This window comes from Elephas maximus, chromosome 17, assembly GCF_024166365.1.
Source record: "Elephas maximus indicus isolate mEleMax1 chromosome 17, mEleMax1 primary haplotype, whole genome shotgun sequence".
Taxonomy (NCBI): domain Eukaryota; kingdom Metazoa; phylum Chordata; class Mammalia; order Proboscidea; family Elephantidae; genus Elephas; species Elephas maximus.
In genome coordinates this window covers 66,413,084-66,557,262 of record NC_064835.1, presented here as the reverse complement: position 1 = coordinate 66,557,262, position 144,179 = coordinate 66,413,084, and the positions used below count along the sequence as shown (strand labels likewise).

The 144,179-nt window shown below is 42.0% G+C and overlaps 1 protein-coding gene across 2 annotated transcripts; it reads left to right on the top strand.

Annotated features, from left to right (window-relative positions):
* Positions 1-61,535: 61,535 nt before the first annotated feature.
* ANXA4 (annexin A4) lies at positions 61,536-140,578 on the top strand. Of its 2 annotated transcripts, none has more exons than XM_049856709.1 (13): positions 61,536-61,934; positions 101,859-101,913; positions 107,888-107,975; positions 110,085-110,179; positions 114,546-114,659; positions 115,690-115,780; positions 117,424-117,503; positions 120,074-120,130; positions 124,075-124,168; positions 132,236-132,331; positions 132,912-132,970; positions 134,326-134,448; positions 139,364-140,578. In XM_049856709.1, the coding sequence occupies exons 2-13, from the start codon at positions 101,905-101,907 to the stop codon at positions 139,421-139,423; spliced, it is 966 nt and encodes a 321-aa protein (XP_049712666.1). In that variant the 5' UTR covers positions 61,536-61,934; positions 101,859-101,904; the 3' UTR covers positions 139,424-140,578. The 2 variants fall into 2 exon arrangements, with proteins under 2 accessions (XP_049712666.1, XP_049712665.1); XM_049856708.1 differs by lacking the exon at positions 61,536-61,934 and adding an exon at positions 61,967-62,117.
* The last annotated feature ends 3,601 nt before the right edge of the window (positions 140,579-144,179 follow it).

Genomic DNA, 144,179 nt, shown 5'->3' with positions numbered 1-144,179 from the left:
TACCAGCCTGTTAGAGCCCATTACAGTGTAATGAATTACTTAATATGGTCCTTCTAGCCATGGACTTTGTTACTCACACACAAAGATAAATGGAACTATCAAATAAGGTATATGGGACCTGTAATAGTTGGGGTTATGTGTCAACTTGGCTAGGCCATGATTCCAAATGTTGTATGGTTGTCCTCCATTTTATGTGTTGCGGATTCTGTCCTCTACATGTTGATGAAGCAGGATTGGTGTAGGGTGTGTCTTGAGCCACAGCCTCACAGGAGGGTATTACTCAAATCAAACCTTTACTCAATTTACACCCTTCCCTGGGGTATGGCCTGCTTCTAAGATATATGCGTGCTTCCTGGCAGGGCTTCTGGTTTGTGATCAATTAAACTCTGGTGCTTGCAACTTGAGCCAGAAGCCTGCTGTCTGACCTTCCAACTCTGGGATTCATCAGCCTCCACAGCCCTGTGGGCCAGGGGGTTATCATGTGACCTTATTCGCCAGTTTCTGCGACCTTGTGAACCAGCAGCTTTTGGTCTGAACCGCCGGTTTGGGCTCGTTGGCCCCTGAAGCCACGTGGGTGGGGAGAAGCCTACTCCTGACTCACAGATTTGGGACTTCCAGCCGCCACAACCGTGTGAGCCACTTCCTTCATATAGTTTATGAATTCTATGGGACATTGCAATGAATTAGGGAACTCAAAGATGGGAGGAAGAGTGCCGAGGGGAGAGGGAGTAATTGATGACACAGTGGTATGGCAGATTGGAAAAATTGGGCATTTAGGACGTCTTTAATCTCCATCTCATAGGAACCAGCTTTATGCTGATCATTATAAAAGAAATCATTCATTTACCCATACATATAGAGTATGGTGTCATTGATTAGACATCAAACAAGATTTCTCATGATATTCTTTTGGACAAGATGGAGAAACTGGATTCTGGCACAGAATGAATTAGTAACCAGTTGATTATACCCACTAAAAAAAAAAAAAAACCCACTAGGTGCTGACTAACAAATTGATACCAAACTGCAAGGAAGTACAAAGTGTTGAGTCCCAGAGCTGTGTCCTTCACCTGTCCCTTGTAAATACTTTTAGAATATATATATACAGAAGGCCTGCTCATCAATTTTGTAGGTAATGTTATGATGGAAGTAGTGAGATAGGGAAGAAAAGGGAACTAAGCCCCTAGGCAAGGAACCCTGCAACACCTGCAGGCTTGGCTACTGACATAAAACCCCCATCCTGGAATGTACTATAAGGAAAGAACAAACAATGTACTTCCTTGTAAGATGTTTTTCAGAAGGACCAGCCCGATCTGGTCCCTGCAGCATGTGCAGACATCCTCAAGGTGACTGATGGATGACCTCCACCTAATGCAAGTACCTGCGATAGGAATCAAACCAGCACTGCAGGGGGACTGTGCAAGTGCAACACCCAATAATACATCCTGCCACCCAGTCCCAAGAGCCCCTGCTACTGGTTCCATCTTGGATTCCAGATGTGTGCGCAGCCTAATTTAGTATGCACCACCATTCTGAGAAGTACCTGCCCCTTGAAAGAAACCTACTAAATATTTATTACTCTATCATCCTCACCAAACCCATAAAAGCCCCAGAAAAACATTTTTTCAGCAGAGCAGAGGCTAGCGTTGCTTGGTCCCTCTCTGTTCCCTGCTCACAAGCCTTTATTCTCTCTCTCTGTCGCTAACAAACCTTTGTTTGTGTGGAACCTCTGAGCCTCTTCTGGTCATTCTTGGTCAATAGAAAGCGAAAACCTAGGCAAGGCTTAGTCCCAAGCTGGGAAGCCTTGGCATGTAACAGTAGGATGAATACTTGGATGACAAGTATAAGTACCTGAAAAGGTCATATCAGCCTGGATCAGTGGGTCGAATTTAAAAATATGAAATTTAAAAGTGATTAATATAAGGTCAAAGGAACTAATTATGTAAGTAAAAATGGGTTAGGCTTGTTTTAGCAAAAGCTAAAAGCCTTAGCCCAATTTGAGAAGCATAATGTGATTGCCAAAATAACTAATAAGATTCTAGGGTACGTCCAGTAGTTTACTTGTAAATGTTTAACAACTGGCTCTCTGGCGGGGGAGGTTAGGGAGTGCGGGGGGGAAGCCTTGATCAACGGCATTTGCCAATTTCTGTAGTATAAATAATTCCATCATGGCGAAGTTCAAGCTACCAAAATGATGTCGCTGAATTTGGAGCTTGGAAGACCTGTGCAGTAACATAGCATTTTATAGTATTTCTACCATACAGGTACAATAGATGTAAATAGCCCCAAGAGAAGAGATAATAGTAAAATAATCAGGAAGTCATGTGTTTTAACTATTTAGTACATTTGTTTTTCACATAACATACATAATTGTAAGTTGACATAATTTAACTCTTCAAAATGGCTATGTTTAACAACTGGCTTGCAAGGTTCCCAAAAATTTAACTTTTCTAAATTTAAATTTGCTCTTTCAAATTTATACACACGGGTCCTGCCCGTATTAACGAGAAATGTGGTAACTGGAACAAGGGAGGGTATAGCCTTAGGGCTCTCTGCAATCAGCAGCCACACTCAGGATATCACTTCATTCCAGAGCACATAATTTACAAATAAAACTGTCCTAAATTCAGAGCGGAGCAAACAGCATAGCAGGAAACCAACACCATGAGTGTGCGGAACTGTGGACAGAACCAAGGCTGTTTAGGATGGAGCTGAAAACGCATGCGGGGTAAGGACGGCAGGTGCAGGTGAACGCTTATCTTCTGTTGCATGAAGAAGGGCTAGAGGTCTAATGTATGGGTAGAAGGAAGATACAAGGAGACAGATTTCAGCCCAATATAAGTAAAAAATTTCTTACAGTTAAAGCCATCTCAGTAAAATGGGCTGAAGGTAATTCTATAGAATCTGGGGGTCAAGGATTGAATTGTGCCCCCCCCCCCCGCAAATATGTGTCAACTTTGTTAGGCCATGATTCCCTCCATTTTGTGATTGGAATTTTATGTTAAAGAGTATTAGGGTGGGATTGTAACACCCTTACTAAGGTCACATCCCTGATCCAATGTAAAGGGAGTTTCCCTGGGGTGAGGCCTGCACCACATTTTATCCTACAAGAGATAAAAGGAAAGGGACGCGAGCAGAGAGGGGGAACCTCATATGACCAAGAAAGCAGCACCGGGAGCAGAGCCAGGGACCCAGGATTCCTGCACGGAGAAGCTCCTAGTTCAGGGAAAGATTGATGACAAGGACCTTCCTCCAGAGCCAACAAAGAGAGATACCCTTTCTCTGGAGCTGAATTTGGACTTCTAGCCTACTAAAAAAAAAAAGAGAGAGAGAGAAAATAAATTTCTGTTTGTTAAAGCCATGCACTTGTGATATTCCTGTTATAGCAGCACTAGAAGACTAAGACACTGGGCAACAACCTTTAGGGATAGTATAGAGGTAGTTCAAGCATCAGAGGAAGAAATGGGGTGGGATGGTCTCTAACATCATCTCTTCCAATTCTGTCATTTCCTGATTTTTGATCTACTTCTCTTTTTAGGCCATGTCAAGAGAGAGTCCTAATTTCAGCTTTTCTTAGCTCATCTCAGAAGGGTGGTATTATGGATTGAACTGTGTTCCCTCAAAATGTGTATCAACTTGGCTAGCCATGATTCCCAGTATTGTGTATTTGTCCACCATTTTGTGATCTGATGTGATTATCCTACATATTGTAAATTCTAACCTCTATGATGTTAATGAGGCAGGACTCAAGCTACAGGGTTATTTATTTAAAAATACCAGGGGACTACCAAACTTTTTATTTTTTTAAATCCATGACTTCTTGGCCATGGTTTATACCTTTATTATAAAATTATGATCGAAAGTAACATTTTTGGACTATTTTTATACACATAAGCAGGAGACTAAAGAAAATGAACAGAATGATAAGATTTACCTGTAATATGGGAGGATGTGGTGAATGAGGCTGAAATTCACTTCTGGAAATGTCATGAGACATGTGCGATACATCCTTGGGTACGCTGTGCCAGGACCATTCGTTTTACTTAATTTCATCATTTCTGCTCATTGTATGTATGGGTGAATTATTTATGGGGACATGTTATTTGTGAAAAAATATGGTATATCGTGAGTTCACATGAAACTTCCAAACATGACTATAAGATTTTTCTAAACTTCTTTAACCTCACATTTATATTTTCTTTCTTTCTTATCAAGAATCTCAATTTTCAAAGACATCAACACATTTACTTATTTACTTTACTCACAATAAACATGCAACTGTTTTAGAATTACTATTTCAATATTACCACCAATAATATGATTACTGAAATTTGTCTAAGATTGTTATGTAGTTCTTTTTGTTTTTAAGGAACATTATAATAATGAAGGAGCCCTGGAGGCACAGTGGCTAAGAGCTTGGCTACTAATCAAAAGGTCAGCAGTTTGAATCCACCAGCTGCTCTTTGGAAACTGTATGGGGGCGGTTCTATTTGTCCTGTAGGGTCTCTATGAGTTGGAGTCGACTCAGTGGCAATGGGTTTGATTTTTTGGATTTTATAATGATGAAAATCAAATTAAAGTCACTTGAAGAAGCTCCTTTCTATGTGGTTATCCTACCAAATCAGTACACATTTCAGTTCATTTGTTTCATTTTGATTTTTAGAGATTGCTTTTTGATTTTTTAGAATTTTGTTTTATAATTATGCAAAATATCTACAAGGTTCTAGGGTCAAATCTACAATACAAGGTACATTCAGAGGAGTGTGAGTTCTATCCCAGTCTTCACGCTGTTTCTCCCCTATATAGGTAATTTTTTTAAAATAATTCTTTTATGGTTTATTCTTCCGCCTTAAAAAAAAAAAAAAAAGCAAATGTATTCAGGTATTTGAATCCTCTTTTATTAGATAAAACAGTAGTATACTATTGTGAGATAGGCATAAAGTAACTTGGCCTTTGTCTTTAGTTCCTGAGAGGCAATCTTGGAATTTAAGTGTTTTGGATAAGAACTCCAGAGCACACCTAACCAACCATTAGGTGAGGTGATAAGGTGGGGTCTGGCCAAGCCAGAAAGACCCACCTCATAATACCTAATGATCACTTCATGATATCAACTGACCTCAGGGAAGCGGAGCCAGTCAGGCCAGAAAGACTACCTTGTGATATCAGCCAGCCTCAAGGGAGAGGGGCTGGAATTTGCACTATGAAATGAGACACCAAAAAAGCTCTGGACACTGAAGCTCCATGGGCTTCCTAGTTGGTGAAAGACCGAGATGCACAGGGGAGAGTAGCACATCCTTTTCTGGAACATGGAAGCTTCACGTTGGGAACTTCTTCACTCTACATGTCTCTTTGTTTATATCCTTTATTTCTACAATAAAGCTATAATCATAACGTTTTCTGTGAGCTCTATAAGTTGTTCCAGTGAATTATCAAACCCAAAGGAATTGTGGGAGCCAGCAGGTCAGAAGTTAGGGACCCTGGGGGGACTCCCATACTTGCAGCAGGCATCTGCCTACTTGACAGTCTGTAGAATTGTGTCCTTTTAACGTGTGAGATCTGACCTAGCTCCAGGTGGCTAGAGTCAGAGAGAAAGTGCTGCATGTTGAAGCTGTTGTCAGACAAGTGAAGAAGTGGGGACTTGAATTTCACGCTGATTATTATCCTTAAAGTTGGCATCAGAGGTGAAATTTGCTAGGATGTTGTAACTATAGACACTTTCCTCTACTTGCATTTTTGACTACATATTCTGAATATTGCTCCTATATTCTTTTGTTCAGTTCTGTAGTACTCCATTGTGTGAGTTTGTTACCAATTGCCAATCTGATACAAAGGGTCCTTGTCTTTTCCTGAGGAAGAATACACACGAAAGACAAACTTTATCTTCAGCAAGCTTTATTTTGCTTGATTCAAGCAAAAGGAGCCAGCAGGGGACTAAGCCTCTCCAAAAGACTGACTCAAAAAAGGAAGCAAGGCTAGGGCTTATATGGGTTCAGTGGATACAATAATGAATATTTAGTGGGCTTCTTTCAAGGGGCAGGTACTTCTCAGAATGGTGGTGCATGCTAAGTAGATTGCACGTGCATCTGGAATCCAAGATGGAACCCGCTGATACTCAAGATGGAGTCCTCACAGCAGCCCTTGGCATCACTTATTATGGGATATAGCTCAAGCGCACTGATCTTTGCACTACATCACCATCTTCGGAGGGCTAAAGAAGGTTAAACAGCGGTCACACTTTGTTCTTCTGCACATGCAGAGCCTGTAAACGGGGAAGGGACTAGAAAAACACTAAGGAGATAGTAACTCAAGGGGCTGTTTCAACCTTATCTCATGTTGACAGGGTGTGGTTCCTGTTTACCCAATTTACAGATGGTGATCTTTTAACAGCTCTTTTGTTCCACCAGCACAGTTAACCCTATCTGTCTCAAACTGAAATCTTCTTGGCTGTTAGACCCATGTAATCAAAATGCAAATTTAAAGTATTATAACTTCTAGCATGGTCAGCTGAGGTAAATTTAGATACCTCACAAATTTGTCCTTGGTTCCCCTTTCCCACCTGTTTAATGGCCCTACACTGGGTGTCTAGTCCTTACATCCTGACCCCTGGGACATGTTCTCTGCCCCTGAGCACATGACCTATGTTTTTCAAACAACTTTTCCAGGCATCTAACATTAGCCCTTTGTCTGTCCCCTTAGAACCCTGTTCTCTTTTAGGTGACAATGCATGCTGAAGAGTTTATTTAAAAACAATTCCTGCAAAAGTATTATCCACCGGTTGAGTCCCCTCTCCTGGGTAACAGGATGCCTCAGGCTTAAATGGAAACACTAGTGGTATTGTGGTTAAGAGCTATGGCCTCTAACCAAAAGATTGGCAGTTCCAATCCACCAGGTGCTCCTTGGAAACCATACGGGGCAGTTCTACTCTGTCCTATAGGGTTGCTATGAGTCAGAATCGACTCGACGGCAACAGGTTTGGTTTTGTTTTTTGGCCTTAAATGCACATACATCAGGGCATCACTGGTTGCTTTATTAAGCACTTGATAGTACTTTAGTGTGGTTCATAAAGCACAAACACAACAACTAAGAATCAAAATGTATTCTGGACCTAGCTGAGAACAAACATTCTGAAATAATAGATGAATGATGATAAGGATAAATCATATGTTCCTGTGAATATTGGGGATGGGGGTTGTGACAACAGATTTTCTTTCCTCCTAATGTGGTTCTTATGTGGGTAACAGAAACACAAGTTTGATGAACATTCTGCCCAGAAGAACCACCACTTGGGGCTTCATCTTCCTGGCACAGTCTTTGCACTGAAAGACCCATGCACGACCACAGGATAAGGATGGGAGTTTACTCTGGAGACAGAAGAGAGAAAGGAACTGGACTCAAAATTATAGATTCAAAGTTAAAATAGGAGAAACCTCAGTCATTTCACACACACACACACACACACATGCACACACGTGCACACACAAACATAAGTTTATAGGCTATTTTCGTAGAGCTGGCCACAGGACCCTAAGAAACTGCCACTGAATCTAGAAAGCATGGATTACCATATGAAAATGCCTGGGCACTGAGAGTCTGTTGTCACCCTCCTGAGCTGTCCAGGCCTCACACTGACTACTAGGACAGGCATTAGCAGAACAGGAGCAGCTGGCAGGACCAATCTGCCTGGCCACTGTGGCTGGGCTTCCTGGCAACTTTAAGGGAAGTGAGATTAGTTACTATCTGGTAACTCTAATTTTTCTTAAGGAAAGCCCAGAATATTATCTCAGATGGACGTACTGTCAGGAGATCGAATATACAGAACTCTGAACTATAAAATATAAATTTCGGCATGATTATTTGCATTAGGTAATTTATCACGACATTTATAAAGCTAAGGAATTTAGACCTACAAGGGTCTCTGAAAAAAAAATTGGTGCTTTAGGCCTCTATATGTTTGTACATGCTGAGCACTTAACTTGGAATTCCTTTTCCTCGTCTCTTTCTCATCTTAACAAACTCATCCTCATCCTTTGGGAGCCTGGTTGCGCTGTGGTTAAGAGCTTAGGCTGCTAGCCAAAAGGTCAGCAGTTCAAATCCACCAGCTGCTCCTTGGAAACCCAATGAGCCAGTTCTACTCTGCTTATAGGGTCACTATGAGTCAGAACTGACTCAATGGCAATAGGTACTCATCCTTTAGAGCCAGCCTGGTGGCACAAACAGGTAAGGACTCAACTACTAACTGAAAGGTTGGAGATTTGAACCTACCTAGCAGCTTCATAGAAGAAAGACCTGGTGATCTGCTTCTGTAAAGATCACAGCCAAGAAAATCCTATGGGACAGTTCTACTCTGTTACATGGGGTCGCTATGAGTCAGGATCAACACGGTGGCATCTAACAACAATAATTCATCCTTTAAGATTCAGCTCTGTCATTCCCTCCTCTATGTTCCCATAACACTTAGTATATATCTCTTATAACAATATTATATTGTATTATCATATGTTTATTGCCTGTTTTCTCCTAGACTGTGAGTACTTTTAAGGGAGGAACCATCCGTCTTCATGCCCCAGAGCCTGGCACATTATCTAGCATAAATGAAACTCCATATTTATTAAGTGACCTCAGAGACCAATTAATCTAGCCTCTACAAGCATAAGAGAAATACCAGGACTTTATGAAACCTCAAAGAAAAATTAAATTATGTTCAGAGTTGGGTTACATCAATTTATATTATATTCTAAGTGAGCATCCTCCAACATGATGGTCTTAGAATATCATCTGCAGAATACTGACTTAATTGTGTGTGTGTCGGAGTGGGGTGGAGGGGAGTTTTTAATGCCCAATCTAATTTGGGAAATACCAGGTTAAATTAAGTAGATTTCTTCCCTGAACTTTCAATATACTTAATAGTGATTAGCTAAGTCTCCAAGAAGAGAATCTAATATGCAGTCTTTTCCAAACTCATTTGACTAGGGGAAATTCCCTTTTTGCACCCATGTTAATAGGTGGTGGCGCAGTGGTCAAGAGCTCAGCTGCTACCGAAAAGGTTAGACTCCACTAGCTGCTCCTCAGAAACCCTATGGGGCGTTCTACTCTGTCCTATAGGGTCCCTGTGAGTCAAAATCGACTCGACAGCAATGGGTTTGGTTTTGGGTTAATAGTTCGGTCTAACTCTACTGCAGCTAACACTAACATTAATATACTCCAGGACTGGTATTCTGAAATCACAAACAAAGCTTGATGAATGCAGTTCTTTGAAAAGTGCTCATCTGTGTTTAGTGGTGGCTTCAAAGAGAAACAGGAGCCTTGTGTCAAAGGAGAGACGATGAAGCTCTGGGAGAGGAAGGGGGCTAGAAGGTGAGAAGGCAAGGTTCAGAGATGAAGCAGGGGCTGCAAGGGTGGAGAGAGACTGGGGAGGTAGCAGTTTGCTGTCTAGGGTCTGAGCCTCAGCTATCACTGACCAAGGAGAGGCTGCAAGCAGATATTTTTGATGTTAGCCTCTGTCAAGTCCGCCCCTGACTCACGGAGACCCCATGCACAATGGGACAAAACACTTCCCGGTTCTTTGCCAACCCCATAGTTGGTTCCAGATCAGACCATTGTGAGCCATAGGATTTTCAATGGCTGATTTTCAAAAGTCGACCTCCACGTCTTTCTTCGTAGTCTGTCTTAGTCTGGAGGCTCCAGCGAAACCTGTTCAGTATCATAGCAACACATAAGCTTTCACAGACAGGTGGGTGGTGGCTTCACACAAGGTGCATTAGCTAGAAATCGAACCCCAGTCTCCTGCATGAAAGACAAAAATCCTACCACTGCCTCGGAAGCAGACATTTAAGGAGCGGTGTTGTAGGCTGGTTTCTCTAGAGGAGCAAAACCAGTGGAACGTATACATCTATAAATATTTAATTCAAGGAAATTGCTTACGCAGCTGTGGAGGCTGGCAAGTCCCAAAATCCATGGGTCAGACATCAGGCTGGAGGTTTCTCCTGACTCACGTGGATGCAGGGGCTAGTGAATCCAAAATTGGTGAGTCAGATGGCAGATTGCTGGCTTACAGCGCTGCGAGAGCTGGCAAATCCCAATGCGCAGGTCAGGTGGCAGGCTGCTGGCTCAGTTCCGAGAACCAGAGGTCAGATGATGATGAATGGGATGCAGGATCTAGAGTGAGAATGAACCTTGCTGGAACATCCATTTATATACTGGAGGAAGCCATACCCCCAAGGAAACTCCCTTTTCAACATATTGGCTGCTCATAGGAGATCGCATCATGGGGGTGGTTACATTATATCAGATCTCATCATGGAGGTAATTACTTATGTTACATTATGGAGGAGCAATCCATCCAATGTCTGTCAAACCACTGAGAATCATAGCCTGGTCAAGTTGACACATAACATTAGCCATCACAAGAGGTTTTCATGCTAAGCTCTGTGAGGTGTTTAGACACAAGTAGAGGTGCTTTGGGGCAGGGGATAAAATGTAACATGAGGAGAGGGAAGAGGCCTCCATCCTATTTCCGTTGGAATATACAGCACTGCTTCAACCCCCTGGGGTCTCCAGAGGACATGCGCCCCTCCTGTAGTTCCCCAAGGGCTGCAGTATATCCTAGCCACGGTGTCTGTGGGGGCAGGAGAGGAAGGAAACGAGGCAAGAACAAAGTCAGTGACTGGGTGGCTTCATAAACATTTGCCAAACCCACTCCCAGGGCTCCTGGACATAACTGGGGTTGGATTTAACAAGGAGCTGTAGCAGTTGGGGAATAAAAGCAAGGGAACAAGAGCCAAGATGCAGGCCTAGCTACAAAATTTTGGGGGCCTAGAGCAAAATGAAAATGCAGAGCCCCTTGTTTAAAAATTGTTAAGAATTTCAAGATGGTGATAGCAGAGCATTAAAGGAAAGCACAGACCCTGCTAAGTGTCACATGTTCTTGAAGCTGGCCCTGCTGCCAGGGAGTTATTGCTAATCATGTAACCCCATTTGAATCTCTGGCTAAGATGGCAGTGGAGAAACCTAGTTACATACGTGTTATATAAATGGTTTTGTTATTTTTGGTTTTCAGTCCATTCAGTCGATTCCAACCCCATGTGTGTCAGAGTAGAACTGTGTTCCATAGGGTTTTCAGTAGCTGATTTTTCAGAAGCAGACATTTTTCCCATGTACCTCTGGGTAGACTCGAACCTCCAACATTTCAGTTCGTAGCTGTGCACATTACCTGTTTGCACCACTCAGGGACTATGTAGAAGGTAGATCTCCTTTTGCCAAGATACTCAGTTATTATGGAAACCCTGTTAACTAGTCATTCTGGACAAGTTTGACTTTGCTGTAAGATAAATCTAGATACACATAAGATTTCAGGAACATATTTACTGGAAAAAAAAAAAAAAACACAGGGACATCCAAGCTATTCCCTTATAACATCCAAGCTATTCCCTTATATAGTTCTCCCACCACAACATCCATTCTTCTCACGCCAAGAGTAAAGGCAAATCTGCAGCTGCAGAGCAGAGATGTGTAACCTTCAGCTTTGCCCTAGGTTTAAACACCAGCATTTATTTAGTGCTGAGGCAGCACTCAGCACCCGTGCTGAGTTCTTTCAAAATGAAAAACAAACTCAGGTGGAAATCTGGGCAAGCAATGTCATTTGCTATTTTTAGAGATGGGGGAGAAAAAGAAAGTTGTGGAAAGTGTTGTGATAAACAACACAGAACAGCACACCAAGAGTGTAAAATAAAACACCTGCACGCTCTTCTCAATAGTGATCTGATGCAAGTGACTAAGTGAAGGGGAAAGCAACCCGGAGACAGCTGGTATCCTCATGCAAGAGGCCGTGGGCCTCCCAAAAGATGGAATTAGAGCATGAGCTACCTCACCCTATAGGATTAATCTCCAACTAAGCAGCAATACCACCTCTGAGATAGTTCTAAGTGTTCATGTGGGGAAATGGTGAATGGATGGGGAGATCAGGACAAGTCCCCAGGAACCTTCTTCATATAGAAAGTATTTCTTGTCCTCTTCTACCCACCTCCACCTCATTGTTTCTCCACAGAGATCTCTGGTTTGCTGAGGAGGACAGACCTGAGTGGGATAGAGCCTTGATGTGCTGATGATGGGTGGTTACGGCACCAGAGAGGGATTCCGGGAGGGCCTGGGTACCTGGGATATCATCTATGGAGAAGATGGTTCCTGGAGACAAGCTGAGTTGTAGGCTTTCATAAGGTGGGTAAGGGTGAGACTGGGAGGTGGGCCAGAATGAAATATTGTCTCCACAGTACAAAGAAAGAGAGGCTCAAGAAGATTAAGATTATGAGTAGTAGTGCCAGGGCCCGGATTCTATTTCATTTTCAAGTTATTCTAAGACTCGTGTTCTTTCCGTCATAAGTGCTATCCTTGCTCCTCCTCAAGGCTGAGATATAACTACTAACGCAGAGTTCTCTGTAAGGAAGTGTTTTTGAGTTGTCATTTCAGTTAAGAGGAGGAAGAAGAGGTAGAAAGAAACCAGAACCAAAGACTCAAGAGGGCGATTAGTCCAAAGGACTAATGGACCACATGAACCACAGCCTATGTGACTGCGAGACCAGAAGAACTAGATGGTGCCCGGCTACCACTACCAGTCTTTCTGACTGGGATCACAACAGAGGTCCTGGACAGAGCAGTAGAAAAATTGCGGAACAAAAAATCAAATTAAAAAAAAAAAAAAGACTAGACTTACTGGTCTGATAGAGACTGGAGGAACCTCTGAGACTATGGCCCTAAGACAGTCTTCTGAACTAGAACTGAAGCCGTTCCCAGATACCACCTTTTGGCCAAACTATAAATACGAAAAAACCAAAGCCCATTGCCATCGAGTAGATTCTGACTAACAGCGACCCTATAGGACAGAGTAGAATTGCCACATAAGGTTTCTAATGAGTGGCTGCTGGATTAGAACTGCCGACCTTTTGGTTAGCAGTCATAGCTCTTAACCACTGTGCCACCAGGACTCCGAAACCATAGACAGGCCCATAAAATACATGATAACACCCGAAAGGAATGTGTTCCTTAGAGCAATAAACCATACATCAAAAGTCCAACATTTCCTCAAAAGCAAAGATGAGAAGGCAGGAAGGGGTAGAAAATCAGGTCAAAAAGAAACAGAAAACCTAGGGCAATGAAATGTCACAGAACATTTTATGTACAAACTATCAAATGGGAAATTAATTTGCTCTATAAACTTTTACCTAATGCACAATAAAAATTAAAAAAAAGAAAGAAAGAAACTAGTTAATGATTTAGAATACTGATTAAGGGGTCAGCATCCTTCAAAAGGAAACCCTTGTAGCGTAGTGGTTAAGTGCTATGGCTGCTAACCAAGAGGTTGGCAGTTCAAATCCGCCAGGCGCTCCTTGGAAACTCTATCAGGCAGTTCTACTCTGTCCTATAGGGTCACTATGAGTCGGAATCGACCCGACGGCAGTGGGTTTGGTTTTTGGTTTTTTATCCTTCTAAAGGAAATAAGAGGATAAGGGGAGAAAAGGGAGGGAGCTAAACAGCAAAGCCTGGAAGAGCTACTATCCTAATATTTTAAAGTGCTAATGAATTGAAGGAGAAATTCTAGAGGGAAAAAGAAAAACAACTAAGAACATAAATTGTGAGCAGAGAACAGGGTGTGATGTTCTTTGCTGAACACCAGTGCCGGGGATGAGAACTGTCCTCATCTTTTCATAGATGAGGACACTGGGGCTAGAATCACACAGTAGTAAGTTGGTGGCAGAGCTAGGGCTAAGCTTCAGTCCCCTGCTTTGGAGTCCAGGGTACTTTTCTTTATAATGCCATCTCTGAGAATGAAACATTGCATAGTCCTGGACCATCCTCACAATCATCGCTTGTTTGAGCCCATTGCTGCAGCTACGGTGCCAATCCATCTCCTGTAGGGTCTCTTCTTTTTTGCCAATCCTTAACTTTGCCAAGCCTGATGGATTTCTCCAGCAATTGGGCCCACCTGATGATGTGTCCAAAGCAATCGAGAGGAAGTCTTCTTATGCTCGCTTCTAAGGAGCATTCTGGCTGTACTTCTTCCAAGAAGGATCTGTTCATTCTTCTAGTAGTCCGTGGCATATTCAATATTCTTCCCCAACACCACAATTCAAATGCCTCAATTTTTCTTCGCATTCCTTTTCCATTGTCCAGCTTTTGCATGCAAATTAGGCAATTGAAAAGACCATGGCTTGAGTCAAGTGCACCTTAGCCATCAAAGTGACATCTTTGCTTTTTAACACTTCAAAGAAGTCTCTTGGAGCAAAATTGCCCAATGCAATACATCCTTTGATTTCTTTTTTTCTTTCTTGTGCTTTAGATGAAGGCTTACAGAGCAAATTAGTTTCTCATTAAACAGTATAAGTATTGTTTTGTGCCATTGGTTGCCAACCCCACGATGTGTCAACGCTCTCCCCTTCTCAACCTTGGATTTCCCCTTACCAGCTTTCCTGTCCCTTCCTGCATTCTCGTCATTGCCCCAGGGCTGGTGTGCCCATTTAGTCTCGTTTCGTTTTATGGCCCAATCTTTGGCTTAAGGGTGAAACTCAGGAGTGACTTCAGTATTGAGTTAAAAGTGTGTCTGGGGGCCATAGTCTCAGGGTTTCTTGAGTCTCTGTCAGACCACTAAGTCTGGCCTTTTTCTGTGATTTAGAATTTTGTTCTACATTTATCTCCAGCTCTGTTCGGGACCTTCTATCGTGATTCCTGTCAGAGCAGTTGGTGGTGGTAGCAGGTAACCTGCCCTTTGATTTCTTGACTACTGCTTCCATGGGTGTTGACTGTTGATCCAAGAAGAATGAAATCCTTGATAACTTCAATTTCTTTGCTATTTAGAATGATGTTCTTTATAGGTCTAGATATACACACACACACACAAAATGAAAAGATAAGTGACAAACTGGGAACAAATATTTGCAAAAGGCTAATTCCTTAATTTATAAAGAGTTCATACAAATACATAAGAAAAAAACCCAAAAGAAAAAATGGACAAATACCAACAGGTAGAAGAAGCTTAGATTTAACACCTTTGTGAACATGACACTCCTAAACCTGAGTGGCCCTGAGTGACAGGAGGTGCAGGTCTGAGATGCTCGGAACGAAGGAGCCAGGGTTGCAGCCTTGGTGCTTTCAAAGCAAGAGCATCAGGCATGACCAAGAAAATTGCATTTTTCAAATATACTTTGAACTTTCGGTCCATGCTGTGTAGGTATCAAGTGCAAGGAGAGATGCAAAAAGCTTGAGGATGGGGCCTTCAGCAAGTGTAATAGCCCAGGCGGGAAGGCAACAGCTCCAACGAGGTTCCAATGCAGTGTGTAACAGCCACACAAGTCGGGATGGTCAAGTTTAGGAAGGGAAGTGAGGGGGAGTGGAAGGAAAGAAGGAAAAACCTGAAGATGTAGAAAGGTAACATAAGGTTTAACATTAAGATTTTGAAATATGACCATTAACAAGGATAGTTAGATAATCCATCCAAATGGAACTGTCTTAGAAGCCATATGCGAAGGCTCACGGCCTCTGAGTACACTTAGAGCTCAATCCACCTGTTTTGTCAAATCTCTGCCGAGTAGTATGTTTATGGTTTTACTATAATTCATTTAACCCATCCGCTACTGTTGGACATCTGAAGTTTTTGCTATTACAGGCAATGGGAACAAACATAAAAAAAAAAAAAAACCGAACCCAGGGCCGTCGAGTTAATTCGGACTCATAGGAACCCTGTAGGACAGAGTAGAACTGCCCCATAGAGTTTCCAAGGAGTGCCTGGTGGATTCGAACTGCCGACCCTTTGATTAGCAGCTGCAGCACTTAACCACCATGCCACCAGTGTTTCCGGAACAAACATAGTTGGCTTTAAGTTGGCATATTTTTGCTTGTCTAAACTAAGGTAGAGGGGCCCTGGTGACACAGTGGTTAAGTGCTCGACTGCTACCCGAAAGGTCTTCCGTGTGAACTCACCAGCTGTCCCCTGGGAGAAAGACGTGACAATCTGCTTCCATAAAGATTTACAGACTTGAAGACCCTTGGAGCAGTTGTACCCCGTCCTATAGGATGACTCTGAGTCAGAATCAACTCAAGGGCAGCGGGTATGGTTTTGGTTTTAAGCTAAGGTAAATGTCGCGGTGGAATTGCTGGGTTAAGGGGGTATGTACGTTTTACAAGCTGAGGAAAATCTGAAATTGTCCTTTTAAAAGGTGGTACCAACCTACGCTCCAGCCACAATGTGCAGGTATGAATGTTTCCCCCATAATCACAATACCACTTATTATCAAAACTCTTCATATTTGGTGGTCTGCTAGGGAAGAAACGGTATCTCATTATTGTTTTCTTTTGCATTTTCCTAAGTATGACGAGGCTGATTATCTTTTCAGATGTATTGTTTCTTTTTTCATTGTTCTACCTCTTGGTATCTTTGTCCATTTTTTCTTCTGGGTCACTTTTTTCTTATTTATTTCTATAAGCTCTTTATAAATGGAGGACTTAGCCCTTTAATACCTTATGTTTTTTCCAATATTAATTCCCAGTTTGTCATTTATGTCTCACTTTGTACATAGGTTTTTTTTTTTTTTTGCTATCTATTTAGTTTTATTATGGAAAAAAAATCAAACATATAAAAAAGTAGAGAGAACAGTGACTAGCACCTCACATACCCATTACTAAGTCTCACCAACGATCAGCTTCTGTTTCATTTGTACTTCCACACCGCCCAAGATTAGTTTCGAACAGATCCCAGACACCGTATCGTTTTATTCACAATATGTGTCTCTAAAGACAAAGACGTCTTAAAAACATAATTATAATATTGTTATTACATGTACATGATATTTTATTACAAAAACTACTAATTTCTATGCAAGCCTTGGTGGCACAGTGGTTAAGAGCTCAGCTGCTAACCAAAAGGTCTGCAGTTGGAATCCACCAGCGGCTCCTTGGAAACCCTAAGGGGCAGTTCCACTCTGCCCTATAGGGTCGCTATGGAATGGACTTGATAGCAACAGGTCATTTCTATGCAGATTTATTGATTATTTTCTAAATGGCTTCTGAGTTTTGTGTCATGCTTAGAAAGGCCTTCTTTATTTCAAGATTATAAATTAATTCATCCATATTTTCTTCTGGTACTTTTTTTTTTTACTTAAAAAGTATTTATTAAGTTTAAAATTATCGTCCAGGGTACGTAGAGTCCTTAGGTCCTGTGGAGAAGCAGAGTAATAGAGCCGTCAGAGCAGCTCCAGGGTTCTCTCTCAGGGCTCCTTCCCTGATCTCCCCACTCAGTTCAGAGTCTGGGCTTCCTTTTCTTTTTTAAATACCAGTTTTATTGAGATATAATTCACACAGCATAAAGTGCACAATCCAGAGGTCTTTATTATATTTACCATGTTGTAGAACCATAACTACTATCTAATTTTAGAACTCTTTCATTACCCCAAAAATAAACCCTGTATCCATTCATTCCATTCTCTCTTCCCTCTTGCCCAGCCCTTGCCAACCACTAATCTACTTTCTTTCGTCTCTATGAATTTGCCTATTTTGGACATTTAATATAAATGGAATCATGTCATAAGTGGCCTTTTGTGTCTGGCTTCTTTGGGTAGTTTTATAGTTTTATTTTTATATTTCACATTACATTCCTTCTGGAATTTATTCTGGATGAAAAAAGTGGGGTGCTGCGGCTTGGTTTTTTTCTCTCAGTCTGGCATTATCCCAACACTGTTTTTTGAATAATTCATCTTTCCTGTCATGGATTAGAAATGTCATCATTACCATCTTCTAAATTCCCTTGTATATTTGGGTCTATCTGAATTTTACTTTATCCCATTGAGCTATCTAAATATTTTCTAGAAAAAAAACTGATTTTAATTCTTATAAACTTCAAAATGCATTTAAATATCTAATTCTACTCCCCTCCCCACTCCTCTGTTCAGGCTTTTCCTGTCTATCCTTTTTTGCTTATTTTTATAGATGAACCCAATATCATTCTGGAAAATGTTTATTTTCATTTTTTATTGGGATCACATTGAGTTTACAGATTAATTTAGCAAGAACTAATACTCCTTAATAAAGATTTTATTTCTTTACCTAGGTCCTGCCAGATTCTGATTAAGTTTATTTTCAGGCAAATTTGGTTTTTGTTTGTAATTTTTTTTTTTTTTTATTGTACTTTAAATGAAGGTTTACAGAACAAACTACTCTTTAAACAATTAGTGCATATATTGTTTGTGACATTGGTTGCCAGCCTTACAACATATAAACACTCTCCCCTTTTCAACTTTGGGTTCCCTATTACCAGCTTTTCTGTCCCCTCCTGCCTTCTAGTCCTTGCCCCTGGGCTCGTGTGACCATTTAGTCTTGTTTTGTTTTATGGGCCTGTCAGGGACTGAATTATGTCCCCCACAAAATGTGTGTATCAATTTGGTTGGACCATGATTACCAGCATTGTGTGATTTTCCTATATGTTGTAAAACCTGCCTCTGTGATGTTAATGAGGGAGGATGGGCAGCAGTTCTGTTAGTGAGGCAGGACTTATCTACAAGATTGCGTTGTGTCTGGAGGCAATCTCTTCAGATATAAAAGAGAGAAGCAAGAAGAGAGACAGGGGGACCTCACTCATATCAGCAACAAAGCAGTTTTGGGAGCAGAGCACGTCCTTTGGACCTGGGGTCCCTGTGCAGAGAATCTGGGAGGGAACATTGATGAGAAGGCCGACAGAGAGAGAAAGCCTTCCCTGGAGCTGACGCCCTCCCTTTGGACTTTTGGCCTACTTAACTGTGAGGAAATAAATTTCTCTTTGTTAAAGCCATCCACTTGTGATATTTCTGTTATAGCAGCACTGGATAACTAAGACAGGGCCTATCTAATCCTTGGTTGAAGGGTGAACATCAGGAGTGACTTCTTTACTGACCTGTGACTTCAGTACTGACCCAAAAATGTGCCCAGGGGCCATACTCTGTCAGGCCGGCCAGTAACTCTGATCTTTTTTCATGAGTTAGAACTTTGTCCAACATTTTTTCTCCAGCTCTGTGCTGGACCTTCTATTGTGATCGGTGTCAGAGCAGTCAGCAGTGGTAGCGAGGCTCCATCTAGTTGTGCTGGACTCAGTCTGGTGGAGGCTGTGGTACTTGTCCTTTGGACTAATCTTTCCCTTGTGTCTTTGGTTTTCTTCATTCTTCCTTGGTCCCAACAGGGTGAGACCAGTGGATTATCTTAGACACTGCTCACCAAAGTAGAATGTAGAACATTTTCTTTATAGACTATGTCATGCAAACTGAGCCAGAAGTTCCCCAGGACCGTTGTCCCCACAGCCCTCAGCCCAGTAATTCCGTCCCTCAGGGAGTTTGGATGTGTCTATGGAGTGTTTGTGACCTTGCCTTGAACAAGTTGTGCTGGCTTCCCCAGTATTGTATACTGTTTTTTACCCTTCACCAAAGCTACCACTTACCTATTGTCTATCTAGTGTTCTTCCATTCCCACTCCCCCATAACCATCAAAGATTGTTTCTTTTTGTATGTAGACCTTTTCATGCGTTTTTACAGTAGCAGTCTCATACAGTATTTATCCTTTTGTGACATTCATCCTTGTTCTTTATTGTTGCATAGTGCTCCATTGTGTGTGTGTACCATAGCTTGTTTATCCATTCATCTGTTTATGGGCATCTAGGTTGTTTCCATCTTTTTGCTATTGTGAACGATGCTGCAGTAAACATGGCTGTGCATGTATCTATCGTATGACGGCTTTTATTTCTCTAGGATATATTCCTAGGAGTGGGATATATCCCCAGGAGTGTATGGTGTTTCTATTTCTAGCTTTTTAAGGAGGCACCATATAGTTTTGCATAGTGGTTGTACCATTTTACACTCCCACCAGCAGTGCATAAGAGTTCCAATCTCCCTACAGCCTCTCCCACATTTGTTATTTTCTTTTTTTTTTTTTATTAGTGCCAGTAATGTTGGGGTGACACGGTATCTCATGGTAGTTTTCATTTGCATTTCTTTAATGGGTAATGATCAGGAGCATTTCCCCATATGTTTGTTAGCCTCCTGAAGGTCTTCTTTGGTGAAGTGTCTATTCATGTCCTTTGCTCATTTGTTAATTGGATTATTTGTCTTTTTGTTGTTGAGGTGTTGAAGTATTCTATAGATTTTAGAGATTAGGCTCTTGTCAGATATGTTATAACCAAACATTTTTCCCCAGTCTGTAGGTTCTCTTTTTATTCTTTTGATGAAGTCTTTTGATGACCATAAGTATTTAAGTTTTAGAAGACCCCCCCCCCCCCCCGTTATCTAGCTATCTTCTGGAATGTGTATGTTGTTAGTTATGATTTGTACCTCTTACTGCTGTGTGTTAGGGTCTCTAGCATTGATCTTATTTTTTCTTCTGTGATCTTCTTCTTCTAGTTTTTGGTTTTGTATTCAGGTCTTAGGTATGGATCCTGTTTCATTTCTTTGCAGGTGAGCATCCAGTTTTGCCAGCACCATTTGTTAAAAAGACCGTCTTTTCCCCATTTGATGAGCTTTGGGCCCTTGTCGAAGATCAGTTGACTGTAGGTGGATGGAGTTACATCTGGGTTCTCAATTCTGTTCCTTTGATCAATCAGGCAAAGTTGTGACAGCACTGATATCGTAAACGGAATCTTTTCTTTCATTTTATTTTCTAACTATTAATTTTATAACCAACCACTTTACTAAAACCTCTCATAATTTTTGAATCAGTTAGTTTTGTTGCATAACCAACCACCCCAAAACTTAATGGCTTAAAACAACAAACATGTATTCTTTCTCATGAGTCTGTGGGTCAACTGGCAGTTCTAGTCCAGGCCAGCCCAGCCAATCTCTGCAGTCAACTGGCACTTCACCTGGAGCTAGATGGCCTCACTCCTATGTCTGGCAGTTGGTTGCGTGTTAGATGGGGCCATGGGGGTGCCATGACCACATGTCTCACATCATCTAGCAGGTTAATCCAAGCTCATCACAGGATGAGTGTGCATAGGAGAAGTGATCTCAGGATTCCCCAAAAGGCAAAAGAGGGCAAATCATAATGCACAAGCACGAATCATGCATCTGCTTGCATTGTGTTTGCTAATGACACATTGGCTAAAGAAAGTCGCATGACCTAACTGAGCGTCAAAATGGAAAAAGTATATTCTACCTCTGAGAGGAACTGCAATACGCTGTGGCCATTTTGGGGGGGTGGCAATTTCCCACAGCTTCTAACATTTTTTCTTAGTCACTCCCCTTCAGATTTCTGGTTATTCTTTCACATCATTTACAAATAATTCTGTCTGTTTCCTAATACTTTTACCTCTTGAATGATTGTCTTATGTAATTGTATTGTTTAGGGTTTCCAGAACATTACTAAAGTATAATATCTTTGTCCTTACTTTCATGAGAATTAAAGTCTGAAGCTGGGTTTTTTAATGGCAAAATAATGTCTAGACAATCCTAAGGCACTAAGATTTTTTGTTTGTTCCGATTTTGGTTTGTTTGTTTAATCAGAAACAGAAGTCCAATTTTGTCAAAGGGTGTTTCAGCACCTGTTAAGAGGACTGTACTGGTTCCCTCTTTTGATCTGTGAATGTCATGGCATATTGACAGAAGCCCTAATAGTGAAGCATTCTCACATTCCTTGAATGAGCCTCACTTGGCTGAGATGTGATTTTTTTTTTATTGCTGGCATATAGAAAAATTGATTTTGCATACACTGATCAGGTATCCAGGCACTTTATTAAATTCTCCTCTTAATTTTAATAGTTTGTCTTTCTAAAAAAATCAAAGCATCAACTAATAATCATATTAGCTAGAAAAAATCAACAATTTTTTCCTTCTTTTCGAATTTCTTTTTTTTTAACATTTTAAAAATTGAGATATGCTTCATATTTCATAAAATTTATCATTTTAAAGTGTAGAATTCAGTGGGATTTAGTATATTCACAATATTGTGCGACTGTCACCACTATCTAATTCCTGAATATTTTCATTACCCCCAAAAGAAACCAAGTAGCAGTCACTACCCATTTCCTATTTCCTCCCAATAGCCTCCCCTAGCCCTGTTGTTGTGTTGTTGACTCCTATTGACCCTATAGGACAGAATAGAACTGCTCCATAGGGTTCCCTAAGCTGTAATCTTTGCAGGAGCAGATCACCAGGTCTTTTCTCCTGAGGAGCTACTGGTGGGTTCAAATCCCCAACCTTTCAGTTAGCCGCCGTGTTTAACAATTGTGCCACCAGGGCTCCTTATCCCAGGCTTAGATAACTACTCATCAACTTCCTGTCCCTATGGATTTTCCTATTCTGAACATTTCATGTAAATGGGCTGGTTTCTTTTACTTCGCATAATGTTTTCAAGCTTCATCCATGTTGCAGTATGTATCGGTACTTCATCCCCTTTATGACTGGATAATATTCCATTGTATGAAGATACCACATTGTGTTTATTCATCCATTGGTGGACATTTGGGTTATTCATCCATTTGGTAGACATTTGTCTGTTAGGAATAATGCTGCTTTGAACATTGGTGTACAAGTTTTCGTGTGAACATATTTTTTTCTCTTTAATACATACCAAGGGGTGGAATTGCTGGATCATACGGTAACTATGTTTAACCTTTTGAGAAACTCCCAAACTGTTTTTCACAGTGGCTATGCCATTTTACATTCCCACCAGCAATTTTTCACCAATTTCTCCACATTCCCACCAACATTTGCTATTATCTATCTTTTTTACTATAGCCATCCTAGTAGATGTGAAGTGGTATCTTGTGGTTTTGATTTGCATTTCTCTAATGACTGATGATTTTGACCATCTTTTCATGTGTTCATTGATCATTTGCGTATCTTCTTTGGAGAAATATCTATTCAAATCCTTTACTCATTCTTAATCGGGCTGTTTGTATTGTTGAATTGTAAGCATTTTTTATATGTTCTGGATACAAGTCCCTTATCAGATATATGCTTTGCAAATATTTTCTCTCATTTTGTGGGTTTTCTTTTTCACTTTCTTAATGGTGTCCTCTGAAGCACAAAGGTTTTTAATTTTTGGGAAGTCCAATTTATTTATTTTTTCTTTTATTGTTTGTGCTTTTGATGTCATAGTCAAGAAACTATTGCCTAATCCAAAGCATATTTACATCAATATTTCCTTCTAAGAATTGTATACTTCCACTCTTTCCTTACCTCGTGTCATGGATTGAATTACGTCTCCCCAAAAATGTGTGTATCAATTTGCTTAGGCCATGATTCCCAGTATTCTGTGGTAGTCCTCCATTTTGTGGCTGTAATTTTATGTCAAGAGGATTAGGGTGGGACTGTAACACTCTTATCAGGTCACATCCCTGATCCAAAGAGAGTTTCCCTGCACCACCTTTTATCTCTCAGGAGATAAAAGGAAAGGGAAGCAAGCAGAGAGTTGGAGACCTCATATCACAAGTAAGCAGTGCCAGGAGCAGAGCACGTCCTTCGGACCTGAGGTTCCTACACTGGGATGCTCCCAGACCAAGGGAAGACTAATGCATCACAAGGACCTTCCTTCAGAGCCAACAGAGAGAGAAAGCCTTCCACTGGAGCTGATATCCTGGATTTGGACTTGCAGCCTACTAGACTGTGAGAGAATAAATTTCTCTTTGTTAAAGCCATCCACTTTGGTATTTCTGTTATAGCAGCACTAGATGACTAAGACACCTTGAAGTCATGAAGCTCTTCTCCTACATTGTCTTCTAGAAGCCTTATTGATTTGCCTTTTTCTTGTAAGTCTATTAAAGAATATCGTTAATTCCAGTTAAATAATTTAAAATTCTAGGACGCATTTTTATTAAGTGTGAAGTAGAGGTTAAATTTCTTCTCCCCTTCATATTTATCCAATTGTCTCAGCACCATTTATTGAAAAGGCTATCTTTACTGCTTTGCAGTGCCTTTTTTGTCATAAATCAAATATCCACATATGCATGGATTTATTTCTAAACTTTCTATTCTATTCCATCAATCAGTTTGTCTATCCTTGTGCCAAAATCATATTGTCTTAATTACTAGCAACTTATAACACATATAAATATACAGCAGAGAAAGTCCTCCCACTTTGCTCTTCTTCAAGGTTGTCTAGATTATTCTTCGCCCTTTGTATTTCTATCTACATTTTAGAACCAGCTTATTAAGATTCAATGAAAAATCTTGGTTAGATTTTGATTCACTCACAAATTTAAAAAAAAAACCTCTACTGGATATTTTTTATTATAATTTTAAAACTATTTCTAGGTGCCATAACTCACTCATCAGCAAACATACCTAGTGTGCCTACCTCAGGTGAAGTAACTGACCAGGTTGAATGATATCTCTCCTGTTAGCAGAATCATTGTCCTTCACACAACGTGTTTGTTGCCTTAGGAAATTGCCTTCTTATGAGAGTGACCGCTATAGGGGCATCTCAAGTTGAAGACAGACCCTTTATCTCAATAAACCCATCAGTAATATTACTCTCCTGCCAGAATTCAGAGGGCAACAGAAATAACTTTAGTACTAGAAATGAAAACAAGTAAGAGGATACCAATGATTTATAGGATAAGACTTTACAGTACAGAATGTATCTACAAAGTTTATTTATTGAAAGTCTGATAATTCTTAGGCCAGAGACGTGTTTGCTTAGGTTAGGCATCTCCTCGTTCGCTCTCATCTGTCTTCTCCTTAGTTCAGTGTTTTCTTCAACCCAGGGCTTTTCTTTTTAATTTTCCACATTGCTTTCCCTCTAGCCCTCTGAGTATGCATTCTCTTTGGTCTCTAGGTCAAATCACAGAGACTCTTTCTCCTAAGTACGAAAGGCATGCCTGACTTTTCAAGATGATCTTCCCGAGTCATTGAACATAAAGCTCAAGAGCTTTTGCATATTTTAGGGTACATACCTGGGATTTTTTTTACCTGGGAAGCAGTTTACCAGAAATCTAAATGGCAACCTTGTTAGGTAGCTTGCAGTTCTGGATCCCATTTTAAATGGGAGGGAAAAACTGCTTGGAGTTCAAGGGCAGAGCTGGAATTATAGTTCAAAACTTTTGGATGGTCCATTATGCAATTAACCAACTCACTTGGTTATTAATACTTTCAAGACTTATGCCACAGTCCAGGTAAGCTTGTAAGGGACGCACCAACCACTGCTTTAATCATTTATTTCTTTATATTTTTCCTTTTTAACTAAGGCATGCTTCCTGTATAAAGATTGAAAAATACAGAAATTCAGAGAATTTAAACACCAGCCTCTTAGATATTATCACCCTTATTATTTTGGCATATGATTTCAGACTTTTTAATGCTTAGCTGATATTATACTGATACTAAAAATGATTTTGGAAAATCTGGTGGTGTAGTGGTTAAGAGCTATGGCTGCTAACCAAAAGGTCAGCAGTTTGAATTCACCAGGCACTCCTTGGAAACTCTATGGGGCAGTTCTATTCTATCTTTTAGGGTCGCTATGAGTTGGAATCGACTCAACGGCAACGGGATAAATAATTTTATTTCCTGCTTAAAATTATATCAATAGTAGGTTTCCATGTTTTTACATTTTTAATATCATTTAATGATGTAACATATTCCTTTGTATAGTGAAGACATCAACAGTTTCCCTTTTATTAGATTGTAACTTTTTCCCCATTTCTTCACTACTGTAAATAACATTGATTGTGAAAATACTCGTGCATGACTCTTTGCCTGTATTTCAGGTTATTTCCATGGGCAAATATGTATCTGATAAAGGACTTGTATCCAGGATGTAAAGAACTCTTCCAAATCAATAGGAAGAAAAACAACCCAACTTCAAAGTGGGTAAAATATGTGATCAGACAATTTACCGAAGAAGATATCCTTAAGGCAAATAAGTACATGAAGATATGCTTAATATTTGCAATCTGGAAAATACAAATTAAAAGGACAATGAGGAAATGCTGGATATCTACTGGAATGGCTGAAGTTTTAAAAACCAACCAGACAAAGTGTTGGTAATAATATGGAGCAACTGGAATTCTCATACATGGCTGGTGGGAATAAAAATGATATAACCCCTCTGGAAAGCAGTTTATCAGCTTCTTATAAAGTTAAACTACACTTACTATAAACCCAAAAATGAAACCCATTGCTGTCTAGTCCAACTCATGGCAGCCCCATATGTGTCAAAGTTGAACTGTGCTCCATAGTTTTCAAGGCTGTGACCTTTTGGAAGCACATAACCAGGCATTTCTCCTGTGGCACCTCTGGGAAGGTTCAACCACAAACCTTTGAGTTCGCAGTCAGGTGTTTAACCATTTTGCTACCCAGGGACTCTGTACACTTATACAACCCAGCAATTCTCCTAGAAACGAAATAAAATTCTGCTCTAAAGAAAAGTGAAAATATATATCCACACAAAGAGCTGTATGTAAATATTCATAGCACTTAATTCATAATAGCCCTTAACTAAAAAACAAACCAAATGTTCACCAACTAGTGAATGGATAAACAAACATTGTGATGTGTCTATACAATGTACTTTTTCTCATCAGTAAAAACTAATGAGCTACCAATACACGTAACAGCCTGGATAAATCTCAAAGGCAATATGCTAAGAAAAGAAGCCAGCCACAAAAGACTACCATTCCATTTATATGACAGTCTAGAAAGGGCAATATTATAGTGACAGAAAGCACATCAACGGTCTCTAGAGGCTGGGTGGGGGTCAGGGGAAGAACTTGACTGCAAAGGGACACGTGTCAACTTTTTGGGGTGATGGAAATGTTCTCTGTCTTGATTGTGGTTATAGTTACATGACTGTATACATTTGTTAAAGTGCATTACACTGTACACTTAAATTGGGTGCATTTTTGTATGCAAATTTTACGTCAATAAAGCTCATTAAAGAAAACAAGGAATGATCCTGAAGCTTTTTGCCTGGGCAGCTGATCTGATGGAGAACTTGAGACCAGATTGGAAATTCAGAAAGAGAAGTAGGACTTGAGGGGTGCAGGGCACAGTGTCAGAATAATGACTTCTGGTTTTGGAAGTGTTAATGAGGTTGAGTTAATGAGGTTGAGTTAATGAGGGCACAGAGAGAGAGAAAAGAGACATACAGAAACGAGGGGGGCAAACAACCTAATGTAGTAAAAAGGAAAAAAGAGAGAACAGGGAATTGAGAAAAGGCAAGACTTGAATTTTTGCATGTATGCTTTTTTGTGTTGCCTATTTTTATTTAAAATTTTTTTTAATTTAAATTTTCTTTTTTTTCTCCCCGGTCTTCATTCTTTTGGCCTCTCCTTTTCCTGGGGTTTCTTACTATGTGTGACCTTCTGTGCTTCCAGTGGACTGACTCCCTTAAACAGACCACGCACACACACATACACACACACACTCCTACACATACCCACACACACATATGCCAACAAAACAAACAAATGAGAACAATGAGGGGGAAAGGCAAAACCAAGAAAACAAAAAGGTAAGGTTGGGTACCTGCCTTAAAGTTCATTAGCAGGGAGAGTTCCTTCTCAGTCCTTCACATTCTCTGGAGAGAAGCAGCAGAAAATTACCAGGTTATTCGCCCAGAGTTTAAACAGTTGAATAGGAAAATAAGTTTAGTAGCTCCATTAGGACCTGGCCCAAGGATTCTTCCTTTGGGTTTGCTGTGAATAATTAAAGATTTTTTTTTTAATGGTGGCATTTTTCTTTTAGCCTGGGGGAGGCAGCCGCACCAGTCAGGACTCTAATTGGATCCAACCGGGAAACACTGACACCTTCAGCAACAAATTTGAAGTGGTTCTGGGCCTTTTAACCAAAAAAAAAAAAAAAACACCAAACTCTTTGCCACTGAGTTGATTTCGACCCTATAGGACAGAGCAGAACTGCTCTATAGGGTTTCCAAGGAGTAGCTGGTGGATTCAAACTACTTAACAACCATAATTTTTAACCACTATGCCAGCAGGGTTTTCTAGATGTGCCTAGATAAGGCTTGTTTTGGATATGTCATCAGGAAAGGCCAATTGCTAGAAAAGAGCATAACATTTGATAAAGTAGAGGGTTAACGAAAACAAGGGAGGCCTTCCGTAAGATCGACTGGCACAGTGGCTACAACGATGGACTCAAATATACTAACGATCATGAAGATGGTGCAGGACCAGGCAACTTTTCATTCTGGTGTCACAAATGATTGAGTTGTCTACTACTCGCCAAAAGGTTGGGAGTTTGAACCCACCCAGAGGCAACTTGGAAGACAGGCCTGGCAATCTGCTTCTGAAAGATCACAGCCTTGAAAACCCTATAGAGTAGTTCAACTCTGCATGCATGGGGTCGCCACGAGTTGGAGCCCACTCAAGGGCAACTATCAACAACAACGAAGAGGCAGACAAGAGCTTCTTGGGTTGCTGAAGCTGGGGTTCTTCACCAGTTGTCAAGTTATCCTATCCAGCATTCTGTGGACCAGATTTGTGGACTGTTATCACCATTCTTTGCAGTGGCTCAGAGAAAACAAGGGGCAGAGTCTTTGGGGACAATCAAGGCCCTCTGAGATAACCAATGAACAGAGAGGCCTGGCTTCTATCTAAATATGCATCATGATACTTCTGACTCCAACTTTTTTGTGTCTTATTGTGTTCACTGGGATCACCAGTACAATGATAAACTGACACTGCAATAGTGGATGGAGTCTCTGGGTGGTGCAAATGGTTAATGCACTCACTGCTAACCAAAACGTTGGAAGTTTGCGTCCACCCAGAGATGCCTCAGAAGAAAGGCCTGGCAACCTAATTCCAAAAAAAAAAAAAAAAAAACAGGCATTAAAAACCCTATGGAGCATAGTTCTCTTCTGGCAAGCATGGGGTTGACATAAGTCAAAGTCAACTAGAAGGCAATTGGCGGTGGTGGTAGTTACTTTGAAAATGAGAAGGAAAAATAAATGGAAGGAAGGAAAAGGTAGAGGGAGCCTCTCTACCCGTTTACATATGTTTCCGTGAAGAACCTTTCAGTCTACTTTTTATGGGGGAGCACTATTAGTATAACACACTCTCTGGTCCTCTTTTCCATCTCTGTCACTCTTTCTCCCCAAGGAAGGAGCCACTTACCTGATTGATAAGACTGGGAGCAAGGTCACTAGGTGTGCTAGTAAATGTTTAGCAACTGGCTTTTTTTTTTTGGTTGGTGGGAGGGATCCCTGATTTTGTAGCATTTGCCAATTTCCATGGTGTAAATACTCCCACCACAGCTGATTTTAAACTAGCAAAATAAAGTCAACTGGTTCAAAAAATGCCTGAAAATTTACCATTCAGCTCTTGTTATGTGCTGGCTCCAGCACAGCAATACCCGCTTCACTTGGCTATGTGGGTCTCAGCTCCTTGCTAGTCACAGAACCCGAGATCTCTGTCCCCTTCTTGCATTGTTCCTCCATCCCTCCATTGCTTCTACTCCTTCTGTTATCACCTCATTCTCCCCTCTCCCTCTGAGACAGCTCTTTAAGGACTTAAAGAGTTTAGTCATTAAAAAAAAGGTGGGTGGGTGGTGGGGAGAAAGAAATGTCATGTTTCAGTGGCTTCTGCTTTCTACCCTGCAGGACAGACTTCACCTGATGAAAGAACACAAAGACCTGGCTACCTGCCTTGAATGGGAGAAAGGAAAATTCTAATATAGAAAGCAAAATCCAGTTTCAAAGAAACTTACTTTCCACTGCTCTGCCCTCCACAGGAGAATGGGACATAGACCATCTTTGGTCTGCATCTCTCTCCCACTTGAGTGCCCAGCCAGGGGTGCCAGTGATGCCTGGTGGGTAACATCTCTCCAGGCTTTGTAAGATATCTGAACCTGGGTTCTGAGCATGTTTCTAACCTCCCTCTTCTGGAGGTTCTTTTCCTTCAAGGTCTGCCTTCCTACAAGCCCTGGTCTATCCTGCCTAAAGTGGTCGGTGGGCCCCGGGCTGGGGGTCAGGATGGAGATGTCAGAGCATCATGATTGGCAGCACCATCAAACCCCGTGGAATGGGGGGTGGACCTTCTCCAAAAGAGGGAAGTATACTGTTTATAGAAAGGAGGAAGGATGCTGTGAAGACCAAAATCACCCCACCATAGGATTTCAGATACAAGCAAGATGACAGGTTACAAACACCTACTCCTGACAACCAAAGCAGGGGGGAAGCATAAGAAGATTGAACACTGGGTCTTCGGTGAGGAAATGTGACTGAGACATCATGTAACGCTCTGTTGCTTTTGTTAGGTGCCATCAAGTCAGCTCCAGCTCATAGCAACCGTATGTATAACAGAACGAAATGTTGCTTAGTCCTGCACCATCCTCACAGTAGTAGATATGTTTGAGCCCATTGTTGCAGCCACTGTGTCAATCCATCTCGCTGAGGGTCTTCCTCTCTTTCGCTGACCCTCTACTTTACCAAGCATGATGTCCTTCTCCAAGGACTGGTCCCTCCTGATACACAAACATGTCCACAGTACATGAGACGAAGTCTCACTAACCAGTCTTCTAAGGAAAATCCTGGCTGTACTTCTTCCAAGACAGATTTGTTCCTATTTCTGGCAGTCCATGGTATATTCATTATTCATTGCCAACACCATAATTCCAATGTGTCAATTCTTCAGTTATCCTTTTTAGTTGTCCAGCTTTCATATGCATCTGAGGCGATTGAAAAGGCTATGGCTTGGGTCAGGTGCACCTTAGTCCTCAAAGTGACATCTTTGCTTTTTAACATTTTAGAGAGGTCTTTTTTTAGCAGATTTGCCCACTGTATTTGTGGAAAGAGATGATGAAGAAGCTCAGTATCATCAGTAGGAACAAAGGCAGGGACCAACTGCGGGACAGACCACTAATTGCTTGTATGTCAGTTCAAGTTCAAGTTCAAGCCGAGGATAATTAAAACAAGTCCACGAGATCCAACCTTGAATATATCCCACCTGAACTTAGGGACCATCCTGAAGAATAGATTTGACACCCTGAACACTAATGATCAAAACCAGAAGAGTTGTGGGACGACATCAAGGACATCATACACAAAGAAAGCAAAAAGATTTGAACCCATTGTTGGAGCCACTGTGTCAACCAATCTCATTGAGGGTCTTCCTCTTTTTTGCTACAACTTTACCTTCCAAACACGATTAAAAAGAGAGGAAAGAAAGAAAAGACCAAAATGAAAGTCAGAAGAGACTCTGTAACATACTAGCTTTCCTCAATGCCAACATCAGGGTACAAACCCAATTCAGCCAGCCTATAGTCCACAGTGTGTCCATCATTGCGCCCACTGCTACTCCCATGGACATAGGCCTTATCAGACATCAACCTTATATTTCCTGGGACCCAGGCAGGGTTGAAAGCCTGGCTGGGCTCCCACTGAACTTCCAGCTCCAATATATGGGAGAGTGTTTGTGTTGGGCCAAATCCCAGGGCCGGGACCTAATTTGTGGTGAGATGCTGAGAGGTAGCCATGCTTCAGCCTGAGCCCAACCAAGAGCTAGACACCCCTGTCCAGAGATGCCTGACTCAGTTGGTAAAGTAGGTAGGATGCTGTGCCTGCTCCATGTCTAGGTTCAGAACCAAAACAACAACAAAAAAAAACCAAACCTATTGCCATAGAATAAATTCCAACTCATACTGGCCCTATAGGACAGAGTAGAACTGCCCCATAGGGTTTCCAAGGGTTTGAACTGCCAACCTTTTGGTTAGCAGCCAAATGCTTAACCACTGCACCACCAGGGTTCCAGTCCAGAGCCACAGCAGCATTTTCCTAGATTTCCAGGGGCCTGTCCACAGCGTCCCCTGCTGCCCATTTTTGTTAACCTTGTGTCTTCTGGGTCCCCGGTCAATTCTGTTCACAAACCCTAACCCAGGGTCCTCCAGGGTGACCCAGTGAAGACAAGTAATAGATGTGAAGATGCTTTGGAGAGCTTAAAAAAGGAGACTACGTAAATGCAATGGACCATTACCATAAAGCCAAGGTTGGGGAGAGTGGAACTAAATGCCTCCCTTATCCTCAAAACTTGCCTTAACATGCATGCCTTTTCAGTACTATCCTGTTTCAGTAAACAGAAATCAATCTATATTTGAGCCCTGATATTATAACTGAATTTTATCCTGCCTCAAGGAGCTCGTGGTCTAGCAGGATGAGATAGGTAAATACATATAATTAAGTACTACAGGGCTATTAATAACAGTACCTACTAGGTGCCAGATAGAAGACAGAAGAAGCATTGATTCATTCCAACTGTGGTATTGGCAAAAAATATTAAGTATACTGTGGACTGCCAGAAGGATAAATCACGTCTTAAAAATACAACCAGAATGCTCCTAAGAGGCAAGGATGGCGAGACTTCAACTTATTTACTTTGGACATATCATCAGGAAAAACCAGTCACTAGAAAAGGACATCAAACCCACTGCTGTTGAGTCGATTCTGACTCAGCTAAATCTTATAGGACAAAATAAAACTGGCCCATAGGGTCTCCAAGGCTGCAATCTTTATGGAAGCCAACTGCCACATCTTTCTCCCATGGAGTGGCTAGTGGGTTTGAACCACCAACCTTTTGGTTAGCAGCCAAACACTTTAACCACCGTGCCACCAGGGCTCCTTAGAAAAGGACATCAGGACTGGTAAAGTGGAAGGTTATCAGAAAATGAAGGAAACCCTTGATGACAAGGACTGACACAATGAACTCACCATACCAACAATCTTGAAGATGGCATAGAACCAGACAACTTTTCTTTCTGGTATACTTAGGTTCGACATGCATCAAAGCCAACTCACCAGCAACTAACAACAGCAACGTGCTAGCTAGCTTGCTTTTAGTTTTATTTATTGCCAGGTAGTTTGTTTTTAATTCTCTCAAAATTCTAAAAGATTGTACACATGAGGAAGTAGAGGCACAGAGAGACTTAAAGCTCTCCCAAGGTGTCATGCATTGAATTACGTCCCCCCAACAATGTGCGTATAAACTGGCTTAGGCCATGATTCCCAGTGTCCTGTGGTTGTCCTCCATTTTGTGATTGTAACTTTATGTTAGAGAAGGTTAGGGTGGGATTGTAACACTCTTACCAGCTCACATTCCAGATCCAATGTAAGGGGAGTTTCCCTTGGGTGTGGCCTGTACCAACTTTTATCTCTCAAGAGATAAAACGAAAGGGAAGCAAGCAGAGAGTTGGGGACCTCACACCACCAAGAAAGCAGCGCTGGCAGCAAAGTGTGTCCTTTGGACTTGGGGTCCCTGCATGGAGAAGCTCCTAATCTGGGGGAACATTGATGAGAAGCCTGAAAGAGAGAGAAAGGCTTCCCCTGAAGGTGATGCCCTGAATTTGGACTTTTAGTCTACTTTACTGTGAGAAAATAAACTTCTCTTTGTTAAAGCCATCCATTTGTGGTATTTCTGTTATAGCAGCACTAAATGACCAACACACAAGGTCACATGGTTACTGTAGAGCTAATAATTGAATCTATGTCTGTCTGACTCCAGAATCTGTTTTGTCCCCCATTGGTCACTCTGCCTCTGCACAGAGGGCAGTGGGAATACGAACGGTGTTGTGGGGGGCGGGGGGGGGGGGCGTGAGAAGGTGTTTGTAGTAGACACTGGTGTGCTGATAACAGCACTTCCTCTTTTATTGGAGAACTTCCCTGACAAACACAGTATCCATTCTCTTCTTACAAGTTAAGAGGAATGGTCCAAGGCCTGGCCAGTCATAAAACTACCCCTCTACTATGGGCCAAGGGCTAGACACATCTCTCCAGCCAGTCTAATCTGAGACTTTCCCATAATTTTTATGAGCTGAAACTGGGAGAGAGAAGTCTGGACTCTCCCCAGCTGTGACCAAACTGTATATAAGCCTGGATCTGCCTGGGACATTCTCTTTTAGCCAAAACATGTGTCTGTGAGCACATATGAGAGAGAGAGAAAAAAAGAGAGAGAATTAACAGTATCATTTGAGTCTCTGGATCCAGCCATTCCTGAGGCCGAGATATCCACTTCTTAGCAGTAACGTGAGTTGATAACTCAATCAGTTTGCGTAGGGTTGCTGTCCCTTAAAATCAAGAGGCCTGAGAAATACAATGTTGATCAAAAAAGTCTTCATAGATGAGGTAAACCAGGAAAGAAGGAATTTACCGTAAAGAGAGGAAGACAGGCAGAGGCTCAGGTCTGAAACTGTAGCTGCACTCTGGGACCTGCAAGCAGCTCTGTATGGTTGGAGTTAAGACTTGCGCAGGGGCTGGAGAGATGGCAAGAGCCACATCAGGGAAGGCCTTGTTTGCCAAGCTAAAAGACATTTGGTCTTTATATGAGGTCTTTATATGAGATCTGCCAAAGAGTTGTAAGTAGGGCAGCGACATGATTAAACCTGTGTTTCAAAAAGTTTCTCAGGAGAATACAAGCCAACAGGAAGCCGTGAAATAGGAAGCTGTTGCAGGAAGCCAGGTGAAATATCTGGGCAGGAAATGACTCCCAAGTTCTTGGCTTGGCCATTGGCCAGATGTGAGGGCAGAGACAAAAAGATTGCGTTTTGGTCATTTTGAGGTTGAAGTACCTGTGAGGTATAGGTAGGATTTCCTATAGGTATATTAGAAGAGATGCCTGAGCTGGAGTTAAAAAAAAAAAAAAATTGGGGGGGGGTCATAAATTCAACTACGTCATGTGTACTACCAGCCAAGTGCTTTGCTGAAAAGATACTCAAGACTTTGCCTTCCCAGGGTCACACCTGGGCGAAGACAAGAGAGATAATAAACAAGTAAACAAGAAACAAGGTGAGTGCTGGGGAGACAATAAAGAAGTGCCCTTGTGGCGCAACGATTAAGTACTTGGCGGTTAACAGAAAGGTTGGTGGTTCGAACCCACCCAGCTGCTCTGTGGCAGAAAGACCAGAAATTTGCTCCCGTAAAGATCACCGCTAAGAAAATCCTATGGGGCAGTTCTATTCTTTCCCACGAGATCGCTAGGAGTTGGAATTGACACAACTGCAGCAAACAACGACAGCGATAGAGAGGAGTAGGGTGCTCCTTTAGCATAGGAGCAGCTGACGCCTGGAGAGTGGAGGAGGCGGCGGCCACCAGATGAATGTGTTCAAATTCATGCAAATATGAACATGCCCATTAAACAAACCTCTGTCCATTGTGTAAACTGGCTCCTTTGCCTTCTTGGCCTGGCTATGCCTTCAAACTGGTCACAAGGGGGCAGGAGGCTTCAGTGCAGAAAGCTGAGGCTGGGACTTGGGAAGCACCCCACAGTGTCCCTTCATTCTCATCCAGTGCCTTTCATCCCACACTCCCAAGGCCTGTCCTGGCATCTACTCTTTGATGTCAGGCTTGACTCTGTGACACAAGCAGGTGGCACTCAATCATTACTTCTGCTTTACAGGACTTTGTCCAAAGTTATTTTGTGAGTCAAGGGGTCTTTCTTTGAGTTGAACCAGAAATACCTGATGTCCTGTCCTTTTCTTTGCTGGAATCGATCTCTTGTCTCTGCATTTTTTATATAGCTGTTTTCTCTTTGACTCCATCTATATGATTGAAAATTTAAAAATTAGTTTTTTCTTCTAGGACTATGAAGTCTAGGACTATGCCTTATCCCATCTGTCCCGGTCCTGCTACCTAAGCCAATCAATGTTTCTTCCCACAGCAGCTTTTCTTTTTAACGTATGTGTATATAAACATTTATGGCAGCACTGTTTTGTTTTTTCCAAACAAACTTCTTCATGGACAAAAACACCATAAATAGAACTGAAAGGTAAATGATAAGCTAGAAAAAAAATTGGTATATATATTTAACAGATTGGTACATGTATAGTATATATATATATATATATACACACTATTTGGGGGGATATATATATATATATATATATATATATGTATATATACCCGAAAAATAGTTGCCGTTGGTTGAATCAATTCTACCTCATGGTGAACCCATGAGTGTCAGAATAGAACTGTGCTCCATAGGGTTTTCAATGGCTGGTTATTCAAAAGTAGATCTCCAGGCCTTTCTTCCCAGGCACTTTGGGTGGACTCACATCATCAATTTTTTGGTTAGTGTCCAAGCATGTTAACTGCACCACCTACGGGTATGTAGCTATGGATATATGGATATGATATACTCAAAAAAACCAAACCTGTTGCCATCGAGTTGATTCCAACTCACAGGGCTGGAAAATTAAGCAAATAAAAGTACAAAATGGTGCAGTCGACTCTGAATTTCAGGTAAACAACAAATGGAAATATACTGAAAAAAATTCTTTATCTGAAATTCAAATGTAACTAGATGTCCCTCATAGCACTCCTGAAGCACTAAATTGAAGTGCTAATTCAAATTCAAAACTACACATTACAAATTACATTCTGTTTGGGAGTGCTAGTATGATGGCACAAACTTCAAAAAGTAAAAAAAATAAAAAAATTTATTTAATTCCTGTATTTTTAGGTTGTCCGGACAGAGGTTTTATGAGTAGCATGTGTCTTAGGCTAGGTTCCCTAGAGAAGCAAAACCAGTAAAGCATATAAATATATAGAGAGGTTTATAACAAGATTGTAGAGGCTTCATTGTCCCAAGTCCATGGATAAGGATAGAGGCTTCTCCCAATTCACATAGCTGCAGGGGTGGGCGAACCCGAGATCCGCAGGTCATAAAGCAGGACTCTTGCTCATAGGCTGTGAATATTGATGAGTCCAAGATTGGCAGGCAAGACCACGAGGCTTCTCCTGATTCACGTAGCTGCAGGGGCCGGTGAATCCAAGATTGGCAGGTTGGAGAGCAGGGCTCCCCCCCACCCCCCCCGCAGGCTGTGAAGATCAACAAATCCCAAGATCAGCAGATAAGCTGATAGCTCAAGTCCCAAGTACCGGAGGTCAGAGAAACAGGAGGCAGTTGCAGGATCAAAGCGAGCAAAAGCCAGAACATCTGCTTATATTCTGATGTAGGCCACACCCCCAAAGAAACTCTGTTTCGATTGATTGGCTACTCACAGCAGATCCCATCATGGGAGTGATAACATATAAACATTGAGAATCATGGCCCCGCCAAGGTGACTCACGATCTTAACCATCACAGCATGTTTCTTTTTTATAGAAAAAGGGCTCATAGGCTGGGAGAAGCTCAGTTTGCCAGCTGGGGGGCGAACTGTTTGGGACACTGAGGGAATGTCAATATCATCTTGAATGCCTGGTCGGTGTAATCATAAACTCATCCTTCTCGAAAACGTATTTACACAGTCAAACTAAAGATTGGCATGAAGTTATTCTGAATTGAACTTATGTTGTGCTTGTTGTTGTTAGGTGTCAAAACGAAACACTGCCCGACCCTGTGCCATCCTCATAATCATTGCTACGTTTGAGCCCCCTGTTGCAGTTGCTGTGCCAATCCATCTTGTTGAGGGCCTTTCTCTTTTTCACTGACCTCCTACTCTACCAAGCGTGATGTCTTTCTCCAGGGACCGGTCCCTCCTGATACATGTCCAAAGTTTGTGAGACAAAGTTTCACCATCCTCACTTCTAATGAGCATTCTGGCTGTACTTCTTCCGAAACAGATTTGTTCCTTCTTTTGGCAGTTCGTGGTATATTCAGTATTCTTCGCCAACACCATAATTCAAAGGCATCAATTCTTCTTGGTTTTTCTTATTCATTGTCCAGCTTTCACATGCATATAAGGCGATTGAAAACACCATGGCTTGGGTTAGGGGCACCTTAGTCCTTAAAGTGACATCCTTGCTTTTTAACACTTTAAAGAGATTGTTTGCAGCAGATTTGCCCAATGCAATGCATCATTTGATTTCTTGACTGTTGCTTCCACAGGTGTTGATTGTGGATCGAAGTAAAATGAAATCCTTGACAATATCAATATTTTCTAAATTTATCATGATGTTGCTCATTGGTCCATTTGTGAGGATTTTTGTTTTCTTTATGTTGAGGTGTAATCCATACCGAAGGCTGTGGTCTTTGATCTTTATCAGTAAGTGCTTCAAGTCCTCCTCATTTTCAGCAAGCAAGGTAATGTCATCTGCATATTACGGTTGTTAGTGAGTCTTCCTTCAATCCTGATGCCCTGTTCTGCTTTATATAGTCCAGGTTTTTGTGTTATTTGCTCAGCATATAGATTGAATAAGTATGGTGAAAGGATACAACCCTGACACACGGCTTTTCGGACTTTAAACCACACAGTATCCCCTTGTTCTGTTCGAATGATTGCCTCTTGGTCTAAGTTCAGGTTCCTCCTGAGCACAATTAAGTGTTCTGGAATTCCCATTCTTCACAATGTTATCCGTAATTTGTTATGATCCACATAGTCAAACGCCTTTGCATAGCACAGGTAAACATCTTTCTGGTATTCTCTGCTTTCGGCCATTATCCATCTGACATCAGCAATGATATCCCTTATTCCATGTCCTCTTTTGAATCCAGCTTGAATTTCTGGCAGTTCCCTGTTGAGGTACTGCTGCGACCACTTTTGAATGTTCTTCAGCAAAATTTTACTTGTATGTGATATTAATGATACTGATGAATTGAACTTGCACTTAATCAAAAAACCTGTTGCCATCGAGTCAATTCCAACTCACAGTGACCCTATAGGGCAGAGTTGAACTTCCCTATGGGGTTTTCAAGGAGCATTTGGTGGAATCAAACTGTCGACCTTTTGGTTAGCAGCCTGAGCTCCTAAATCAGGCAGACTTACAGGCTTCTGCCTACCTGAAGAGGTCAATGTATCCTCTTGGCAAAAAAAAAAAAAGAGTATAAAACTGAATAAATTACAAAAAGAAAAATCTGGGGCACTGGAAATTGATCAAAGGCAGAAAATAAGATGAGTTTGTTCTTGAAAAACTGTTAGACCTTTGGATTAAAACGGTAATAGTCTAAAGCGGTACTGGTTATCTGTTACTGTGTTACACATTATTCCTAAATTCAGAGGCTTAAAATGGCAAATATTTATTATCTCACTGTTTCTGTGGGCCAGGAGGCCAGGAGTGGCTGAGCTGGTTTGCTCTGACCAAGGTCTCTCATGAAGTTGTAGTCAAGCTGCTGGTAGGGCTGCAGTCTTATCTGAAGACTCAACTAAGGAAGGATCCACTTCCATACTTACTCATGTGATAGTTGACAGGCCTCAGTCCCTTGTTGGCTATTTTCTGGAGGCCTTCCTCCGTTCCTCACCACATGAGTTTTGACACAGGGCTGCCTCATAACATGGCAGCTGGCTTCCCCCTGAGTGAACAATCTAAGAGAGAAAGAGAGCACCCAAGATGAAAGCCTCGGTCTTTTTTGTTTTCAATGATATGAATTTCATTAATTACGCAGCTTTTTGGAGGAATAGAAGTCTGATCTGTGTTTGCAAACACTAAAGAATTAAACAATTTACCTCCTCATTTAAGCAAAACACACCCATATGCTAACATATGCAGCCTAGCTCTACCAGGTCTTTGAACAGTTTCCTTCCAGTTCCAACCTCTGCTGAGAATTTGCATACTGAATCAGAATCTACATTTTAACAAGATCCCTGGGTGATTGTTATGTATAATAAATTTTGAGAACTACCTCTCTACTTGTGGTTCTCAGAATTGGTGCCTAACCAGCAGCATTAGCGTCACCTGGGAACTTGTTAGAAACACAACTTCTCAGCAGGGGTTTGAGCCAGAACAAACCTGTTCAAAGCCCTGAGCTCTGCTAGGGTAGCTTATAAGTCTTTCAGGCAAGCTGAAGATCCCAAGCATTTCAATTCTGCCTCCTCACTGATTACATTTTTAAAATCTTTTTCATGATTGGTGGGTTATTCAGGGCCCCTTGCAGTTCCATATAACTTTGAATCTATAGATTGAGTTAGGTACCGTTGACATCTTAACAATATTAGGTTTTCCGACGTATGAGCATGAAATGTCTTTCCATTTATTGAGATCTTTAATTTCTTTCAGTAATGTTTTATAGTCTTCAGTGAACAAGACTTTCACCTCCTTGGTTAAATTTATTCCTAGATATTTTATTCTCTTAGATGTTGTAAATGGAATTTTTCCTTGGTTTCTTTTTCAGGTTGCTCATTGCTGATGTATAGAAACCTGACTCTGATTTTTGTGCTGAACATGTCACGGCTTGTTTCTGATGGACGTTGTGTTCTTTCCAGTGTTTGGCTCATGAATAAGAGTGTACTTGTGTTTTGGCGGATGGAAGCACTATTTCTGTTGTCACCTAATGACTTTTTATACTAGGTTGTAATAAAGTGCAGCACTGAGACCAGAGCAGGCCCGGGACATTTGGATTTATAATTCCTGGTTTCTACTATTCAAGGGTAATCCCAAAAGACTATGATATGTTGTATTTGGAAACAGAAAGTAATACCCATTTGATAAGTTTGTATGAGGTCTAAATGAGAAGGAGCCTGTGAAGACCCAGCACAAATTGAATTCTGTCACTTTTCTTCTCAGCTGCGTTATAAGACTTGTGACTTTCCTGGTGAGAGAAGCCAGCCTTCTGCCCAGGGTTCATAACCACTAATGGTGTTAGGGAATTCTCAAGGAACTACAACTATTCATTGATAATGTAAAGGATCTACTACAATTAATATTTTTCTATAAAATCCTAAGAGGAGAGAGGAGGAGAGGCAAAGATAATGGATTTGATAATGACACTGAGATGCTGGCTAGTCCTAGAGAAAATTGTGAAGCAGGCTTTGCTTTTGTTAGTTAGCTGCTATCAAGTTGGTCCCCAACTCACGATGACCCTGTGCTCAGTGGAACTAAACCCTGTCCAGTCCTGCACCATCCCCATGATTGGTTTCAGATCAAACTGATGTAATCCATGGGATTTTCACTGGCTAATTTTCAGAAATAGATCTCCAGGCCTTTCTTCCTAGTCTATCTTGGTCTGGAAGCTCCACTGAAGCCTGTTCAGCATCGTAGCAACATGCAAGCCTCTACTGGACAGAAAGGTGGTGGCTGAGTGTGAGGTGCATTGGTCAGGAATCAAACCCTGGGCTCCTGCATGGAAGGCCAGAATTCTACCATTGAGCCATCATTGCCCTGCATGAAATAGGCAAACCCTGTTGCCATCCAGTCTGTTCCTACTCATGGAGATGCCATGTGTCACAGAGTAGAACTGAGCTCCATAGGGTTTTCTTGGCTGTAATCTTTACAGAAGTAGATTACCAGGCTTTTTGTCTGTGGCGCCACTGGGTGGGTTCAATTTGCCAGCCTTTCCATTAGTAGTTGAGCACAAATCATTTGTGCCACCCATGAGACCCTGGCCTCCGGGCACCATTACAGCCCCCAGCTTGTAAGTAAAGTAGCATGAGCCACCTCCCCTTCTAACTGGTTTCTCCAGATGTTTTTAAGGCACTTGGCCAACTTCCTGCCCAAGAGAAGAAAAACAAGAGGCTGTGGTCGCAAACCACTGAACCAGTCAAGACCAAATGTGGCCCGCATGACATGCACAGAACCATTCGCCTCCTCTGGGTGACCCCGGAACTTTTCTCCATCAGGTGGAACCAAACTCAAGTGGCCCAAGATTGGGGGAAGACTTTCAGAAGCCAGGGGTCTGAGCCTAAGATCCGGTTTGAGAGACCCCTCCCTTCCCACTTTTGGACGGAGCAAGCACAGACGATGGAACCACCTCAGGAAAGTCTTTTTTCAGACAGACCAATCAACGACCTTGCCCCTTTCCCCAGGACACATCCCCTAATAAATACGGTTCCTGCCCATTGTTCAGGGAGTCTTCTTGGCAAGCAAGTCCCAGTATGCTCCTTTACTTGGCCAACCAAAAACCCATCTTTTGCTTTCACACTTTTCGTGTCTCTATGGCCGGGCTGAGTGGACCTGGAACAGTGTGGTTACACCCAGGCACCTGAAGCAGTCTGGGGGCCTTTAAAAAGCTCTGCCACCCATGTCCTTCTTTTCTGTGGAATATCTTGTTCCCTGTGAGCCCTCCCCAGGGCCTTCCTCAGCACCAGGCACTCTGGACCCTCATTGTGCCCTGAACCTCATCCAGACAAGGCCTGGACTCTGCCTGGATCCCTACAGCGCGTGTCCTAGGGGCTTGGCTTTCTACCAGGTGACAGGCAAGCTGAGCAACTCCTGTGATCTGTTTGATCCTTCTGCCTAGGATGTTTCCACAGGGGTCTTCTAGGGAAGAAGGCTAGGATTAAAAGGCTAGGGAGATGCTCTCATGGGAAACACAGGGCTGTGTGTCTAGCTAGGTCTGGCATAGCTCAGCATTTTCTGCATTTCATTGCAGATTTTGGTTTGGAAAGCCCCTGGGCTGTTTTGCTTCTGGAGTTATCTCTCCCCATGGGGCTGCTTTGTAGAAGGACAGAGTTCATCAATCACATTCCCCAAATGTCAAGCTCCTGCTGCGTGGCCCCAGGAGAACCTTGCTTGCCATCAACATAACAGAAGCAAGAACTCCAGGTTTGCTGGATAAAAGCTTGAACTGTTGGACAAAGGCCCTCCCTGCTGGGCAGAGTTCTCAAAGAAGGCTGCTATTGGAAGGCCTTTTGCAATATAAGCGCCACTCCCACCCTCTGGATGTTTTATGTTTCTTCTCTCGCCTGCAGTCTCTTAAGAGTTTCTTGGGGGACATAATTCACTAGTGAGGAACTGAAGTATATTTAAATTCCTCAATTACATGCTATTTCAGCTATGTTTGGGAAATGCTAAACCAGAATTTGAGGCCACTGGGAGAGGTCATAGAGTCACTCAAGTCCAGACTTGCAAAATTACTTGCACTTCCGGGACCTGCCACACCTTCCTCTGACTCAGGCCTTACACGTGCTGCTCCGTTTGCCTGGAATGCACACACACGGGTGAACACACACACACAGAGCTAAGTGGCTTCTGTTTGTCCTCCAGGACTCAGGTCAGCATTATCTCCTTTGTAAAGCTTTTTCTGACACCCCAAGTTTGAGCTAGGGTCCCTTTCTGCCATAGTGTGGTTACACACTGTGTTCTAATCATTGATTTTCCGGTCTTTACCAAAAGGTAATAAACTCTCTGATTGTCAGTATAGTCTCAGTGTACCAGGTACACAGTAACCAAAAAAAAACCATTGCCTTTGAGTCGATTCTGACTCATAGTGACTCTGTAGGACACAGCAGAACTGCCCCATCAGCTGTAATTTTTATGGAAGCACATGGCCACAACTTTTTCCTGCAGAGTGGCTGATGGGCCCGAACCACCAACCTTTTGGCTAGCAGCTGAGTGGTTAACCACCGTGCCACCATAGGGCTCCTTAGGCACACAGTACCGCATTGCCATCGACTCTGACTCATAGCAACCCTATAGGACAGATTAGAGCTGCCCCATAGAATTTCCAAGGAGCTCCTGGTGGATTCAAACTGCTGACCTTTTGGATAGAAGCTTTAGCTCCTCTTAACCACTGGGCCACCAGGGCTCCAAGGCACACAGTAGGTGGCCAATAGATACTGGTGATTAGACGAATGAAGGAAGGAAGGAATGGATCATTAGTGCTGCTATCCTGCTCTGGCTCTCACTCTTCCCCAAATAACCAAGCAGACTAGAGAACACTTGCTGAGAAAGAAATTTCAATTCAATTGAGAATTTGCTTCATTTGTTTAGGGCTTGCCGCAGGGATGTTGGGGAGTGGGAAACAAGCAAGACAAATTGTAATCTCTGCCTTCAAGGAACTTTCCATCTTTTTGAGGACGGTCCTGGTATTGGTCACCTCAAACCCTCTCAGCACCGCCCTCACTCGAGCATGGCCAGGTTACCACTCTCACGCAGGCTTCTCCACTTGCACTTGGTCAAAAGATATAGATGAAAGAACACAGGGCATCCATGAAACTCCAAGAAGTCCAGCATAGCTGGAGCTAGGTACTTTCAGGGTGAGGAGACGGGGAGGCGGTGATGGGAGGAGATGAGGCTGGAGGGCTGGGGCCAGAGCAGGCAGCATGCCTGCAAAGTGTGCAGAGCGATTTATCCAGATAGCAGCAGCAGCCACGAGAGGGTTTTAGGCAGGGGAATGACTTGATCAGATTTATGTTTTTAAAAGGCTCCTCTTGCTGCAGTGTGGAAAATTGACCAGAGGAGGGCAAAGCTAGTGGAAGGAAGTCTAGTTAGCAATTACATGTCTCAGTCCTAGCTGCAAATGAGAATCATCTGGAAAGCCTTAAAAAAAAAAAAAAAAAAAAAAAGGTAGTGCCCAGACATCATTTTTCCTCCTCCAGCTCTCCGGTGATTCCAGTGTGCAGCAAGGGTGAAAAACCACTGCACTGGAGGTACTGGAAGATGTTGTGTACGGCTGGAGGACAGAGGACACAGGTAGGCCAGGAGAGGCATGCAGGGGAGAGAAGTGAAGTCCCCAACTGGCAGACTGTGGGTGGTATCTAGCCTGTTCTATCTAATTCCCACCAATGTTGGCCCAACTGATTTTTCCCCCTTTAATTTACCAATGATTTCTAAATTGATTTAGTTGTCAACATTACAAATATATAGACTTTACAAAAAAAAAACCAAAAAAACCCAGATTTTTGCTTCTCTAATAAAATTAGAAGATCTGGCCGCACTGAGTCCGTACGCCCCTGTGGCGATAAACCAAGTATGGCTGACTGCTTCAGACATGGCCTGGCCTTCCCAGGCCACCATTGCCTCCGCCACTCTCTGTCAATACCCACTATTGTAGCCAGGTGCCAGTTGCCAGCTTTCATCTCATACCCAGCCAGCTAGCTCAACTGAGTTGCCTGTCCCTGTAGGGATCAGAGTTTAGAACTCGAGAGCTAGACTGTACAGGGTGGGTAGAGCTGTTAAGAATTTTGTTTTCTATCCCAGGAGTAGTGCAAAGCCATTGGAAGGTTTTACTCAGAGCAATAACATGATTGAAGTTCTGATGTTGAAAGATCACTCTCGACTGTTCGGGTGCCAAGTGTAGTAACCATTCCATTAGGCAAAGAGGGCATATCCGAACCTTGCGGCCTGCCCCAGATATTTTACAGAAAAGCCTTTATTACATTCCTGTAATCAATTTTCAGAAAGCATGGAGGCTTTTCACCAGTCATTTGCCAGAGCAATAGGAGAAGCAGCAAGATAGGGTGAAAACAGCATTGAACTAAGAGTCAGGAGATCTGGATTTGAACCCTGTGTGACTTTGACACCGACCCCTTTGCCTTTACTGTCCTCTTCTGTAAAATGGGAATAACAAGATTAGACTCTCCTAAACTGTAAAGTGCTGTGTGGATGTAAAGTACCATCATTATTATTCATTCATTTACCAAACTCACACCCCTCCCACTGTGTATTTGGCCTGTGGTAGGCCTGGAGATATAGAAATGAACAAGACAAGCACTGGGTGCTTATGACTTCCTGGAGGCACCAGTGATATGAAGAAATGATTATCATATAATGTGATAAGTGCTGAAAGAGAGGCACTCAGAAAGAACTATGGGAACACGCTACTCGGCCATGACATGAACAGGACCTACACGATTTTTCTTTCTTCTAAACTTATCCTGCTCAGTTCCTTTTTCCTTGTCGAATTTTTACTAATGACTAATGTCCTTTTCAGACTGTAAAAACAAATGATACATTCTAAGAAAGTCTTAGACCACCCAAATCACCCCAGGAGACTAGTCACCCCCTGGGCAGATGAGATGATACCTTGGGACCATGATCACGGGAACCATCACAGGAGAGAATGACATTCCACAGGTTCCTGAAACCTGTGATTTTGCCCTATAAATCTTCGAGCCAGTCTCCATTTGGGGAAGACAGGCTTTGGAGGAGATCATTCCCCTCTGTCTCTTGTGTATGGATACACATTAAAGCTCTTGCTACTCTCCTTACACCTGTCTCAGGAATTGGCTATTGGCCGCAGGCAGCTCTGACCGGCGAAATGGCGGTGAAAAATTTTGGCGCCTAACATGGGGCTCTAGCTGTCTGAGACACGGTGGCCCCGAGGCAAGGCCTGGGCCTGATCAGCAGTTCTTCTATCTAGTGGCCGCTGGGGACCTTGCTCGTCCCTGAAGGAGCTGTTGGTCTGGCTCAGGCTCCCCACAGCACCACTGGTCCCCCACGGCATCTCCAGAGGTGAGTAAAAGGCAAGACCTGTTTAGGATCCTTAAATGAGCCCACGACTCTCTCCCTTTTGCGCTCAGGGCCGGGGAGGGTAGGGCAGACCAGTGTGGCTTCCAGAAGTGGATCCTAGCCCTCGGTTTCTGGGGCGAGTGGCGCCCTGGATGACCGACTCGGTGAGTAGGGCCTCAGAGAGGGACTCCGGGGAACACTAGAGTTGGAAGGTTGGTGTGGCAGCAATTGGAACAGGGAAGTCTGGGAGGTTGAGGCCGTCAAGATCGCCCCCATCACACCTTTTGGCCATCTGGGGGGTTGAGGCTGTCGAGATTAACCTCTGTCGCCCTTGTCTGTTAGTCTTTTGTTAGTCTAATCCTTCTTTGTATGTCTATTCATGTGTGCTTGTACCCCCGAATCCTTGTAATGTTGTCATCGCAGCCTTTACTTGTATACCCCCCCACCCCACCCCGACCAGATTCAAGAACTATTCTGATCTAAGGAAGTTTACTGCGCACAGGCTAGCTTGGAGTGGTGTCTCCAGGTAGGTTGGAGCCCTAGGATAGGAATTCCAGAAATCCTGAGAGAATTGAGTTGCTCTTACCAAAAAATGCTATAAACACTTTAAGAAACTAGAATCTTCATATCCTTGTTTTGTGTGGTATTGTTCAATGAGTTTATGTGATCTTTCTGTTCTAAGAGCTTGTTTCTGGTCTAGAGCATTATATCTAAGTTTCTGTTTGGTATCAGGTTAGAGGCTATGGCTCACAACTGTTGGTTTTTTTAAGGCTGTCTTAGAACCTCAATTCTTTCCTAGTCCAGAAAAGCTGCCTCTTGTGTCTGTCTTAAGATTCAGATTTTTAGTAACAACTTAGGGAAACTTATACAAATCAGTCTATTTGAAGAGTACACCAAGATTTTTATGTTCTGTATGTCAATCTTAGAAGCAAAACCTTTCTAAGTCACTTAAGCTAGTAGTATATGAAATGTGTTTCATTTAAAGAAAAAACGTAATTTTGTCTTAAAGTAAAAGTAACAGTTCCAGTACAGAAAAAGGGAAAGAAATTAATTATCTTTTGCCTTTCAAAAACATCTAGATCGACTTAAACATATATAAATGAATTAGAATAACTTAATTTTGTCTTCTACCATGAGTTAAAAGGTAGGTAGGGCAGACCAAGATCAGGCCTTCTCAGCCCCCAGCCCTAGTCTCCAAGGTTGTGTAGTTCCAGGGAAGCTTTCGAAAGCTCTTTCCAACTAGGAGGAAACCCTTTTAAGACAAGAGATAAGGAAAATTGCTGTTTTACTATAGTTATCAGAAATTGGGTGGATCCCAATCATAAACTGTAAACAATTTCTCTCTATCGTAGGAGAACTGTAAGAAGACAAATATATATATATATATTTGGGTCTGCAAATGAGTGCGTTCATTTTTGCCATTTAAAGAGATTTTTTTTTTTTTTACTATAAGAGATATGCAACAAAGAATGTTTAAAATGTTTATTGGGAAAAAAAAGACATTTATTTGATGATGGTCAAAAGTTTTATCTGTCTGACTGAAGTTTAATAGTTTAATTGATGATATTTTTAAGAGCTTTAATGTTAAATAACAAATATAAAAAATTGGGTTTCTCACTGTTAAAATAAAATTTTCTTTGGTTACTGAGTTAAAAAATTAATTTAGTCTTTGCGTAATCTGCCTCAAAGACAAAGGTTTGATCTCTCATTAGAATAGGATTCTTAAGTTGAAAACCAAGGCCCAAGGCTTTAGGAAAAAAAAAAAAAAAAACAAACAAGCTAAGGTTTTTTTTACTTAAGGATCTTTGGTTAAGTAACTTCAGTTTTGTTTCACGGTAACTTATGAAACTCCTGACAACTTTGAAACTTAATAGAAAGCCACAAAAAAAAATTCTATAAAGGGAAAGTGCTAAAAAAAAATTATTTAGCATATTATAAATTATACATGTTGTTAAAATCAAGAGAAGTGCCTGATTCTTGATTGGGTTAAAATTCACGTTAATATTTCCTCTTACGTTTTTGCCTAACATTATACAGGAAATTCATAATACTATATCGCAATTTTATTATTTCTTTATTGCTAACTTGGTTAAAACTTTATTTTTTGAATCTAACACTATCAAAGCCAATGGCTTAATTGAGGAATTTGGGTTAAAACTTTATTTTTTGAATCTAACACTATCAAAGCCAATGGTTTAATTGAGGAATTCACATCATTTACCTATGAAGTTTTTCTTTAATTACTATTCAGGTATTTAGAGACTTGATAATCTTGGTATATTCTTAGTCAAGACTATTATGCATTATATGTGAAGCCCTTTAAAATACAGTTAATGGTCATGTTACCAACCGCTAATCTGACACAAAAGGTCCTTGTCTTTTCCCGAGGAAGAATACCCTCAAAAGACAAACTTCATCTTCAGCAAGCTTTATTTTGCTTGAGTCAAGCAAAAGGAGTCAGCAGGGGACTAAGCCTCTTCCAAAAGGCTGACTTGAAGGGGAGCAAGGCTAGGGCTTATACGGGTTCGTTGGAGAATATAGAGTAATGAGTATTTAGTGGGCTTCTTTCAAGGGGCAGGTACTTCTCAGAATGGCGGTGCATGTTAATTAGGTTGCTCATGCATCTGGAATCCAAGATGGAACCCGCTGATATTCAAGATGGAGTCCTCTTGGCAGCCCTTGGCATCACTTATTATGGGATATAGTTCAAGCACACTGATCTTCACACTACGTCACCATCTTCACAGGGCCAAAGAAGGTTAAACAACAGTCACACTTTATTCTTCTCCACATGAAGACACTGTAAAGGGGGAAGGGACTAGAAAAACACTAAGGAAATAGTAATTCACCAGGTTGTTTCAACCTTATCTCATGTTGACAGGGTGTGGTTCCTATTTACCCAACTTCTAAATGGTAACCTTTTAACAGCTCTTTTGTTCTGCCAGCACAGTTAACCCTATCTGTCTCGGTTATATTTAGAAATATTTTTACCTAAAGTTTTTTTAACTGATTTTATTTGGCCTTTACATTACGCTTGTAATTAATTTCTATCAGGTCTTTCACTATTAAGAGTTATGTTTATAAATTAATTATGGCCATGTTAAGTTTTGTCATCTGCAGATAAGTTTTCAGCTTGCTGATTATCTGAAAACATTTGACCAGAATATCTCAGCAAAAAAAGATGGACTATATTGGACTTATGAAAGGGACCATGACTAGATTCAACCAAGATTTCCAAAACTCCTATGCAGATGCTGATGGGTTCATAGACTGCAGTCAATCCAGAGTCATCTGGAACAGAAATTAACTACATAAGACTGAGTAAATGAAATGATACTATGGGTTGTATGTAAAAATATTGCTGATTCTTTTTAAGTCTTTCTTTCTGGAAATAAGAAATGCTTTAAGGTCTTACTTTCTAGATATAAGAAACCATTTTCCTCTTCTAAATTATCTAACTAGTGGGTTTAGATATTGTAACTCTTGAATTAGAAGTTCCTGTTGACAAACTTAACAAAGTTATAAATATCATAACCAGAAAAGCGTCTAAAATTTGAACTATGATTTTACAAACTAGAATAGCATTAGATTTCCTATTAGTTCTCTCAAGGAATAGTTTGTGCCTTAGTAGATAAATGTTGCTGTGTTTATATTAATACGCAACCTTAGGTTTTACAGAATATAGTTGCTGCTGAGGCACATGAAAAGCAGTTACTGATGCTATTTATGCGTAAACAAACACTTCATGAGATTTGTCTTCTTGGTTCAAAGGCCTTACAGTCATGATCTCATTGGTTATTTCAGACAATGGCCTAACATAATTTGTTAGTGTTTCTATTTTACCTTCTGATTTGCTATATGGTGCCTGAGATCTTAAAAACTAGATAGTACCCAATTCTATGGGGCAGTTCTACCCTGTCCTATAGGGTCACTGAGTCGGAATCAACTCAACGGTACTGGTTGAATACCCAATTACCATTTATTGAACATTTTTGATCAAAGATTCTATAATAAGATCATGATCCAAAAGAGGGAACCATAAAAGAGTTGTAATTCACAGAGGTTGGGACAACCTACAGAGGCCATCGCCTTTGGGTGTCCTTTTGAACCTTGAGCTTTGAGGAAAAACTGGTTCCTGAAGCCACTTTGAGTCAAACAGTTGTCCAGATGAACTAGCAAGACTATTTTGTCCTGGGCATTGTGATATTTTTTAAAAAAAGAATTCAATCTGTTTTGAGAAACTGACTCCAAAGATTTGTAAATAGTTATGTTTAGGGTAAAAATCAGTAATCGGTTTAATTAGTCTTCAAGACAGTGCTGTATGAAATACCTGTCTAATGTCTGTAATCAAACTCTCACCCTCTTGCTATACAGAAAATGATGTATTTTAAAGAAACCAGGTTCTCAGAAGAGATCGACTTCATGGCTCAGACTCCAATTTGTCTTAGGTTCCACTCCTGCTTCTGAGAAAGTGACCCATGACTGTTAATAGGTAAACCAAGGAGGGGCAGCTTGCCCTTGGGAAAAACACTTAGCATGTTTTAGACAGATTAACTGGAGACATCCAACAGGAGAAGCCCATCCTGTATTATCTTGCTAATCATGTATTCTTTAATAGAAGCTTGTTTGTCACATGTAAATTTTTCTATACCTTTTGTTTTCTCTAGACAAAATTTGTGTGCTTTATGGATATATGCTTTTTGTGTGGTAGTTTCAACTAAACTAATTTAGATGATCACTTTAGAACTGATAGTGAATTTACATGGGCAATCTCTTGTTTAGATTACTGGCGAATACATGGACAATGCACTTTGAGAGTCTTAAGATTACCTTTAAATATTCATAGTAATGACATTAGTAAATTCTAGAAAGATAAATGTTAATTTGTTACCCATTATAAAAGGAGAGTCAGAAGAAATCTCATTGGTCCAACACTCAGGGTATGGTTGGTAGATTTAATTCCTACTCATAGTATAGTTGAATTAGTAAAATCTTTTAAGAAATTGATCAATTACCATGGGACAAATAACAGATGAAATTGCTAGAGGGATGGAAACACAACAGCAATCTCTGACCTCATTAAGCCGAGGTGCCATGAAATAACAAAATAGACTTGAGATTTTTTTTATTAGCTCAAGAAAGTGTAGTTTGTAGATTTATTTGGTTGGTTACCATCAAGAATAAGTACATGAGCTAAATCATTGCAAGGAATAGTAATATTCTTAGTCTGCATAAAAGACAAAAGAAAAGCGTCAGGTTAAAATGTTGATGTACATTGAGTCTGCAATTGATGAGAACTTTGCTTTACTTAAGATCCTGGTGAAGAACTGGATGGTATCCCGTGGAAAACCAGCACTGTGAGTTTAAAGAGCCTGCAATGGCCACCATCTAGGAGCTGAGTGAGCTAAGTCCAGGAATTGATCATCGTTGTGTTATCTCCAATCTCCAATCAAAAAACAAAGAATGATTTAAGACATTATTCCCTGTCCTTGAACACAGAAAATGTGACCCAGCTGGAGGTGGGCTCACAAGGACCCGCAAGGACACATCAACTGGGCCCTGAGGTATAGAGAACTTTTCACATAAGCCAGAAAACGAAAGACTTCCTACTCTTATCTTTTTCTATTAGCATTTAGTGAATAGAAAATTTGTTGGACCAATAAAGACCCTCCTGACTGTCAGTTACTGAAACCTGTACCAATGATTGCTAAGAAAAGCAATTCAAAATGTAAGATCACAATTTCTAGCCAATGTGTGATAAAGGTGAAACTTTCAACGTTTTTGCCCATTTTGTACTCTGTAATTTAATATATTCTTTTTTTTTTTTTTAATATTCTTAGGACTCAGACAGACATGGCTGTGGCAACATGCTTATCCATTTTCCCATTCTTGCTTGTTCAATAATATTCCTTGGGTTTGGACAGACATGGATCTAGCAACGTGCTTGTCCGCTTCCCACTTTTGCCTTTTTGAATATGTGAGCCAGTTAAAGGACTTAAGTGGCTGTTCAAGAGATAAAGACTGGTAAACAAGTATCATAAAAATAAGTGCTATAGGGGTATTAAGAATTTTTTTGCTTTAGCTCTTTGATTAATTTTTATTTTAACCTTTGCTTGCATTGTTCCTCTTTCTAGACAAGCTTATGTGTCTTGGTGTATGCCTTAATGAGTTGGCGCCTTCTCCCCGAAAGGTAGAGTCATTTCAAGGGATTCAAAAGTTCCAGCTCCAAATGATGGTTGATCAGGGATTTCAACCCATCTGCCATCAAGAGGAGAGACAACAGCCCAATAAAGGGCCAATAAAGATACAAGAGAGATATAATAGTTTAGCTCAGACAACAGTAGAGTTCCACTCCTCTAACCTTTAGGCCTCTATGCCCCCATCCGACAGGAAGCAGCTAGAGAGACTCAATGCCCTGTTTCCCAAGATTGGGAAACTCACAACAAAAAGGGGGGATTGGAACAGGCTGCTCAGCGGTGACATGAACAGGACCTACGCCATTTTTCTTTCTTCTAAACTTATTCTTGACTGCTCAGTTCCTTTTTCCTTGTTGAATTTTTACTAATGACTAACGTCCTTTTCAGACTGTAAAAACAAATGATATGATCTAAGAAAGTCTTATGACTGCCAAAATCACCCCAGGAAACCAGTCACCCTCTGGGCAGATGAGATGATACCTTGGGACCATGATCACCGGAACTACCCCAGAAGAGAATGGCATTCCACAAGTTCCTGAAACCGGTGATTTTGCCCTATAAATATTTGAGCCAGTCTCCATTTGGAGGAAGCAGGCTTTGGAGGTGATCATTCCCCTCTGTCTCTTGTGTATGGATACACATTAAAGCTCTTGCTACTCACCCCACCCCTGTCTTAGGAACTGGCTATCTGCGGCAGGTAGCTCTGACCTGCACAATTGCGGTAATACTATAAAGGAACTCCTAACTGTAGACGAAAGTAGGCTCATTAAAGACGTGCCTTTTGAACTGTGAACATGGAAGAGTAGGGCACAGAGGTAGGGGAAGAGAGGGGCTGCCCCACAGAGGGACTCTTCTTCTAGTCTCCATTATACCCTCCTCCTAGCCCAGTGTGTCAAACAGAGTGCTTAAGAAACATTTGCTAAATGAATAAATATCTTCACTGTCTTCGTTCAATGCTTCTTCTGTTGGTCTGTGGACTATTTTATTTTTTATTTATGTTTACATATATAATATTTTTAAGTGTACAATTCAGTGGCATTAATTACACTGACCAAAACTGCTGTCAAGTGGATTCCAACTACAAACTGCCCCATAGGGTTTCCAAGGAGCAGCTAGTGGATTCAAACTGCTGACTTTTTGGTTAGCAGCTGAGCACTTAACCACTGTGCCACCAGGGCTCCTTACATTGACAATTAGTATTTATTTCCAAAACTTTTTCTTCACCCCAAACGGAAACTCTGTACCCCTTAAGCAGTAATTTCCCATTCCCCCAGTCCAGCCCCCTAGCCCCTGGTAACCTATAATCTACTTTCTGTCTCCATGCATTTGCCTTTTCTGGATATTTCCTGTAACTGGAATCATCTGATATTTCTCCTTTTGTGTCTGACTTATTTCACTTAGCATGTTTTCAAGGCTCTCCCATGTGTAGCATGTATCAGAACGTCAGCCCTTTTTGTAACTGAATAATATTCTATTGTGTGTATAAGCCACATTTTGTTTATCCATTCATGTGTGGATGGATACTTGCGTTGCTTCCACCTTTTTGCTATTGTGAATAATGCTGCTGTGACTATTGGCGTACAAGTAAGTATCTGTGTGACTCCCTGCTTTCACGGTATATACCTAGGAGTGGAATTGCTGGATCATACGGTAATTCCATGTTTCAATCTTTGAGGAACCGCCAAGCTGTTTTCCAAAGTGGTGTTCATGGATTTAAAAGTGAAAATTTTCCTAAGCTCTTTTACCTATAACTTTTAGATTTGTTCCATTCCATGCGGTAGACTTTCATGACAAAACAATGTGATGCTACTTTCCTAAAGACACTACGCTAGAAGGCCCCAATCTTTTCTCCATTTCATCTGCAATGAGGCCTTCAACACCTAAGAAAGATACAATTGATAGTATCTATTGAAAAGAAAACTGAAATTCGTGCATAACAATAGCTGCCCAAGCACCTTCAAGATACAAATAAGGGTGCCCTTCCTCCTCCACCAAGCCATCTTTTAGGTATTAGTGTTTGCTGTGGGCATTTGGGAGCCCTGGTGGCAGCAGTGGTTAAGAGCTACGGTGAGCTATGGCTGCTAATCAAAAGGTCGGCAGCTCAAATCCACCAGCCACTCCTTGGAAACTCTATGGGGCAATTCTACTCTGTCCTACAGGTTGCTATGAGTAGTAATCGACTCAATGGCAATGGGTTTGGGTTTTTTTGGTGGGCATTTGAGGTGCCAGGAGAAGGTACTATTGCTGTACCAGGGCTGCAGTCTCTGGTTGTACAGGTTGTTCACTGCACAAGAGCTCCTGACAGAGAGGCAGAGGGGGACTGAAATCCAGTCTGCACTCCACTCACCAAAGCCATGCACCCAGTTGAAAGGTATCTTTTTCTATTTGGCACAAATACATCAGTGAGACAGACAGATAGCTGTCATTGAGTTGACTCCGACTCATAGCGACCTTATGTACAACAGAACAAAAGGTTGCCCAGCCTTGTGTCATCCTTACAATTGCCAGTATGTTCAAGTCCTACACAGCAATTATTGTGCCAGTCTATCTCACTGGGGGTCTCCCTCACCCTTCCTGGCCCTCTACTTCACCAAACATGATGTCCTCCTTCTGTGAATGATCTCTCCTGATCATGTGTCCAAAGCAAGTGAGTTGGACAGTACTCTGTTGTGATCCATAAGGTTTTCATTGGCTAATTTTCAGGAGCATGTCACCAGGCCTTCCTTCCTAGTCTGTCTTAATCTGGAAGCTCCACTGAAACCTGCCCACCGTGGACTTGCTGAAATTTGAAATACTGGTGGCATAGCTTCCAGCATCACAGCAACACACAAGGCACCACAGTATGACAAACCGGCAGATGGGTGTTGGATGCATCAGTGAGTATGGGCTAACTGCAGCCCTGTGCTCTCTGCTGTCATCATTTTGCCTCCCTGGCCAGGGGAGAGGGCAGTGCCAGAGAGTCACCGGAGTGTTCCTTCAAAGGAGCTCCTTCATTCTCTTGAGCTTCAAAACATCTTTTCAGAGGATCCTTTCTAGATGTTGATGGGTGACTAACCCACCACTGGAAATGCGTAGGTGGAGAATTACCTTCTGCCAAGAGACGTCTGAGTTCTCCACGAAGGCAAAGTAAGGTGAGTTTAGTCTTTCATCCCTCTCTTGGCCGTGTGATTACCTCTTCTGCCACTAGATGGCAACCTCACCCAGATACCGGAAAAGGACTAAAAATAAATAAATAATAACCCATTGCCTTCCAGGGTATTCCGACTCATAGCGACCCTATAGGACAAAGAACTGCCCCAGAGGATCTCCAAAGCTGTAATTTTTTCAGAAGTAGACTGCCATATCTTTCTCTCATGGAGCGGCTGGTAAATTTGAACCGCTGACCTTTTAGTTAGCAACTGAGTACTTAACCACCGCGCCACCAGAGCTCCTTGGAAAGAGACCTCTGAGGACTGAACTGGAGAAGCGAGAAAGTTGGGACTCAGGGGTCATGTGAGTGAAAAGCAGTTTAGTTTAATCCAGCATCTTTATTACGTGATTTTGAGTACTTTGTCGTCCTGTCATGCAATTGTAGCAAATGGAACAGCTCACAGTTTCCTAGTGGTCATCAAGATCACGAAGAACCTCTTCTTTTCTTGAGGGTCTCCTTCATCAATCCTGTTTCAGTCTGCTGATGTTTAAACCCTGGAGACACAGGACAAACCACAAGGAATTCAGCACACTGACACCCGTGAGAAACACTGACCTGTTAACCTGTTTCCATAGGGTCAATTCCGACTCATAGCAGCTGCACCATAGGGTTTCCAAGAAGCGGCTGGTGGATTGGAACTGCTGACCTTTAGGTTAGCAGCCGAACTCTTAACCATTATGCCACTAGGAAGCCTTATTGATAACATAATGAGATGTTGGCTTAATAAATTCTGATTTGAGGCAACCAATAGCTATTGATCATTTTGAGTCTTTTCTTTTTTTAATTGGGGCACATTTTACATACAATTAATGTAATTAGAGGTATGCCCTGGTAGAGCAATGGTTAAGCCCTTGGCTGCTAACCAAAAGGTCGGTGGTTCAAACTCACCAGCCACTCTGATGTAGAAAGTTGTGGCCATCTGTTTCCATTAAGATTACGGCCTATGAAACACTGTGGGGCAGCTCTGCTCTGTCCTGTAGGGTTACTGTGAGTCGGGATTACTCAAGGGCAATGAGATAGCGTTAACTAACCACCTTCCCCACTATTCAATTTTCCAGTTGTCCATTCTGGTATCCACTTTCTTTTTTTAACCTTCTTCCTTTGCTTCTTTGTTTTGCTGGAGCACATCATTTAAAAGCTTCTTAAGAAATGGTACAGAAAGATGAATTGTTTGAGACCTTGCGTGTCTGAAGATATCTTTCTTCTACCCCCATCCTTGACTGACAGTTTGGATGAGTATGGGAATCTGTGTTGGAAATAATCTTCCTTCAGAATCATGAAGGCATTATTTTATTGTCTTCCAGTTTCAATTGTTGCTGCTAAGAAATGTGATGTCTTTTTTTTTTTTAATTGTGGCAAATATATATGTAACAAATCACTTACCTTGTAAACATTTTTCACATGTGCAATTCATTGACATTAGTTATCATGCTGTTCAATCATTGGCTTTATCCGTTTCAAATTTTCTATCATCCTTAACAAGGGACCCTCTTGTCCCTTGTCTCTTATCTGCCCCCGGCAACCACTAATAAACTTTGGTCTCTATACGCTTGCCTAGCCTAGATATTTCATATAAGTGGAATTATATAATATTTGCCCCTTTGTAACTGACTTATTTGCACTCAGCATAATATTTTCACATTTCATCCATGTTGTAGCATGTAATAGGACTGCATTTCTGATGCCATTTTAATTCTTTTTTTTATTATGCTTTTAGCCAATGTTTACAATTCAAGTCTCTTTCTCATACAAAAACATAAACGTATTGTTATGTAATCCTAGTTGCTCTCCCTACAATGTGACGGCACACTCCTTCTCTCTACTCTGTATTTCCTGTGTCCATTCAACCAGCTCCTGTCCCCCTCTGCCTTCTCATCTTTCCTCCAGACAGGAGCTGCCCACATAGTCTCATGTGTCTACTTGAGTTAAGAAGCACACTCCTCACCAGTATCATTTTCTGTTTAACAGTACAGTCTAATCTTTGAAGAGTTGGCTTCAGGAATGGTTTTAGTTTTGGGCTAACAAAGAGTCCAGGGAACATGACCTCTGGGGTTCCGTCCAGTCTCAGTCAGACCACTAAGTCTGGTCTTTTTACTAGAATTTGGGGTCTGCATCCCACTTTTCTCCTGCCATTTTAATTATTGATCTTTTGTGTGAAATCTCAGTTTTCTCTCTGGATGTGTGTGGGATCTTGTCTTTGTCCTTGGTCTTCCGAAATTTTGTCATGATGTGTCTTGGTGTGATTCCGTTTTTGTCCATTGTGAGGGCTCAGCATGCACTTTCAATCTGGAAACGCATGTCCTTTGGTTCTAAAAGAATATAATTGAATTATTTAATTGATTTCTTCCCCTCTGTTTCTCAGACCCCTTGAGTTGGTTTTCTGATTTCCTAATCCTTTCTTACCTTTTTCCCTTTTGCGTATACTTTCTGGGATATTTCCTCAACTTTATCTTCCTACAACTTTACTGAGTTTTTTGGTTTTTGCTATCATATTTTTAACTTAAAAGAGCCCTTTTTGGTTCTCTGAGTATTCTTTTTTATAGTATCCTATTCTATTTTTAGGGGCCCTGGTGGTACAGTGGTTGAGGCCTTGGCTGCTAACCAAAAGGTCAGCAGTTTGAATCCACCAGCTGCTCCCTGGAAACCCTGTGGGTCAGTTCTACTCTGTCCTATAGGGTTGCTACGAGTCAGAATCGACTTGACAGCAATGGGTTTTTATTTTTATGGCTGTAACAACTCATTTCTCAGAAGAGACCAATAATAGATCTTGCAGGGTTTTCATCTTCCCATAGAGATTGTTTCTTCCCAAGTCTCCTTTTTCCTGTTATATGTTTTGGGTTCTATTTTTCATGTCAGATTCTCCTCTTAAATTCCAATGACCTTTGGCTGTTTTGCTCTTATTGAAGAATGAGTAGAGTTGCCATATTTAGCAAAACAAAACAAGAAAAATGGGATATCCACTTAAATGTGAATTTAAATAAATGACAAATAATGTTTTTAGTATAAGCATGTCCCACGCAATATTTAGAATATACTTCTAGTATGTAAGCATTTCATATTTTAGTAAAAAAAACCAATTTGTTGTTTATCTGAAATTCAACTTTAACTGAGCATCCTATATTTTGTCTGGCAGTTCTAATAATGAAATCTAAAATCCTAGCTGGAAGCTCTGTGTGTCTGAAGTGGGTAGGGCTTGACAACTGTGAATTCACTAAAGGGGTGTCCCAGCTGGGCTCTGAAACCTGTTGCCATGGAGTCAGTTCCGACTCATAGCGACCCTACAAGACAGAGTAGAACTGCCCCATAGAGTTTCCAAGGAGTGCCTGGCGGATTTGGACTGCTGACCTTTTGGTTAGCAGCTGTAGTAATTAACCACTATGCCACCAGGGCTCTATTGTTGAGTAACTGATGACAACATCTTTAGGTCTTTCCTCTCAGATTCCCCAGAAAAAAGTATTCCAAACTCCCCGTTCGAGCAAGTATAATCCTGGCTACCAGTGTTCGGGGAGCCAAGTGGAGGGAGAATACTGAACAGCTCAAAATTCATGTTAAGTTTCCTGTGGCTCTTCAGTTCCAGGACAGTTCCTCCAGCCTTGTGTGGTAGATTACAGACAAATTATTTGCTACACCTCCCATTCAGGGATGGCACCTAATTCCCCTTCCCTAGAATCTGGGCTGGCCTTAGTGACTTGCGTGACTTACAGAATGTGGCAGAAGTAATGCTCAGGGGTTTCCAGACTTAGACCGTAAGAAGCCTAGTACCCTAGTAGCTTCCGCTTGGGCCTCTTGGAATCTTCTTTCTGGGAGCCTTGAGCCTCTGTGTAGGAAATCTGACTACCTACCCCAAGACTGCCATGATGAAGAGGGAACATAGAGGTGCTCTGGTTGACTAGACCATGCCAGCTGAGACCAGCCTCCCAGGCTTCCCTGCCATGTTCCCAGACATGTGAGTGAAGCCTCCAGACTAGCCCATGTGCCCGCTGAATACCCTATATGAGACAGAAGAATTGCCCAGCTGAGCCCTGCCCAAAAATAGTGAGGTATAATAAAATGGGTACTGTTTTAAGTCATTGAGTTTTGGGGTAAGTTGCCAGGCAGTCTTAGAAGCCAGACTGCCTTGACTACACCTGGTGACCCCCATTCCAGAGATCTCTGTATCCTGTCTAGAGATTACGCCTGCATCTCCTGCTGGAGTAGGAGGGGGCAGTGGCAGCTGTGCAGTGTTGGGGAGGGAATCTAGGAGCCTGACTGTTTCTGTAAAGACTTACAACAAATCCTCCTATTCCCAGTCTTACCTATAAACCCATTTTCAGAAGTACCCGTTACGGCAAATTCCTGCGTATCTTGGGGAGTTCTACAGCCAAATCACATTGCTTCTCCGCTTTCTCTACTCCTGGCTTAGGAGTTAGCTTTCTCGGGTCTTCTAGTCAGTTATCACCTGTCCATCTGCTTTCTGGGTTCCAACATCTTGTTATTTTCCCCTCTCTTTTTCCCTTGTCCTTGCAAGATATTTTAAAAAAATCTGCTATTGCTTAATGGGATTTCTAGAGGGAACTGAGGTGAATTTATAGGTTCATTCTGCTATCTTTAATTTAAAGGCTCCTTCGAGTCTTTCATTTCAACCATTACATTAATTTTTAAAATACCCTTAGATCGTGTTCCCCAGAAGCAGGAGCCTGAGCAAGTGTCTCAGTGAGCGAGTGTTCTCAGGAGAAACCTGTTAAGTAAATGAGGGAAGTAGGAGTGTGCAGGGGAAGAAGCCGAGCCAAGATGTGGTTTCTGCTGAAGTTTAGCCTCAGTCTGATCCCACAGGAGCTCTGGAGTATGAAGGACCTACAAATTTAGTCCTGGCTATTTGTAAATGCTCAGCTGCTAACCAAAAGGTTTGAATCCTCCCAGAGGTGCCAGAGGTGCCCCAGAAGAAAGGCCTGGTTATCTATGTCTGAAAAATCGGCTACTGAAAACCCTACGGAGCACAGTTCTACTGTGATGTACATGGGGTCACGATGAGTCAGAACTGACTCAAGGACAACTAGTTTTGTTTGTGTACTATAAATGTTAGCCTCTGGCTGTTCTCTCCCCAACTTCATCTGAGGGCCTTTCTCAGGAGAAGGGACTAGCTGGGGAGAGGGGGTGCACCTGCCTAGTAAAGGCGCTGTCAGCAGGGTGCCAACAGCCTCTGCTGTATTCTCTAACTTGCATTTTTTTTTTTAGTGTTTTTGTTATTTTTAAGGGATAAAAAAGTTTCTCATTTCTTTGAGGAAATGAATTATGCTTATTTCATTTTATTCTATTGCTTGCCCTTTGAATTTTGTTTCTTCAAAGTCAGTTCATAAACCGAGGCCCAGAGAAACTTTTAAGTTATTTGCCCAAGCTGAAACATAAAAGATCTTGAATGCAAATCGGTCTGATCCTAAAACTATGTTTCTAAACCATGCTAAACCACCTCCTTTAGCTACATCTTAATGGAATAATTTAATGCTACCACTCCGGTTTTAAGGGGGCAAATAGCCACTTCGAATTTGGTCTGTTGGACAGCAAACACACTCTCAAAAGCTACCTATCCTTTGTTAAATAAAATTGGAATTTGCTTGTAGACTCAATGGACTCGTTCTGCAAGCCTTCCCTGAGCACCTACTATGCGCCTGCAACTGTAATCGGCGCGGGTGCAAAAGTAACCCAGACCCAGTCCGTACCCTCAAGGAGCTTGCCCCGGGTAGAGGAAGCAGATACAGACTGTATTCGTATTACTAAGGGCGCGCGCTGCACTAACGCAGAAAAGGGGAGCTACGCACCAGTATTGTTGTTAGTCGCCCTAAGTCATTGGGTCTCATGACCATAACCATGTGTGCAAAGTAGAACCGCTCCATAGCATTTTCAAGACTGTGACCTTTTGGAAACAGATGGAAAGGCCTCTCTTCCTATGCGCCTCTGGATGGGTTCGAACCGCCAAACTTTAGACTAGGCTAGTAGTCCAGTGCTTAACTGTTCGTGCCACCAGGGACTCCCGACAAGTGCTAAATCATACTGGTTTATAGGTGAAGAGAGAGAGAGAAGATCCGGGTTAGCTCCTACCTCTCCTTCCCAAAGATTTCCTCCGCCTGCTGGGCACATAAGAAAAGTCTCTTTCCTTCTGATGTGGAACTGCTAGAAACTTTTTGGAATGTTTGTTTTAATGTGAAAGAGTGAAATGAAATGTGCCATTGTGATTTCGCTCTCCACTTTTCCGCCGTGAGCCTACGGGCGAGACAGACACCGCGGTTTCCCAGGAAAGAAGCTTTGATTTACGGCGACACACCAGCCCCAGGCTGAGCTGGGCGCGGCCGGTTGGCGAGGAGCGGGGGAGGCCGCGCGTGCGCGGCCGGTGGACGGTGTGGGGCGCCCAGGCACCGAACACCGAAAAGTCAAACTTCCTCGACTCCGTGCGGAGAAAAGGTGCTGGGCGGCCCGGGAAGGAGAACGAGACGAGGAGCCCGCACGGGGAAGTGGCCGCCGTCAGCTCCAGACCCACGCCCGGAGGCGAGGCCACGCTCCCACCGCGCCAGGCGCGCACTCGAGGTCCGAGGCTCCAGGTGCGCTTCGGCCTGGGAGGGATTTTCCGGTCCCGTGAGCAGAGGGACAACCAGGAACTCGGGCTCAGTCTCCACCCCGAAGTGGGGCGGGTCCGGCGGGGATAAGACCCGTTGCCCGGCCCTGACAAGGGTGTGACCTCCTCGGCCTCAGAGGACGAGCTCAGCCCCTTTCGGCACCGAGCGGTAAGGGGTGGCCGGCCGGGGGTGGGGGTGTTCTGGGCTTGGAGACGGGGTGCCGCGGCCCGAGAGCGCGTCGCGGAGATGTGCAGCCCAGCGCCGCGCCCAGGAGGGGTTGCCCAGCGCGGCCCGATCGCCCCGCGGACTTGCGGGCGGGATTGGGGCGTCCACATTGGGCCCGGGACGCGCTGCTAGTGGGCAAGGGGGGGACAAACACGGACTGTACCCACAGGTGGCAGCAAGAAAGGTGTCGAGAGCACTTTATATGCCCAGTTAGGGCCCACCGCAGTTATTTATGCACATGTACCACACAGCGTGCTGGGCTCGGACATTAAAAAGAAAAGATTCAATTCGTATTCTCTGGATCTGCCGCAGGCTAACGTCTAAGTTTTACTTTTTAATTCCTTCTTTCCTCCTTTTAAAAAACTCTACCCATTTTTCCTAGTTTCTTTCCCCTGTCTTTCCTCACGTATCTGATACCTGTAACAGTGCCTGGCACTTGAGAATCTTTCTTTGTTGGGAGGCCCCGGACTCTGGCTCTTTGGTCATGGCTTTGACCAGCTGGAGGCTTTGGAGCCCAAGAGGCTATTGCTTTTCAACCGTCTGCCTGGCTTTAAGTGTTGCCCAAGTTGATGCAAATCTCCTGTGAGTTGTTTTGAACATTTTGAGTTCTGAGTAACCCACGCCTTTCAAGAAAAATGGAGAACTGAAAGGACTTGTGCCCCCTGGAGCTGACAGTAGGAAGGATGGATAGGGCCCCCTCCTCCAAATTATCCATTCCAAGGGCCATCAATTCCAGGACTCCCACGTCCCCTGACATTGCAAGTTACTCTGTTGATAGCCAAGCACTAGTTCTTAAAAGTAGCCAGGGAATTCTTAGACAATAGAGAGGTGAAAAACAGGAGAGGAAGGGGGCAGGAAAGAGGACCCCACCCTGTGGCTGAGTGAGACCTGCTTACTTTCCAGAGCCCTATCTGGCCAAGGCTGGATCCCGGGCATTCAGCTCAGGTCGGATTTCTATTAATCTGGGGATACACACACCCTTACTGGATCAAGGGCATCTATGAATTTTCCCTCCTAAATGTTGTTGCTTTTTTAATTTTTCTATGAAAGCAATTTACGGAGTAAAGTGCACAGAAAAATTGGGCCACACCAGCCTCGGCATTTGGAAGGTGAGCCTCCTGGTCATCCCCAGACTCATGTCACGTAGCTAGCGTTCCTTTGCTTATGTCCAGCCACTCATTTGTTTTTCTGATCTTGCTCACCTAAGGAGCTTGTAGACTAAGCCTGCTCTTCTCCCACAGAGGCCCTGGGGATGGTAGGCAGTGTGCCAGGGAGGACCTGAAACAAGGGAGCATTTTCCTGGGTGTCAGTTTTGCCGAAATTGTTGAAGATAACGATACCTTTGTATTAAAACTATCACAGATACATTTTGGCGCTGAATCTAAAATTTGTATACCTTTTTAACATAAAACCAGAAACTGCAAAGAATTTTTGCAGTTTGGCTTAAACCTAGCCCTTGAGGATTTGTTTTCACTGCAATTAGGGCTACTTGTGGACACCAGTTTGATAAGTAGTGCAGTGTCCTCCCTGAAGGAACTTCTGATAACGGTCATTCTCACTTCAACCTGAGGCAGCATCGTTAACCTTGTTTTGCAGATGAGGAACCCAAGGCCCAAGCTGTGGTCATTTGTCAAGGTCAGATCATGTATAAACTGAGGCTCAAATCCAAATGCTTGGTGCTAAAGCCTGTACTCTTATCCTCGCTGCTCTACTGTGGCCCCATCAGTGCTTGGTTCATAGGGCCTTGGGGTTTAGATTTGTGCTTACCAGCTGATTAACTAAATCTTGATCAAATGTTTTTCTTTTCCCCTTCAACTTTGATCTTATCAAGCCTCAGCCTAAGCAGGTAGATGAAACACTGACACGTGAGATGTGGTTAAACGAACTGGAGCTATTTAGATGGGAAAGAGAATACTACAGTGGGTGTAGTGGCACACGGTACCCCTTGCCGTCGAGTTGATTCCGACTCATTGGAACCCTAAATTCTTGAGGGGCTTGGCATGTGGACAGAGAAATAAATTCACTCTGTATGGCTTCGGTGGGGAGAGCTAGACACATTGGGTAGGAGATTTTTGGATCGTGGGTTCTTATTGAATTTAAGGAAGTGGCTTTTGATGTGGCCTTGGAGTCTTCGAGAGCTCTCTCACAAGAGGTGTCTAGAAAGAGGCTGGCTGTGACGGGTAGAAAGTTATACTAAGATGACTTATAAGCCCATAGCTCCCAAACTTCAGGATGCATCAAAATCCCCCCTGCATGTCCAAAATGCAAATTTTTGCCTCATCCCCCCAAATTCTGATATTGTGTGACTGGAGGGGGACCCAGGAACATGCATATTTAGCTGGCTCAGACTCACCTTGTCTTGGTCATCTAGTGCTGCTATAATAGATATACCACAAGTGGATGGCTTTAACAAAGGGAAGTTTATTCTCTCACAGTCCAGTAGGCTGGAAGTCTGATTTCAGAGCGCCGGCTCCAGGGGAAAGCTTTCTTTCTCTGTTGGCTTTGAAGGAAGGTGCTTGTGATGTCTCTGAAGTCTTCCCTTGGTCTGGGAGCATCTCAGTGGAGGAACTTCAGGTCCAAAGGAAGCGCTCTGCTCCCGGGGCTACTTTCTTGGCAATGTGAGGTCCCTTGTCTCTCTGCTCACTTCTCTCTTTTATATCTCAAAAGAGATTGGCTTAAGACGCTATCTTTTTTTTAATCTTATAGACCTCATCAATGTAACTGCCACTAATCCATTTTATTACATCATAGTGATGGGATTTACAACACCTAGGGAAGTCACATCAGGCGATAAAATGGTAGACAATCATACAATCATAAAAGGGAATCATGACCCAGCCAAATTTACAGATATTTTTGAGGGACACAATTCAATCCATAACACACCTCATAATTTTACAGTGCTTAACATCTATAGACCAATAGGGAGCCCTGCTAAAGGTTTTTTAATTTGTTTTTTTAACTGAATTGAAACTGAAATGGATTACTACATTAAGATTAATTTCCCTAGGGATTTAGGATTTCTATCTAAGGCCTGCTCTTGGTTTTATCGGGAGTTACTTGTTAGTGTTTGGTTGTGTCTGAACAGGACTGAGAGCTTTTGCTATGGGAACCTGAAACACCACCTTTGAAGAATTCTTTTTAACGTTTCAAGTTGTTTGAGACCAATGAATTACCGTACTGCTTCTTGGTCCAGAGGGCTTGACACACAAACCAGAGTGACTGTTATACCAGCAGTCAGCAGCAGGGATAAATTGCAGCTGATGTCCAGACCGCAGACGACTATGGAAAAGACCTTCCATTTCCCCCCGGAACCGTTAAGGCCTAGAGACAACACAGAGCATGAGCAGTGTGACATGGAACCCAGTGGCAGGCACCCTGAGTGGGCCTTTGTCAAGTCATCAGAAAGGCCTCTTGCTCAGTCACCGTGTCTTCATCCCTCTGAGTTAGCTCACTCACTCTGCTGGAAAGGTAATATATTAAATTATTACCAAAAGCTAACTTAGAGGGACCTTGTGTTTACTCAGGAACAAATTCTCCTGAATTTCTTGTAATTGAGCCGTCTGCCTTGAAGGAGGTCCTTTATAGATAGAAGCCTGGTGGTGTAATCAGTCTTCAGCATCTTCCCTAGGCAGGCATTTTCTGGGACCTGCTTAGCTTCAGCTTCTATTTTTGCTGCTTTTTTGATACTTTTGAACTCAGTGGTCCTCACCCTTGTTAGAATCACAGACTTTTTTGAGAATCTGATTACAGCTATGGATCGTCTTTCAAAATTAAATAAACAACATACATGTTATGGTTTCATGTAGTTTCAAGGGGTTCACAGACACCCCCCAAACCCAATCATGGATACCAAGGAACAACATAGACACCGTGTTAGGAGTCCTGAAATTTGGCAGCGCTGATCACAGTTTTTATAAAATGCATTTCCCTTTGTTTCAGCAATTTCAATTCTAGGTGTTTATCCTGTAGATACACTTGGACGTGGGTGTAGATGTTTACAAGGGTGTGTACGTTGCAGCCTTGCTTATAGTAGCAAAACATTAGAAGGAACCTAAATATCTACCAGCAGCCTGTTACGGTCCAGTCGATTCGTCCATGAAACACAATATTATGCAGCTGTGAAAAAATGGTGCAAATTCCTAGGAACTGATACTGAATCATAAAAAAAAAAAAAAAAAATTTTTTTTTTGAATCATATTTGAGATAAATTGTTTTTTTAAAAAAGCTTTGCATGATATGCTATCATTTATGTATATAAAAATGATAGAGGCTATGTATATATTTTTATATGCTTATTTATACATGAAATACTTCTGGAAGGATACACAGAAAAATTCTAGCAGTGGTTGTTTTGGGGGGCGTGGGGTAACGTCTTACAGATTTATCATTATGTATGTTTTTGTACTATTTGAATTTTTATCATGTTTGTTTTATTATCTATTAATTTTTTAAATAGAGAGCTGCAGATAGCCACACGCTCATTTAAATTGCTTGTCAAGAGAGAAAATAAGACAGAAATGAGGAATGTATAATTATCAAATCCTCCAACCTTAAAATTAGTATGTGATCATATAGTTTCTTATTTGCATATAAAGAGTTAACAGGTGTAGTTTTGCTTCTGCTTCTAATGAGATGAGATAGCAGCTGCTCATTCTTGCCACACATTTCAGTTGGGGTATTTATTCATTGGCGTACCTCAGCTTGTTCCAAAAAGAATGTAACCGAATCAGAAAACCAAACCTGTTGCCATCGAGTTAATTCCGACTCATAGGAACCCTATAGGAGAGAGTAGAACTGCCCTATAGGGTTTCCAAGGAGTGGCTGGTGGATTCAGACTGCCATCATTTTGGTTAGCAGCCGAGCTCTTAACCATTGTGCCATCAGAGCTCCAAAAGAACGTAAGGAGCGTTGAATTAGATGGTGGGGAAAGCTCTGTTAAATGGTCTGATTGATTCCAGCATTACTTTAGCTGCAGAAGCAGACAGTGGAAGTAGGTGGGATAAGTCAGGACCTGTCAACTAGATAGACCTGCTGGGGCAGGGCCCTTTATCTAAGAAAGTTCTAGCAGTGATAGCAGGTCATGGGCGCTGAGGGGCCTGGATCCCATTCATCACCCCAGCCGTGGCTTAGTTTATGAGGGCTCTGCTTCTCTGCGTGCTAGAACCTCCATGCCGCAGGTATTAAATAATCATGAGCCTGGCTATGCCAAGCGCCTGGCATGTTATTTTCACCCATATGAGTGGGTGTTATTATTATCATCTGCATTGTATAAATAAGGAAACTGAGGTACAAAGGAGTTAAATAATTTGCTCAAGGTTGCATACCAGCAAGTAGTAGAGTCAGGATTTGAACTTGGCAGTCTGATTCTGCATGTCGTGTTCTACCACTCTGTTATATTGTATGTTGTTGTTGTGTACCATTGAGTTGATTCTGACTCAAAGCAACCCCATGTGACAGAGTAGAACTGCCTCATAGGGCTTTCTTGGATGTAATCTTTATGGAAACAGATCACCAGATCTCTCTCCCATGGAGACGCTGGGTGTGTCCGAACCGCTGTAACTTTTCAGTTAGCAGCCAAGCGCCAAACCATTGCACCACGAAGGCTTCTTGTTATACTGTATAATGGGTTAAACGTGGGGAATCAGCCAGAATAGGCAGTACTGGGAGATTAAGCTGACCATGGGGCTGGACTCTTTCAGAGAGGAAGAGGTGCAGTCTATATCCAAACCACTTGTCCAAAATGAACTTGATGTTGACCTGGGTCATTCTAGGGGGTCCCAGCTGTTGGTGAGGCATGAGAAATGGAGATTAAGCCAAGACAGTGTGCTGCATCATGATTCTGGTAGCTCATTCCTATGGGAGAAAGACTCAGAGCAGGATCTAAAGGAAGGGGAGACAGCTCTGCATCTTGAGGGGAGGGTCTTCTGGAGCTAGGTAAACCAAGAAACTCAAACTTGTTGCCGTCGAGTCAATTCAAACTCATAGCAATCCTATGGTATGGGGTAGAACTGCCCCATAGGGTTTCCAAGGAGTAGCTGGTGGATTCGAACTGCCAGCCTTTTGGTTAGCAGCTGAGCTCTTAACCACTGCACCACCAGCTAGGTAGGATGTCAGTAAACAACAACAAAACTCAAACCAGTTGCTGTTGAATCAGTTCTGACTCATGGCAACTCCATGTGTTTCAGAATAGAGCTATGCTCCATAGGGTTGGGAATGGCTGTGATGTCAGTGATTCCTGCCACATGGACAAAGGTTCATTTAATTTTACAGTGTGGCTAGCACTAGGAATTCAAGGATGAAACACACATCCCCAGTAAATCAACAAATCAAAAATCACAGGACGTTATGAAGGGCGATTGGCTACACTATCACATACTGCCATGGACTAACAAAGGAGGGGCACCTACCTCCATTCTGGATGGTCATAGAAGGCTTCCTGGAGGGAACACCTTTACCTTGAGGGTAGGGTAGGAGAAGAAGGGCTTATCACAGGCAGGGAGATGAGAAAGCAAGACATGGCACACTGGAGGAGCAGGACGAGTCCCAGAGGGCAGAGCTAGAGTGCTGTCAGGAACTAAGGCTGTTCTGTAGGTCTCTGGGAGCCAGGTCAGGTCAGTACTGGGGGACAGGTCCTAGGAGGTACAGGAATCCCATACTTTGGCATCTACCTCAGTGTATGGCACTGTTACTTAATGTTTTTGAATAAAATGGATGAGAGCTGGGTGCTAGGCAGAGGTTTAGCCTTGGAGAAACAAGATGCCCTGCTTCCCTGCCCTAAACCTGGCCAACTCTTGAAGGATTTCAGCTTGGACATAGTCTCCTTCCTGAACCACTGGATTAGGGCCCCTCCTAAGTGCTCCTGGAAACCCTGGTGGCGTAGTGGTTAAGTGCTATGGCTGCTAACCAAAAGGTTGGCAGTTCCTGAATGCTTCGAAGGCCAGCGTAGCAGGGGCAGGGGTCTGGGGACCATGGTTTCAGGGGACATCTAAGTCAATTGGCATAATAAAATCTATTAAGAAAACATTCTGCATCCCACTTTGAAGAGTGGCGTCTGGGGTCTTAAATGCTAGCAAGCAGCTATCTAATTGGTCTCAACCCACCTGGATCAAAGCAAAATGAAGAACACCAAGGGCACAAGGCGATTATGAGCCCAAGAGACAGAAAGGGCCACGTGAACCAGAGACTACCTCATCCTGAGACCAGAAGAACTAGATGGTGCCTGGCTACAACCGATGACTGCCCTGACAGGGAACATAACAGAGAACCCCTGAGGGAGCAGGAGAGCAGTGGGATGCAGACCCCAAATTCTCATAAGACCAGACTTAATGGTCTGACTTAGACTGGAAGGACCCCAGTGGTCATGGCCCCCAGACCTTCTGTTGGCCCAGGGCAGGAACCATTCCCGAAGCCAACTCTTCAGACATGGATTGGACTGGACAATGGGTTGGAGAGGGATGCTGGTAAGGAGTGAGCTACTTGTATCAGGTGGACACTTGAGACTATGTTGGCATCTCCTGCCTGGAGGGGAGATGAGAGGGTGGAGGGGGTTAGAAGCTGGCGAAATGGACATGAAAAAAGAGAGTGGAGGGAGAGAGCTGGCTGTCTCATTAGGGGGGAGAGTAATTGGGAGTGTGTAGCAAGGTGTATATGGGTTTTTGTGTGAGAGACTGACTTGATTTGTAAACTTTCACTTAAAGCCCAATAAAAATTATTTTAAAAAAAAAAAAAAAGGTCAGCAGTTCCAATCCACCAGCTGCTCCTTGGAAACCCTATGGGGCAGTTTTTCTCTGTCCTGTAGGGTCACTGTGAGTCGGAATCGACTCAACGGGAACGAGTTTGGTTTTTTTGGTTAAATGAGCCTAACTCTGCACTTTGGCCGTCACAGAAATGTTCCCACCATATTGTGTCTGACTCCATTCAGTGTCAAGCTCCTCTGAAGGCAAGGACCATGAAGCCCCATCCGCTGGCCTAGCACAGTGCCAAGCACATAGTGGGTGCTCGCTGTAAGTTTCCTGAATGACTGTACAATTCCCCATAGCCTGGAAAATTTAGTCCAGCCTCCAAGCCTGGTCTGCCATAAAATGATCCATTTTGTGAAAATTCTCTTTCCAGCTTTCGTCTCCCACTGCTGCCTTCATGATGTCATTAAACACCAGCCCAGCTCCAAACAAAGGACTTTCCAAATCAGCCTGACCATTCATAATCATAGCGAAAGCTTTATTTTTACTGTTCTCTCTGCCTGAAAAACTCCTTCCCTATTGAAATCCCACCTGTCATTCAAAGCCCATGTCAAAGCCCAGCTCCTTGAGTCTCTCGGGGGCTTAGTCTGTCGTCTGCCTTCATCCTGCAGCTCTGGGAATACTTACCACACGCTGCCTTGTCGTTGGATTAAGCGTATACCTGTTTTGTTTCTCCTGCTAGGCTACATGCTCCTTGAGAGCCAGATTGTCTCTCCTCCATCTTTGTGCCTCCCACTATGCCTAGTACATGATAGAAGCAAAATAAATATTTAAGTAAGTCTATAAATGTGTCCAGTGTGCGTGCACATGGGCAAACACACACACACACGGGAGCATTTTTTAGAACTGGGGTCTGAAGACGACCTGCATGAGAATTGGATCCTGGACTAGGGTGTGCTAAGAATAAAAAAGGATACTGTGATACTAGTGGTCTCTGGGTCCCATCTAAGACCTGCTGACTCAAGCTCTAGAGCCCAGAGTCCTAAAAATCTGTATTTCTAAACATTCCCTGGGTGATTATTATTGTTATTATTTTTGCACAATTAAGTTTGAGACCACCACCCATCTGTCAGTTGGTCATACTGTGGTGGCTTGCATGTTGCTATGATACTGAAAGCTATGCCACCTGTATTACAAATACCAGCACAGCATGTTGGACGGGTTTCAGCGTAGCTTCCAGACTAAGACAGACAAGGAAGAAAGGCCTGACAGTCTGCTTCCGAAAATTAGCCAATGAAAACTGTTTGGTTCACAACGGAATATTGTCTGACATAGTGCTGAAAGATGAGTCCTTTCGGTTGGGAGGCACTACACAGTAGCCACAATGATGGACTCAGACACACCAACAGTGACCAAGGTGATGCAGGACTGGCAACATTTAGTTCTGTTGTGCTTCAGGTCTTCATAAGTTGGAGTTCTGGGCTGACTCCACTGCAACTAATGACAATAAAGTTTGAGAAATTTTCCTAGATATTTTACAGCCTATATTTGTTAGGATCCGATTGAAATCAAATGGAAAGGAAGTTCTCTTAACCAGCAAGGAGGGTGTAGTGAGAGTGGCTCTTGACATTGCCAATCTTTGCAGAAATCCTTTGCAGTAGCCATTACTATCCCTATATTATGCTAGAAGAAACTAGCCCTCATACCCAAACCAAACCCATTGCCGTTGAGTTGATTCCGACTCATAGCGATCCTGTGCGACAGAGTAGAACTGCTCCATAGGGTTTCCAAGGAGCGGCTGTTGGATTTGAACTGCCGACCTTTTGGTTAGCAGCCTGAGCAAAGGGCAGAGCAGGGGCTGAACCTCACTCTTGCTCTGTGTTCCCAGACGGCTGCCTCCAGCCGGCGCGGAGTGATCTCAATACAGCCTCTGCCAACACGCACGTGTGGAAAGAAAATCTAATGTGGATTTTTACTGATAATCATAAAGTAACATAGATTAGGCCTGCCTGGAGTAATGCGTGTTTGCAGTGGGTGGTGTTGAGAACCCTACTGCTTAAATAATCCTTGGCACACTGACATTTCCTGAGTCATGCTTACGCAGATTTTTTTTAATGTTATAACCTCTCTCCCATTAATGCAATAATTTCTCCTTTTTTCCCCCATTCACTTATATTGATGTAAAATGTTGAACGGGAAACTACACTTATGAAGTGCACATGAGGTGGTTTGGGGACCTTTTAGGGATCTGAGGACTGGGATCTAGATTCGTTATCCTAGAATAAAACCAAAAACCAAACCGGTTGTCCTTGTGTTTCAGAATAGAACTGTGCGCCACTGGGTTTTCAATGGCTGTAATTGTACAGCAGTAGATCGCCAGACCTTTATTCCATGGTGCTGCTGGGTGGATTTGAACCGCCAACCTTTTGGTTAGTAGCTGAGCGCTAACCATTTGCACCAGGGACCTTTACCCTAGAGTGGATGGTCTCAAACTTCAGAGTACATCAGAGTCACCTGGTTGTTGTTGTTGTGTGCCCTCGAGTCAATTTTGACTCATAGCAACCCTGTAGGATAGAATACAACTTCCCCATAGGGTTTCCTAGGCTGTACTCTTTACAGGAGCAGATTGCTAGGTTTTTCTCCTGTGGAGCTGCTAGTGGCTTCCGACTGCTGACCTTTCGGTTAGCAACCAAGTGCTGTAACTATATGACCACCAGGTCTCCTTGAATCACCTGTAGGTCTGGGATTGGCCCAGCTTCCCAGTGTGATGGTGATGCAGCTGATTGGAAAACCTCACTTTCAGAACCACTGTTCTAGAGCAGCTACCACGATCTGTGTTCACAAATACTAGTCTGTGTTTATCAGGAAAAAAAGTAACACGACGAGGTTTAATTGTGTACGTAGCACTTTCTCTCCTTTCCAGGTATCTTTTATGCTTTTTAGTAAAGCAGCTGTGGGTCCCTTCCTGGGGCTGCACTCTGGTTTCCCTCTGGGATCCAGGTCTGGGCGTGTCAATGTGGCTGTAAGCCCTGGGGCAAATACCTAGCTGGGCTGGTTCCCTCGGGAGCCCTGGTGGTGGAGTGGTTAAGAGCTCAGTGCTAACCAAAAGGTCAGCAATTTGAATCCACCAGCCGCTCCTTGGAAACCCTATGGGGTAGTGCTCCTCTGTCCTACAGGGTCCTTATGAGTCAGAATTGACTTGAGGGCAACGGGTTTTTATTTATTTATTTATTTTGGTTTGTTTTGATTCCTTGGAAGTGAGAAGGTGGAGTGCCAGATCCCTCTGGGGCTGCACACCCTCCCTTCGGGTCACACATGAGTGTCTGGGTACTACCAAACCAAAAACCAAGCCCATTGCTATAGTGACCCTGTAAGGCAGGGTGGAACTGCCCCATAAGGTTTCCAAGGAGTGCTTGGATTCGAACTGCTGAACTTTTGGTTAGCAGCCAAGCTGTTCACCTCTGTGCCACCAGGGCTCCATATTGAATATAAATACTTATAGATAAATTATATTAAATTGCTTCCTAATTATTTTACTACCTTTTACTATTATCTGTGCTCTTGAGGCTATTTATGTTTGTTATAGCTCTGCGGTGGAAATGTTATATAATGGAGCGCTAAGACTACCAGCTACCATCCAGTTGATTTTGACTCATGGCGACCCCGTTGCGTGTCAGAGTAGAACTGTGCACCATAGGGTTTTCAATAGATGATTTTTTAGAAGTAGATAACCAGGCCTTTCTTCTGAGACATCTCTGTTGAACCTCTGACCTTTCAGTTAGTAGCTGAGTACGTTAACTGTTTGCACTACCCAGGGACTTCTGCTACTCATCTGTTCCCAACTCCAAGCTCAGTTATATCATACTGTTTACTTGAAATCAGTCATAGTGGAAATATTTACACCAAAGAAATTAGAGAACAGGTTGTTAAGTTTATCATCACATCATTGGTCTTACAATATCCTATAGGGAGATCGGTGTAGGTTTGTAGGAATAGAGCACCAGTCACTGGGGATTTACCAGCCCAGATTTCTTTAATGAATTCCGCCGTTTCCAAATAGGCCTGCCGTTGGGCCTGGTTGTCATGCCTAAAAAAGAAGAAGTTGTGGTTAAGTTTAGTGGGGGGGAAAGAAGATGAGTAATAATGTAATAAGCAAGTTATTATAACTTCATGGGCAAGAGTTTCCTCAACTAGAATGAAAGGGGTGGGAGAAAAACTAGTAGAAATAAAATAAGTAGTTATTCTAACCATGGGAAAGAGATTCTTTTTAGAAGAAGTATTTATTATGGACATCGTATATACACCTGAGTGAGAGAATAACAAAATGCACCCCCATGTAGTTACTTATCTCCCAGCTCAACATCTATCACCAAAAAGAGAGACTTTTCTAACTTGAAGTAATAAAAGCAGAATAAAGGAAAAGATGGCTAGGTATGATTTAAAATTTCCCTTCCAAATTTTGGCCGTACAAAACTAAAAGGGGAATATTAAATTGGAGAATAGTTATAATAAATTTTAGATATAAAGTATTCAGTTTTGTAATATATGCATAATATATATGTATGTATGTGTGTTTGTATATATACAAATATATATACCCATCGCCGTGGAGTGGATTCCTACTCATAGCGACCCTGTAGGACAGAGTAGAACTGCCTCATAGGGTTTCCAAGGACTGGCTGGTGAATTGAACTGCTGCCGTTTTGGTTAGCCGCCGAGCTCTTAACCGCTGCATCACTAGGGCTGCAAGATCTTAAAAGCAGGCAAAAATGCAAACAATTTTCAAAGAAGGATACAAGTGGAGAAAAAAGAAAGAAGGAAAGATTTAATATTCCTACTACTCATTTTTAAAAAAACAAACAATAATAAGGTGCAATTTTACATCTGAATAATAAGTTGGAAGGAAGGAAAAAAAAAAAGAAGGTGCAAGAGAGGGAGAAAGGCAGGCAGGTAGACAGGCCTAAGGCTGGCTGGGCTTTGGATAGCCTTGGAAATCTAGAGGACAGCTGGAAGTATTCGTAATTATCAGCTGTCACAAGTAATAGGTCAAAAAGATGAAGAAAAAAATATCCACAAAGCTAATTATCAAGATTTTAGTCATGGTATTAAAAACCTGAACAACCAGCGCTAGGGAAACGGAATAAATTGTAATGTGTCAGTATGATGGAGGAGAACGAATTCAGTAAAATGGTAAATGTGATTGTGTAGAATATGGAACATTAAGTGGAAACATTAGTAGACCACAAAATTATATGCCCACTCTGATGACAGCTGTGTTAGAAGACTGGAACAAACAAGATGAAAGTAGATAGTAAGTTGACATTGTTTGAAAATGTCTTTTTCAGTGTTTAAAGTTGATTTAATACTTTACAGAATAAAAGGAAAGGGTGAAGTCAGTGATTGCTAAGGGCCTTGCAGTCTCTAACATTCTATGAAAGTTGACCTTTTCCATGTATAAGCAATGGTAAGATTCATAATTCTGAGCCTTGCAGTGGGAAAATTCTACCTCCACCCACATTCAGCGGGTTTGGAAAACAAGTTTGTCAGATGATGCAGGCAACATAAATAACAACAGCTGGAGGGAAGGAGAAGATTAATAATGACAAAATCAGTATTAGCTGTCCAGGATCTATATGTACTTCATTGTTGGCACCATAAAATCCTGAGGTTGCCAAAACAGAAATAAAAACCAAATGATAATTTTTTTGCCATGTACATTTATTATCTGTCAAATTTAAGAATAAAGGTTATTTTAAAAGCCTAATCAGTATTTTCTGTTGTACCTTTTCTGTGGTTCCTTGAAGAGTTAGTACAGGTATTACCTTTCTTATGGTCCCTGCAGATAGCCTCTGTATTTATATTAAAAGAATTCTTGCTGTGAAGGCTTTTATTTTTATGAAAAAACTAGTTAGCTGAAACCAAAGAGTAGTGGAAAGAATGTTTAGATATGATTTGGTAAGCCCTTTTAAATACACGTATGTGTTTTGAAAATCTAAAATCTCTTGTCACTTGATCAGATGGAGGGGGAGGGGGAGAGAATGATCATAGAAAATTAATCTTGGCCTTGATCTGCTGAGCAAGGAATATTTAAGCCAAAATCTTGAGTTTCAAAAGATTTATTGGTGTCACTATGCTAGTCATTTTTCTCCTCCTGTTTGGAATGCTATGTTGTTCTGCCAGATACTGAGAATGTCCTGAATGTTTCTTCTGAACCAGTCAGCGGCTTGTTTTCAAGGACAGGCTCTTCCTTTAAGTATTCTGGGGTTTAGTTTCCTTCCCCTTGTTCTCCAGCATCTTGTCATAGGCCCAGGTTGTGTTTTCTTTTTTCTTTTATTTTTGAACAAATGAGAAGTGAAGGCACTAAGAAAGATAAAAGAAGTGGGGTTTTGGTGTATGTGAGGTTTAAAGGAGATGACCCGATCATCACGTGAGGTATATAGAATGACTCATAATAAGTGGTCACTCAACATCGTTGTGTGCAGTCAAGTCCATTCCGACTGTAGGACAGAGTAGAACTACCCTGTCGGGTTTCCTAAGCTCTAATATTTATGGGACCAGATCACCAGGTCTTTTCTCCCCTGGAGCCACTTTCTGGTGGGTTCAAAACACCGTCCTTTTGGTTAGTAGTCAGGTGCTTAACCATTGCACTACCAGGGCTTCTTCAGTCAACATTAGCTATAGTAATGACTGTTAAACGAGTTGAGATATGTCTAGATCAGAGCTATCCAAAAGAAATATAAAACCCCATTGCCCTCGAGTCGATTCCAACTCATAGCGACCCTACAGGACAGAGTAGAGCTGTCCCACAGAGTTTGGAAACCCACCACCAGGGTTTCCAAAGAAATATGGAGAGCCACAAATACAAGTTTGAGTTATCTTGTAGTAACATTTTTTTTTTAAAAGTAAAAAGAGACAGGGGAAATTAATTTTAATAATATAGGTTATTTTATACCATGTGGAGCCCTGGTGGCACAGAGGTTAAGAGCTCGGTTGCTAACCAAAAGGTCAGCAGTTTGAATCTATCAGCTGCTCCTTGGAAACTCTATGGGGCAGTTCGACTTTGTCTTGTAGGGTTGCTCTGAGTTGGAATCGACACCATGACAACAGGTTTGGTTTTTTGGGTTTTTATACAATGTATTAAAAATATTACCATTTCAACGTGTAATCAATATAAAAATTTATTAATGAGATATATGACAGTCTTTTCATACTAAGTCTTAGAAATCTGATATATATTTTACGCTGACGCCACCTCTGAATTTGAATGCTAAATTTTTGTGGGAAAGACCTGATGTCTATTTAGATTTCATAAACTTTACAGCTGAAAAAGTAGATTCACATACCCAAATTATTCCATACATACAAAAGTTTTTCAGTAACTCATCAAAAAAAAAAAAAACTCATCAAGCACCCCCCAAATTATTTTCCATTGATATTCCTATCTACACAGGAAAAAACTAGCTCATCTCTTTTAGAATTAATTTGACTTTGAAGCAAAAATCATATCCATTTTAAACCACATCTAAGTTAGTAAATGCGCTAATTCTTGTCATTTCGAGCCCTGGTGGTGCAGTGGTTAAGCGCTTGGCCACTAACTGAAAGATTGGCGATCAGAACCCACCAGCTGCTCCTTAGGGAAAGATGTGGCAGCCTGCTTCCATAAAAATTTACAGCCTTGCAAACTCTATGGGTAAGTTCTCCTCTGTCCTGCGGGGTTGCTAGGGGTCAAAATCGACTTGAGAGCAGTGGGTTTGCTTTTGGTTTTTGGTTTTATGTCATTTCAGTCTCTTTTCCTTTACTGTGTCAGTCGTAATGCTTCTCCCTGTCTACTCGTTGCTACACCAGTAGCATGCCTTTGTTTTAAATTTATGTCCATACTTATTTTTTTAAACTAGAAACTAATTTAATTATGTTATAAATAAAAGAAGTATTTAAATGTAGTTACAAATTGTACTTTACATAGTACACAGATAGCACTGTAACTCATGCTGTCTGTAGAACGTATTCAATCAGACGCATTAAAATGTTGCGTCAGTGTGTAGAACAGCGTCGTGGAAGGTGAAGGAATCTCATGGCACCGGCTACATTAGCGATGCGCTCTAAAATGGCTGGAAAAGACACAATATTTCTGACTTGTGCGTTAAAATGAAATATATCTACCAAAACAATAAAGTTGTGTGTAATTGAAAAAGATTTGACACTGCTTCAGTGTTTAAATTGAAATTAATCAAAATGAAACAATTTAAAATTCGGTTCTGCAATTGCACGGTCCCATTTCAAGTGCTTAGTAGACACATCTTCCGGGGAGGGTATAGAGACCGTGTTTGCCAAAAGACAGTGTCTGAACGCCCTTCATTCCACCCTCTGCAGCTCTTGGTGTTGGAGTCAGCTTTACAGCTGGAGAGAAGGTTGTTTTTACTGTGCCTGGTCTAATTCCCAGCTTTTGGCTGGTTTTCTGTTCATTCCCCTCTGTCTCTCTGAGGTGGCATTTTTCCCTACCCTGTCAGTGCCTGGTTATCTGAACTAAAGTAGCATTTACAAAATATACCTCCCTGCATGCATTTCTGTCAGGGTTCTTCCCACTGACCACCTTTCACTGAATAGTCTATCAACCACGGTTTCCATCCTACCCCTTCTTGGCTAGTTTGGGGGTGAGTAACCAAAAAAAAAAAAAAAAAAACCAAAAACCCAAAGCTTTGCTGTGGAGTCAAGTTCCAACTCATAGTGACCCTATGGGACAGAGTATGGAAGCCGACTGCCACAACTTTCTCCCATGGAGTGGCTGGTGGGTTAGTAATGAAGCGTTTAACCACCGTGCCACCGGGGCACCTTGTGGGTGAGAAGGGCCAGTAATTAAGGAGCCCTGGTGGTGCAACAGTTAAGAGCTCAGCTGCTAACCAGGAGGTTGGCAGTAAGAATCCACCCAGTGAGAGAAAGACCTGGTGATCTGCTTCTGTAAGGTTTACACTCAAGAAACCCTGTGGGGCGGCTCTGCTCTGCCACATGGGGTCCCTGTGAGTCCAGATCAACTTGACAGCACCTAACAACAACAGGGCCACTTCCCAGCACCTTATCTTAGGGGGAGTAGGGTGAGGTTTTCTGGATGGATTTCCATGTCCTACAGAGCTGGTGGGAGGTGTGACCCATCTCCCTACCTGCCTCCCCCCACCCCCAGGCCATACATACACCCATCAGCTCTATGTGCCTTAAGCTAATTTCAGTTCTTCTCAGCTTCTGACATTATCACATGCCAGTTTTAGGTTTTTTTTTTTTTCTTGAGTTTCTTCCTTTTTCTTTCATGGCTTTCTGAGGTTTTTAATGAAAAAGTGGGAGAGGCTGCATCTCAGAAATAGCAATTTCCCAATTTGAGTCAGAAGTCCACTGTGGGTGGCATAAACAATATACAAAACATTACTAACAATGTACAAACACCGGAAGAGAAATTAGATAACTGGGAGCTCCTAAAAGTCAGACACCTGTGCTCATTCAAAGACTTCACCAAAAGAGTAAAAAGATTACCTACAGATTGGGAAAGAGTTTTTAGCTTTGACATTTCCAATTAGTGTCTCATCTCTAAAATCTACATGATACTGCAAAAACTCAACAACAAAAAAACAAATAACCCAATTAAAAAATGGGTAAAAGGTATAAACAGGCACTTTATCAAAGAAGACATTCAGGCTGCTGATAGATATGTGAGGAAATGCTCACGATCATTAGCCATTAGAGAAATGCAAATCAAAACTACAGTGAGATTCCATCTCACTCCAACAAGGCTGGCATTAATCCAAAAAACACAAGAGAATAAATGTTGGAGAGGTTGTGGAGAGACTGGAAACTTATACACTGCTGGTGGGAATGTAAAATGGTACAACCACTTTGGAAATCAAGTTGATGCTTCCTTAAAAAGCTAGAAATGGAACTACCATATGACCCAGCAATTCCACTCCTTGGAATATACCCTAAAGAGATGAGTCTTCGCATGACTAGATATATGCACACCTATGTTGATGCAGCACTGTTTACAATAGCAAAAATATGAACGTAACCAAGGTGCCCATCAACGGATGAATGGATAAATAATGGTATGTTCACACAATGGAATACTACACAACAATTAAGAACAACGATGAATCTGTGAAACATTTCATAACATGGAGGAATCTGGAAGGCATTGTGCTGAGTGAAATTAGTCAGTTGTAAAAGGACAAATATTGTATGAGACCGCTATTATAAAAACTCTAGATAAAGTTTAATCACAGAAGAAAATATTCTTTGATGGTTACGAGGGCGGGGAGGGAGGGAGAGGGATATTCACTAACTAGATAGTAGACAAAAATTTTTTTAGGTGAAGGGAAGGGCAACACGTAACACAGGATAGTCAGTATAACTGGACTAAACCAAAAGCAAAGAAGTTTCCTGAATACAACCAAACGCTTCAAAGGCCAGACTAGCAGCGATGGGGGTCTGGGGACCATAGTTTCAGGGGACATCTAGGTCAATTGGCATAACAAAATGTGTTAAGAAAATGTTCTGCATTCCACTTTGGTGAGAGGCATCTGAGGTCTTAAACACTAGCAAGCGGCCATCTAAGATGCATCAATTGGCCTCAGCCCTCCTGGAGCAAAGGAGAATAAAGAACACCAAAGACAAGGTAAATATGAGCCCAAGAGATGGAAAGGGCCACATAAACCAGAGACTCGATCAGCCTGAGACCGGAAGAACTAGATGGTGCCCAGCTACCACCGATAACTGCCCTGACAGAGAACACAACATAGAATCCCTGATAGAGCAGAAGAACGGTGAGATGCAGATCTTAAATTCTCATAAAAAGACCAGACTTAATGGTCTGACTGAGACCAGAGGGACCCTGACAGTCACGGTCCCGGGGCCCTTTGACAGCCCAAGATTGGAACCATTCCCGAAACTAGCTCTACAGACAGGGATTGGCCTGGACTATAAGATAGACAATGAAGCTGGTGAGGAGTGAACTTCGTGGCTCAAGTAGACACATGACACTATGTGGGTGACTTCTGTCTGATGGCGAGATGAGAAGGAAGAGGGGGACAGGAGCTGGTTGAATGGACACGGGGAATATAGGGTGGAGAGGAGGAATGTGCTGTCTCATTAAGGGGAGAGCAGCTGGGAGTGCATGGCGGGGCGTGTATGGCTTTTTGTATGAGAGACTGACTTGATTTGTGAACTTTCACCTAAAGCACAATAAATAAATTTAAAGAAAAAAAAATCCACTGTGGGAGAATTTTGACAGTTCTGGTTTTATGTCTTTCTGCCAGACTTGGCTTGATTTCTGGAAAGATTTGGGAGCAGAGCCCCTCCCTTGCCCAGGAGGGGAGTGACTGATCCCGGGGAAGCGGGTGTTGCCCACACAGCTAGAACTTGTACATTTGCAGAACATGGGAGGCGTCAGAATAAAAGACTTCAAGAGAGCAGTGCTCATTCTCTGTTCACTTCTCAATCTCCTAGATTGTGCCAGTGAGAGAGGGTGGGGGAAGGCTTAGCTGCTTTTCCTGTTCTCCTCGAAGGAGAGTTTTCTTCCCTCCTGGGCAAACAGAGGTGGTGGTGGTGTGCCTTTAGAGCCAGAGGGAAAGGACTGGCTACATAGGACCTGTATTCCTATCTACAGGCAAATAAAAAGTAGCAGGACAACTGGAAGCCTGACTCACTGCAAATTCCTCCCCTCTTGTACTTTAGTTTCCCATTTGGATCCAGTCTGTCTATTCCCTTCCTGCCTCACAAGGATTATATAGAGAACTGGTTGCTATCAAACCTGTTGCCGTCGAGTCCATTCTGACTCATAGCAACCCTATAGGAAAGAGTAGAACTACCCCATAGAGTTTCCAAGGAGCAGCTGGTTGATTTGAACGGCCGACGTTTTGGTTAGCAGCCGAGGTCTTAACCACTACACCACCAGCGCTCCTTTCTCTAGAAAGATGCACTGAATTTTGATTTCTCTGGGGAAGATTTTGTGGGAAAGATCATATGCTAGATTCAGTGTTCTTGTTTCTGATGATGTGCTCTTTGTATGATTGCTGAGGCAAGAGAAGATACCAACAGTACTGATCAACCTTAAAGGTTGGGTCTTGGGTTACAGGGCCCGTAGCTTGTGATTGGGTCCTGGGTGGTGTAAACAGTTAATGTGCTCAGCTGCTAACTGAAAGGTTGGAGGTTTGAGTCCACCCAGAGGTGTCTTGGATTATCTACTTCTGAAAAATCAGCTGTTTGAAAACTCTACGGAGCATAGTTCGACTCCTGACACAATATGGGGTCACCATGAATCAGAGTCGACTCGATGGCAGCTGTTTAGCTTGTGATCCCCAAGGAGGGCAAAGGAGTGGCTCAAGTACAGATGGACACGTGAGAATCTTGGTGATAGAACAGATAAGAACTGAAAATCACTGCCAGTAGCGCAGCTTGTGATCAACTTGTTGGGGTTCCAGTGTTAGATTCTTACTCCCCTAGAATAGTTTACTGTGGTGTTTCCGAAAGAGGAACATGTAACTTAAGTGACCTTTCATGTTTCCTTGAGAGCCTTTGATTCCAAAATAACAATGACCCTCGTACTATGAGAATGGATCAGGAAATAGGATGTAACACTGTGGCAAAGGTTAACCAGGGTGGAGAGGTTTTCTCTTTAAATAATTACTATTCCTAAAGACACATAACTTTACCCATGATGCTGTGCAAAAACCGTGTGGCTCTTTGGATTCTACTGAGTTGGATTTTGCTTGAGAGTGGATATTGCTAACTAAAGGGTAACAGTAGCGTACTTTCCCTGGAGACACTGTCAGCCTACACAGCTGAGACCTTGGCCTCTTAGGCTATGTACATTATTTTATTGAGATGTAATTTACATACAGTAAAATGCACAATTTAGTTCCATGAGTTTTGACAAACATATACACCTAGGTACCACTCCTTCAATCAAGATAAGGAACATTTCCATCAGTCCCTAAGGTTCCCTCCTGGCTCTCTGTAGTCAGTATCCGCTCCATATCTCCCACTCCTTGGCCCTAGGCCATCACTTCGTACTTCTTATTACAATATATTAGCTTTGGTTGTTCTAGAATTTCACATAAATACTTTGGCTTATTTCACTCAGAATGTTTTTGATTCATTCATGTAGTCACTGTAGCATTCCATGTATGAATACACTAGTTTGTTTATCCATTTATCTGTTGAGGGATGTTTGAGTTGTTCCAGTATGGGACTGTTACGAGTAGGGCTGCTATGAACGTTCTTGGACACGTGTTTTCATTTATCTTGGGTAAATAGCTAGGTGTAGAATCGTTCGGTCAAAGGGTAGATGTATGCGTAACTTTATTAGAAGCTGGCATAAATTCTCTAAAGTTGTTATGCCATTTTAAACTTCCACATGCAGCGTTTGAAAGTCCCAGTTGTCTACATCCTCCTAACATGTAATGATGTCAGTTTTTATCCCTCATCATAACCATTTTAGTGGGTATGAAATGGTATCTCATTAAGGTTTTAATTTGCATTTACTGGGTAAGCAATGATGAGCACCTGTTTATGTGCTCGTTGGCTATTCATATATCTCTTGTGAGGTATCCATTTAAATGTTTTGCCCATTAAAAAAACAGCATTGTTCATTTTTTGTTGTGACTTATAGTTCTTTATATATTCTAGATTCAAGTCCTTTGTCAGATACATGTGCTGTGAATATTTTTCTCTCATCTGTGGCCTTTTTGCTCATTTTGTTAATGGTGTCTTTTGTTAAACATTTATTTTTTTATTAAATCTTATTTATCATTTTTTTCTTTTATCATTAGTGCTTTTTTTGTGTTCTAAGAAACCCTGGCCTGCCTCAAGGTAGAAGATGTATTCTTCTGTGTTTTCTTCTAGGAATTTTATGGTTCTGGGTTTTATATTTAGGTCTGTGATCCATCTCAAATTAATTTGTTGTGTGTGTATGGAGTAAGAAAAGGGCTGAGGTTCATTTTTTTAATACAGGTATTCAGTTATTCCAGCAACATTTGATAAAAAGACTTTCCTGTCTTTATTGGATTGGATTGATAAAAAGACTTTCCTGTCTTTATAGGTTGAAAAGCAATTGGCCATGTATGTGTGGGTCTATTTCTGTACTTTTTAGTTTGTTCCATTGATCTGTTTGTCTGTATTTACACCAAAACAGCATTGTCTTGATTCTTGTAGCCTTTGAAGGCAAATAACAACAACAGTCAATCCTGAATTCAGATAGCGAACATTTTCTAACTGTTCTTTTCCCTGATTGCTTTGGCTTTCCTGAATGTGGGCTACAGCTAAAAGGATAAGCTGTGGAGAGCAGTGTTGTGGTGCACCCACTAGCGGAACAAACCCAGAGAGGGGTGGTCTGGGTGCTCGCTAAAGTCTTCTCTACCTTGACAAATGAAAGGCTGGCAGAAATGAGCCCTTTCTAGGGTCTCGATTGCTACTCACGCTTTCTTTGTGTACTTACATCTAGCCGTGGAATTGCTCTCTTAACTATGGTTGGCTTGACATGTCAGTCTGAAGCAGGGAAAAATCAGCCCTGGGTGATGAAAAGAATAGTTGTGTTTTAAGTCTGGTGGGCCAATGCCTCCTATAGCATAAGTAACTGCCATGTAGGACTTGAGAAAACAGGGTCATAGCTGTCAGACCATCGTAGGCTTTCGGTTCACAGCAAAAGCTAGAAGAGCTATTTATGGCGTTCCTTCTTTCACTCCCTACTGGTGGAGAGTTGTAAAATTGCCATAGCTAGAATAAATATAGCCAAATGAGTCATTATTCCTAAATTCATTTGACAGTGAACTTAGACTATCTCAGAGAGTGTGACACATCAGTCAGTCTCTTAAGCAGTCTGTACTTTGCATATTTAATATTATGGTTGGATCAGCCAGGACCTTTCTAAACACAGGTCATTGGAATTTGTTATGGGAGGAAAGCAAAGAATGTGCCTGGATGGAATTCTTACAACCTTCTCAGCTGGGCATGGCCATGTATCTGTTCAAAGAGGCGTTATTACAGAACCATATTGTGTTGTTCTCCCATCAGAAAGGCTATATTGTTGAACTTGGGCAGGGATGCATAAGAGTTAGAAATGTGCTCTTCTCTTCAAATGGCCAATATCCTCGCATTAAACACTTTTGACTAGGAGCTCTCTGTCTGCCAGTCAAAGTACGGCCATATTAAGTCTAGGAGAGGAATATTTTTTGATTGTTGTTTCGTTTTGTTGCATGCAGGTTGTTAAGGATATGAAGAACAAGAAAGTGTTTGGCTCAGCAAGAAATGTGACAATTTAAAGTTTTTATTCCATGATTATTCTAAAAGCTTCTAGAATTGTCATCCACCTTTATGTATAGTTATAGACACATGGACACAACACATGCATTTGGTGAAAACACAGCTCTTACTGCCTACTGGTGGCCTTGGGCACTATTGTTAACTTCTCTGAAATAAACTATCACTGGACAGTGAGAAGGCAAAATGATATATATTATTGATAAAGTACCTAGGCTTTCAATACAATTTAACCCTGTTGCTGTCGAGTTGAGTCCACTCATAGCAATCGTATAGGATAGAGTAGAACTGCCTCACAGGGTTTCCAAGGAGTGGCTGGTGAATTCGAACTGCCGACCTTCTGGTTTGCAGCCAAACGCTTAACCACTGCACCTCCAGGACCCCAAAACCATTGCCATTGAGTTGATTCTGACTCATAGCAACCCTATAGGATAGGGTAGAACTGCCCCATAGGGTTTCCAAGGAGCAGCTGTTGGATTTGAACTGCCGACCTTTTGGTGAGCAGACAAGCTCTTAACCACTACACCACCAGGGCTGGCTCAATACAATTTTGGGGTCAATATTTATTTGAAAATAAAATCTCTGTAGCTGCAAAGAACAGAACAAGGAATACAAAGTTAGCTTTCCTGATGCTTAGATTCGCTTAGCAGTGAAATGAGCCCGATGACCACAGAAGGATGACCAGAAGCTGGGAAATAACATTCACAAAGGCTGTAGAAAGAGTCTTTGGAATGGGCAGGAAGGTCAGCCAACTTATCATCAACAACCTCTAGGATTTTCTTTAATGATAGGCTATTCTTGAACAGATAAGGTATAGGGATAATTTTCTGTATGAAAGATAAAATATGAAGGTAGAAATTACAGTGTGTCCTTTAGCACTGAGAACAGTGCTTGGCATGGGGCAGGCACTCAGATATTTATTTATTTATTTTTAATAATTTTTATTGAGCTTAAGTGAACGTTTACAAATCACGTCAGTCTGTCACGTATAAGCTTATATACACCTTACTCCATACTCCCACTTACTCTCCCCCTAATGAGTCAGCCCGCTCCCTCCTTCCAGTCTCTTCTTTCGTGACAATTTTGCAAGTTTCTAACCCTCTCTACCCTCCTATCTCCCCTCCAGACAGGAGATGCCAACACAGTCTCAAGTGTCCACCTGATACAAGTAGCTCACTCTTCGTCAGCATCTCTCTCCAACCCATTGTCCAGTCCCTTCCATGCCTGATGAGTTGTCTTCGGGAATGGTTCCTGTCCTGGGCCAACAGAAGGTTTGGGGACCATGACCGCCAGGATTCCTCTAGTCTCAGTCAGACCATTAAGTCTGGTCTTTTTATGAGAATTTGGGGTCTGCATCCCACTGATCTCCTGCTCCCTTAGGGGTTCTCTGTTGTGCTCCCTGCCAGGGCAGTCATCGGTTGTGGCCGGGCACCATCTAGTTCTTCTGGTCTCAGGATGATGTAGGTCTCTGGTTCACGTGGCCCTTTCTGTCTCTTGGGCTCATAATCGCCTTGTGCCCTTGGTGTTCTTCTTTCTCCTTTGCTCCAGGTGGGTTGAGACCAATTGATGCATCTTAGATGGCCGCTTGTTAGCATTTAAGACCCCAGACGCCACATTTCAAAGTGGGATGCAGAATGTTTTCATAATAGAATTATTTTACCAATTGATTTAGAAGTCCCCTTAAGCCATAGTCCCCAAACCCCCGCCCTTGCTCTGCTGATCTTTGACGCATTCAGTTTATCCCGGAAACTTCTTTGCTTTTGATCCAGTCCAGTTGAGCTGACCTTCCGTGTATAGAGTATTGTCCTTCCCTTCACCTAAAGTAGTTCTTATCTACTAACTAATCAGTAAATAACCCTCTCCCTCCCTCCCTCCCTCCCCCCCTTGTAACCACAAAAGTATGTGTTCTTCTCAGTTTATACTATTTCTCAAGATCTTATAATAGTGATCTTATACAATATTTGTCCTTCTGCCTCTGACTAATTTCACTCAGCATAATGCCTTCCAGGTTCCTCCATGTTATGCAATGTTTCACAGATTCGTCACTGTTCCTTATCGATGCGTAGTATTCCATCGTGTGAATATACCACAATTTATTTAACCATTCATCCGTTGATGGACACCTTGGTTGCTTCCATCTTTTTGCTATTGTAAACAGAGCTGCAGTAAACATGGGTGTGCATATATCTGTTCGTGTGAAGGCTCTTATTTCTCTAGGGTATATTCCGAGGAGTGAGATTTCTGGGTTGTATGGTAGTTCTATTTCTAACTTTTTAAGAAAACGCCAGATAGATTTCCAAAGTGGTTGTACCATTTTACATTCCCACCAGCAGTGTATGAGAGTTCCAATCTCTCCGCAGCCTCTCCAACATTTATTATTTTGTGTTTTTTGGATTAATGCCAGCCTTGTTGGAGTGAGATGGAATCTCATCATAGTTTTCATTTGCATTTCTCTAATGGCTAATGATCGAGACCATTTTCTCATGTATCTGTTAGGTGCACTCAGATATTTATTGAATGGAAGAATGAATAAACTAATGAACATGAAGCATCAGCTAAACTGTCATAGCAGTCCCATGATGGTGAGCAATAATCAGTGTTACCGGTCTATCAACATCTTGTTTCTGTGGTCACTGGCCTAAGAGAAGGGGAATCTAGTTTGTTTGCAATTAAAAGGCAGAATAGTTCAAACAAAAACACCCTAGCCAACCAGAATTCTAAAGGCCTCCAGTCCACGGGTGGCACCAGGATCCGTTCAGATGAAAGAAAACAATTTAGGAAAGCCTGAAGCCCCGGACAATGCAAGCTGAATACACTACCCAGAGAAACAAAGTACACATTTATAAAATGCATTAGCAAATGCTTCGATTTTTTGCCTTACTTGAAGCTTGTGCCTGGGGAAACTGAGGTATTCTGTGAAGTAGAAAGACATTTTGTAAGGGAAGGATTGAATTAAGAGTGCAGGACCCAACCAGTTCTCCCGACAATCATTCAGCCCACCTCTACTGTCTTTTTATTTTTTGTAAAATGTAGACATTTAATCCTATCTCTTAATACAATATAAAATTTAACACAATCAACTTTTATTATTATATTATCCAGCTGGTTAATATCAAATCTGACAAACTGAGTGTTTTACGTGGTTCTGACCACAGGCTAACTGAATGACATCAGGCAAATTGCTTAACCTTTCTGAACCTTTTTTTTTTAACTTGTGGCGATAATAATTGTGACTACCAAAGTTATTGGATAGATTAATTAAGATCTATCCAGTGAAGGAGTATTTAGTAAACGCTGCCTTTTGGACAAAGGAGTCGTTGAAGTAGAGTAAAAACGTTGATAGACTTTGCTTGATGTGGGAAGAATAGAGGAGTGGGATGTTTTAAATTATATGTAAAATACCTGTTTTGAATTACTTATAGATTGAAATTATTATCATTGTCTCTCACAGTGCTCTGAATAAGTGGCTAAAATTTGGACAAAAGACTGTCGATCAGTTACTCACCAGGTGCTGAGTTGGAATAGTTTAGTAGGTAGGCTTCTAAATTTAACTACACTCATTTGGTTTTTTTCTTCTACATTTGGCTACACACTTTGCCTTTGAATAAATTTTTGAAAATGTTGCTTACAACTCAAATCCCACCACTAAAACAAAACTTCCTTTACCTTTAGAAGGATCTAAGTTCCAAGAAGACAGACTTGTGTTCATTTTTCTATTTCATGAACAGTTTTGAAAGCCTTTAGTGTTTGGGTGGGGTCCAGTCACACCCACCACAAATCCACAGACGGGAAGTTTGAATTTGTCGCTCTTGTGGGATGTAAAATGAAACCCGGTCCCAGAGAAAAATGGTGTGTGACTCACTCACATGTGATCTTCTGGGAAGAGATTCAATAAGAATATGCCACAAGGACAGCAGATCCCTTGGTAATGAGCGTTCGGGATACCTGTCCTGGGATATGGGACTTTCCAGTGTTACACAGCTGAATGGAGGCTGCCCAGTAAGCTGGTGTCTCAAGGAGAGCATCCCTTGTTGTTTCTAGGTGCTGTCAAGTTGGTTCCTACTCACAGCGACCCTGTGTACAACAGAAATAAACACGGCTGGTCCTGTGTTCTCCTTTCTATGCTTGAGCCCATTGTTGCAGCCACTGTGTCAGTCCCTCTCATCGAGGGTCTTCCTCGTTTTCACTGCCCTGTACCTTATCAAGCCCTATGTCCTTCTCCAGGGACTGGTCCCTCCTGATAACATGTCCAGAGTTCGTGAGACTAAGCCTTGTTATCCTCACTTCTGAGGAGTACTCTGGCCATATTTCTTCCAAGTCAGACTTGTTCGTTCTTCTGGCAGTTCACAGGGATATTCAATGTTCTTCTCCAACACCATACTTCAAAAGCATCAATTCTTCTTTGGTCTTCCTTATTCGTTGTCCAGTTTTCACGTGTATATGAGGTGATTCAAAATACCATGGCTTAAATCAGACGCATCTTAGTCCTTAAAGTGGCATCTTTGCTTTTGGACACTTTAAAGAGGTCTTTTGCAGCAGATTTTCCCAGTGCAATGCGTTGTTTGATTTCTTGACTGCTGCTTCCATGGGTGCTGATTGTGAATCCAGGGAAAATGAAATCCTTGACGACTTCAATTTTTCCTCCACTTATCATGATGTTGCTTAATGGTCTAGTTGTGAGAATTTTTGTTTTCTCTATGTTGAGGTGTAATCCATACTGAAGGCTCTGTAGTCTTTGATCTTCATCAGTAAGTGTTTGAAGTCCTCTTCGCTTTCAGCCAGCAAGGTTGTGTCATGTGCATATTGCGGGGTGTTGATGAGCCTTCCTCCAATCTTCATGCCATGTTCTTCTTCATATAGTCCGACTTCCTGGATTATTTGCTCAGCATACAGATTAAATAGGTATGGTGAACCTGACAGACGCCTTTCGTGATTTTAAACCACATAGTATCCTCTCATTTTGTTCAAATGACTGCCTCTTGGTCTATGCACAGGTTCCTCATGAGCACAATTAAATGTTCTGGAATCCCCATTCTTCGCAATGTTATCCATCATTTGTTATGATCCACACAGTCGAAAGCCTTTGCATAGTCATCTTTCGGGTATTCTCTGCTTTCAGCCAAGATCTGTCTGACATCAGCAATGATATCCCTCATTCCTTGTCCTCTTCTGAATCTGGCTTGAATTTCTGACAGTTCCCAGTCAATGTACCGCTGCAACCATTTTTGAATTCATGAGGTTTTTACTGGCCTGTTTTTTCGGAAGTATACTACCGGGTCCTTCTTCCTAGTCTGTCTTAGCCTGGAAGCTCTTCTGAAACCTGTCCACCATAGGTGACTCTGCTGGTATTTGAAATACCAGTGGCATAGTTTCCAGCATCACAGCAACACGCAAGCCACAACAGTACAACAAACTGACAGACACATGGTGGGAGCATCCATTTGCTGGAGTGAGTCTACCACAGTGCAGCATCCAGCAGGCCCAGAGAAATCTTATTCATCAGCCTACCAGAAGGGGTTTGTATTAGCTTCTTAGAGCTGCCATATCAAAATACTACAAAGGAGGTGGCTTTAAACAACAGACCTTTATTGCCTCACAGTTCTGGAGTCTAGGAGTCTGAGATCAGGGTGTGAACAGGGGTATATTCTCTCTGAAGGCTCTAGGAAGATCCTTTCTTGTCTCTCCAGCTTCTGGTAGCCTCAGTCGTTCCTTGGCTCATGGATGCATTGGCACATGGCTGTCTTCCCTGTCTGTCTCTGTGTGACTCTTCTCTTTTTTAAGGGCACTTAGATGAAGTAGAACTCACCCTACTCCAGTATGACCTCATGTTAAGTGATAGCATCTTCAGGAACCCTATTTCCAAACAAGGTCATGTTCGTAGGGACCAGGGATTAGCACTTCAATATATCTTTTAGAGAACACAATTGAAATCATAACAGGGCTCAACTCTCACGGACAGGTTCATCAAGCTCACTGCATAAACAGGCACAGCTAATTTATTTATTAACATTGAGTAATATAATTGTTACTTAGACAAAAATCCTCCTGCTCTAGTACATTGTAGTTAGGTCCACGGGGGAAGCCAAACTCTAGTCCAAAGTTTGCTTGGCAACCACAGAATCAGAAAAAAGGGTATTGGGTGGATAACATTCATCTTCATAGCAGGGAAATACCTAGAGCCCTGGTGACGCAGTAGTTAAGAGCTCAGCTGCTAACCAAAAGGTCGGCAGTTTGAATCCACCAGGTGCTCCTTGGAAACCCTATGGGGCAGTTCTACTCTGTCCTGTAGGGTCCTTTGGAGTCAGAATCAACTCGAAAGCAATGGGTTTGGTTGGACCTTTGGATGGTGGAGCCAAGCCACACTTTCCTAAGGACAGAGCTTTGATGACTATTTCAAAGTAAGCCTCTCTGCTGGTTTTGTGTGGCAATTGCATTGCTGATAGACAGTTTTTCTTTAAATATGTTAATACCTCTCCAGAAGCCTGCTTCAGCCCAGAACCATTCTTTCTCACTGAGATGACTTTGCATGTATTTGTTTTGATGGATATTTGCTGATTTTACTAACATTCAGGGGAAAATCTGATTTCCCTGCTTTCCAACTTCTGTATGACTGAAGAGGAGCTCCCCACACGGCTGCCTCCATATATGTTGTTTGGCTGTTGTTAGGTGCCCTTGAGTTGATTTTGACCCAATGTAACAGAATAGAACTACTCCCTAGGCTGTAATCCTTTCAGGAGCCACTGCGTGGGTTCAAATGGCCAACCTTTCACCTAGCAGCCAAGCGCTTAACTGTTGTGCCACAAGGGCTCTGTCTCTATATATGGTCCACCAGAATATTACTTGAAATCAAAAGTTCTTGTTTCACATGCCTGCAGTCTGCCATAAAAAGTCTGCCATAGGACATAAGAAACTTTATATTTGATCCAGCACCTGGCTTATCAAAAAATTTCTAGCAGTGGCATAACGGGGCAATTTGTGGGCGAGTGCAATAATTCTCCTTCTGGACATTTAACCGGAAAACATTAGGGTTATGTTACTGATATTTCCAGTCTTTCTTTATCCATTGGAAATTCTTTCCATGGATTTATCTAACCATACCTGAGACGAGCTGAACTTGTTTATAACTTCTTCTTCCCGTGTGTAACTGCTGTTGGCGTAGGTCTCATGTGCTTAGTTCCGAGCTTTCTTCCAGTTGTTCTAAAGCAATGTCTCAAAAACGTCAGGAGCCCGAGCTGTAGAGCTCTGATAGTGTTAAAAAATCACAGCCTTCAATTGGCGCGACGGCACTGTTTTTTTTGTGTATGTACATAGGTATAACTCTTCAGTTCTTTAAGACATCGTTACCATATTGGCCCTCCAGCCTTTCTCTTTCAATACTGGAGAGTCCTGATGGTGTTAGAGTCATTTGGTCCACCCCAGACCTGAGTGCTTTTGCACTTTACAGTTGTGAAAGCTGAGGCACAGAGTTGGTAAGTATTTTGTCCCACCCATGAACAGCAAAAGAACTTTTAAAACCCCAACAGAAAGTCTGAGTCATTGGGAACTTGGTCATTTCATTCTAAATTAGTGGTTTGGGACATAGTTTATGGAATTGTAAGAAGGCCTTCAGAGAGAAAGAACAAATGAATCAAGGAAGCTGGGGCAGAAAAGCCTTTCCGGCCGAGGATCTACATAGAGCGTGGCACTGCAGGTGGACAGGGCGGGTGGACAGCGTGGGAGGGAGGATGAAGGGGAAGAGCTCTTACAGGTGGAGCATTGGGAGGAGGGCATTTCATCCCTTTGGGGGCTGATCATTTTGTGCAGCTAACAAGAGGCCTATAGCAGTTCTGTATTGAGGGGGGCGGTGGTGCAGCTCCTCCCCCTCCCTTCCTCTCCTTCTGCTCCTTGCCAACGGTTATTAAGACCTTACTAGGTGCCAGGCAGGAGTCCCTGGGTAGCACAAATGGTTAAGTGTTCAGCTTGTAACCAAAAGGTTGGAGGTTTGAATCCATCCAGAGGTGCCTTGGAAGAAAGGCCTGGTTATCTATTTCCAAAGGCCATAGCCTTTGAAAATCCTATGGAGCACAGCTCTACTCTGACACACATGGGATCTCCATGAGTTGGAATCGGCCTGATGGCAATGATAAAGGGTTTAACCTAACCACAGCAGGCCATAAACGCAAAAGGCCAACCTGTTTTTTTTTTTTTATAGAACGTCAAACAATAAAAAAGTACATCAAACGGTACAACAGAGTGCTCTAACTGGCTCAGTGGATTGTGGACGTGTATACCAAAACTAAACAACAGTTGACCCCAGGAAATGAGTTAAAGATCCACCCAATATCACACATAGCCCACATAACAAAAAATAACCATCATATGACAGACCCAGGATCCCTGAGCCAAGAGACCAAATTATTAGAAAAGAAAAACAAGAAAAGGTCACCCAGTCGTGATTTTAGTTCTTCATCTTTACTTTAAGCAGTCATAGTCTGTAAGTAATTTACTCATAGGTATGTGTTTCCGTGATTGTAAAGAGCATGTTGAAAGACCCTTAGTTGTGATGAGTCAGCACCTATCAAAATTATATAAAAAGCACTTATAGATTATACTTCTTTGGTTATTGGTCTATTTATAGCCTGAGCACCTGCAGCCAATTTCCCATTTTTGTTTTCTGATATGTCACAATAAAAATTTCTTTGTTGCTGAAGGCTTTGTTGAAAGTTGTTATCCTACAACAGCAACTAGTTTAAGTTTTTTCAGTTAGGTGCCAGGCACTGTGCTGATAAGCATTTACATGGATTCACTTTACGCACATCATCAAATATCTAACGAAAGGATCAAGGAACACCACTTCTGCATTCATTTTTATTATCTGTTTAGAATGTCGTTTAGTACTAGCAAATAAATATTCATTGTGTGCTGTCCAAGTTTCAAAATAATTTGTCTGGCTAAAAGAACCCAGTGTTCAAGTATGATGCATTTTTTTTTCTTTGGTAAAATATTTCTAGCTCATTGAGTAATGACTTTCAGTATTTCCAGAAGGCTTTGCTCAAGCAGTCTTTCTACTTCTTGGCATAGTAAGAAGGAGTGGAAATGCTCATGTTAAAAGCTGGCTTCTTTGGAGGATTTCCCTTCTTTCATTGTCATTTGTTTAAAAACTACATGGAAGCTGTGCCACAGGTTTGCCAACCAGTCGGCAGCAATTCAATTCAACTCACATATAAATTATACTTAATGAAGGATATGGGTACATTTTTGTAATTCATATGGTATGCAACAGGGCCTCCAGATGAAGGAGTGCCCAGGGCCCATCAAAGTCTGAAAAAAGCCTTGCTTATGACCTCCCTGAGTACAGTGTGGGCACATGAGAAAAAAATACCCTTTGCTACCCCCTGCAGATGGCCCTGGCTCTACGCCAACCTCATATCATGCCATTCTCATCCTTGTTTGCATTGCCTTTTTCCATCCCTCAAGCACAGTAAGTTCATTCCTGCCTCAGGACCTTTGCACTAACTGCTCCCTATGCCTGAAACCTTTCTCCTCCAGACCTTTGAATGGTTGGCCCCTTCTCCTCATTCAGCACAAACGTCATCTCCTTTGAGATGCCTTCCCTCGTCACCCTATTCAGGCCAGCTCCTCTCTAGTAACCTCATTATGTCATCCTCTATACCATGGGTCAGCATACTTTTTCTGTGAAGGGCTAGGTAGTAAATATTTTCATATGGCCATATGTTTCTGTCACAACTACCCAATTCTGCTATTGTAGTGTGAAGGCAACCGTAGACAATATATAAACAAATATGTGTGGCTGTGCTCCAATAAAACTTTTATCTATAGACACTGAAATTTGAATTTCATGTAATTCTCATGTGTCATGAAATATGCTTTCTATTTTTTGTCAGCCATTTGAAATGTAAAAACCATTCCTAGCTTATTGTTGTTAGCCACCATCAAGTTGACCCCGAACTCATGCATGACAGAGTAGAACTTCTCCAGAGGGTTTTCTCAGCTCTAATCTTTACAGAAGCAGATCACCTGGCCTTTTCTTCCATGAAGCCACTGGGTAGATTGAAAACACCAGCGTTTAGGTTAGCAGCCCATCACAGACCTCTTGCACCACCCAGGCTCTATCTAGGCCATACAAAAACAGGATTTGGTCCATGAGCTGTTGCTTACCAATCAATCGTCTATGCCATTATCTTTTTGCACTTTCATCTTATTGATATCTGAAACTGTCTTATTTATTTATTTGTTGTCTCCCTCTCCTGGTAGACTGTAAGCTCCTTGAAGGCAGGTTTTTTTGTCTTATTCATTGTATTATCTCGGTCAACTATAACAGCACCTGAGTGTCTGATGATTGAATGTATAAATATGGTCCATGGCTCACCACGTCCAATAAAGTCTTCCTTCAGAATAACTCTCATGTATATCCTATTCCAGGTGCCACAGCCTATGCAGGTCTTTGCCTCTGCCTGTCTGTTCCCCACCTGCTTTTCCAGCCTTACCTACAAGCTTTCCCTGGAGCGAGCCCTTTACTCTAGCAGACTCATCTTCTTGTTATCCCTGAACCACTGCTTGTTCTCACCTCTGTACCTTTGCTCAGACTGTGCCCCACAACCAGTGGGCATTCTCTTAGGAAAGGATTGAACCCCTCTGAGATATGAGGTGGGGTTCCTGGGTGGTACAAATGGTTAACACACATGGTTGCTAGCCAAGTTTGGAGGTCTAAGTTCATCCTGAGGCACCTCAGAAGAATGGCCTGGAGATCTCCTTTAAAAAAAATCATCCGTTGAAAACCCTGTGGAGCACAGTTCTACTCTGACACTCATGGGGTCACCATGAGTTGGAATTGACTCAAAAGCAACCAGTTTTTTTACTGGTAAGGTGAGTTAAATCTGCAGTGAATGCTGGGAAATGAGGGAAAAATGGAGCTTGACCTGAGGAGAGCTGCAGGATGGAACGTAAATGTGACTGCAGCATAGTGAACTACTTAATATGGCCCTTCTAGCCGTAGTCTTCGTAACTCCCGCCAAATGATTGTGTGGGACTATGCAAATGAGGTGCTCATAGCCCACGAAGGGTATTGAATAGCTTGCTAATAATGTAAATAAGGTGCATGGCACTTTTGTGGGGGTTGTTGTTAGGTGTCTTTCAGTTGGTTCCTACTCATAGCAACCCTGTACACAACAGAACGAAACACCGCCTGATCCTGTACTACGCTGACAATCATTGTTATGCTTGAGCCCATTGTTGTAGCCACTGTATCAATCCATCTCTTTGAGGGTCTTCCTCTTTTTCCCTGACCCTCTTCTCTACCAAGCATGATGTCCTTCTCCAGGGACTGGTCTCTCTTGATAACATGTCCAAAGTATGTGAGATGAAGTCTCTCCATCCTTGCTTCTGAGGAGCATACATACTGGCAGTACTTCTTCCAAGACAGATTTTTTTGTTCTTCCAGCAGCCCATGGCATATTCAGTATTCTTCGCCAACACCACAATTCAAAGGCATCAATTCTCCTTTGGTCTTCCTTATTCAGTGTCCAGCTTTCACATGCATATGAGGCAACTGAAAGCACCATGGCTTAGGTCAGGTGCACCTTAGTCCTTAAAGTGACGTCTTTGCTTTTCAGCACTTAAGGAGGTCTTACGCAGCAGATTTGCCCAGTGTAATAGTCATTTGATTTCTTGACTGCTGCTTCCATGGCTGTTGATTGCAGATCCAAGTAAAATGAAAACCTTGACAACTTCAGTATTTTCTCCATTTATCATGATATTGCTTATTGATCCAGTTGTGAGTGTTTTTGTTTTCTTTATGTTGAGGTGTAATCCATACTGAAGGCCGTGGTCTTTGATCTTCATCAGTAAGTGCTCCAAGTCCTCTTCACTTTCAGCAAGCAAGGTTGTGTCATCTGCATATCACAGGTTATTAATGAGTCTTCCTCCAATCCTAATGCTGTGTTCTTCTTCACGTAGTTCAGCTTCTCAAATCATTTGCTCAACATACAGGTTGAATCATTGTGGTGAAAGGAAACAATCCTGATGGACACCTTTCCTTACTTTAAACCACCCAGTATCCTCTTGTACTTTTTAAACGACTGCCTGTTGGTCTATGTACAGGTTCCTCATGAACACAATTAAGTGTTCTTTGTGGGGGTGAGACCATGCAAACAAAGCATATGCAACCCTAATGAGAGTATTGGTCAGTTTTGCCATCCCACTAGGCTTAAAGGGAGACAAAGAAGGAAAGAGAGCGGAGCAGTAACAAAAGTCAGAGAATGGCAGCAGAACCAGGACAGAGAGAGAGAGCTGTAACACCGAAGACAGAGAGAGGCGACGAGATGTAGTGGCAGAGAAACAATGGGGCAGAGGCATCAGAAGCAAGAGACCAGCAGGGGATGGCGCTGTGGACTTCCCAGCTCACGGAGGGTGAAAGCTGAGCACCTTCAGGCACAAGGCTTGTGGAGAAGTGGGTGCCTTTGGACACTTATCAGCAGAACTAAAAGAGCTTTGTAACACTTGTCCAAGCAGGGCAGAGGCCAGGCTGAGGGGCCAAGAGGCCAGTGAGAGATATGCCTGCAGGCATGGCTGAGAAGATGCTGTCCTAATGGAAGAACTATGACCACTCCTTAACCTGAATTGCAAACTGTTACTTCCCTAATAAACCCCATAATCATGAGTATTGTCTGTGAGTTCTCTGTGGCCATTGCAACAAATCATTGAACCCAGCAGAGAAGTAGAGAATGCCCTGGGAAGGATGATTGTTGTCAGAATTGGTGAAAAGATTGACATGCCTGACCTCCACCTTTAGGAATCAGCTTTGGGCTGTTGATCTTAGTTTTCCATCCCCCTTGTGAAGTTAGAGGAGGTCAGATGCCTCCTCTGCCACGCGATTTTACAGTCGAAGTCAGAAGTGGAATTTGTTGCAATGGTCCCAGGTCATGGAAGCACGGGACTTTGTAAGAGAAAGAACAAAGGGGTATGGGAAGTGAGACTTCTGATTCTTAGATGGTTACTTTGGTTGTTGTCACTTGTAGTGGCTGGAAGGAAAGCAAGAGATGTTATGCTACAGCTGAGAGGAGAAAAGCAGCATCTGGAGTGGCCTAGGGCAAAAGCCAGGCTGGTTAAATAAGATGATTGATAGGAGGCCAGGGTCTACTGGTTCCACCCAGCTAGAGGTCCAAGGCTACATGCCTGTGAATGTGAAGATAGTCAAGGGGTGGAGAAGATGAAACTGAAATATTTTTAAATAGGGTTATGTGTTTACTCAAATATACAATGGATAGTGAATGTTTCTCCTACCTAGTGTTGTAAAACAGACCTAAATGTATGATAGAAATGAATATCGGCTATTATAGATTACAGAGATCCTGTAACTCAGCCTTCAGCCAATACTTGATTGGATATGCTAAAAGAGGAACTAGGATTTGCCTGAAAGAAACACAAACTGCTCATTTCGATGCAGTAGCCCTGCGTATACCTAAGTCCTTCCCTAACCCAGTCAGGAAATTTGTATTTGAAAAGATATGCAAACCCACCCAGAACTGCTGAGAGTAGGAGATTTGCATTTGAAGAATGGACCTGCAGGAAAAAAAATGACTTTTGCTTTTTGAATTTCAGGCAAGCAGTTTGCCTTTGGGCAAGAACCCCCTTCCAGAATTGGACATAGACAGTCTGGTATGCTCCCTTGTGGTGACCACCTGGGTCCACTCAATGAGTGGAAGTGGGGGAGGTGCAGCAGTGAAGAGAGGAGCTGAATTTGGACATGTTCCATTGGTACTCATTGACCAAGTCCACAGGGCCTAGGCATGAAAATGAGATAGGAAGGGCTGGCAGGCCTAAAGTGCCAGGAAGTATGTGGACTCCTGAGTCTATGGGTGGTGCCCATTGACCTAGACTAGGGGGCTAGGGATGAGGGAGAGAGAGAGAGAAGGGGCTGGCTGGTCTGAAGTGCCAGGAGGTATGTGGACTCCTGAGCCTATCTATGGCTGGTTCCTACTGACCTAGCCCACAGGGGGCTAGGAATGAGCTGCCCAGAACCTGCTTGAATGAAGAGAAGAATGTTTGACACCGTGAACTGGTGTAGATTGCTGCAGTTTGAGGGCTTGCTCTGGACTGGACTTTGCTTATGGATGCAGATGCTCAGAGTTTCAAGCAAAACAGAAGATTCGTCAGATTGAGAAACATGCTTGTGATAGGAGTGGGCAATTTAAACATTGGCCATATAAAATAAATAAATAGGGAGAGATAAAGGCATGAAGTGGCTGGCTTACACATTTTCATGGATGTGCTTACACTCAAAAGGAGGGGGCAAGAGGGAACCCCCACTGAATGGTTTCCTCTTTTCCTGATGTGTCTGGGGAAGAGAGGGTGGGGGAAGATGCTGATACGATGATATGATTCAGTTGTGAGGGTTGATTGTTAACAGGGTTAATTGTGATCATAAAAACTGTAATTGTAGAAGCTGTAACTGTAAAAGAGGGGACTAGGGAGAGGCCCTGCTGGTGTGGAGTACAGTAGACGAACCTAAAATCTCTTAAAGATTTTGCTATGCTGATATTTTGTGAGGCTCAGAGCAAGGGGAATAATCTGTCAGTTAAATTTTATAAGAGGCCACAATGGGTGAAGATGAAACAAACAATTTGAGAACGTGACCAGATCAGATAGACACTTGTAACAGACATGAATGGCTGATACCTGAGTAACTCACCCTTAGGAGGCTTTGCCCTACTGAAGGAGTAATTGTTCATGACTGTTTTGGACTGGTAAAATGATAGGGAGGGGGAAGTTAATCCTTCAAGTAGGGAAGGGCCAATGGCTAGAAGAGTCAGGGGGTACAGTGAATTACTTAATATGGGCCTTTTAGGCATAGTCTTTGTAACTGCTACGAAATGATTGGGTGGGACTATGCACATGGTGGGCTTGTGGCCCACCAAGGGGATTAGATAGCTTGATAATAATGTAAATAAGGTGCATGACACTCTTGTGGCGTGGAACCATGTAAATAAGGTATATGAAACCCTAATGAGAGGATTGGTCAGTTTTGCCATCCCACTAGGCTTAAATGGAGACTAGGAGAGAGGGACAGAGAGACAGAGAGAGAAGCGGTAACATGGAAAACAGAGAGAGGCAGCAGAACCAGGACAGAGAGGGAGAGCTGTAACACCGGAGTCGGTGAGAGATGGCGGCAGCAGAATCAGGGGACCAGCAGGAAACGTTTGCGGTGGGCTTCCTGGCCCATGGAGCTTTGGGTACAAGGCTTGCTGGTGGCGTGGAGTGCCTTTGGGCACCTATCAGCAGAGCTAAAAGAGCTTTGTAACACTTGCCCAAGCAGGGCAGAGGCTAGGCCAAGGGGCCCAGAGGTCCAGAGAGAGGTGTGCCTGATGGCAGGGCTAAGAAGAGGCTGTCTTGGTTGAAGAACTGTATCCTGACCGCTCCTGAACCTGAATTGTAACCTGTTATTTCCCCAGTGAACCCCGTAGTCTTGTGAGTGTCGTTTGTGAGTTCTGTGCAGCCACTGCAACAAATTACCGAACCCAGCAGGGAAGTAGAGAGTGCCCTGGGAGGGATGGTTGGTGTCAGAATTGGTAAAAAGGTTAGAAGGTGGAGGCATGTCTGGCCTCCACCTCATAGGAGATCAGGCTTGGGCTGTTGATCGTGATTATCCTTCCCCCTTGTGAAGGTGGAAGGTAGAGGAGGTCAGAGCCTCCCCACCACACCATTTTTACAGTGGCCAAACATGGCTCAGGTGTTAATAAAGTGAGTTAAGTAGGATTTAGTTATTCTGGGGGAATAATTAATAATTTAAAAGTGCTGCTTGGCAGGGTTGTCTAGGCTAGTGTTTTTCAAACTTCTGTGCAACCAGATATCTTGGAAATTGTCTTAAAATGCAGATTGTGGCCATAGGTCTGAGGTGGGGCCTGAAATTCTGCATTTCTGACAAGCTCCCAGGTGATACCCCGGCTTCTGTTTCTAGGACCATTCTTCAAGTAGCAAGGATCTAGCTAAATGCTTAGAAAAGGAGCCTTGTGCATATGACTTAAAAAAAAAAAAAAAATTTTTTTTTTTTTTTTTGAGGGGGGAGGAAAGGAAGGCAGTAAGCCTGCCCCTCAGGGGCCTGCTTGTATATCATGTGAATTCCCCCCAAATTCCTTGACTCCAATGAAGACATTTCTTGCATTCTGAATGACTGAATAAATGTGTGACAATTCGCACATTCTTGATGAAGGAGGGTGCTGAGGAGAACTGTGGGCAAAGTTGAATGTGTGAGGCTGCAGCTTACATGGAAGAGGCAGCTCCCGCGCTCCCACGCTCCCTCGGAGTGTAAGTTTGCATGTGGTACTTTTTCCTGATGCGGTTGGACTATCTCTTCTTTCCAGTGAGGCACCTCTTCTGATCCCCTATAATATACAGTTCAGGATCTGTGTTTGCCTTGAGTACAAGTAATGTTACTTCATCTTAACAAAGCGATAGAAATCGTTCCTGTAGTGTGTTGTCTTCAAATAGAAGAGCAGCTAAGAAAGTATTTTGCCGATATGCTAAAGTCCCCAGTTCTAACAGTTTTTACAGTTATTAACCTGTTTCTTGTACCTTTGGTTAATAAATACCTGGCCTTTTCGTGAAGAAGGGCATCACTTCCTCATGGTTTAATTACAAGTGATCATGATTAATGATTTCAATGCTTTTTCCTTTATCACAGTAATTTCCTCTCTCTCTGCTTTTTTCACAGAGGAATTCCTGCTTGGGTGACTGAACTCTGATCCTGACATAGAGTCATGGCCATGGTAAGTTGTAGAGTGCCTCGCCCTACCTGGTGGTAGCCCCAGGCAGGTACAGGATGTGTACCCAGGGATGGTGGGTTTAAACAACGGGTTGTTTGCTCAGCAGGGGGAGAGGGAGGAAATGAAAAGGCAGTTTCTTTCTTTTTTTTAGTGTCATTTTTTAGTCTTTCAGGGGTGATAAGTAACTTGATCCTGAAACTTAATTCAAAGAGAGAATCCTGTGAATCCTTCTAACATCCTGAGAATGTTAGAAACAAGTTATAGTTTTCTCTGAGAAGCACTACATGTTCATTGTAGAAAACTTGGGTAAATTAAAAGGGCAACACTAAAAACCCCACGGATTGTACCACCCGGGGTTGACTGCTGTGAACATTTTGGTGGAGCTCTGTCTTTTCAGCCTCATTAAGAAGGGTGTTTTTTAGCGATAAGGGCTTGCCCTCTGCTTCCTGCTTTCAGCTGGCTGTGATCTGACTCCTTCAAGCTTCGTTATCTGATCTTTGAGACAGGCAGGGAATCGGACCCCCTTGAGACTACTGTAAAATTCCATGCTGAGGTGGAAGTTAAGTTTCTTACCTGCAAATATGGCTCTGCCTGAGGCCAGCCATCTGCTCTCCTTCTCTCACCTAAATGAGGTTTTAGAGGAGGGAGGTGATTCTGATCCCTGGTGTTCTGGGAAGGAATAATAGAAGTAGAAATTTATACCTGGAGAAAAACCAAACAAAACCCTTTGCCATCAAGTCAATTCTGACTCATAGCAACCCGATGGGAGAGAGTAGAACTGCCCCATAGAGTTTCTAAGGAGTGCCTGGTGGATTTGAACTGCTGACCTTTTGGTTAGCAGCTGTAGCACTTCACCACTATGCCACCAGGGTTTTTTATACCTGGGGAGGAACTGGAAATCCTGCCAGCTCTAGCCACCTTCCTTGAGAAAGATGGTTGTGTAAACTACCTTGGGCAAATAGTTACAGTCTCTTAAAAAATTTAAAGTAGACATTGTACAATTTTCTTCATCAACCCTGACAGAGACTTCTGTCTGCCTGAAATCTCTCATGCTTTCGTTTAAAATCCATTCCTTTTTGGTTGAATATCCCTGGGGACATGGAAAACATAATCAGAAATGCATATGGTCCCTATTTTGTGCCAGACATAGGCTCTGGGCACTCAAAGATTAATGGAACATACTTCCTATTTTCAAGAAATTCGAAGTCTTCCTATGTGTGAAGACTGAACCAGGTTACCCGCAGGTATGCTTTCTGCTCTAGGAAAATTGCCTCAATTGCTCTCGTCTTTCCTCTTAGAACCTGTTTTACCAGCATGACTGTTATTTATTGGGCAGATAAAGGACATTTTTTAAAGGAAGGGAAGACCTTACAATACAGTCACCATATTGTAATTCCCAACTATTTTGTATAATTTTCTTTTAGACCCTACTCATATATTTTTTTTTTTCATATATATAATGATTTCCAAATACTAGTAATGAGCATAAAAATTTTGTGTTCTACTTTTTTTACTTAGTATAGGAAATGTTTAAAATAGAATGATGAATGAAAGATGCAGGATACAAAAGTTTGTATTTATACTAATCTTAGTTATGCTAACATCTTTATATTAAATTTTATATCATATTACAGTTATTTACTCTAGGTGGTGGATTTATGGATGTTTTTATTTTCTCAATTTTTTTTTTTAATTTTCCAAGTTCTCTGCAATGAGCACATGATACATTTCTAGAAGAAAAACATGTTTTAAAAGCCACCATAACCAAGTATGAAAATTTTTTCTTTATGAAGGTATAATTTACGTGTGGTGCAGTGCACAGTTCATAAGCTTACTTAGATGAGTTTTGACAAATGTGTTTACCTGTGTAACCTACTGTCCTATCAAGATAACAACATTTCATCACTCCAGAAAGTTTGCTTATGCCCTTTTCTGGTCAGTCCCTACCCTGCTCCCCATCTACCTCTGAAATGCTACCAACCACTGTTCCGACTGTTATCGCCACAGGTTAGTTTTGCCTGTTCTAGAACGCACTGTAAATGGAATCAGACACGTGTACTTTTTTTGTATCTAGCTCTTTTGTTAAGCATTATATTTTTTAAAATTCATCCATGTTGCTGTATATAGTAGTAGTATTTTCCTTTGTTCCTTTTTACTGCTGATTAGTATTCTATTATATTGTATCTCAATATTTTTGATGTTTATCATCTTCATGATTATTTTAGTGACTGGATAGTATTTCATTAATTGTGATATAGCACCATGTTCCAGCTATTATTTTTTGTCTGTCTTCCCTACATCCTTCCTGTTCCTGAGCCTGCTCTCACAGATGCCCTCCTGGAATGCAATCCTCTGCCTTCCCAGGCAGATAATGGCACATTGTACCCTGAAATTATACAGATCAATACAGATGCTTCAGAGCTAAAAGAGAACAAATATTTTGAGCTTATCTTTTTCCAGGAAAGAGAGTCACTAAGAATGCTAAGTGATAAACTGAACCACTCCTGCAAAGCTCTTTATTGATTTATCTTGTTGGATATTAATTTTAATCCCATACTACATACCCCACAGCAATGCAATTTGCTTTTAAAGTCAAACTCAGTGTTTGAGCACCGTCCAAAAAAAATTTCAGTACTTATTTGCAAAAGACCCTTGTGAAGCTGATTGACTCAGAAAGGTGTTTCATGGTAGTAGCGCCAAGGGCTGAGTTAAGCAATGTTGGAATTTCAACAGCAAATCACCAATTTGAGGAAACGAACATATAGTAAAAAAAGTAAAATGCCAAAGAAAATTGATGTCATAGATTTTTATTTTCTATACACTGTCTTGTGTATAGAGGGGCTAAATGATGACAGAGTGCTGGACGCTGACCATATTCAGGACAGGAAAGTGTTGCCTTTCATCAGGTGAGGCCTACAACTCTTGTGCCTGAGGCCTTTGATTGGGCTTCATGTGGGCCACAGTGGACCTAAAAGGTCAAAGGCGAACTGGACTGGCTCATAGAGCTCAAATCTGGTTGGTAGAGAATGGCCCTGAAGGTGTAAAAATTCTCCATTCTTTAAGTGGCCCAGATTACATTCTTGGATTAAATTAAATCCTCAGAGAGCTTTAAATCTATATTACATTGTTTTTGCCATCTTATACAAATAGCCTATTCTAGATTTTCCTTTGGCATTACCCCACAGGCTTGCATGGAGGGCCATTATAAGAAAAAGACATTAGAACCTTGCTGTTATATTTACTATGGAGATGTTATCGAAGTCATATTTAAGAGTAATGATAGTCACCAAGTTTGAGTGTTTACTGTTTGCTGGGTTCTGTGCTAAGTGAAATATATAATAAAAAAACAAACCAGTTGCCGTCTAGTTAATTCCAACTCATAGCAACCCCGTAAGACAGAGTAGAGCTGCCCCATAGGGTTTCCAAGGAGCAGCTGGTAGATTTGAAGTACCAACCTCTTGATTAACAGCCGAGCTTTTAACCACTGTGCCACCAGGGCTCCAAAGCGTATGCGTGTGTATCTGTCTGTCTATCTACCTGTAGATAGATAGATAGATACACACACACCCCAAAACCAAACCAACTGCTGTTCAGTCCGTTCTGACTCATGGAGACCCCATGTGTTTGAGTAGAGCTGCACTCATAGGATTTTCAGTGACTGTGACTTTTTTTGTGACCTTTTGGAAGTAGAGTGCCAGGCCCTTTCTTCCAACATACCTCTGGGTGGATTAGAACCACCAGCCTTTCAGTTGGTACCAAAAAAGCCAAACCCATTGCCGTCTAGTCGATTCTGACTCATAGCGACCCTATAGGACAGAGTAGAACTGCCCCGTAGGGTTTCCAAGGAGCACCTGGTGGATTTAACTGCCGCCCTGTGCCAGCAGTGCTCCTTTCAGCTAGTAGTTGAACACTTAACTGTTTGTACCACCCAGGGACTGATTATCTGTCTGTCTCTCTTGCCTCTCTCTCTTTCTCCTTCATTATTACAATAATGCCGTGGGTTGATATTATTATTCCCAATAATGTGAAATAGTGAGAAAAATGAAACTTCCCCCAGGCCACTCAGCTAGAAAAGGTGAAGTCAAGATCACAGTGCAGTCTATCCCACTTCAATGCCTGTGCTCCTTCCTGCTAAACTGTATTGCCTCTCACTGTGGCCCACCACATCTCCTTCATGAAGACCCACCTCTCTGATTGCCTTTCCTTTTTTAACCTTTATCACCTCTACATACAAAAGTAGAGGATATTATAAGGAACTTTATTGTACCTATCAATAATTATTAACTCGTGGTCAATCTTGTTTCTTCTTTATCTCCCCTTACTTTCCTCTCCCTGTGTCATTTTGAAGCAAATTCCAGACATCATTTCATTTGTAAACTATTTCAATATTAAAGATAAAGACTCTCAATATTAAAGATAAAACAAGGATGTAGAGAAATTGGAACCCTCATATATTGCTGACAGTGAAATGATACAGCTGCTGTGAAAACCAGTTTGGTGGTTCCTCAGAAAGTTAAACATGGAATTATCATATGAGCCAGTAATTCTGCTCCGAGGTATATACCCAAAAGAATTGAAAACAAGTATTCAAACAGACACTTACATATGAATGCTTACAGTAGCACTATTCACAATAGCCAAAAGGTAGAAACAACCCAAATGTCCATTGATAGGTGAGTGGATAAACAAATGCGATATATCCATACAATGGAATATTATGTGGCCAGAAAAAGGAAGGAAGTACTTGTACCTGCTGCAACGTGGAGGAACCATGGAAACATTATGCTAAGTGAAAGAAGCCAGACACAAAAGGTCATACATTGTATGACTACATTTTATACGAATCATCCAGAATAGGCAAATTCATGAAGACAGAAAGCTGACTAGTGGCTGCCAGGCGCTGAGGGGAGGGGGATGCGGGAGTGACTCCTAATGGGTACAGAGTTTCCTTTTGGGGTGGTGGAAATGTCTTGGAACTAGATAGTTGTGCAACACTGTGAATGTACCAGATATCACTGAATTGTAACACGTTAACACTTTAAAATGGCTAATGGTTAATTTTATGTTACATGAATTTTACGTCAGTTAAAAAAATGTATAATGCCATTATCACACCTAAAAGAAGTTAATAATTTCTTAATGTCATCAAATATCAATCAAGTTAGTGTTCCAATTTACAATTGTCTGATAAATGTCATTATTTTCCCTTTTTTCCCCCCCGTTTGATTCAGGATCCAAATAAGATTCATATATTGTGATTATTGATATGCCTTTTAAATCTGTTTGAAGCTGCAGTTTCTCTCCTTCTCTCTCTTTCTAGTTGAAGAAACTAGATCATTTGTCCAGTGGTGTTTCTCAGTCTGGATTTTCCGATTGCAACTCTGTGGCGTGGCTTAACCTTTTTCTCTCCCTTCTATTTCCTGTTAATTGCTGTTTGGCTCTAGAGGCTTGATCAAATTCAGGTTTGAGTTTTTCCTTTTATTTGGGGGGCAAGATTATTGCATAGGTGGTGCTGTAACTTCTCTTACCACTTGCCTCCTTGCCCACCACGCTTGAGCCCACTGACCTTGGGTCCCTCTCATCACGCAGAAGCTTCTTCCAGCCTCAGGGCCTTTTCAATAGCTGTTTCCTCTGCCTGGGACACTCTTCCCCCAGATGTTTGCGTGGTCAGCTCATTCAGGTTGTTCAGATCTCTCCCTAAATGTCACTCCTCAGAGCAGTCCCTCCAGGACCTCTATCTGCTTCACCACACTTCTCACCCCAGGACACTTTCGAGAATATTAATTTGTTGGCTTGTTTACTGTCTCCCTCCCTCTGAATAGAACATTAGCTCCATGGGAGCAGGAGCCTCTCTCAGGTTCACTGCCATCCTCCCTAGAACAGTGTCTGGCGCTCAGCAAATGTTCGCTGAACAGTGAAAGGTGCCTCTTGTTGGTAAGGTGCTGCCTCTCAGTCACATTACTCTCTGTGTGCTCAGGAAAGCAAAGGAGGCACCATCAAAGCTGCATCAGGATTCAATGCCATGGAAGATGCCCAGAGCCTGAGGAAGGCCATGAAAGGGTTCGGTAAGTGTCTCACTGGAAGCGACTCCTCCCTGGTGTGTGCGTTGTACAGCAAAGATTCACACAGGTTTGTAATTTACCACGGAAGGGGTAAAGTGGAGGGAGGATTGCCCACGGAGTCACAGATTTAAGACATACCCTGTCTACTGGCCATAAGCGTTTGGTCTCACTTTAAGAAAACGCTGGAATACAGATTGGATAGTGAAATACAGATTGGATAGGAGGGTATTAACTGTATACTACAAAATTTTGTACTTAATGCACTCATTCTGAGTTTCCCCAGTTATTTTGAGTGATAAAATTATGAATCTATATATAACACTTCAGAAATGTGTGTGTTTTCTAGTTAGTATGTTTACAAAGCACTTCTACCCACATTATCTCATTGGATATATACAGCAGCCCTGTGATGTAGTGAAAGCAGCTGTCACGATTGTTATCTTAGCCTCATTTTACAGATGCAGAAACTGAGACCCAGAAATGTTAAGTAACTCTGAAAATGTCTCGTAAAATGGAACCAAGCTCATACTCAGCAGAGCTGGTCTCAAACTCAGGCCTGCCGGCTCTGAGTCTATACCTTCTCTCCCTTGTGTCCCTTTTCTTGCTGCTGCTGTGATAGTACCAACACACAGTAAGTGGGACTTCATGTGAGACGACTGTGTGTACGTGACCAGAAGGGTTCTCTTCCAAGGCACTGCTCACCAGTTAGCTCCCCTGAGAACTAAGGCCTCATGCTGGATGGGCACAGTAATGTGGGGTGTTCTGCGGGCTGCCCAGGCCTAGTCTCAGCCTCTAGAAGCTGGCCTGAGTAGGCTTTTGGCCAGAGAGTTACCCTTAGTTCATTGCTTTTATTTAGAATCTCCCTGAGATTTGGGCAAAAACACTCGACTATGATTGTTTAATGAGAAGCTGGTTTGCTCTGTAAACTTTCATCTGAAGTACAATTTTAAAAAATTCATAAATAAAAAGCAATTATGAGACCTTATTCTTCAGTCTTCCTATCTAAAAAGAGTTCATTTTACTTATTTTTGGTGCCACTAAGGAAACCCTGGTGGCATAGTAAGAGCTTCGACCGCTAACCAAAAGGTCGGCAGTTTCAATCCACCAGGTGCTCCCTGGAAACTCTATGGGGCAGTTCTACTGTGATTCACTATGAGTCGGAATCAACTCAACGGCAGTGGGTTTGGATTTTTTTTTTTTTTAGTGCTACTAAGGAACCCTGGTGGTGCAGTGGTTAAGCATCTAGCTGCTAACCAAAAGGTCAGCAGTTCAAATCCATCAGCTGCTCCTTGGAAACCCTATGGGGCAGTTCTGCTCTGTCTTATTGGGTCACTATGAGTTGGCATCAACTCAGTGGCAACGAGTTTGGTTTTTTGGAGGGCTACTAACAACAACAATAACAATAACCAAAAAAAACCCTCTGCTGTCGAGTTGACTCTGACTCACAGCGACCCTATAGAACAGAGTAGAACTGCCCCAACAGGGTTTCTGAGGCTGTAAATCTTTATGGAAGCAGATTACCACATCTTTCTCCTGAGGAGCAACTGGTGGATTCAAACCACTGACCTTTCAGTTAGCAGCCTAATGCTTTAACCACTGCGCCACCAAGGGCTCCTTATAACAATAACTAAAAAAAAAAATAACAGCAACCATTTATTAAGCTCTGCTATGTGTCAGGCACAATGCCAGATGCATGGATTATCTCTTTGCATCCTGATAGCAGGCTGTTTTTTACTGATGAGAAAGCTGAGATTTAGGGAGGGTAGGTAACTTGCCCAAGGTCTCAGAGCAGTGTTAGAGTCAGGACTCCATTCCAGGCAGTCTGACCCCAGAGCTGGATGGAGCTCAGGCCACCATGCTACCCTGCTGCCCACTTCTGAGCAGAACTCATTCTCATAAATAGAATGGAAAACGTACTGAGCCAATGATGTTTTTCAGGTTTATCCTAATTTGTTGGGATATAGCAAGAATGCCGTAATTCAGAAAGTGGACCACATGGTATTTGAACTCTCAAAATAAGAGCATGGGGTTGGGTTATTCCAGTGACTGCAGAGGAACCCACTTTCTTATTCCTGTCTCAGTCACACTCACTGTCTCTGCTCTGCTCCCCAGGCACTGATGAAGATGGCATTATTAATGTCCTGGCCTACCGCAACACTGCCCAGCGCCAGGAAATCAGGACGGCCTACAAGTCCAGCATCGGCAGGGTAGGCCGCAGGCTCTCCTATACTGTTTGGTTGACAAGGGACTTGTCGGGTCACCTGACTTAGATTCCTGAAGTGGCCCTGTGCTTTTAAAGACAGATCCCTTGCCTTGTTTAAAGAAGTTTTTGAAAAATAACTTGAACAGGTTGGCATGTTTCCTCCAATATATTCAGTCAGAATGAACTTGAGGAAGCTTTTTTTTCCTCATAAGCCTCAAGGCCAAATTTAGGCTCTCCTCTTCCACGTCCTCGTAATGATTTGGTTGTTGTATGGGCTCAACCGTCACTGTTTTGAGCAGTGCAAGCACAGGCAAGGGCTGAGCTTCTAGCATTGCCTCCCAGACCCTGATAGTTGGGGGTGGGGGACAATGGTTTCTTTTCAGGTCACCATGGTGGCTTCTTTTTCCTTACTGTCTTCTTTTTCTGATAGAATTTATTTTGCAGAGAGGCTTTAGGTTCCCCTGTGCCTCTCCGCCTCCACATTGCTTCTCCATTAGCATCTTGTATGAGTTTCCTTGTGTCTTTCCACCTGCTTCTGCTGTGATAGATCCAGCCGTGACAGTACCGACATGCGGTTCATGGGATTCATGAACCAGTATTACTACATTATTATTAACTGAAGTTCCTACTTGTGTTAAGGTTCACTCTCTGTGTTGTACAGTTCTGTGGGTTTTGACAAATGCTTAATGTCATGTGTCCGCCATTACAGTAACATACAGAATAGATTCACTGCCCTAAAAATGCCCCGAGCTCCACTTATTCATCCCTCCCTCACCCTCTGAACCCCTGGTAACCACTAATCTTTTCACTGTCTCTATAGCTTTGCACTATGCCTTCTTTTCAGGCCACTCACCAAACTATTTAAATCTAGTTTTAAACAAGCACTTATACCAATTAAGAGTCTATTCCATCTCTTCCACATATACGCATTTGTAGCATATATTCCTTTGGTGATCCTTAACTGAGGTGCACCTCCTCAAATTCTAGTCTGGAGTTTTACGTATTTGGGTATATGTGTGTATTTAGTAGTTTATACATTCAACACTCGTCATGTTTTCCCCTTTCAGTTTGAATCCCATACTTCTTAGGACACTCTTGTAGTCTCCATGGTGAAAGACTATTTACCAGTGTCACTTTACCCAATCTTCCCCACATCACTGAAAGCCCATCTGTGTGATTAGCAAGGACCTTTTCTATTGTGGAAATATTATCAATGAGTATCTTCAGGTCTCAGTGCATAAGAACTTGATGAACTGGAGATACTTACTGGCTAGCCAGACCTGAGGCTATTTCTCAAAGGTTAGCATTAAACTGCTGGTAGGGGAGGGCAGGCTCAGCTGTTACCCAAAGCCTTTGTTGTTAGTTGGCCATCAAGTCCTTCACGAGTGCAGAGTAGAACTGCTCCAAAGGGTTTTCGAGGCTGTGACCCTTTGCAAGGAGATCACAAGGCCTGTCCTATGAGGTGCCTCTGGGTGGGTCGAGCACATAACCATTTGCGCCACCCAGGGAAATCTCATGCAAACCTTAACTGGACACCCCAGTAGGGAGTAGAATTCCTCCCACCAGAATTGCTCTCTGTATCTTCTGGGCATGGTAAACTCTTCTCTATCTCCAAAGAAATTTTTTACAAGTTCAAACGTGATGTTTTGCCATATATAGTCGGGGTTGATATTCAGCTCCAGAACTAAGTTAATCTGATGGCAGTTTTTTTTTTTTTAATAATTTTTATTGTGCTTTAAGTGAAAGTTTACAAATCAAGTCAGTCTCTCATATATAAACTTTTATACACTTTACTACATACTCCCATGTACTCTTCCCCGTAATGAGTCCGCCCGCTCCCTCCTTCCAGTCTCTCCTTTCATGACCGTTTTGCCAGTTTCTAACACTCTCTACCCTCCCATCTCCCCTCCAGACAGGAGATGCCAACATAGTCCCAAGTGTCCGCCTGATCCAGTAGCTCACTCCACATCAGCATCTCTTTCCAACCCATTGTCCAGTCCAATCCATGTCTGATGAGTTGTCTTCGGGAATGGTTTCTGTCCTGGGCCAACAGAAGGTTTGGGGAACATGACCGCTGGGATTCTTCTAGTCTCAGACCATTAAGTCTTGTCTTTTTATGAGAATTTGGGGTCTGCATCCCACTGATCTCCTGCTCCCTCAGGGGTTCTCTGTTGTGCTCCCTGTCAGGGCAGTCATCGGTTGTGGCCGGGCACCATGATGGCTGTTTTTAAGATAGCCAACATTAGCAGATTGACTGAGTACTAACTTGTTTATTCATTCAGTCATTCAGTATGTATAGAAGTAACATCAAAATGCAAACCAGATAGAAATACAGTGTTGTAGGATCAGGTTTGTGAGAATCAGAGATCCAGATTTGAATTAGCAACTTGGCTTGTTCGTTGGTTGATTGTAGCAGGTTTTTAACTTTCTGACCTGTAAAATGAAGATAATATCAACTTTATAACATTATTATGAAGATTAGGAAAAATAGCTGCAAAGCAGTAGCACAGGACCTGGAACACAGTGCTTAACAAAGGGTAGCTGTTAACTTCAGACTGTGGTTTGCAGAGCACCTGGGCCAGCTGGTTGGACAGGCTCTGAAGGAGAAAGCTAGCCATACAAATGTCCCAGTGGAGGCAACAATGAAATATGTTATGGAATATGGGCTAATCCAGATAAGAACTGGCCCATTTACAGAATGGCTGGTCTTCCTACAATAGTCCAGTTATCTAGTTCTAGAAGGAAATATGAATAAATATCTTTAGAATGTGGTTCTTTGTTCAAGTAATTACATTTCCTTTTAGGAACTGAGCCTTAAGAAATAAGATCATAATGATTACAATTAAATGCCTTATTCACAGTAGAAAAATAGACATAGGGTACTATCTTATCGTAGTCAGCTGTTGCTTCTGTAACACAGATACCACAAGTGGGTGGCTTTGAAGAACAGAAATTTATTTTCTCACAGTTCTGGAAGCTAAAAATCCAAATCAGGGTCAGGGCCCTGTTGATTCCTTCCCAGGTGTTCCTTGGCTCCTTGCGGATCCTCACATGGTCACCTGGTGTCTGTCTTCCCCCCTTTGTGCTTGCTTACCTCTGTGCTTAATCTGCTCTTTTTATAACTCAGAAGCCATTAGGTTTAGGCCACACCCTACGCTGATATGGCCTCACTGACATAACAAAGGTCCCTGGGTGGTGCAAACAGTTGAGCGCAGCCAAAAGGTTGATGGTTCCAACCCACCTAGAGGCACCTCAGAAGACAGGCCTCAGGGTCTGCTTCTGGAGGGGTCAGCCTTAAAAACTCTATGGAGCAGTCTATGGTGCACACATGGGGTCGTCATGATTCAGAATCAACTCGATTGCAACTAACAACAACAACCTTTGAAAAAAAACAAAAACAAAAAACTCTATTCCCTAATGGAATTACATCCACAGGTGTAGGATTCCAACTCTTATTTTGGCGGGATGCTGATTAAGAAATTATGTTGCATCACAGCTATAGAATTACTCTGCAGCAGTTAAAAATGTTTTAGGTGATTATTGACCTGGAAATATATTCAGGACATATTGTTAAGTGAAACAAATACGTTTAAGTCAACTTCTGTAAATTTTTATTTTCATGATCCCTTTACACTCTTTAATTATCGAGGACCCCAAAGAACTTTGCTTTCATGGGTTGCATCTATTGATATTTACCATGTTAGAAATTAAAACTGAGAACATTTAAAAATATGTATTTTCAAATTTATTTAAAAAAATAGACCCATTACATATTAATATAAATAAAACATTTATGAAAAACAACTATATATTACAAAACAAAAAAAAATTAGTGGAAAGATTGGCATTGTTTTTCAATTTTTGCCAATCTTTTTAATGTCTGACTCAATAGAAGACAGCTGGATTATCATATCTGCCTCTGCATTTAATTTGTTGAGCTGTGTTGTTTTAGTTGAGGTTTATGAAGAAAATCTGGCCTCACAGAATATGTCGTTAAAAAAGGGGGAGTATTTTAATAACCTTTTCATATGTCAAGCGGTCTTTGGAAAACACCTCTATACTGTCATGAGAGAATGACAGTGAAAAGGCAAATAATGTTGTGGTATTGTATGTATTATTGTGAAAATAATTCTGACCTCACAGATCCCCTGAGTCACAGGGACCCTAGGCGTCTGTGGACCACACTTTGAGCATGGTTAAGCTATTGCATCTAGCAGTCTGCTTCCGTAAAGATCACGACCAAGAAACCCCTATGGAGCAGTTCTGCTCTGTCAGAAGTGGGGTCACCATGAGTCGGAATCGACTCAACAGCCACGTGTTTAGTGCTGGTTTTCCCAGTTAACTGGAGCTGCAGTCTCCTTGTGTTGCAGGACCTGATAGACGACTTGAAGTCGGAACTGAGTGGCAACTTCGAGCGGGTGATCGTGGGGATGATGACGCCCACTGTGCTGTACGATGTACAGGAGCTGAGACAGGCCATGAAGGTGTGTGCATGTGCTGTCATGCCCTCAGTGCTGCCGTGCGGACAGCCAACATGCTTCCTTGATAAACTGTGACAAAGGCCTTCTCAGAGGCGCAAGGATAAGCTATAGGAGAAAGACTTTCCTTCATTTATGACAGTTTGGAAACACTACATTACGCTGTGGCGATTGTAATTTAACAAGTCAATTTCTAAAAAGCTGTGAAATCGTTTGCTCTCTCCTGCGTTTCAGTAAGGAGTTATTAGAGCTTGCTTTTGGTGCAGTTCCAAAAAGTCTCTTGTCATATTAGCTAATTTTGAGATATGGGATTTTATGACTGACATCTTGGGGGCCCCCAGGTCTGCTGAAGGCTTAAAACAAAACAAAACAAAACCCATTGTCATTGAGTCGATTCCTTATAGGATAGAATAGAACTGTCCCGAAGGGTTTCCAAGGAGCACCTGGTGGATTTGAACTGCCGACCTTTTGGTTAACAGCCATAGGTCTTAACCACAGCACCACCACAGTTTCCGCTGTAGGCTTAGAACTGGCAAAAAAAGATTCTTAGCCTCCTTAGATGACCAGCCCATTGTGCCCTAGCCCAAGGTCTGCTGATTTTTAATGACCAAGTAAGAAATCCAAGTACAATTCCCTTCCTCAACCACATCAGTAAATACTCACCCTTGTAGGAGGTTCTAGGCTGGGCTCTGGAAAAGCAAACAGGTAACAAAGCCTTTGCCGGAAGATTTTGCCTTTCAGAGGAAGCGAACAGGGGAGGTCAAGGAAAGGTTAAACCCAGAGAGAGCAGAAACTGTGCCTAACATGGCACAATAACCCACACATAGTAAACAGTCTATAAATGCTTATTACTGATAATGATTTTGATAAACACATTGCATTTGAGGTGGGGCCATAAAAGTTAGCAAATCCCACTTGCTAGAACCCAGCGGGCTGTCTTTATTTTCTGCAGATGCATCGTTGTGTTCCTTCGGTGTCTGGGGCGCAACTCTGTAAACTCGCTCATAAGGCTCTCTCCTCTGTGTTTCGCGTTTAGGGAGCCGGCACAGACGAGGGCTGCCTGATTGAGATCCTGGCCTCCCGGTCCACTGAGGAGATCCGGCGCATCAACGAGCTCTACAAGCAGCGTATGTAACATCATTGTGGCCCTGCCAGAGGTGCCCCTGAGATTTGAGGACTAGGGACTACCAGTGGGTGGTCATCCACCAATTAGACTTCTAGGGAAATATTGACCATGAAGGGGCCTCGGTTCCAGCCCTTGCTTCAAGGCAGATACCTGTCTAGGCAAATTACTGTCTGTTTCTTGAGACTTCTCAGGGGAAAACGCCACTCTGCTTAGACTACCTAGTACAGTGTTTAATTACCCTGAACATTGGAAAGTTGATCTTTATAATAATAATAATAATAATAAAAGGTGCTTGCTTAAAAGTGTTGGCACCAGCAAATCTTAGCACTCCAAAGAATGGCTGGGAAGGGCTGTCTGGCCTAATTCCTTACCTTCAGACTGGACTGTGTACCTCTAGCCATCTCAATTCAATAGCCATTTACTCCCCCCTTAAAAATCTCCAGAGGACAATATGTTTGAGAGCCTTTGAAATATGCATACCTTCTTCCCCTAAGAATACAATAAAAACATGCGCAAAGGTTTTTATCCCAGTGTTTATTCAGTGTTGTTTACATTAGCTAAAAATGTCCAGTAGTAGCAGATTGGCTAAACAAGGTATACCCACACAATAAACTATTATGTAGACATTACAACTCGTATTGAAGAATATTACTAAATCACATTACAATGTGCAGGGTGCTCAAATAAGTGAAAAAGCAAATCATAAAATAGTATGTTATGATCCCATTCTTTAAGAAAATAATATGTGTACATGAAGAAAAATCAAAGGACAGTCACCAAAATGTTATCAATGACTATCTCTGGATGATTAGGTTGTAGTAGTCCCCTCCCCCCGCCCCGAGTTTTCTATAGTTAACATTGCTGCTTTTGTAGAAGGAAAAAGCAGTAAAAAATTTTTGGCAAGTCTCCTGAACAGGAGATTCTAAACCTTAGGAGTTTGGTGTATGCCTTAGCACCATACCCTCACATCTGCTGAATTCCGGTTTTCTCTCCTGAAGGCTGTGAAGGGCTTGAGCTCTCAGAACCTCTGGCGGAGAAGGCACACACTCAGATTTGTGCTCGAGAGCACAAACATGGTTTAGAAACTCCACCCTGGTTGCCTTTGCACCTGTGACCCACTGGCAGCTGCTCAGCAGCTGCTGTTCTCTGCGTCCCCGGAAGCCATGCCCAGGACAGACCCCTCAGAACAGACCAGTCAGAACTACAGAGAGAAGAGTACCACTGCGGGAGTAACCCAGCCTTCTGGATACCCATTCTAAGGAATAGCAGCGTCTTGTTTCCCCTATAATGATAAGATTAATTTGACCATTTGCCAGAGTTTAATTTTTGAAAAACTGTGTATGGAGTTCCTGGGTGGTACAGTTAATGCGCTCAGCTGCTAACTGAAAGGTTGGTGGTTCGAGTACACCCGTTGAAAACCCTGTGCAGCACCGTTCTTCTCTGACACACATGGGGTCGCCATGAGTCGGAGCTGACTTGATGACAACTAGTAACTGGCTGTGTGTGTATGGAGTTAAAAAGCTCGTGATGAGCTACTTCAGCGAACAGGCTGACCTTGGAGAGGTCAGGGCACCCTAAAGGCGTGGCACGAGCGTGGGGCAGGACTCTTTATTTGATGTAGCTAATTATTCTCTCTTGCTTTAGAATATGGACGGAGCCTTGAGGATGACATTTGCTCTGACACGTCATTCATGTTCCAGCGAGTGCTTGTGTCTCTGTCAGCCGTGAGTCGTGTCCTCTGTTGGCTGTTTCTGAGGGAGAGGGAGGGGTTATTGAGATGCCCACTCTCCATCCCCTTTGCAGCCTTTCTCATCCCTTCAGCCCCAAATGTGAACATTCCCCAGGGACTTATTCTTGAGCCTATTGTTCTTTTCTCACATTGCTCCCTCAGAAACTCTGGCCAGTTATGTATGCCCATTTGTTCAAATTGAATTCAAGAAATATTTACAAATACTTAATACATGGTATGTGCCCCCTCACCTGGTGCATTGAGAGTTATGGAGAAGATAAAGAGGTGGGTGCTGTGCTTTAAGAGTTTATGTTGTCCTAAGGGAATATATCAGTACATAATTGCTATAACAAAGGCATGAAAACAATAAGCACCAAAGGAGAGCCACATGGTAAAAGGAAGGCTCACGGAGAGATTTTGGTTGAAGAAACAAGGAAAGGCTTTATGGCAGAGATGCTGTTCACAGAGGCCTTGGAGGGTTGCTACAGATGCTGGTTCATTGAGGACTTGGAGGGTCGCTAGGATTTCAGGAGATGTGGGTGACTGCTTTCCAGGCAGGATGAACAGGAAAGCAAAGCAGGAGACAGAAAACACAGGGTGGTGTGTTCAGGGAACAATTGATACAGGCAGGCTAGGTAACTCTAGGAGTAAGGTAGAAGAATGAATTGGGATTCAAGGAAACCCTGGTGGCATAGTGGTTAAGTGCTATAGCTGTTAACTGAAAGGTCCCTAGCTTGAATCTACCAGGTGCTCCTTGGGGCAGTTCTGCCCAGTCCTATAAGGGTCGCTGTGAGTCGGCATCGATTTCACGGCAGTGGGTTTGGTTTTGGCTTTTTAGGGACCCACTGAAGGAGCTCTGGTGGGGTAATAGTTAAGCATTTGGCTGCTAACCAAAAGGTCAAAAGTAGCCCCTTTTGTCACCAGCCTTTCCACAGGAGAAAAGACCTAGTGATCTGCTCTTGTAAAGATTTCAGCCTAGAAAACCCTACGAGGCAGTTCTACTCTGTCCTATAGGGTCGCTGTGAGTTGAAATCAACTAGACGGCACACGACAACAACAGGGAGCCACTGAAAGTCTTGGAGCAGTACAGTGATGTGACTGGAACTGCATTTTCAGAAGACTAATTTAATGACCTGTAGGGTGAATTGGAGTGGGTCAAAACCAGAGGCTGGGAGACCAGGTAGGAAATCAGCAGGAACGGGCTAGGGTGGGAACAGAGGTACCAGAAAAGGGAAGGTGGTTACTTGAGATAGTTCACATGGCTTCCCAATTTTATCTTTTTCCTTGACCACCCTGCTGAGTGGCAGACTCTCGTTTCTCAATGGTTTTTAGATGTTCCCTAGGGCTTTATAGCTGTTAACACCATCACCTCAAATCAGTCCTAAACCTGAACTCATTTTCCCCCCAAACCAGCTCTTCTTCTGACTTGTCTGTTTCTGTTAATATTGTTCTGTCTTTCCAACACCTGAAGTACAACCATGGTAATCATCTCCAACTCCTTTCTTGCTTTTGTCTCCTTTCTACTCAGTAAGGAAACCCTGGTGGCGTAGTGGTTAAGTGCTGTGGCTGCTAACCAAAGGGTCAGCAGTTCAAATCTGCCAGGCGCTTCTTGGAAACCCTATGGGGCAGTTCTACCCTGTCCTATAGGGTCGCTATGAGTCGGAATTGACTCGACGGCGCTGGGTTTCGTTTTTGGTTCTACTCAGTAATTCCTGCCTGTTCTTATTTCCTGCCTGTGTTTACTTTTCCCTCCATACTTACCACCCTGCTGAGCCATGCACAGCAGTAAACAGTCTGACAAACCAGAGAAGAGTAGCCCCTTTTGTTACTCACTAGCATTCCTCTGAGGCTCCAGCCCTGTTCTACTGTGAGCTGGTGTTAGGAAGGAATAGGGGTATTTTCATGTGCTCCTCAAGCCCCACTGTCGACCCCAGATTCTCATGACCTTCCTGTTGTCAGTGGAGCCCTGGTGGCACAGTGGTGAAGTGCTTGGCTGCTAACCGAAAGGTTGGTGGTCCGAACCCACCAGCCGCTCTTGCAGGCGAAAGATGTAGCTGTCTGCTTCTGTAAAGATTTACAGCCTTGGAAACCCTATGAGGCAGTTCTGCTATGTCCTACAGGGTCGCTATGAGCTGGAATCCACTGGACGGCAACCGTTTCCTTTGTTCTCAGCCCCCTTGTGGTAGAAGTTGGTCAGTGTAGATTTGACAGTGAAGAAGGCATGAGTCAGGAGTGGGGTGGGAGAAGGATAGTTGAGGAGGAGCCGTCAGTAGGCAGCATTCCTTTTCCTTCCCCTCCTGCTGGCAGACAGCCTTGCAGCTGTTAGGAAGCACATGCCTGGCCCTCTGGTGAGTGATGTTCCCTAGGTACAGGTCAGAGCCACGGTATTAGTGCAGGCACATTCATAGGACATCTTTCCTGCCTCCCGAAGTCTGAAGCCCAGCCCTTTGGGGCATTCTGCCTGATTACTATGTCCTTGGGTGCCCAGACATTCTCTCTCAGCAGTGCCCCCAAATCTTCCTGGATACACCCTCATTCTCCTTGGTTTGTTTTTCTCGTCCTCAGGGTGGCAGGGATGAAGGAAATTATCTGGATGATAATCTCGTGAGACAAGATGCCCAGGTTGGTAGAACTCTAACTTCTTTCCTCCACTTTTCTTCTCTTTTGCCCTCTTATATTTCAGTGTGCATTGATCAGACTGGAATATGTTATGGAAAAAAAATTCCTACAGGTGATCTTTATGATCGAGGTTTCTTGCAGAGATTCCTGGGGTGGAACAGTGGCACTGGACATCACCTCATGAGCTATAAAAGCACTGCTGGGTTCCAGGTTTCTCAGCATTGGGACTGTGGTGTGTCTGCCCCATGGTGTGTCTGAACCACGGAGTTTCTTCAGAACCACTTGGAGGTGTTGGGACCTTCCTTTGCCTGTTCTCCTTGTATTTTTACTTCCCCAAAGAGAACATCTGGTTGGACCTATGTAAGACATCTTGGCATGGTTGGGTAAAATTAATATCAAATCCCAACAGATGTTTGCTTTTTTGATACGCAGCCCATTGATGGTTTGCCCTGGCACCAGTCCCTGGCCTAATCAGCTATAGCCAGGTAACACTAATAATAATAGCTAAAAAGAGGTGGCTGCTTACGAGGCACCAAACACTGTTCTGAGCTCTTTATGTGAATTATGTCATTGAATCCTTGCAATAACCCTGTGAGGTAGATGTTACTATCCCCACTTTATAGAGGCTCAGAGAAGTGAAGTCCCTTGCTCAGTAATAATAAATGGCAGAACTGGGATTTGAACCTGAGCAATTTGGATCTAGACACTGTATTCTTAACCAACATACAAACATGGGGAAGGGTTGGTCCCATTCAGTATGTGAAGTATGAAGCATATTATGGATTATGCAGGGAAGAACCTGTTGCTTTCATTAGAAGGTAGACGGGTATGTGTGTGGTAAGAGCTCTGAGAACTCAGGGAGTCCCATCCCATACAGGAGAGACAGGAAGTTGCCTTCAATCTGAAAGGCTGTGGCAGGAGAAGGTATTGAAAATATTGGAGCTCTCAGATGTTTATGTAAATTTTAGCTGCCTCAAGAAGAGCATTATTGGGCATGCTGGAAAGAACCTCTGAAGCCCAGGTGAATCTCAGATTAAATGAAGAGTTGGTGAGGAACTTATCTCTGAAACATATCCACTCTCATTTTTTTGTGGGGGGGGGGGGTGGGGGCATGGGTTTACTACATGCCAGGCAATGTGTTACTGTTTTACAGAGATCATCTCATTTATTCCTTATAATAAATCTGTGAAGTAGAAATTATTACTCCTGTTTTATAGATTAGGAAACTGATGGACAGATTTAAATAACTTGCCCAAGATTTCATAGCTGGAAGAACTGAGATCTTTGAATCCAGGTCTGTCTGATTTTTAAAAATCATCCAATCAACCAACAAGTATCTTGGGGCTCTTTAAGGAGCAAAGGAGCCCTGGAGGCGCAGTGGTTAAGAGCTCAGCTGCTAACCAAAAGGTCGGCAGTTCGAATCCACCAGCCACTCCTTGGAAGCCCTGTGGAGCAGACCTACTCCATCCTATAGTGTCAAAGTGAGTCAGAATTGACTTGATGGCTACGTGGGTTTTTTTTTGAAGTTAAGGAACAAGTTTTCCTTGGGAAGTAACCAGGTGAGAAGGTGCTTCCAAACAAGTTTCAGCTGGGGAAGCTGGACAGTAAAGCTCAGAATAGGGTTTTTCTGGATCTTCCAAGTCTAACCCAAGAGGCAAAAAATTTCAGAACTCCATCCAAGATTTAAGGTCCTCCAGGGTAGGCTGGTGGGAAAATCCTGTCTTTCTTTACTCCTTAGCTTGCATCAGCATCAGGGGTAGTACTTCCAGTGTTTGGGTATTATGGCTAGGTTTTGATCTAGGAAAGTGAATGAGTTTGAAATGAAAGGTCTAATCAGGCCAGGGGGAATTAGGGAGTAATTTTTTATAAAAGGTAGAGATTTTACAATATAGGCTATTATCTAACAAGTCCAATTTTGTCTATTCTTGGGATGACACTTGCACTAAAATAACAGGAAGTGTACAGAATTTCTATGGGAGAAAGGTGTGGCAGTCTGCTCCATAAAGATTACAGCCTTAGAAACCCTGTGGGGCAGTTCTGTTCTATCCCCAGAAGGTGGCTGAGCACGCCTAGCTAGAAGCAGGCACAGTGGCTTCATTCATGCAAATAGGAAAAAACTACTCAGAGAACACAGGTAATAAATGGCAGAACTTGAATTTGAACCCAAACAATATGGATCTAGACCATGTATTCTCAGCCACTATATAAACATAGGGAAGGGTTGGTCCCGTTCAGTATGAACCACTATGGATCATGCAGGAAAGAACAGGTTGCCCTTTGGGATTGAACCAGCAGCAAGGGCTCCTGCTTGAAATTCATCGAAATGAAAAGCGAGGAGATCCCAGGAAGAATCCACTTACTTGTTCTGAGAAAAACTGAGGTCTGGATAGACTGCTCATCATTTAGGGACGAAAATCAACAAATCCTCAATTCAAAATGCTGTGAAAAAACTGGCATAAAGGGGGCAAACGTAGCCACACTGTAGGGAACACAAACAGATTCAAATATCTGTAGACCCTGAATAATAGGAAAACTGGTTTTAATTAAGTGCTAAGAAAGATGGCAATGAGAAATGAAAACGGTCTAGCAGAAATTAAAAAAAGAGCTAGATGAGTTGGGGACAAATGTCCTTAAATGAAACAAAGAAAAACAAAATTTTGAGGTCATTTAGAAGCAGGAATGATCCAAAATGACATTGCAGAAAATGGAATCATTGTTGTACAAAGCAATGTTGAACCATCTCCAGAATTCAGAAGGACGGATGGAAAAGGAGGAAGAATGTAGAGGAAAGACCCTGGAGATTAGAATCATGACAAGAAAGATATGGACAAACTTGCTCTAATTTTATATTTAGATGTATAATAAAGGTGAAATAATTTAAAGCATGTGGTCCTGGTACAAGAACAGAGAGCAATCAATGGAATGACTAGAAAGCATAGGGGCATAATCAAGTGTATGTGAGAATATACAGGTAGCATTTCAAACCATCAGTTGGGTGGAGGGGGGAGGACAGATTACTTAGTGGAGTTGGGACAATTGGCTAACCATTTGGGAAAGAATTAAGTTAGATCCCTAGTTGTTTTAGCTCGCATCATAATGAATTCCAAATAGACTGAAAATTTAAATGTAAATAAATGAAGTCATAAATGTACTATAATAATGTATAGTTAAATATTTACTTAAATGTTGGGTTGGGAAAGGACTTTGGCTGCATGACACAAAAGGCAGGAACCACACAGGAAAATGACTGCTAGTTTGGTACATATAAAAATATACAAATTGTTTAAGCAAAAGTAAAGGTCAAATGATAAAATGGAAAAAGTTTCACCTTATGTATAAAAATAATATATAAAGAGGTTTTATAAATAAAGAAGAATAAGAATACCTCCCCCCCCTTTTTTTAAAGGACAATGAACATTAACAGGCAACTCAGAAAAGAAAAAATTTGAAGTGGCACCTAAAAAATGTCCAAGCTTACTAGTTATTAAAAAAACCAAATTAACGTAAAAGATATTTCTACCCATTATTAAAAAAATTGCTCTATTCAAGGACATTTTTAATGGTGTTTTACAAAAGTGTCATTCTGTGACTGACTGAAAGTTGGTTCTTTACCCACATTAAATTAAATTTAATTAAAATTTAAATAGCCACATGTGGTTGGTGGCTGCTGCATGGGACAGTCCAAGTCTAGAGTATTCCTTTTAGCTCTTGAGATAGAACCATGTAGTCTGCATGTAGAGAGCTGCTGGTGTTTGCCCTGACCCTTTTTATAGTCTTGTGCCTAAGGGAAAATCCTGAGTCATTTCCACTCATTACCAATACTACTTCTACCCCATCACCAACAAAACAAAACTAAGCCAACTTAGCTCTTTGACATTCTGGAATACCTCCCTATGTCTTGGCACATCCTCCGTGGTGTTTTAACCTTGTGCTTTGTTTCGCTTTAGGCACTGTACGAGGCTGGAGAAAAGAAATGGGGTACAGATGAGGTGAAATTTTTAACTGTTCTCTGTTCCCGGAATCGAAATCATCTGTTGCATGGTAAGGCACTTGCCTCTTCCCAAAGAACCTGCTTGAAAGATAGTGGAAACCGTGTTGCACGAATTAATTGATAACCCTTTCCCCTTCCCCCCTATGTTTCTGTCAGTTTGTCTTACTGTGGGGGCTTGTGCGTTGCTGTGATGCTGGAAGCTATGTCACCAGTGTTCAAATGCCAGCAGGGTCACCCATGGTGGGCAGATTTCAGCTGAGTCATTTTTTTTTTTTTTCCCAGACTAAGACTAGAAAGAAAGACCCAGTGGTCTACTTCTGAAAAGCATTAGCCAGTGAAAACCTTATGAATAGCAGCGGAACATTGTCTGATTTAGTGCCACAAGATGAGCCCCTCAGGTTGGAAAGCACTCCAAATACAACTGGGGGAGAGCTGCCTCCTCAAAGTAGAGTCACCTTAATGATGTGGATGGAGTCAAGCTTTCGGGACCTTCATTTGCTGATGTGGCATGACAGCTGCAAACATCCATTAATAATGGGAACCTGGAATGTATGAAGTATGAATCTAGGAAAATTGGAAATTGTCAAAAATGAAATGGAACCCATAAAGATCGATATCCCAGACATTAGTGACCTGAAATGGATTGGTATTGGTCATTTTGAATTGGACAATTACATGGTCTACTATGCTGGGAATGACAAGTTGAAGAGGAATGACGTTGCATTCATCGTCAAAAAGAACATTTCATGATCAATGCAGAAGTACAGCTCTATCAGTGATAGAATAATAGCCATATGCCTACAAGGAATACCAGTTAATATGACAATTATTCAAATTTACACACTAACCACTAAGGTCAAAGATGAAGAGATTGAAGATTTTTACCAACTTCTGTAGTCTGAAATTGATCAAACATGCAGTCAGGATCCACTGATAATTACTGGTGACTGGAATGTGAAAGTTGGAGACAAAGAAGAAATGATCAGTAGTTGGAAAATATGGCCTTGGTAATAGAAACAATGCCGGAGATCGCATGATTGAATTTTGCAAGACCAGTGAGTTCTTCATTGCAAATACCTTTTTTCACCAACATAAACAGCAGCTATACACGTGGACCTCACCAAATGGGATACACAGGAATCAAATCAACTACATCTGTGGAAAGAGATGAAAAACTCAACATCATCAGTCAGAACAAGGCCAGGGGCAGACTGCGGATCAGACCATCAATTACTCATATGCAAGTTCAAGTTGAAACTGAAGAAAATTAGAACAAGTCCACGAGAGCCAAAATGCGACCTTGAGTATATTCCAACTGAATTTAGAGACCATCCAAAGAATAGATGTGACACGTTGAACACTAATGACTGAAGACCAGACGAGTTGTGGAACGACATCAAGGACATTATACGTGAAGAAGGCAAGAGGTCATTAAAAATACAGGATAGGAAGAAAAGACCTAAATGGATGTCAGAAGAGGCTCTGAAACTTGTTCTTGAACGTCGAGTAGCTAAAGCAAAAGGAAAAAATGATGAAGTAAAAGAGCTGAACAGAAGATTTCAAAGGGCAGCTCGAGAAGACAAAGTATTATGATGACGTGTGCAAAGACCTGGAGATAGAAAACCAAAGGGGAAGAACATGCTCAGCATTTCTCAAGCTGAAAGAACTGAGGAAAAAATTCAAGCCTCAAGTTGCAATACTGAAGGATTCTATGGGGAAAATATTAAATGATGCAGGAACCATCAAAAGAAGATGGAAGGGGAATACATAGAGTCACTATACCAAAAAGAATTGGTTGATGTTCAACCATTTCAGGAGGTAATATATGATCAGGAACTGATGGTACCGAAGGAAGAAGTCCAAGCTGTACTGAAGGCATTGGTGAAAAACAAGGCTGCAGAAATTGACAGAATACCAGTTGAGATGTTTCAACAAACAGATGCAGCGTTGGAAGTGTTCACTTGTCTATGCCAAGAAATTTGGAAGACAGCTACCTGGCTGACCGACTGGAAGAGACCCATATTTATGCCTATTCCCAAGAAAGGTGATCCAACTGAAGGTGGAAGTTATTAGACAATATCATTAATATCACACACAAGCAAAATTTTGCTGATAATCATTCAAAAGCGGCTGCAGCAGTGTATCAACAGGGAACTGCCAGAAATTCAAGCTGGTTTCAGAAGAGGACACAGAACCAGGGATATCATTGCTGATGTCAGGTGGATCCCGGCTGAAAGCAGAGAATACCAGAAAGATGTTTACCTGTGTTTTATTGACTATGCTAAGGCATTTGACTGTGTGGATCATAACAAATTATGGATAACATTGCAGAGAATGGGAGTTCTGGAACACGTGGATCAAGAGGCAGAACAAGGGGATACTGCATGGTTTAAAGTCAGGAAAGGTGTGCATCATGGTTGTATCCTTTCACCATAACTATTCAATCTGTATACTGAGTAAATTATTCGAGGAGCTGAACTATATGAAGAACGGGGCATCAGAATTGGAGGAAGACTCATTAACCACCTGCAATATGCAGATGACACAGCCTTGCTTGCTGAAAGTGAAGAGGACTTGGAGCACTTATTGATGAAGATCAAAGACCACAGCCTTCAGTGTGGATTACATCTCAACATAAAAAAAAAAAAAATTTTTTTTTTTTTTTTTTAACATAAAACAAAAATCCTCACAACTGGACCAATAAGCAGCATCATGATGAATGGAGAAAAAATTGAGGTTGTCAAGGATTTTATTTTTCTTGGATCCACAACCAACACCCGTGGAAGCAGCAGTCAGGAAATCAAAAGACACACTGCATTGGGCAAATCTGCTGCAAGAGATCTCTTTGAAGTTTTAGAAAGTAAAGATGCCACCTTGAAGACTAAGGTGCACCTTTACTTCTAATTCAGTTATGTAAGAAAAGATTCAGTACACCAGCAAGCAATAAAATAGAACTGTTGGTTGACATTTATTCTTGATTAACATCCAAGCTGGATTGACAGAGTGGCTCCAAGGACCCAAGCCATGGTGTTTTCAGTCGCCTTATACGCATGCCAAGGCTGGACAATGAACGAGGAAGACCAAAGAAGAATTGACACCTTTGAACAGTGGTGTTGGCGAAGAATATTGAATATACCATGGACTGCCAAAAGAACAAACAAATCTGTCTCGGAAGAAGTACAACCAGAATGCTCCTTGGAAGCAAGGATAACGAGACTGTGTCTCACATGCTTTGGACATGTTGTCAGGAGAGATCAGTCCCTGGAGAAAGACATCATGCTTGGTAGAGGGTGATCGAAAAAGAGGAAGACCTTCAACGAGATGGACTGACACAGTGGCTACAAGAATGGGCTCAAGCATAGCAACAATTGTGGGGGTGTTGCAGGACCAGGCAGTGTTTTGTTCTGTTGCATATAGGGTTGCTATGAGTCGGAACCTACTCAACAGCACCTAACAACTTTCCCCTTCACTCGGTATAGAAAGCCGATTGTACTGAATCGTCTTAGATGTCTTACCTTGGAAATGTGTGAACGCAACGATGTGCATGAGGGCCAATTTCTGAACACTAATTATGAATAACTAGCAAATATACAATGTATTCATAGAAGTTTGGCATTCTTGATTCTAGAAAACCAACCTTCATAGTCCTTTCTCTAAAGTAACCCCAAGACCTTCATTCTAATTCAGTTATGTAAGAAAAGATTCAGTACACCAGCAAGCAATAAAATAGAACTGTTGGTTGACATTTATTCTTGATTAACATCCAAGCTGGATTGACAGAGTGGCTCCAAGGATAGGCTCAATCATAGCAACGATTGTGAGGATGGCGCAGGACTAGGCAATGTTTCATTCTGTTGTATATAGAGTCACTATGAGCCGACTTGACGGCACCTAACAACAGTAACAATCAAACTATAACACTAATAGAAGTGATTTCTTAGGGGATATGCTATGTATGATGAATACTGAGTAGTTTCACATTTTATTTCCTACATGTGATGTTTCTAAATTGCTTCTGATAATTCTAATCTTTGTAATGAGCTTTTAGTTTCTTTGGGGGAAAGATACTATACAATTGCAGAATATTTGTTGTCAGATTTCCTTCTTGTAAACAACAATAAGGGTTTAATAAGATATTTCATTTCTTATTTAAGCTATTTAGGTGTTTATGCTACATCATAATTTTATAAACACAGCAGGGCCTTACAGTCATACACATAGAGTTTACAAAGCTTGTGGGGAACTTGAGAGGAGTAAATTTGCTAAACTGCAAACAAAGTGATTGAAAAGTATAACACATTTTGAAGTTGAAGTTATTTCAGATACTCCATACTGACAAGAAATAGGCGATTACTCCTGTTAATAAATATCATGGCCTACCGTCAAATGAGGGTCCCTGTTGGCACAGTGGAGCCCTGGTGGTACAGTGGTTAAGGGTTTGGCTGCTAACCAAAAGGCTGGCAGTTCAAATCCACCAGCTGCTTCTTGGAAACCGTATAGGGCAGTCCTACTCTGTCCTGCAGGGTTGCTATGAGTCCGAATCAACTCGACAGCAATGGGTTTTGGTGGCACAGTGGTTAAGCACTTGGCTGCCAACCAAAAAGTTGGCAGTTCAAACCCACCAGCTGCTCAGCGGGAGAGAGATGTGGCAGTCTGCTTCTGTAAAGACTTATAGCCTTGGAAACACTGTGGGTTAGTTCTACTCTGTCCTGCAGGGTTACTGTGAGTCACAATCGACTCAACTGTGACAAGTTTGATTTTTTTTTATTTTTTCCGTCCGATGCACCCACTTCTGACTCTCAGCTCCTTATTCCAGTGCCTTCCCTTGCCTTACAAATCTCCCTCTGGTGGCATTTTCGTAGAACTGCAGATTCTCAGAAGCCAACTGGGTGCAAATGCATTTGTAACAATTTTCATTTCTGGGAGAAAGTCAGCAGTTGGGCAGTTATAAAATATTTGTAAGTCACTGGAAGCAAATCTTTTAGTAACTATTTGGATAAAGAAAACTCCATAGTTTTCCTTCCAATCAAAAATAATAATGAAGGCCCACAATAGCTAAGGTTTTGGTTAGTACTTTCCTATCTTTCAGGTGCAATGCTAACCGTATTATAAGCATTGCTTCTTGCAATATCTCAAGGAGTAGTCATTATTTTCCCCAATTTTACAGAGGAGAAAACTGAGTCTTACAAAACGTGTGGGTTCGGGTTCTTTGATTTCAAGCAACACACACTGTTTGATTCTAAGCAGCACACATGAACTCCAACTAAGTAAGGAAAGAGGAAATGCACAGGGAACCCGGGGAGGAAAGGGAGAGCGAGCTGTCACATTGTGGGGATTGCAGCCAATGTCACAAAACAATATGTGTATAAATTTTTGAACAAGAAATTAACTTGAGCTGTAAGCTTCTACCTAAAGCACAATAAAATAAAAAAGAAAAGAAATAATATAGAATGGAAAATACTGGTGAGGGTGTTGAAATGGAAATACTATGAGCAAATAATCCAAGAAGCTGGAGTGTCTGAGGAAGATCGTGGCAACAGGATTGGGGGAAGACTCCTTAACCACCTGCAATATGCAGATGACACAACCTTGCTTGCTGAAAGTGAAGAGGGCTTGAAGCACTTACTGATGAAGATCAAAGACTACAGCCTTCAGGATGGATTACACCTCAACATAAAGAAAAGAAAAATCCTCACAGCTGGAACAATAAGCAACATCATGATTAATGGAGAAAATATTGAAGTTGTCAAGGATTTCATTTTACCTGGATCCACAATCAACGCCCATGGAAGCAGCAGTCAAGAAATCAAACAACATATTGCATTGGGCAAATCTGCTGCAAAAGACTTCTTTTAAGTGTTCAAAAGCAAAGATGTCACTTTGAGGACTAAGGTGCACCTGACCCAAGCCAGGGTGTTTTCTCTTGCCTCATATGCACGTGAAAGCTGGACAATGGATAAGGAAGACCAAAGAAGAATTGATGCCTTTGAATTATGGTGTTGGCAAAGAATATTGAATATACCGTGGAGTGCCAGAAGAATGAACAAATCTGTCTTGGAAGAAGTATAGCCAGAGTGCTCCTTGGAAGCGAGGATGGTGAGACTTCACCTCACATATTTTGAACATATTATCAGGAGGAATCAGTCCCTGGAGAAGGACATCATGCTTAGTAAGGTAGAGGGTCAGCGAAAAAGAGGAAGACCCTCAACGAGGTGGATTGACACAGTGGCTGCAACAGTGGTCTCAAGCATAACAACGATTGTGAGGAAAGCACAGGACCGAGCAATGTTTTGTTTTGTTGTACACAGGGTTGCTATCAGTCGGAAGCAACTGGATGGCACCTAACAACATAGTATTGAAGGGATAACTGAACAACTGCGGGAAGAACAGAAAGCAAGGTAGTTGTGAGGATCTTAGTGGGAAGGACTCATGGGTTTTCTTTTTTTTTTTAATGATCGTACTTTAGATGAAGGTTTACAGAATAAATTAGCTTCTCATTAAACCATTAGTACACATATTATTTTGTGACATTGGTTCCCAACCCCATGACATGTCAACACTCTCCCTTCTTGACCTTTGGTTCCCTATCCCCAGCTTTCCTGTCACCTCCTGCCTTCTAGTCCTTGCCCCCTGGGCTGGTGTGCTCCTTTTGTTTTGTTTTATGGGCCTGTCTAATCTTTGGCTGAAGGGTGAACCTCAGGAGTGACTTTATTACTGAGCTAAAAGGGTGTCCAGGGGCCATATTCTCGGGGTTTCTCCAGTCTCTGTCAGGCCAGTAAGTCTGGTCCTTTTTTGTGAGTTAGACTTTTTTTCTACATGTATCTCTAGCCCTCTCCAGGACCCTCTATTGTGATCCCTGTCAGAGCAGTCAGTGGTGGTAACTGGGTACCATCTAGTTATGCTGGACTCGGTCTGGTGGAGGCTGTGGTAGTTGTGGTCCATTAGTCCTTTGGACTAATCTTTCCCTTGTGTCTTTAGTTTTCTTCATTCTCCCTTGCTCCCAAAGGGGTAAGACCAGTGGAGTATCTTAGATGGCCACTCACAAGTTTTTAAGACCCCAGATGCACTCACCAAAGTAGAATATAGGATAAAGAACATTTTCTTTATAAACCATTATGCCAATTGACCTAGGTGTTCCTCGAGACCATGGTCCTTTGGGGTTTTTTTTTCCCAAGGCAAAGTTTTCCAAAGTCTGGTCTTCTTATTTAAAATGCTGATCCCTGAACCCCTACTTCAGACTAGCTGAATCAGAATCTCTGGGAGTAGGACCCAGGAATGTTAACAGGTTTCCCAGACTATTCTCATGTTCACTGAGGTTAAAGAAACACCTTGGACACTGTCATAGGATGACTCAGTGCTTTTGACCATCTCCATGGTCTGCTCAGTTAAAAACTTCCTAGGAGGGAAAGTGTAACTGGTCCTGACCGCATGAGCTACCCACTTGTTTGATAGAGGTTATGGTGTATGTTGGGGGGTGGGGTGTCCCTTGACTGACAGCCCTGTGAGAATCCCATTGATGGAGAATGAAGACAGCACTCCAAAAATGGCAAAACAAAACAAGATATACACTCCAAAAAGGCTCCAAAAGGAGGCAGCAAGAAAGGAAAACATATTCGTCACATTCAAAAATACTTGACAAGGAAGCAAAAAAAAAAATAAATAAAGTCTATTAAAAGATGCAACCAGGTGTTGTCAAGTGTGAGTCAGTTTTTGGAGGGGTTATTGCTCTCATTTTGATGAGTCCAAAGGAAGATGAACATACAGGTGATGGCCAAGGCCAGGATTACAAAAACTCACATTCTGCTTATTAACGAAACGATGAGAAAAAGAAAGCAAATCTCTCCAGAGATCATCTCCATTTTATGTGTGGAAAACAAGGTCTCAGATAAAGGAAGGGACTTGCTTGATGTCCTCCAAGATCCATAAGATCAGTGTTCCTTCTTTCACTGCTCCATAGCCCTTTTGGATTCCCACCCACATGCCTAATTAATTTCCTCTTAAAATATGCCAGTGAATAAATAGTGTAGTCTAGTTAAAAGATGCTCACCCTCCCCGTAAATGTCAGCTTCCTCTGTACTTCCTTGTTGTTTATAATGCCATTTTGTTATCGTTCATAGTGTTCGATGAATACAAACGGATATCACAGAAGAATATTGAAGAGAGTATTAAATCTGAAACATCTGGTAGCTTTGAAGAAGCTTTGCTGGCTATAGGTGAGCTGGCTGGGGGCGGGGAGCGTAGAAACAAATGTCTAGAGACTTTCTTTGTTGTTATCAGTTTGTTGTCATGGAGAGGTGGATTTTTTTTTTTTTTCAGGGAGGAAAATTGTTTAAATCACTCATGATGTACTCCAGAATTTTAAACAAGAAATCGTATATATAACCTGATTGCTATGGTACTACTTGGCTTTATACGTTTTTATTCAATGTGCCTTTATGTTTCAGTGTATAAGAAAGATAATCCTATAATAGCTCCATCTTGCAAGTCTGTAAATGGTTAAAACTAGGAACTATCTCATATGGTAAAGAAAGTAATCATCATTTTGAAGCTGTATGCTTCCCTTTGCTTGATTTCTCTGCCACTATTAATTACTTCTCCAGGAACTTCAGGATAAATTGAAGGGACTTTCCATCTGTGCCTTCAGCGTAGCCTGTGTTCATGAAACACTGGTGAAAATATCTCCAGCAAAGTAATCAAGAGATACTAGATGCCTTACAGAAGCAAAGGCAACAACCACCACTTCCCTTTTCTCTTAAGTTTTATCTGTAATCTTTTCTCTTTTTCTCTTGACAGTCAAGTGCATGAGGAACAAACCCGCATATTTTGCTGAAAGGCTTTATAAATCTATGAAGGTAAATGGCCGTATGTTTAGCATCTGCATGGCTGTGGCCTCTCTTGTGTCCATCCACTCTGTCCTCCAACTTCAACCTGAGTTCTTTAATTCATCAAATACTCACTGAATGCCTGCAGTGATAACACTAGGTGATATTCACTGAGTACTTACAGTATGCAGGTCACTGTTCTCAATGTTGTATATGTATAGATTAATTTTATGCCCACAGCAGCCTTACGGGGCAGGTATTATTATCTCTCATTTTACGGATGAAGAAACTGAGGCATAGAGGGCTATATGATTTGTCCAAGGTCCTCAGAGAGGAAGTAATAGAGCAGGGATTCAAACCCTGGTAGCCTAGCTCCAGAGTCCATACTCCTAACCAAGCATTGTAGTCTGTGCTGGGAACCATGGGAGACAGACGAAAAAAACCCAAACCTGCTGCCATCGAGTCAATTCCGACTCATAGCAACCCTATAGGACAGAGTGGAACTGCCCCATAGGGTTTCCGAGGAATGGCTGGTAGATTTGAACTGCCAACCTTCTGGTCAGCAGCCACAGCTCTTAACCACTGGAATACTAGGGCTCCAACGGGATGTGTGGGAAAGAGGAAAATGTAGTCCCTGACCTCAAAGAACTTCTAGCCTTATAGGGAAGGCAGGTGTGTGCAGAACACCAATAGTAACAAATAGAATGTAAGGCTATAATTGGAGATCCAAGTATTATAGGAACACAGTGGAGATGGCTTTTTTTTTTTTTCCTCCAGTATTTGTGTTTTTTATGGGGAGGATCAGAAAAGATATATTAAGAGGTTGGTATATTTGAAAACCAAACAACCAGAACACAATTAAAGAGAATGTTGACACATTGTGAAAAATGCAGCTAATATCATTGAACAATTTATGTAGAAATTGCCAAATGGGAACCTATCTTGCTTTGTAAACTTTCACCAAAAACGATATTATTAAACAAAAAAAAAGAGGTTGGTATATTTGAGCAGGACCTTAAAGACATTTTTACATTGGAGAATTTTACATGGTGGGAAGGGAAGGGATGATAAATTTGGGGAGAGAAGGATGACATTCCAGGGGGAGGCATCACTGGGAATCACTGGGCAAGGCAGGCAGGCTGGACAGCACAGACTGTGTTTCTAGAATGACAGAGAGCAGTCTCCTCTGGTCACAACATAGAATGTTAGAAAGGTAAGTTGTGGAGAGCCTCGAATACCATGTTCCACAGGCCTCCAAGGTTGCAGAGCAGACAAAGGACATTGTCAGGAGAGTCACACATAGTCTTGTCTTGACAGATTAAAGAAAAGCACCATGTGAAAACCAGGCAGGCTTTGATATGTGGGGATCTTGTTTTTTTCCTTAGGGCTTGGGCACCGATGATGACACCCTCATCAGAGTCATGGTTTCTCGAGCAGAGATTGATATGCTGGACATCCGGGCCAACTTCAAGAGGCTCTATGGACAGTCTCTGTACTCCTTCATCAAGGTAGGTCATGGAAGCCTTGCCTTGGCCCAGGGGAAGCACTGATGAAAGGACAGGGCTCTCACCTAGGCATTTAGAGACGACTTGTCCCTTCCTTCTTGGCGTATATCATTCCCTTCAAAGATGTTATTCTAATTCAGATATTTCTAGTCTTTCTCCTTTCATACAGATGTTTAAATCTTTACAAGTAGAAGCTGGAAATGTTTGCCTTCTAAATACAGTAATTATTTCATGTTGACCTGTTGACCACCAACAGAGAAAGGTTCCATTTTAATGAATCCTTTTGAGAGCACAATTTCCTTATCTACCTGATTCCAGTGAAAGATAGACAACTGAATCAGTCTTCCACAACCTTATTCAGGGCCAGCCCAGTTGGCTGGGAATATGGGAAAGTGTTGTAGTTATCCTGGATTGCTGTTCTTTACCTGGTAGTGTTTCATTCTGTTGTACGTAGGGTATCTATGAGTCGGAAGCGACTCAAGGGCACCTAACAACCACCAAAAAAAAACAAACCAAACCCACTGCTGTCGAGTCGATTCCAACTCATAGCGACCCTATAGGACAGAGTAGAAATGCCCGAAAGAGTTTCCAAGGAGTACCTGGTGGATTCGAACTGCCGACCTCTTGGTTAGCAGCTGTAGCACTTAACCACTACACCACCAGGGTTTCCCAACAACCACCAAGCTGGCACCATATTTCTTGGAGTCCTAATATGGCATGTGAGTGGCGAGAAGTAAGTTATATCCTTCAAAACCCCTCATTCCTGGGCTTTTGCTTCTTGAGGAAGCCAGAAAGTCCTCATGAACATGAGGCCTAGTCCAATTTCCCTAGAAGCTGGAGTTGTCTGCACAACAAACTTCAAGTAAGGATTCGATGTATAAAATAATTTTTCCGAATACTACACCTGGCTTGGAAAGGTATAACTATTAGCCAGAAATTTTGTTACTATGTCTACAAGACATTCAGGAACTTATTCCATTTCTGTACAGCCTATAAGGAAACTTCATTTTGCAGGGCTGAAATATAGCTAAATAAAACAATTTGTAAGATTCAAGGTTGACCATAAATGCAGTTATGGGAAAATGTATTTGTAATATATATAATTGGATTAATAGCCTTAATATTCTTGTATCAAGAGCTTTTGCAAATTATTAAGAAAAAAAGAAACACCCAAAGAGAAAACTGGCCAAAGGATATTAAACTTGCATTTTGCAAAAGTTAAAACACAAATGACCAATAAATATATAGATAATGTTCCACCTCAGTAATAGCCAAAGAATTTCAAATAAAAACAAATTATCATTTTTCATCCAATACTTTGGCAGAGTTTAAAGAGATCATAACCAGCACTGGAAAAAGTTTGGGAAAACTTATCATTTTTTATGGAGGAACTGTAAACTGGTTGTACCTTTCGGGGGGGGCGGTAATTTGGCAATAAGTGTTTGAGGACAAAAACTGTATGTTTCACATAGCTATTTATATACTGGCACTGGGTTTTGGTTTTTTATTTATATATCTAGGAATTTCTTTAGGGAAAGTAATAAAACTACACTAGCTCTTATATTTTCATCATAGCATTACTTATATGATTTACTTTATATTATTTGTATTTATGTATTACTTCATATATACCATATGTACAGTATATACTATGATGTATAATTACATCTTATATAATTATATATTTACATTAACCAATAGGGGATAACTGAAATAAATTATGGAAAAATCCATACACTGGACTACTACACAGACACTAAAATGATGGGATACAAATACATTGATTGGTTTGGGAAAACATCACTATAAACATTTTCAACATTTATAAATGTTTTGGAAACACACACACACACCACTGAAAAAACAAAAATAAAGAATACATGGCACATTTAACAGTAACTGGCAAAAGAAGCAGAATAGATGCATAAATATGTAAATCATAGGACAAAATTATATAATGACAAATGACCAAAAACATGTTATAGTAATACAAATAAATAAGCTTTCAGGTTAGGTAAAAATATAAAATCCAACTTCATGCTATTTATGAGAAACACCTAAAATACAGTGACATCTAAGAAGCATAAGGAAAAAGACCAGGCAAAGGAAAATTCAACAAATACAAAAAACAAAGCAGAGATTATACAATTAGTGGAGAAAAAGCATTAAATAGGAGGAAGTAGAGCACTTTATATTAGTAAAGGCAACAATTCACAACAAAGATTAATTTTTATGAAACTTTAGGTGCCAGACAGTATTGTATTCAAATAAATAAATAAAAATTTGAAGATCCAGAAGAAGACATTGATGGAAATACTATGCTAATGAAAGACTTTCACACATTCTTCTTATTCTTTGGCAGATCAATGATGCAAAGTATAAACAAGAATATATTAAGATTGACTTCAATAGATAAGGATATTAAATTTTGAACCCTATAGGCAGAGAGTCCATCTTTTCTAGTGCCAGTGAAGTATTTACAAAACTGATTTATTAGACCATAACAATTTCTTTATAGAAATTACAAAACTTTTCTGGAAGGCTACCTGGCAACCTGTATCAAAAGGCTTAAGAAAATACGTGAATCATCAATCCACTAATTCCCATCTTAGAAAAAATTCATTCCAAATGAATCATCAAGAATATGCACAGGAACTGAATGTTAATATGATTAATAGCAGCAGGGTTTATAATAGTGAAAAATTGGAACCAACATAAATATCCAACAATGTTGGGGGTGGATCAAATAAATCATTTTACCTATGTACAATGGAATATTTTTTAACCACTAAAGAATGATGTTGTAAAAGAATATTTAGTAAAATAGGGAAATATTAAGGCTATGTTGTTAGGTAAAAAAAGCAGTACATTGTCTGTGTGTCTTTCTAACATAAACTCTAAATGTCCTCTCTAATACCAGCTGGGAAAGCAGCACTTCTTCTGACCCCAACTACCCAGAGCTAGGTCAGATCTCACGAGTTAAGGGGTACAGTAGGGCAGACTTCCCAGGATGCCTAAGACTTCAGATACCAGTTACAAGTTTGGGGGTTCCCAGGATACCTTTATTTCTGATCTGCTGGCTATAAATTCAGGTGTTCCCATTACCCTCTTGGGTACTGTAATTTGCTAGAATGACTCACAGAACTCAGGAAAGCTCTATACTTACGAATACAGTTTTATTATAAAGGATGCTGTCATAGATTGAATTGTGTCCCCCCAAAATATGTGTCAACTTGGCTAGTCCATGATTCCCAGTATGGTATGATTGTCCCCCATTTTGTCATCTGATGTGATCTTTCTATGTGTTGTAAATCCTACCTCTATGATGTCAATGAGGTAGGATTAGAGGCAGTTACGTTAATGAGGAAGAAATCAATCTACAAGATTAGGTTGTATCTTAAGTCAATCAAAGCTTTTGTGTCCCAAAGAGGCATTACTCTCTTGTGCATCGTTGTCTTTCACCAACCAGAAAGCTCACTTGAGCTTCAGTGTCCAGAATTTTTATTGTTGTTGTTAGGTGCCATGGAGTTAGTTCTGACTCATAGCAACCCTGTGTACAACAGAACGAAACACTGTCCGGTCCTGCGCCATCCTCACAATCATTTTTATGCTTGAGCCCATTTTTGCAGCCACTGTGTCGATCCATCTTGTTGAGGGTCTTCCTCTTTTTCGCTAACCCTCTACTTTACCAAGCATGATGTCCTTCTCCAGGGACTGATCCCTTCTGATAACATGTCCAAAGGATGTGAGACATAGATAGTCTCACCATCCTTGCTTCTAAGGAGCATTCTGGCTGTACTTCTTCCAAGACAGATTTGTTTGTTCTTTTGGCAGTCCATTGTATATTCAATATTCTTCACCAACACCATAATTCAAAAGCATCAATTCTTCTTTGGTCTTCTTTATTCATTGTTCACCTTTTACATGCATATGAAGCAATTGAAAACACCATGGCTTGGGTCAGGTGCACCTTAGTCTTCAAGGTGACACCTTTGCTTTTTAACACTTTAAAAAGGTCTTTTGTAGCAGATTTGCCCAATGGAATGAGTCGTTTAATTTCTTGACTGCTGTTTCAGAGTTTTTATTAGGGTTTCAGAAAACAAACGATTGACTGAATCATTCCCCATATGATTTAACTCAGTCACTAGTCATCTTTCCTCCTTGGTGTCAGGGTGGTAACAGAGAGTGAGTCTTTCTGGCATGGCCATCTCCCCACCCAACCTGACTCCCTCATTAGCATAACCTCCTGTGACCTGGAGCTCCTCCATGAATAACAAAGACTCCAATCACTGGGGAAATTCCAAAGGTTTGTAAGTTACCAACTGGGAATAAAGACCAGATTCTTTGTGTAAAGTTAATTGTACAACTCACATGTAGAATACAGAATACTACAGTCCCATTATCACATAGGTGTCTATACGCATAGAACAAAGACTGGAAGTATATGCACACACCAAAATGTTAAGAATAGTAAATTCTAAAAAAAAAATAACCCTTGCTGTCGAGTCAATTTCAACTCATAGCGACCCTACGGGACAGAGAAGAACTGCCCCACAGGTTTTCCAGGGCCATAAATCTTTACCGAAACAGACTGCTATATCTTTCTCACTAGGAGCTGCTGGTGAGTTTGAACTGCCAACCTCTCAGCAGCTGAGCGCTTAACCACTGTGCCACCAGGATTGCCTAGTTATCTCTAGATGGTGGAATTATGGGTGATTTTTCTGTTCTTTTATATCTTTATTTTCTATGTTGAACTAGTATTGCTTTTTTAATAAAAAATAACAAACGTTATTTAAAAAAAAAAAAAACTGAGAAGAATCCAGAGAAGCTTGAAAAAATTAACTTAGGTGACTTGAAGCTGCATATTCCACTTTAAGACTCATTTATCTGACTGTAATTTTGCTTCCCTTGCCCCCAGGGTGACACATCTGGAGACTACAGGAAGGTGCTGCTAGTTCTCTGTGGAGGAGATGATTAAAATAAAACCCATGAAGGATGGGAGGATCCCTAAAGCTTTCAAATTTTTTTGTAACTTCATTTTTCTACACTGCTATTAGCATTATCTCAGAATGCTTATTTCCAATTAAAACGCCTACAGTTGCCTCCTAGGATCTAGACTGTCTATATTATTATTCATCTATAATTAGTCATTTTGATGCTTTAAAGCTGCACTTGCATTTCAAAGCTTATAAAACCTGAAAGGAAATTTAAAATTAGAAATAAACATGTACTCCATGCTTTTAACAAATTTCTTCCTTGGTTATGGTTCAGAGAAATTGGAATATATTGAATTATTTCAGGTTTTGTTTGGTGAAAAACTATTAGAGGACTAGAAAACTTTTCTAAAATCACTTTTCTGCCCTAATCCTATTTTTTGTGTGCTAGTAACTTCTTGGGAAACCCTGGTGGCATAGTGGTTAAGTGCTGTGGCTGCTAACCAAAGGGTTGGCAGTTCAAATCCGCCAGGAGCTCCTTGGAAACTCTATGGGGCAGTTCTGCTCTGTTCTATAGGGTTGCTATGAGCCGGACTCGACTCGACGGCACTGGGTGTGGTTTTTGGTTTAGTAACTTATTGATTTGAAATTGAGAGCAGTAAGAATACCCGTCTAGTTTGCTGTTTTACATAGACATAGATTTAAATCATCCACAAATATCCTTTGTTTAGGTTTCGTCCATAGCATTAGTTGACTGTTACAAAGTTTGGCATGGGAGACTTCTCCCATCACATCTTATGTTAAGATCACTTACTCTGTCCAGGTTGATATATACCAAAATCACCAACTTGTCTGAACAAATTCTAAATGTAGTTGTATATGTCTGTTTACCAGACATGAATGTTGAACATTCCACAATATTATGGTTACTGCCTTAATCCAGTTTGAAGACCAATGGAAAAAAATTGTAAAACTATGTATTCTGGTAATGGTATAATGCTTTGAATTCAGTTTCACTTAAAAGAAACTTTTTGTGCTAAAAATAACTTTTAAAGTCTTTTTCTATTTCAATGATTTGTAGTAATTTGCTATTGCACTGTGCCTCTCAACTCTAGAATCATTCTGCAGGTATATTTGGATTTAATTGAAAAGTTGTATACAACATGGAAAAATGATTTTAATAAAAGGTGATGTTTTAAAATGAAGTATATTCTTTTTCTGATTGACTTTTCCACTTCTGAGTTCTTTTCATCCTGGACCCTGAAAGGAGGTATTTTTGAAGGGCTTGTATTACTCACTTTCAGTAGGGTCACTATGAGTTGGAAAATCAACTTGATGGCGATGGGTTTGGGTTTTTTGGATTTTATTAGGAATGACAATATGAGAAGAAATAACGTATTTTAGTCTTATGTGCATCCACTGCTATAAACTAATGTTTACATACGCCAAACACTACTCAAATGATATAAAATATTTAACTTATTCCCTGGAAACGAGGAATGCTTTCTGTTCTTCTAAGTGGAACGTTTATATTAGATATTTGCCTTCTTCATTTATTATGTAATTCCTACTGATTTTGAGAAGTCCGTGGGTGGTACAGTTAACGAACTCATCGCTAGTCTATAGGTTGGAGGTTTGAGCCCAGAGGCACCTTGGAAGAAAGGCTTGGTGATCTACTTCAGAAAAAGCAGCCATTGAAAACCCTATGGAGCACAGTTATACTCTGACACGCATGGGGTTGGTATGATTCTATTGTATTTTGAAGGATAAAATACCGTATTAGGATTTGCTTTTTAATTTGGTGCTACTTGCCTATTATGAGTGCTTGAGCTATTGGTGAAAGCTATTAATGGGAATACTTAGTCGTTCCAGTTAATTACAGGAAATGGCTCTGCCGTGTAGATACCTACCCAGAAGAATGTGGCATCTCCAAATCAGCTTTATTTCCCTTGGGAAGCATTATGCATTTTTTGGTAGAAATTTTACCTTTAAAACTATATATGATTTAGGCAGAATTTTTAAAGAGATTGCATTTTTTACTGACAGCTTTGTAGAAGGAAGGATAAAGCCACCCTGTTTGTTACCTATCTTGAACAAGCATGACTTACGGGATATAATTATGAAGCAACTTTCTTTTTCTCTCCTGCCATTTACATGTATTCAGTGGGCCTAGTTCTCCTGTCCCTAAATGAAAATTCAGGCAGAGTCATGACTTTTCTGGTTACTCTTAGGTTTTAAAAGTTCTACTATCCAGTGCCATTTCCATAATACGTCTAGTCAAAATTTCAAACTTAATGTATAGTTGAGGTTTTTTCCCTCATTCAGCCCTGTCCTACTGCCAGCAGGAACCTGGCTTTTGGGCAAAGGAACACAGCTTATTTTCTTTAGCCACCTAGGCTTCCTCCCGTACCTCCTTCCCCTGCTAGCCTCCCTCTCAGGGGTGCAGCAGGGGAGGGAGGAGAGTAAAGACAAGCAGGAAAGTTCTTACCTGACTGCCATTACTGTGGCGGTGGAGGGTCTGTCACCTTGGCAGACTTTAAACCTGGTTCTGTGGGCACTCTCATGGGTTCCTTGGTCAATCCCATCACTGGAGAACCACTCACTTGCAGTTCCTTTGGCGGCGCAAATGTAGTTCTCTTCTAGTTGGTCACTTATCCTTTTCCAGCCTTTAGGAATTCGGTGATACTTTTAGCTTCTCTGCGCTGAGGTCTGTTTGCCCAACCACCCAGGCCTCTTGGACAGGATCTAAGATGATCCCATGCCGGCTGTCTCATGGTGGTCCACATCTGCTCCATGGGAAACACTTGCACATCCTTTCTGCTGACAAATTCTGGATGTGCAGGCTGATCCCAGTGCAGCCAGTGCTCTGCACCCCTTGCCCCGCTCAGCCCAACTAGTGCTGTTGACATTACTTGGCTATGAATCAGACACCAGTCTACTGGGCCCCCCAGACTGTGATCTTGGCAGACTTTAAAGCTGATTCTGCGGGCACTTTCTGCTGATGGGAGTGTAAACTGGTACAATCATTTCAAACAGCAAATTGTTAATAGCTAATAAAGTTGAAAAGTTCCCAGGGAATCCACTTCTAGGGATCTACTTGGTGGATCTTTTGCTCATTGCTGCTCTGTAAAAGCATTAAAGTAGAAACAACTATATCCCTCAGTAGGGGAATGGAAAAACAAATTGCTGGTTAGTGACAACAGTAAGTGAAAATGAACTAGAAATTTATGGATAAGTTGCAACAGTGTAATTTTGAGGAGAAAGGTGCTGGATGATAGGTATGGTAGGGTTTCATTTAGTTATACATCTAAATGTACGAAATGAAATATTGTGAGTATGCGTATAGGTAACGGAAGGAAAAAAATGCATGGGAATAATGACATATACATCACAGGGATAGTGGTCACCACTGGTGAGGGAGGGAGGCAGAATGAAAGGGAGAGGGGGTAAAGAGGAGGCTTCTTAGAGCTAAATTGTTTTTAAAAATGATCCAAAGCAAGTATAACTTAAAATTTCAAGTAAGGTAGTGGGTACATAGGTGTTTTTCACATTTCTTAAGAATATTGAAGCTTCTTGGATCAGGTGGACACTTGAGACTATGTTGGCATCTCCTCCCTGGAGGGAAGATGAGAGGGTAAGAGGGGGTTAGAAGCTGGTGAAATGGACAGGAAAAGAGTGGAAGGAGGGAGTGGGCTTTCTCATTAGGGGGAGAGCAATTGGGAGTATGTAGCAAGGTGTACGTAAGTTTTTGTGTGAGAGACTGACTTGACTTCTAAACTTTCACTTAAAGCACAATAAAAATTAAAATATATATATATATCAAATATACTGTGGACTGCTGGAAGAACGAGTAGATCAGTCCTAGAAGAAATACAACCAGAATACTCCTTAGAAGCGAGGGTGGTGAAGGACGGACACATTATCAGGAAAACAAATTAGAAAAGGACATCGCGGTTGGTAAAGCAGAGGGTCAGTGAAAATGAGGGAAACCCTCAATGAGATGGATTGACACACCAGCCACAACAACGGGCTCAAACATGCCAACAATCCTGAGATGGTGCAGGACCAGGCAACTTTTCATTGTTATACATAAAGTCATGGGTCTGAACAACGTCCAGGGCAGCTACCAAACCCACAAGACCCCTTGCTGTCACTCGATTCCAACTCATAGCGACCCTATAGAACAGAGCAGAACTGCCCTACAGGATATCCAAGGAGGGGCTAGTGGATTGGAACTGCAAACATTTTTGGTTACCAGCCTAGCTCTTAGCCACTGCACCACTAGGGCTCTGAGGGCAGCCAACAACAAATTTGAAATATTTCATCATAAATACCTTATTTAAAAAGTAGGAGTCAGGGAGTGCAAGTGGCTCAGAGTTCATAGCAAAGACAAAAAATATTCCAGACCGACGCCTGTAAAAACTTTACAAGACGCCTGAAAGCACATTAAGTCCTGACAGTTGCGGTACTAGACCTTGTTCAGACGTCCCCCTTCCGCTGGGGAGGGAAGGTAACCCAACGGGTCCCCTTCATCTTTAAGAACATCAATCAGAGAGTTAATGTTGAAGAAACGCAGCCCTCCGCCTCCCGTATTCTCACTCCACGTCCTCCTCCCCGAGGAAGCCATGCCCCCAACCCCGCAGGGCGGGACCCCTGCACGTGGTGAACTACCCCTAGGAGAAGCCCAAATAGCACGGTCTCTTTGCTCCTCGCCTAGCACAGAGCCCGGTAAACAGCTGGAACTCAAGGAACCTCTGCCGAAATAATGAATGACCTGGAACTTCCGGTCTTGCCAACACT

Excerpts from the sequence above, each read along its gene's own strand:
- ANXA4 (XM_049856709.1), top strand. Across the intron at positions 132,971-134,325 it reads GGCTTTATAAATCTATGAAG|GGCTTGGGCACCGATGATGA; the intron begins GTAAATGGCCGT and ends TTTTTTCCTTAG. Across the intron at positions 134,449-139,363 it reads CTCTGTACTCCTTCATCAAG|GGTGACACATCTGGAGACTA; the intron begins GTAGGTCATGGA and ends CCTTGCCCCCAG.